The 117,196-nt window shown below is 46.8% G+C and overlaps 1 pseudogene; it reads right to left on the bottom strand.

Moving 5' to 3' along the window:
• Positions 1–43,457: 43,457 nt before the first annotated feature.
• On the bottom strand, positions 43,458–94,991 carry LOC137522661 (vomeronasal type-2 receptor 26-like; annotated as a pseudogene).
• Between the last annotated feature and the right edge of the window lie 22,205 nt (positions 94,992–117,196).

The following is a 117,196-nucleotide window of genomic DNA, read 5'->3' on the forward strand; positions in this document are numbered from 1 at the left end:
AATCCCAGTCACCCAGTAACCAACTGTGCAATATTTGAGAACCCTACCATTAACAGTGTAAGAATGGCTGCAGTTTACATTTGCACAATGAAATTTGTATTTTTCTCCACCCACTTATTTCCTAACATTTTTCAGGTATGTATTTGGCTGGTGTTGGCTCCGTCTACTATTTCTAACCCTAACACACAATTACTCAATAACCAAGTTTGTGAGCTTTGCGGTCTTTGGCATCAATAATTTGCATTGAGATTAAACAACTCTGATTGGCTGTTTGTGGCTCCACCCCTTTGTCTGAATTTGAACCCCAGTCACCCAATAACCAACTGTACCAGGTTTAAGGCTTGTGCCATTAACAGTGCAAGAATGGCAGCAATGACATATTCCCCTTGAAAATCAATAGGTGAATTCTGATTGGCTTTTGTAGGCTCCACCCACTTCTCTAAATATTAATCCCAGTCACCCAGCGACCAACTGTGCAACGTTTGAGAACCCTACCATTAACAGTGTAAGAATGGCTGCAGTTTACATTTTCTCAGTGAAATTTGTATTTTTCTCCACCTACTGATGACCTGGCATTGCCCGATTATGTATTTCGCCTGTGTTGGCTGCGCCCACTTTTCCTAACCCTAAAACATAATTGATCAATTACTCAACTTCCTGGACGCCCGGCATTGTCCGGATTTGTATTTGGCTGGTGTTGGCCCTGCCCACTTTTCCTAACCCCAACACACAATTACTTAATTACTTAATGACCAAGTTTGTGAGCTTTGCGGTCTTTGGCATCAGTAATTTGCATTGTAATAAAATAAATCTGATTGGCTGTGTCTCCAGTCCTTTTCTGAATTTGAACCCCCAATCACCCAATGGCTATCTGTACCAGGTATAGGTGATTAACAGTGCAAGAGGCTTGTGCCATTAACAGAGCAAGAATGGCAGCAATTAAATATTCCCCTTGAAAATCAATAGGTGAATTTTCATTGGCTTTTGTAGGCTCCACCCACTTCTCTGAATATTAATCCCAGTCACCCAGTGACCAATTGTGCAAAGTTTGAGAACCCTACCATTAAAAGTTTAAGAATTGCTGCAGTTTAATTTTTCTCAGTGAAATTTGCATTTGTCTCTGCCTACTGATGACCCGGCATTGCCCGATTATGTATTTTGCAGGTGCTGGCTGCGCCCACTTTTCCTAACCCTAACACACAATTAATCAATTACTCAATGACCAAGTTTGTGAGCTTTGCGGTCTTTGGCATCAATAACTTGCATTAAAATGAAACAAATCATATTGGCTGTGTGTGGCTCCATCCTGTTTTATGAATGTAAACCCCAGTCACGCAATGATCAACTGTACCAGGTTTGAGGCTTGTGCTATTAACAGTGCAAGAATGGCAGCAATGAAATATTCTCCTGAAAAATTAATAGGTCATTTTTGATTGCCTTTTGTAGGCTCCACCCAGTTTTCTGAATATTAACCCCAGTCAGTTTGAGAACCCTACCATTAACAGTGTAAGAATGGCTGCTGTTGTATTTGTCTCCGCCCACTTATGACCCGGCGTTGCCCGCTTATGTATTTGGCTGGTGTTGGCTGTGCCCACTTTTCTAACCCTAACGCACAATTAATCAATTATTCAATTACCAAGTTTGTGAGCTTTGCGGTGTTTGGCATCAATAATTTGCATTGGAGTGAAACAAATTTAATTGGCTGTTTGTGGATCCACCCCCTTTCTGAAATGGAACCCCAGTCACCCAATGATCAACTGTACCAAGTTTGAGGCTTGTGCCATTAACCTCCCTGGTGGTATAAAAAATTCCGGCAGGAGGCAGCGCAGCAGTTTTGTTTTTTTTAATCATGTAGCGAGCACAGGGCTCGCTACATGATAGCCGCTGCTCAGCGGCATCCCCCCGCCCGTTTCGATCGCCTTCGGCGATCTCCTATCAGGAAATCCCGTTCAAAGAACGGGATTTCCTGGAGGGCTTCCCCCGTCGCCATGGCGACGGGGGAAACAAAGTGCTAGCTGCGTCCAGCAAAAAAAAAAATTAAGTAAATCGGCCCAGCAGGGCCTGAGAAAACCTCCTGCGCGGCTTACCACCAGGAAGGTTAACAGTGCAAGAATGGCAGCAATGTAAATATTCCCCTTGAAAATCAATAGGTTAATTTTCTGAATATTAATCCCAGTCACCCAACGACCAACTGTGCAAAGTTTGAGAACCCTACCATTACCTGTAACAGTGTAAGAATTGCTGCAGTTTACATTTTCCAGTGAAATTTGTATTTGTCTCCGCCCCCTTTTTGGTTATGGGAATGGGAATGGGAATGAAAATTATCCTATACTTAATGTAGTGTACTTTAGTGTACTATGTGTGTGCCAAATTTCATTCAAATCCGTTCAGCCATTTTTGCATGATCGAGTAACAAACATTCAAACATCCAAATAGCCAAACACCTGAACTTTCCCATTTATTATATTAGTAGGATTTATATAGCGTCAACATCTCCTGCAGCGCTGTACAGAGTATATAGTCTTGTCACTAACTGTTCATCAGCGGAGCTTACAATCTAATCCCCACCATAGTCATATGTCTATGTATGTATCGTGTAGTGTATATATCGTAGTGTGGGGTCAATTTAGCAGGAAGCCAATTAACTTATCTGTATGTTTTTGGGATGTGAGAGGAAACCAGATTGTCTGGAGAAAACCTGCACAGATATGGGGAGAACATACAAACTCTGTGCAGATAGTGCCGTGGCTGGGATTTGAACTGGAGACCCAGCAGGGGCACCGCCAGGCATCAAGCAGACCAAGCGGCCGTTTGGGGCCTCATGTTTTTAGGGGCCTCGGAGGCTCCATGACGTCGTCGTGCCGTCACACTGTTGTCCGCTCCACACTGGGCTGGCCGCTGCGTCTAATAGGCAGAGCAGGGCTACAGGAATATGATGTCCGAAGCCCTGTACTGGAGACTATTTGTGTCTCCAGTACAGGGCCTAGGATGCCATCTTCCCGTAGCCCTGCTCTGCCTGTCAGCGCGGGAGATTGGAGGCGCAGTATCTCCCAGGGAGCTGCGCGCCAGAGGCCGTCTCGCCCTGGAGAGGAGACTTCTGCCAGGTGAGTAAATTCTTTTTTTTTTCTGAAATGTTGCCCAAATTGAAATTGTGTTTGTTTTCTGCTGAAATGTAGCCCAAATTGCGTTTATTTTCTGCTGAAATGTGGCCCAAATTGCGTTTATTTTCTGCTGACATGTGGCCCAAATTGCGCCTGTTTCCTGCTGAAATGTGGCCCGAATTACGTTTATTTTCTGCTGAAATGTAGCCCAAATTGCGTTTATTTTCTGCTGAAATGTAGCCCAAATTGCGTTTGTTTTCTGCTGAAATGTTGCCCACATTGCGTTTATTTTCTGCTGAAATGTGGCCCAAATTGCGTTTGTTTTCTTCTGAAATGTAGCCCAAATTGTGTTTATTTTCTGCTCAAATGTTGCCCAAATTGCGTTTGTTTTCTTCTGAAATGTTGCCCAAATTGTGTTTATTTTCTGCTGAAATATTGCCCAAATTGCGTTTATTTTCTGCTGAAATGTTGCCCACATTGCGTTTTTTTTTTCTGGTGAAATGTTGCCCACATTGCGTTTTATTTTCTGGTGTCTGGGGTAACTGTTGCTGCATTTATCATTTAATAGTCATAGTTGGCTATATTTGCTGCTTTGGGGTTACAGTTACGCTCCGCCCATACAATGTCATGGCCACACCGTGCGCCACGAACACCCCCCAAAACCCCCTACACCCATTTTTGACAAACATCCCCAAAGTCCCCCATGCCCACTTTCTGCGGAATAGCCACACCCATAGGGCCACTTCCTGCAGTCCGCTTGGGGCCACAAAAACCTTAGCTGCACCCCTGGGACTCAGCGCTGCAAGGTGAGATTGCTAACCACTACCTTTCTTATTGCAGCCAATCACAATGCACAAATAGTAATGGCTGACATTTTGGTTTTTAAAGTCTCACACATAGGCTGACATTTCTTACACAGGGTCTTTACCAGTCTTTACCTGTCTTTATCAGTCTTTACCAACTCAACAATCATACTTTTTCTACAGTTTGAATGAGGTCTGTATTATTGTTAGTGACTGGATAATGTACTGGTTAAAGACACCACCTTTGGCACAGGATATCCGGGTTTGACTCCTAGCTGAAGCCAGCACCTCTTCAGCAATGATGAGTAGAGATGTTGCGAACATAGAATTTTCTGTTTGTGAACGGCGAACACAAACGTCTGCAAATGTTGTCCGCCATAGACTTCAATGGGCAGACTGTTTCTGGCCACAAAAGTGATGAAAACGTTTTTTCAAGGGGTCTAACACCTGGACTGTGGCATGCCGGAGGGGGATCCATGCCAAAAGTCCCACCAAAAATTACGGAGTTGACGCAAAGTCGGGTTTTAATCCCCAAAGGGCAGGAATCACATTATGCACAGCTCTGGGTGTCAGTGGGCTGTGGAGTGTCACACACAGAGAAATGCAATAGAACTATCAGAATACAGTGAAATAATAATGCACTGGAGTGGTACTGTGCGTGCAACTTAGTGAGGCAACAGCAATAGTGTGCACAGCTCTGGGTGTCAGTGGGCTGTGGAGTGTCAAATGCAAAAAAAGAACACAGGAGACTGATGTGCTAGCCCTCAATAGGCTCAATAGGGCTATTTGGGGTGCTTTCACAGCAAGTGAGGAACAAGAACACAGGCCTAGCTAATGCTTTCCCTACCTATCTGCAGCAAGTCTGACCCTGCTCTCACTAACAGTCAGCAGCCAGCAGAGAATGAATGCAATATGGCCACTACAACTGCTTTTTGATAGGGAGGTGGGGGTCCAGGAAGGGGTGCTAGCTGATTGGTTGCCATGTGTCTGCTGACTGTGAGGTAAGGGGTCAAAGTTTAGCTCAATGATGATGTACTGTATAGGGGACAGGTCGAACACATCAAATGTTCACTATTCACCGTGAATGTGAACAGCCGATGTTCGCAGAATACTGCTCACCGGCGAACTGTTCGGGCCATCTCTAATGATGAGCACAGATTTCACATAAACGTTATTTTGCATTGAAATTCGCAATTACGATGCAAAATTGTAAAGTGAAATTTCTGGAAAAATCTTAATTAATTTCATCTGTATTTGTAATCATTCGTAATTTCGCATAATTTTCGCATACTTTTTGCATAATTTTGTGCTGACTTTAGCGGTTAATAACAAAGCCCCCAAACATGCTATTTACATGTTAATGAGAATAGTGGGTACAAGTCAAAAAAATTATTTTTCAAAGACACCTCGAAGTTTTTGAGAAAATCAATTTTAAAAATAAAATTAAGAAACGTTTTTTAAACTGTCGTTTTTCTGAGTTGAAAAACCATTTTTCCTTTGCATTTTTAAAATCGTCTTTTTTGACTTGTACCCACTATTCTTCTTAAAGGGGAACTTCAGCCTAAACAAACATACTGTCATTGAGTTACATTAGTTATGTTAATTAGAATAGATAGGTCATATAATCTCTTACCCACCCTGTTTTAAAAGAACAGGCAAATGTTTGTGATTCATGGGGGCTGCCATCTTTGTCATGGGGGCAGCCATCTTTTTGGTTGAAAGGAGGTGACAGGGAGCATGAGACACAGTTCCAACTGTCCTGTGTCCTGATAACCCCTCTCAGCTGCACACGCTAGGCTTCAAATGTCAAATTCAATATGTCAAAAAAAATTGCACCAAAACAGCAGAACGAGAAAAACATCTTCAGAAATCCCATCATGCTTTGCACAGCATAAGGGGAAAACTGCCCGGGCAGTTTTCTTCTGTGCAGCTAAAAATGAGGCTTGTATAAGAGAAACAAAGTTCTGATGCTGTGAAACTGTTAAAGAAACACCAAGCCTTTTCAGTGCTGCTGAGCAGATTTTTAGTCTGGAGGTTCACTTTAACATATCTAGCAATTCTGGTGACCAGGGGCGTAACTAGACATCACTGGGCCACCCTGCGAAACTTTAGATGGGGCCCCCCTCGCTTTCTGCACAGGAAAACTGAGGACCAATGTGTTTTCCCCATGCAGATAAAAACACTTAGACTTAAAGGAAACGTCAGGCAATCTATGCTCCCCCCAGATCTACTTACCTGGGGCTTCCTCCAGCCCTTTGCAGCCGACAAGTCCCTTGTTGCAGCTCTGCTCCAGTACATACATACACACACAGCCGTATGTTTTTACTACATGAGAGCACATGCTATATGGAGGAACAACAATGACATGCTGAATGTAAGATATAGTATTAATGTAACTTTGGCAAAGCATTCAGAATGTCACTGATTGATACTGTTATTACAAGATCTTGGACTCCATGTGAGACAACAAGCTCTCATTGAAGCAGCAACAGCAATGCTGGGCATACACGGCACTTTCTTTCCTTATCAATAGAGCCGCTGATGGGCTCGATTGATAATATCCGACAGGTCCAATGACCTGCCGGATAGATTCCCCGCTCTATCCCCGCCGGCGGACAATAGCGGGGAATCACGTGGCTAATAAGGAGCGCCGGCGGGGACGAGCGGGAATCGATCCTTCGGACGAGCGGTAATGCGCCGGCATCCAGCCAGTGGCTCGATCCGGCGCATAATTGCATCCAGAAACGTGCCGTGTATGCCCAGCATAAGACATCAATCTCCACTCCATTGTGTTGTAAAAGTATTCAGACGCCATAAAGTCAGTAGCCCGTGTGATAAGAATCTAGGAATCCTTTTGCTGAAAAGGGAAAGTCTACAACTTTTTTTTCAAAATGTGTTCCTTTGTTTCTAAGGTTGTACATCAAGTCTTTAGAACTTTGCAGCAGTGAGAGACATTTTTTTTTTTTTTTAATGAACCATAGGGAGCAGGGACAGTGTACAAATTCCAGTGTGTGTGATTCCTTATCTGTGTGGTGGACACATGCAGTCAATATAATAATGGTGTGAGAGCAGAATACCTTTTTTTCTCCATGCCCTTAGCTGTTAGTCTCTCAAACTTTTCCCCCCACGGGCCCCCTGTGGTGTCTGGGCCCCCCTGCGGAGGCATCCCTTGCAGGGTCTATTGTTACGCCCCTGCTGGTGACAATAGCATGTATGGGAGCTTTGTTATTTTGAGTTGGTATAGACTGAGCCTGTGTAAGAAATGACAGTCTGCATGGGAAACTTTGAAAGGAAAATGTCAGCCATTACTCTTTGTGCATTGTGATTGGCTGCAATAAGAAACGTAGTGGTTACTAGCACTCTCGTCTTCTGAGTGCTGGGTCCCCAGTTCAAAGTCACATCCAAACTTAACATCTGCCGTTAGACTTTCATGTTGATTTAAAAAATATAAATTATTTAATTTTTTAACTATTTATTGGCCTAATACTCTTCCTATTCCATCATTTCTTTAAAGAGACACTGAAGCGAAAAAAAAATATGATATAGTGAATTGGTTGTGTACTATGAATAATTACTAGAAGATTAGCAGCAAAGAAAATATTCTCATACTTTTATTTTCAGGTATATCGTGTTTTTTCTAACATTGCATCATTCTATAATATGTGCACATTACACAACACTCAGCATTCAAAATGAGTCTTTCAGAGCAGTCTGTGAAGTAATGACCTCTCCTCTGGCAGAGGAAAAGTAAATAGTCCAGGAACAGTTGAGATAATAAAAGTCAGATAACAGCCCTCTCCATGACTAACTTAGTCGGAGAGCTTAATGGCTTGTTTGCATAGAGATAACAACTGGAGTTTCTCAACTCTTCCTGTACTGGAAACAATTACACTGATGTATCTGATCTTAATGTTTTATTTCTTAGCTGTGCTACACATACAAATCATAATATCATCATTTTTTTTTTCGCTTCAGTGTCTCTTTAACGCTACAGTGTTTTTTATTTGTATTTTTGTTATTTTTGCTATAGTGGTCCTTTAACTTCATTGGTATGCACAGTAAAATCACAATTTTAAAATTTGCATGAAAAACGAGCAAACAAAAGAAGAGTTGGAAGTGAAAGAAGATTAGATTAGATAACAGAGATACAGCCACTGTGCAACTAGGAAAGGCTGCAGTAAGACAGACCACATTAGAACAGGTATAGGAACTTATAGGATAAAGGAAATAAGGCTGAAAATTTTGTTACAGAGTCTCTTTAAATTTGAAGCTACTTGCATTATTAAAGGTTATAAAAGGTGATAAATAAAATGCCCCAATTTAGAATGGATAGACAATTCTATACCAGAACAAAGGGTCTCCTTAGAGGATTTCTCTGATCTTTGTGGATCACAGGGTGAGGCAATACACCACAAGGTTTCTAATAAATCGTAGTACAAAATATTTTGTATCATGATAAATTAGGATTCCTCTTTCCTAGAATTAATGGACTCCCGAGAGGAGGGAAAAAATATCTTTACTTATCTGGTGTCTCTTGCTGCAGCTCCGGACTTCCTCTGTCTCCTGCTGACAGCTTGTTAGGCTTGTCTGGTCAATAACCACAGGTTGGACTGTATACTCATATGACTGACCCAGAGCCCAGCCGTTCCTGCGCAAGCTCCTGCCTAACACAATACTACAATACGCCCTGCAGGTAGATGTAGCATACAGTCTGACAGGTAGCTAATCATCAGAAAACAGGAATACACTTGGCAATGCAATACTGGGCACAGCATATATGAATATACAAGATAGTCACCTGAGGCCTAGAGGATGAAGCTAACCAGACGAGTGAGCCAAGTAGCAGAAGTGCCAGGAGTTTCTAGTAATAGTGAGGTAGTACAGATAGGTACTCTCCAGAGATTGCGTAGTCAAGGTAAGCCGAGGTCGGTCCAAGCAGAGTTCATGCACATCCGTGTCCAAGCAAAGGGTCAATCCAGGCAGAGTTCATGCACATCTGTTATCCAAGCAAGGGTCAATCCAGGATACAAGGCAAAGTTCAGCAACAGGAATCAAGCAGAGGTTAAACGTGGTCAAGATACAAGGCAAAGTTCAGCAACAGGAATCCAATGATCGTGAGCCCATACCCAGCAACAAGCCAAAGCTAATGCTATCACGGGCGATGACTGGGGGCGCTTACCAGGCTAAAATACAAGGACTAACCAATCAAAAACAAGCAGAATTGAAAACAACCAATAGTGATTCAGTGTGTCAGCTGATTGACTGACCCGCAGGGCACATGTGAACTACTGTTTACATCTGCGGAGTGCGTACTGGGAACCTGTCCTCCGCTTATCCAATGGCCTCTGAGAACCAGCCTGCGTTCCACTGACGTCAGCAGCTAGCCGAGACCCGGAAATCCGAGCTGCATTCTGGGTCTCGGAGTTACGCCGCCGTGCAAACACCGCAGACCTTACACAGCTGCTGAAGATTGCAAACCCTCGGAGGGATTGGCATGTTCTGCGCAAGTGTAAAAGCATCCACATCATCGGGAGCATACTGCGCCAGCACAGTACACTCCTGGTGATGTGGGTGCACACAACGTGGGCACAAGCATGTGCATGCTCAGAAGACACTGACCCTCGAATGGGCAGTCGATCTTCAAAGGGTGCCAGTGGGAGACGGAGGAAGAGTGGAGCTGTCCTGTGGTGAGGGACTCTTGTGACTTGTAGGTGCTGGAAGAAACCCCAGGTAAGTAAAAAAAAAATTGTTTCCCCTCAACTCGGGAGTCCTATAAGAGCTCATTCAAACTTATTTGCGGTGCTGTCAGTCATAATGACGCACTAGACATAGTATCGATAGACTTTCATGTTACCATGCACACTACAGTGTGTGTTACTGTGTCTTGTAACTTGGTCGAGAACCAGAGCTGGGACGAGGTCCTCCAGCACCCAAGGCTGAGACACCAAAGTGTGCCCCTCCATCCCATCCACATTTCTATTAATCTCTACGGTGACACACGCTTCTGTGAATCGCAACGCATACACAAAATCACAATTGAGCCAGAGGCCTAGCTATCCCCCATAGGGGATGGGGGGGGGGGGGCATATGTCCTCCGCACCCAGAGGCCTCTCCTTGGTAACAGTGGTGTCATGAGACAAGAGACTCCGCTGTTACCAAGGAAAGGACACCGAGCATGCTGCAGAAGAGGAAACCTCTGTCTTTGTCCCTGAGTGCTAAAAACCCCTAGCTACTGGTTCATGCATGCATTGACCAGTGTGAATGGATTTATTTCTGCAACCATCATTCCATAAAGTCTTTCCCAGGATCCTTCAACAGAATGCAACGAAGCTAAGTATCCACCAAAAGATTATAGCACATTGGGTAATGGGTAGACTTAGTAGAAATAATATTAACAATTATTCCTCCCTTCCCTATTTTGTGAAAAAATAATAAGAAAGTCAGAAGCACCAAACAAACTTATAGCCTAAACATACCTTGCATAAGGATTTGGTAAATAGAACAACTGTAGTAATGCGGAGATATCCCTAAAAGTTGGGGAGTGCGGGCCATCTGTCTTGTTCTTTGACTATGCCACTCGGTGCAGAACAGAGAAAGACTAGTCAGCATAGTAGGTCTAGTCAGTGTTGCTCTAATACCTCATTATCCTATTCGAGTTTGGTCGTATTCGGATAGTAAACTATCTGAATTCACTCGAAGTTTGATATTCGAGTTAATCTAATATCCGATTCGACCTCAGATATCCGACGTCACTATCCGAGTCTGTATTCGAGTAAAATATTCGAGCTGGTTTTAAATAGCTTGTAAAACTTGTATTGGAGGTGAATGATGCATGAAATCACCTTTTTTATGAAGAAAAACATCAAGTGATTATGTGGTGATGTAGTAGTTATAAAAAAGGTATTAAAAATAGTAAATTAACTTCATGAAAAGTGTTGGCATGCGAAGGTGTGTCCAAAATGGTTGTTGGAAGTCTTCATTGACGTCTTCTTCTATATCTCCTCCTCCTCCTCCTCCTCCTCCTCCTCCTCCTCCTCCTCCTCCTCCTCCTTCTTCTTCTTCTACATCTTCTTCTTCTATATCATCTTCTTCTCTATCATTATATTATGTGTCTTGGACACCTCTAAATTAAGTACAATTTTTTTTTCAAATTGATGCAGGCAGGAGGCAGCTATTTTTGAGCGTAATAGCTGGTAGCGCATGGGCAGCAGCACCTTGTAATGTGTTCCCTGGCAGTGGAGAGGAGACACAGACAGCAGGAGGAAATATAACAGCAGGCAGCGTGAGGAGGATAAGTGTGTGGCAGACTGGCATTTGGCAGCAGGCAGGAGGGCAGGCAGCGAGACATAGTAGGCCCTGGGTCCTAGCGGGGGTTCCAGGGCCGTAAATACACAGCATGAGGTTCCAGACAGCGATCGTGAAGCCCACATTGTGTCCAATACACAATTGGGACAGCACAGTTTTCAACCTGGACACCTCTAAAATAATGACAATTTTTTTTTTCAAATTAATGCAGCTATTGTTGAGCGTAAAAGCTGGTGGCGCATGGGCAGCAGCACCTTGTAATGTGTTCCCTGGCAGTGGAGAGGAGACACAGACAGCAGGAGGAAATATAACAGCAGGCAGCGTGAGGAGGATAAGTGTGTGGCAGACTGGCATTTGGCAGCAGGCAGGAGGGCAGGCAGCAAGACATAGTAGGCCCTGGGTCCTAGCGGTGGTTCCAGGGCCATAAATATACAGCATGAGGTTCCAGACAGCGGTCGTGAAGCCCACATTGTGTCCAATACACAATTGGGACAGCACAGTTTTCAACCCGGACACCTCTAAAATAATGACAATTTTTTATTTTTCAAATTAATGCAGATATTTTTGAGCGTAATAGCTGTTGGCGCATGGGCAGCAGCACCTTGTAATGTGTTCCCTGGCAGTGGAGAGGAGACACAGACAACAGGAAGAAATACAGCAGCAGCAGCAGGTGTAATGTGTGTGTGCGCCACTTCATGTTACCCTCTCGCCGACAACAGGGGCCAGGAATTCGCCTTCCACCCAAGCCTGGTTCATTTTGAAAAACGTCTGTCTGTCCACAGACTTGTGAGACAGACGAGATCGCTTCTCAGTGACGACACCACCGGCTGCACTGAAGCAACGCTCTGACAGTACGCTGGAAGGGGGGCAGGAGAGCACTTCCAGGGCGTACTGCGCAAGCTCGCTCCAGATCGGCAGGTGCTTGACCCAATACTCTATGGGATCAACAGGGGCCACGCTGTCAAGCCCGCTGAAGGACCCCATGTAGTCAGCCACCATGCGGGTCAACCGCTGTCTGTGACTGGAGGAGAAGGATGCTGCTGCAGGCTCCTCCTCTCTAGTCCCTGGTAGCTCTACACTCATGTAGAGCTCGTTGGTCAGAGACAGCAGGTCTGTGGTGCGTGTGCACTTGCTGCTGGTGGATGCAGACACCTGCTGCTGCCTCTGGCTGGCTGGACAGTGGGGGTGGATGGCTCAGGGAAGGCTTCCTGCAAGCGCTCAACAAGGGACAGCTGCAAATCCCTCATTTGTTGCGCACGGTCTCCTCCTGCAGGCAGGAACTGGCTGAGCTTTCCCTTCAGACGTGGGTCCAGCATCATGCAGATCCAGATGTCCTCCCTCTTCTTCATCTGGATGACCCTTGGGTCCTTGCGCAGGCACCTCAGCATGTGTGCTGCCATTGGGAAGAGTCTGGCCACGTCTGTTGGCACATCATCGGCATCCCCAGAGCCGAGAGTGCTGTCCTCCTCTTCCTCTGCCCCCTCCACCTCATCCTCTCTCCACCCCCGCACCAGTCCAGCTGCGCTCTGCTGCTCCCCCTCATCAGCAGCAAGGTCAGGGACCTCCACCAACTCAGAGCCCTCCTCCTCAGAGGTGGCCTGTGAAGCTGCCTGCAGCTCCTGCTGGTCCAAGGCTGCCGCTCCCTCTTCCACCAGTGCATTCAGGGCCCTGTCCAGCACACACACCAAGGGGACCCACTTGCACACCATTGCATGGTCCCTGCTCACCATGTTGGTGGCCTGCAGGAAGGGTGCCAGGACTGAGCACACCTGCTGCATGTGCCCCCAGTCCTCCGTGGAGATGATGGACGGGAGGTTGGTGGCGGCACGCCCAGTTGCAGTGAGGGAGGCAACTGTTGCTCGTGCAACGTACTGGCTGACAGCCTGCCTCTGTTCAACCAGATGCTCCAACATCTCCAGGGTGGAGTTCCAGCGAGTTGGAACATCGATCATGAGCCGGTGCTGTGGCAGGTGCAGCTCCTTCTGCACCTCTTCCAGGCTCGCCACGGCTGCAGGCGAGTGCCGGAAATGACGCACAACCTTCCTTGCCGCCTCAAGGAGTCGGTCCATGCCCTGGAAGGTCCGCAGGAACTTTTGGACTACCAGGTTTAGGACATGCGCCAGACAGGGGATGTGGGTCAGGTCTCCCTTGTTGATGGCAGCAACAAGGTTTGCCCCATTGTCAGACACCACCTCTCCGACTCTGAGGCCTCTGGGGGTCAGCCAATTCCTCTCCTGCTCTCGGAGTTTGGCCAGGACGTGGTTCGCCGTCAGTTTGGTCTTCCCCAGGCTGACCAATTCCAGCAGCGCTTGGCAGTGGCGGGGCTTCACGCTGCTGCTGAGGCAGGGGGTTTGGGCTGGTGTGTCGGAGGATGGAAGCGGATCAGAGGAACCTGCTGCTGTTCCGCTGACCCTGCATGGTGGCACCACCCACTGCGTTGTTGGTGCTGCTGCTCTGACAGTGCCCGATGCTGCTCCCCCCTCCTCACCCCCTTCCACCAAGCTGACCCAATGCGCCGTGAAGGACAGATAGCGGTCTGTCCCAAACCGGCTGCTCCACGAGTCCATGGTGACGTGGACCCGTTGACCCACCGCGTGATCCAGCCCTCTCCCGACATTGGCCATCACAGAGCGGTGAAGTGCAGGGATGGCCGTGCATGCGAAATAATGTCGGCTGGGGATTGGCCAATCGGGGGCTGCACACATCAGGAGCGCACGCATGTCGCTCCCCTCCTGCACAAGGGAATAAGACAGGAGTTGGGAGCACATGGCCCGTGCCAGCAAGCCGTTCAGCTGACGCACGCAACAGCTGCTGGGAGGCAGAACCCTGACCACCCCCTGGAAGGTGTCGCTGAGCAGGGTCTGGCGACGCCTTTTGCTGGCATGGGAATCACTGGAGGGAGCAGAGGAGGCCACTGAGGACTGGCTGCCAGAACAGGCCTCAGTGTCGGCGGCAGGAGTTGCAGAGGGAGGAGGAGCAGTGCGTTGCTGACGCACTCCTGCTGGTGCTGCTGGAGGAGGTGGAGGAGGGCGGGTGGCTGCTGCCAACGGCTTCGCAGTGGTGGCGGGTCTGCCACTGCCAGCTTCCTTCAACTTCACGAACTCCTCATGCTCATGAAAGTGTTTCCCTGCAAGATGGTTGACCAGAGAGGTGGTGCCAAACACAGAGGGCTCCTTCCCTCTGCTGAGCTGCTTGCGGCACTGGTTGCAGGTGGCATACTTACACTCCAAATATGGCAGGGTGAAAAAATTCCATATTGGGGAGGTGAAGTTGCCCCTTCGGCTGGAAGGTGCTGCTGCCGCTGGTCTCCCTGTGGTGGTTGGGGGGGTTCTTGGTGCGGCTGGTGGTGGCACTGGCAGAACTCGTCTCCTGATCAGCACGCTGTGTGGCCTGCATACCACGCCCCTAGGGTTGCCACCCAGCCGGTATCTGGCCGGCCCCACCAGTAAAATCAATAAAAAGCCGGCACCGGAATAAATGTTTCACCGACACGTTTATCTGCCGGAAAAATTAGCCCCAGGCTCCCAGCTGAGTAACCTGGAGACAGATCTCCCTCCTCTCTTCTTGGATTGGCTGGCCATACACTGCCAGCCAATCACCAGTGAGGATTCTCGGGAAGGAGGAGGAGCCGAGCAGACCGAGACAGTCTGTGAGCTAGCCTTCCCTGAGCTACGTCTGCGACTTTGCGTGCCTCCTGTGAATTGTCCTCCAGGCATGTCTGCAGGGAGCTGCTCTGCTCAGCTCAGTCACAGGCTCAGTGTGTGTGGAGGGAGAGAAACAGTCACTACGGAGACACGTGTCTTCAGCAGTCAGAGCCAGCACATGATTACTGTGCTTCTGTGTGAGCTGGCCTGGAATGTGCAGGAGAGGACAGGTCTGCTATCATTCCTGTGTGGTCGTGTGTGCAGTACGATGAGCCAGCCCAGCCCCCTAGGCAGCAGCAGTCAGCAGTGATAAAGAGTGGAGAGAGGTCCCCCAGACAACTTCTCACAGCTGAAGTGCTGTGTTACAGCAAGGAATCAGGTACCAGAGTGACATAGTTTCACACACACAGTGTGTGTGTGTGTGTGTCTCTCTCTTCACCCCCCCCCCCCATCTCTCTCTCTCTCTTCACCCCCCCCCCCCCATCTCTCTCTCTCTCTTCACCCCTCTCTCTCTTCAACCCCCTCTCTCTCTATCTCCTTACCCTGTTCCCCCAACCCTCTACCAGCCCCTATCCTCCCTTCCAGACTCTTAAGGTGGCTATACTTGGCGGCCAATTGACCATCCGATTCGATTATTAGAATCGAATTGCATGAAAATCGGTGCTTGCCTGACCAACAAAGCGGGTAATTTGGGGGCTAAAATTGGTCTTATCGTTGATCGCGCATGCAGCAAGATGTCAAGCCGAAATTGGTTGGTCAGGTGTGCGGCGGTATGGGGGCCGATTTCAGAATGAACGACGAAACCCTGCCACTGTCTGCGTAATGCAGTGTGTGCATTTATATATTACCTGACCTGTAGCAGCCTTCCGCGGTTGTCTCTCCATCTCTCCGGGTTCTAACAGCCACATACACGCTGGCGGTGCATAGGCGGAGGCTGCTACAGGAGAGGTAATGTATAAATGCACACACGGGGTAAGGGGGGTTGTCACATTTATACATTGGGGGACAGCGGCGGGGTGGACGTTGCGGCTCAGCCGATTCCCTGAAGATTTCATGCAGAGATTGGACGGGAATCGGCCTGCAGTATATGGGCAGCTTCAAAAAAGATGCAAAGCTCTCTCTAATCAGATTCGATAAATGTGTCTCTTTATCAAATCTGCCCATAATCTGCTGATGTATAGCTACCTTTAAAGTGCCCATTAATGATACAATTCTGCAGCTGAATCCTTTCTGTGGTAATCAGGTAGAAATGATCAGTCATACCCATTAATGGCCAAATTCCTGCTAGCCAATTCGATGAGATCGATATGAAAAATAGGTTGATTCTGATAATCTGATCGACTTGGTTACAAGTTATTCGGTCATTAATGGGGCAGGATCATTGCATCTGATCGATTACCGCAGTGATTGGAAATGATCTATCGGTCGTGGAATTGTATCATTAATGGTCACCTTTAAAGTGTACCTGTAGGAAAAAAGTGCCCCAAGGGAGAACTTACCTTGGGAGGGAAAAGCCTCTGGATGTTAAAGAGGCTTCCCCCATCCTCCGCCGTAGAGGGGATCCAGCGCTGTGACCCCCCAAGATCTCCTTGTTGGCATGTGCACTAGTTGCTTCCCGCTCAGTTTCCGGCAGAAATAGCAGAGCCTGATTGGGTCCAATCTACTTTGTAGGCGCCACGTGCCTGTGCAGTAGAGCAGACCTGATCGAGCCCGGCTATTTTTGCCAGAGTCAAAGTGGAAAGCTGCAACTGCGCGCAGCGACAGCGGGGTCCCAACACTGTATCAGGCTGGCTGTGGAGGATGGAGGAAGCCTCATTTCGGATTCAGCGGCTTCCCCTTCCCGAGGGAAGTACCAACCAGGGGCAATTTTTAACCTTACCGGTGTTCTTTTTTTTAATTTTTCTTGTGCTATTTTTGAAAAAGAGCCATAACAAATCCCTCCCACTTTTAGGCCACACCCTCCAGGCCACACCCCAAAGCCGGTATTTTCTCATTCAAAAGGTGGCAACCCTACTTGTGATCCTGCCCATGCCTGCGATGCTGATCCTTCTAGCAAGGCCCACAGACGCATCCTCCTCCTCCTCAGAGCTGATGACATCCCCACTCCCAGGACCTGGCACCCAGTCTGTGTCCTTCACCCTGTCATCATCATCCTCCCCCTCCGCAAACATGTCCTGCTGGGATCCCCCAAACTCTCCTTCTGCATGCATGGGCGGATGGACAGTCACCACTGTCTGACTGTCCAAAGCATCATTCCCCAAAGTGCCCATCAGCATTCCTTCCTCCTCCAATTCTGCCGCAACAGCACTCCATAACCCCGCTGTGCTTGGGGATAAGAAGGTGCTGAGTGACAGGGTGCTAGTGTCGCCCGCTGGGGCTGGAGAACTGCACTCCTGCTCCTCCCCAGGCAGTGCTGGTCGGCAGCTGCTGCTCTTGCGAACAGAAGTGGTGGCGGGGGTGGAGGACTCGGTTCCAGAGCTAATGGTGGCCTGCTCATCCACCATCAGTTCCACCACAGAGTCTGCGTCCTTCTCCTCAATAGGACGGCTACGACCTGGCGGTGGGAGGAACATCTGGGCCACACGCTGCTGCTGTGTCTCTGCAGCGTGACTCCCAGCTGTTGGGCGGCCAAGGCGTCTACGGCCAGTGGATAATGGCGGAATAGCCACTGGTGCAGACGCAGAACTGCGCATGGTGGTGGTGGCGCGCCTGCTACGCCCACAACCTCCTCTCTTGGCGATGCCCTTGCTGCCCCTGCCCAAACCGCGGCTGCCAGTGCCAGACATCGTATATTTTTTAATATTATACAAATGAAAAAAAAAACTTATGTATGTAAAGGCGGGTGGGACAAGTGGGGTACTTTAATGGGGTGGGACTGGTGGTGGTGGGTGTGTGAGGTGACGGACAGGTGTACTCTACAGCAGAGATCGGTGTAGCGCTAACGAGAGAGTGCGCACTGCGCACACAAGGACCCTAGCTGACGCTGACTGACGGTGTCCCTATACACAGACTACAGTACAATTCAGCGAATTCACAATAGAAGTAATATATAAACAAAAGGACGGGTGTAGCACTAACGAGAGGGTGCGGACAGCGCAGATGTGCACTGCGCACACAAAGACCCTAGGTCAGGGGTGCCTCTAGTCATTTTGTCACTCCAGGCGAGAAAACCTGTGGCACCCCCCCCCAGGAAAATAATCATAATGCAGCATAGTTTCACCAGAAAATAATCATAATGCGGCAGTGTTTTATCAGAAAATAATAGTAATTATCGTAATTCAGAATCGTAATTCACCAGAAAATAATCGTAATGTGGCAGTGTTTCACCAGAAAATACACTTATTGCAGCAGCAGTTCACCGGAAAATATTCGTAAGGTGGCAGCGTTTCACCAGAAAATACACTTATTGCAGCAGCATTTCACCAGAAATTAATCATAGGGCAGCAGCGTTTCACCAGAAAATAATCGTAATGGGGCAGCGTTGTCAGAAAATAATCGTAATGTGGAAGCGTTTCACCAGAAAATACACGTAATCCGAGCAGAGGGAAAGAGTAGAGAGGGAGAGGCAGCATAAGATGTAAGAGGGGGTAGAGGAACAGCGAGGGGGAGGGATAGACAGCATAAGATGGAAGAGGGTGCAGAGAAACAGAGGGGAGAGGGAGAGACAGCATAAGATGGAAGAGAGTGCAGAGGAACAGAGAGGGGTAGAGACAGCATAAGATGGAAGAGGGGGCAGAGGAACAGAGAGGGGAGAGGGAGAGACAGCACAGCACTAAAGCACAGGTTTACAGCTTTACCAGCCTACAGCCTAACCAGCTTTCAAAGAAAACTCTAGAATCAAAAGAGCAGGGCACATTCTAGCAGTTATAACAGTACTGGGAGTCTGCACACAGGACAGGAAGTGTTCTTAGCAGCCTGCCTGCATACCTTCTCTTCTGCCTGTGCATGCAGCTTATTCTGGAGCAGAAACTTCCCTTCTCCCGGGCTGTGTTGCGGTCTTGTGCGGGGGCGGGGCTCCAACACGGACACATCACATTCCTCTCTCTGTGACTGCATCTGTCCCCTGGCTGTCTCGCTCCAGTGTCTGTGTGCAGCCAGTGACACAGGTGGGGGGGGGGGGGTCAGACTGTCGGGGGCATAAGCTGGCTGGCCGCTGGCTCCTGGTTTGACTGGCGTGGGGCGGAGTTAAAGGCTGGGCCACACGAGGTAAACACTTTACCTGTGTGGCTACTGAGAAGAAGGGGCATGGCTTTAAAGAAGGAGCCTGGCAGAGAAGAGCAGTATTGATTGCTCTATTGGCTGGGGAGAAGTGGAGGCACTGCTGAGCACATGGTAGCGTGCCGAGCACCGGGGACTGAGTCGGGAGGTAATATAATATAAAAAAAAAAAAAACACATGGTCACGGTAGCAGAGGCGGGGGAATGCGCCTCACCACCTCATGGCGCCCCAGGCAACCGCCTATACTTGCCTGGTGGGTGAGACGCCCCTGCCCTAGGTAACGCGGTGGCGGACGGTCCCTATACACAGACTAGAGTACAGTACACTACAGTACTACTAACTAAACAATAGAAGAATCTAGCAAAATAATAAAACAGGTGTGACTAGATTACAGAGAGCAGATGCAGGACAGGTATAGCAGTAAAGCTGGGCCTTGCTAACTACAAAATAGTACAATAATCTATCTAACACAGAAGTAGTACAGTAGAGTAGGACAGGTGAGAGCACAGGTAAGGTAACTAGAGACTAGATCACAGAGCAGGGCAGGCTGCCTTGCCTAGGCACAGGGCCTAGCTGCTGGCTGCAGGCCTGCAGCAGCACCAGTGACAGACAGTGGCGTAGCTAAGGAGCTATGGGCCCCGATGCAAGGTTTACATTGGGGCCCCCCAAGCACTATATACATAACAATTGATACGGCGCACCAAAACCTGCCAAAGACAACCACAGTGTCAGAAGTGCAAGAAGGAGATGGGGAACAGTTTGTTAATGATTACTACTAATAAAAGCATCTATAGAAGTGATTATTACCAGCACAGGACCAATAGAGAGCTAATTCTGTGGTTGAGAGTGGGCCCCACGGGGCCCCTCTGGCCCAAGGGTCCCGATGCGGTCGCTACCTCTGCACCCCCTATTGCTACGCCACTGGTGACAGACTGTCTCCCTCCCTAGTCCCTAATCACACAAACTAAACTGTCTAAAATACAATCTATCTACAATACTAAGCAATACAGTTGAAGATCAAGTGTTGGAGTGTAAAAACGCTTGGTTTAGATTCTAAACCAAGCGTTTTTACACTCCAACACTTGATCTTCAACTGTATTGCTTAGTATTGTAGATAGATTGTATTTTAGACAGTTTAGTTTGTGTGATTAGGGACTAGGGAGGGAGACAGTCTGTCACCAGTGGCGTAGCAATAGGGGGTGCAGAGGTAGCTTTAGAACAATATAAATGCACTTGCACACAGACAAAAAGCACTGGAGCAGTTCTCTCAGTACTATCAGTCAGTAAGTCGCAAGCAGGACGAGTGAGGCAAGATGGCGTCCGCTATTTATAGAGGGGGGCTTGGCCAGGCTCCCCCTCTGTGATTGGCTGCAATCAGAGGACTGGGAGCCCTCTGATTCGCTTGTGAGGACTCGAGGTGACGTCTGTCATGACGCTATCCGAGGTCGTGACGCTATCCGAGCTCGTGACGCTATCCGAGCTCGTGACGCTATCCGAGCTCGGATAGCTAGGATATCTCCGGATAGCTGCTTGCTATCCGAGTGTTCTCGGATAGCACAGCCCGGATAGCTAATACTATTCGAGTTCGGTATTCGAGCTCGAATAGTGAAAAAAGAGCTAGGATATCTGAGTACCTCGGATATCCTAGCTCAGATGAGCATCACTGGGTCTAGTGAAGGTTACTCCTGACCTAATGTACAAGAAATCAATAGCAGAAAACCAAACAATAAAATAAAAGACAATTTTACCGATATTCTACCAGCTGCTTTGCCCAGTACCCAAATTACCATGGCGGCCTTTATAGATGTATGCCCTGTCCCTCCCACCTTTTTCTTCACCCTGGGCAGATTCCCCTCTCCCACACTCACCTGGGTATATCGGTACAGGCTGAGGAGCTGCGCCAGGGCAAGAGTTGTATAAAAGCCGGCGTCACCAAGAAAGCCGGCAACTTCACCACTCCTCATACAGGAATAATTAGGAGCTTCTTTCTGGTAACCAGACAATATCTTTAGTGCATATCCCACTGACTTCTTCGGATCTGAACATGTGTCATAGATGTGATAGCCTAGAGTAAAGTTGGGCAGGAGATCGGAGTCCTTATTAATCTCATCAATGGTGAAAATGAAGGTCAGTATGTTTGCATATTCCTGCATATAAAGTCTGTGGAGATAAATTATATGTCCGTACAAAGATCAAGCCAAAAATGTGGGATTAAAGTTATGGATCTTTTATGCTCTTGCCATATTTGTTTAAAGTGAACCTTAACTGATCAAAAAAACCCAGCAGAGCTAGTTCAATGGTTCCGTATGATTGTTTTGAGTACTTATTGTGAGGGTGTCAGAGGGAAAAGGGTGCGGATGTCATACCGATAGTTAAAATATCGATAATGTAATATGACCAATATTTTACAGGAGAAGAGTTTAGTGTTAGGTTTTTGGAGGGGGTTAGTGTTAGGCATAACAAGGGGGGTAAGTGTTAGGCATTAGGAGGGGAGGTTAGTGTTAGGCATTAGGAAGGGAGGTTAATGTTAGGTATTAGAAGGGGAGGTTAGTGTTAGGCATAACAAGGGGGTTAGTGTTAGGCATTAGGAGATGAGGTTAGTGTTAGGTATTAGAAGGTGGATTAGTGTTAGGAATTAGGAGATGAGGTTAGTGTTAGGCATTAGGAGGGGAGGTTAGTGTTAGGCATAACAAGTTGGGTAAGTGTTAGGAATTAGGAGATGGGTTAGTGTTAGGCATTAGGAGGGGAGGTTAGTATTAGGCATAACAAGGTGGGTAAGTGTTAAGCATTAGGAGGGGAGGTTAGTGTTAGGCATTATGAGATGGGTCAGTGTTAGGCATTAAAAGGTGGGTTAGTGTTTGGAATTAGGAGATGGGTCAGTGTTAGGCATTAGAATCAAGTTAAGTGCCTACAGTGCCTTATGGCAAATCCGGCCCTGTGCATAGGAAATGCGTTTCACGGGTACAAGATCACTTCCCCAGGGCAATCACAGTGCCAATTTTGTAATGCTAAATGGTTTGGAGCGCTCCAAAAATGGCACTGTGATCAGCCTGAGGAAGTGAGCTTGTACCCATAAAACGCGTTGCCTGTGCACATAAAAACTACTTTTAGTCAACCTTGCTAGTGTCATTGAAGAGGTAAACCACCTACACCTTTTTGTTTTTATTGTGCTTTTATTTGTGCTTTTAATAAAGTTTTATTGCCCTTGGGCCATCAGTAACCTGTCTTGCTGTAAGTCATGCTCCCTCTTGCTGTAAGTCATGCTCCCTCTTGCTGTAAGTCATGCTCCCTCTTAGTGTAAGTCATGCTCCCTCTTGCTGTAAGTCATGCTGCCTCTTAGTGTAAGTCATGCTCCCTCTTAGTGTAAGTCATGCTCCCTCTTGCTGTAAGTCATGCTGCCTCTTAGTGTAAGTCATGCTCCCTCTTGCTGTAAGTCTTGCTCCCTCTTGCTGTAAGTTATGCTCCCTCTTGCTGTAAGTCATGCTCCCTCTTGCTGTAAGTCATGCTCCCGCTTGCTGTAAGTCATGCTCCCTCTTGGTGTAAGTCATGCTCCCTCTTGCTGTAAGTCATGCTCCATCTTGCTGTAAGTTATGCTCCCTCTTGCTGTAAGTCATGCTCCCTCTTGCTGTAAGTCATGCTCCCTCTTGGTGTAAGTCATGCTCCCTCTTGCTGTAAGTCATGCTCCCTCTTACAGTAAGTCATGCTCCCTCTTACAGTAAGTCATGCTCCTCTTGCTGTAAGTCATGCTCCCGCTTGCTGTAAGTCATGCTCCCGCTTGCTGTAAGTCATGCTCCCTCTTGGTGTAAGTCATGCTCCCTCTTACTGTAAGTCATGCTCCTCTTGCTGTAAGTCATGCTCCCGCTTGCTGTAAGTCATGCTCCCTCTTGCTGTAAGTTATGCTCCCTCTTGCTGTAAGTCATGCTCCCTCTTACTGTAAGTCATGCTCCTCTTGCTGTAAGTCATGCTCCCGCTTGCTGTAAGTCATGCTCCCTCTTGCTGTAAGTCATGCTCCCGCTTGCTGTAAGTCATGCTCCCGCTTGCTGTAAGTTATGCTCCCTCTTGCTGTAAGTCATGTTCCCTCTTGGTGTAAGTCATGCTCCCTCTTACTGTAAGTCATGCTCCTCTTGCTGTAAGTCATGCTCCCGCTTGCTGTTAATCATGCTCCCTCTTGCTGTAAGTCATGCTCCATCTTGCTGTAAGTCATGCTCCCTCTTGCTGTAAGTCATGCTGCCTCTTAGTGTAAGTCATGCTCCCTCTTGCTGTAAGTCATGCTCCCTCTTGCTGTAAGTTATGCTCCCTCTTGCTGTAAGTCATGCTCCCTCTTGCTGTAAGTCATGCTCCCTCTTGGTGTAAGTCATGCTCCCTCTTGCTGTAAGTCATGCTCCATCTTGCTGTAAGTCATGCTCCCTCTTGCTGCAAGACATGCTCCCTCTTGCTGTAAGTCCTGCTCCCGCTTGCTGTAAGTTATGCTCCCTCTTGCTGTAAGTCATGTCAGTCTCCCAATTACTCAATTTGCAATAGTGCCCCTTTAAAGAAAATGAAAAGAAATACTTACTTTGCGCAGTATGAGTATAATTCCCTGGTGTTTGAAAAAGCTTCCTCCAGAGTCTCACAGTGAGCAGAAAACAGGCCTCCAATAATGATGTCTCCTCCTTGATAATACTCATATTCAAACTGAGGCTTGAGAGCAGTAAGTGAGCATGCAGAGGAAGGGTTCTTTGTCATCCATGGAAGAGCTGTAACTGGTAAAATCCCAGCAAACAGACAGTAGAGAAGCAGAAGGAGAGTCCTGTGCATGTCCCAGATCTTCACAGCTCTGCAGTTCCTCAGCACAGGCGAGGTAAGAAAGTTGCCAGCAGTTTATCTACGTTTTTTGGGGTTATTTTAGGTATTTTCTCTGAGGAAAGTTATTGCAGTGCTTGAAACTATCTGCTCAGAAATGGTTATGTATTTGCTAAATAGCAGACGCATAGTAAAATGTATCCAAATCAAAAGATGCAGCCCAGGAATTGTCCTCAGTGGCAAAACTTTATTTAGGCACAAAGTTTAAAAGACAGCGCATCATGATTGTGGAGTAAGACGGGTGGGGGGAGTGAAAGAGATGCCAGAGGGGCACAACAGCCATTTCGTGTTACACAACGCTTGGTGACTTGCTTAAAAGGACAACTGAAGTGAAAAGAATATGGAGGCTGCCAAATGTATTTCTTTTTAAGTAATACAGGTAGCCCTGCTGGTCTACTTGGCTGCAGTAGTGTCTGAATAACACCAGAAACAAGTATGCAGCTAGTCTTGACAGATCTGCCAATCATGTCAGAAACACCTGATCTGCTGCATGCTTGTCCAGGGTCTATGGCTAATAGTATTAGAGGCAGAGGATCAGCAAGACAGCCGGGCGACTGGCATTGCTTAAAAGGAAAAACATTTAGAAGACACCATATTCTTCTCGCTTCAGTTGTCTTTTAAGCCAGGTGTGGTGGCAGCTCGTTCAAGTCATCAGGAAAACTCCTCTGGCTCCGCCCTCTGGCCCACCCCTGGTGCCATATCCATGGTGTGACGGGAGGTGCAGATTCAATTCACTGTGCACCATGTGGAAGGGAATAGGGTGCATTTTCATATAAAAGCACTCATAACATGCATTTAAAGAGAACCCAAGGTGGTTCCTTGGGGGAGCAGATGGGACACAAAGACATGTTCTCTGTCTCATGACATGCTTGTGTGTCCCCACACCGCTCCGCCACCACTCTCTGCCCCCCCCCCCCGCCGTGCTATAGCCCCCTGAGATTAGCTACATTATTTGTCGCTATGTCTGAAATAAACATGGGGGAGAGGGATTCCCTGCTCAAAACACCCACCAGGGGCATTCCTGAGGGCTTTCCAGAGCTGCCATTGGGCAGCTCTCTCTCCCTGGCCACGCCCACTGCCGCTCCCCCGCCTACCTGCACGCTGTGAATGAGAGACACGGTTTCTCATTCCAGTGTCGTGACCCAGAGATCATGAAAGTAAAAGTGGGCCAGTGCGTCCCACAGGAGCAGTGGAGAGAGCGGCGGTTTGGGCAGCTACCTGATCTGCCCAGCCCCCCAGATCAGGTAGCCTAGTTTTTTTGTTTTTTTTTATCGGGCTCTCTTTAAAAATGGGTTGAATGCTCAGGAGCAAATACAAATAACCATTGGTTTAGAAACACACTTTCACACATTCAGTAGAGACTGGGGATTCCCCGGGACCCACGCACAGCGTAGTGAATTATGTGTCACTACATTGGCTAATTGCAAAAAAATCTCTTTACTGAGACACTTTGTAAATGGGAAACTGAGCTATAAAACCGTCACTTAAAGAGTAACTGTTAGGCAGAAAATACACAATAAGTTCTCTACTGCATGCTAATAGAGCAGTAGAAAGGATGCTAACCAGGCAATGTAAAAGTTTCAAATCATTCTTACTTTTGTAGATTTCTCTCCTCATGCCCCAGGCTCTAAAAGTGTACGCAAGCCGCAGAGAGAAGTGACAGGCATGCTGAATCAGCCTGATTGGCTGATGCCTCTGTCACTCATCTCTCTGCACTGCGATTGGCCGCCTGGTCTCCCCTTGTCTGCTGCTGTTAGAGCGCACGGAGGGGGGCCAGAGGCTATCTACTGTCACTGTCCTCTGCCCCCCTCCTCCAGTGGCATGTCCGCGCCCCCCCCCCGCCGTTCTGCCGCCCGCCGCATTCTCCTTTTTCCCCGCACTGAGCTTTGGGGAAGGATAAAGGTGGTGCACACACACAGACTCCCGGAATAATGGTTCCAGGCGCTGCAGTATCCTACAATCTGCACTAGTGCAGAGAATAGATGGGAACGACAGCGCTTGGATCCATTATTAGGTGAGTCTGTGTGTGGCTGCTGCATTTGTTCCTCCCCGCTGTGCTCAGAGTCAGTGCGGGGAGGAGGGGGATGCTGGGGGGGAAGAAGATCTAGCCGGACACAAGATGGCCCCTGCCAGCAACAGGAGCCTTCTAATATATAAACATGAAAATAACAGAAATCAAAACGTGGACACTACGATACATCTGTCATGTAAGTAGAGCATGTATTTATCTACTTACATATGTGTTTTTTTGAGGGGGCATTTTAGAGCTAACAGTTGCTCTTTAAGATAAAGAAGAGGAAAAGGGAAATTGTTACTCAACCCGAATGCCGGATAAGGGGACAGGTCATCAGGAGGGACAGAGACCTCCACATGCAAAATTGCCGTGCAATGCTTATTCAGGGGAGAGATTGCTCAGCTGGTCTGTATAGTCCCATACACACAACAATATGTTAATCGTCACTGTACCTCCCACTAATCTAGAAGCAAGGTGACACTCACCTGCTCAAACTAGATTACATCGGAATCAGAAGAATCAGAAAAACGTTTTTTTTCACCTAGCATCAGAATCAGATTCAATTTAATGGCCAAGTACAGGGGTTTGCACCTAGAATTATTTTTGGCACAGACAAGCTCAAGTAGTACACAAGACAAAATATACAGTAATGTAGATGAACAGATATGCAATAGTAGGACAGAGGGACAGCAGAGTAACTTGATAAAGTCAAGACCTTTTAAGGTGATGTAACTTTGGCAGACGACTGCCCGGGTGTAAACACTGGAGCCAGGGAGTATGATTGGGAGGGTAGGTTGAGGAGATCAATGGCTTGGGGGAAGAAGGTGTTTCTGTGTCTAGTGGTCCTGGTGGGTAAGGACCTGTAGCGTCGGCCTCCGGGGAGAAGATTGAAGTAGCGGTCATGCCCTGAATTAGGTTTGGCACCTACAAAGCTCTGCTTAAAAACATAGATACTTTAACGATCGGTGAAGCGCAGAGAGGATCTGATTACCGGTGATCTGCAGTATCACTGGGAATACAGATATATACCAGATTATAAGTGATCTGCAGTATCACCGATAATCCGATATACTAGCTAACCTCTGTTCACCTGAGTAGAGTGTAGTGTTTGGTGTGACAGTAACACTTAGAGGACTGGCCTCAGTGCAGTAAGGAGTACTGCACGGCTTCCTTCCGAAGGCCTGAACTCTCCAAGGCGGGAGGAGTCGGGCTGACAGTAGGAAGGTAAGTCTGAAAGTAACACTCAGGAGGAGATGTCACTGACAGGACGAGGAACCGCCTCCAAGGGTAAGGTCGGTTCTCGAGGTCGGACAAGCCAGGTCGTACACACACGGACAGATGAAGTACAGATTCAGAAGGCAGAGGCGGAGTCTAGGTACAGGCAGGGTTCGGCAACAGGGTATCAGAAATATCGAGGTACAAGATCAGGAGGCAGAAACAGAGTCTAAGGACGAGCCGGGGTTTGGCAACAGAGTATCAGAAATATCGAGGTACAAGGTCAGAGTTCAGGAGGATAGTCAGGCAGGCAAAAAGTCATAACAGATAATCACAATCAAACTAGTACTTTAGCTATCAACAGAATCTAGCTAAGTGTAGGATTACAGCTCCAGCTGGTCCCGGCACACTTGCGGATCTGACTACGGATCTGGGTGCTCCCACATATGTGATCGCAACGCCAGACAATAGGCAAGTGAACAACCTGTGGTATATATACACAGGTATCCCCCCAGCACCTCCCCAAGTGCTGGGCCAATGATGAGTGGAGCCAAAGTCAGCTGACCAGCCTGGTCAGCTGACTCTTTTCTGGCTGCCATAAAATCCCTGCCTGAGTGCGCACGCGCGCGTCACTCTAACACTAGAGGGACTACGAGTCCCAGCCACAGCAGCCCCGCTCTGCGGTGTCTCCGCAGCGGGTGTATGCGCGCTAACCGACGCGTCCAATGCGGCGGTTTCTCCGCGCTCCGCTGAGCCCTGCACGGAGACAGCCGCCTCATACCGAGAGGGGGCGGCTGCCTCTCCGTGTGCAGGCTCACTATGCGCGGAAGGAGCCGCCTGCTGCTGGCTCATGGCGGCGGCTCCTCTACGCTTTCTCACAGATACACACAAGAAACAAAATTCATCAGTGACAGCAAAAAACATTCTGAAAGCAGTGTTTCCACTATACAGTCTCCTTGGATTAGAGGCTGCACCATCAGGGGGGAAAGAAAATAAGGGGAGTAGTGGCTGGAGGTGGGAGGGCATGGAGAGAGTTCAAGAGGTTTACCGCCGAGGGGAGATGGCCTGAAACTTGCAGCCTGCAGCGCTCTAGTGCACAAACGGGAGTTGTGGAAAAGGTCCAGTGAGTGGAAGGATCTCTATATGATCCTCTCCGCTGATCTGATGACCCTCTGTAATTTGTATCTGTTCCTGGTGGAGGAGCCAGCTAACCAGACCAGAATAGAGGAGCAGAGGGCGGATACAATGGTGGCAGTGTAGAAGCTTGTCAGCACAGCAGCTCCTGGGATATACCAAGCTCCTTCAGTTGGCGAAGGAAGAAAAGTCTCTGTTAAGGTTTACTCTGGGCAGTGTCACTTCTAAAATATAAATATTCTTTTTTTTAATCTTTCTAGATTTTGATAATTGAACTAAGTACTTAGGGTGCAAGAGCGACCAGTTTGTAAAGAGGTCATTGCACAGACTGCAATGTTAATTACCGCGGCACCCTTTTTCAGTGTGTGCCTTGCTAATACCTCAATGTCAGAGCTATGCTCTGTTCATCTGAGTATATTTTGTTAGGCAAAGACCTATTCAGGAAATAGACAATTACCATGTTTTATCTCCTTCTTCAGCAGTTTTATGCACTGCTTATTTAGAGCGACAGATGAAACTGAGCCAGTTACTTGTTTGGTAACCCAAAACAGTTACTTGTTTATACAGAAGACAATGTTCAGCTAAATGTAAAGGTGCGTGCACACCTTTGACAGATGTTGCCCGTCAGGTATCAGTACCTGATCCCCTTGGGCGACATTGCTGGGCCGAGCTGCTCACAAGCCTCAGCTGTGTAGCTGACAATGGTCTCTATTCACAATGGGCAGTTCTGTAACATCTTTTTGGTCATTAACCATTTCAGCCCGCGGGGATTTTTCACCTTCTGCATCAGAACAATTTCCACCTCCCATTCATTCGCTAATAACTTTATCACTACTTATCACAATTTATTGATCTATATCTGTTTTTTTCCGCCACTAATTAGGCTTTCTTTGGGTGGTACATTTTGCTAAGAATTATTTTTTTATAAATGTATTTTAACCACTTGAGGACCGTGGGCTTTACCCCCCTTAAGGACCAGGCACTTTTTTTCCATTCAGACCACTGCAGCTTTCACGTTTTATTGCTCGCTCATACAACCTACCACCTAAATGAATTTTGGCTTCATTTCTTGTCACTAATAAAGCTTTCTTTTGGTGCTATTTGATTGCTGCTGCGATTTTTACTTTTTATTATATTCATCAAAAAAGACATGTATTTTGGCAAAAAAATGATTTTTTTAACTTTCTGTGCTGACATTTTTCAAATAAAGTAACATTTCTGTATACATGCAGCGCGAAAAATGTGGACAAACATGTTTTTGATTAAAAAAAACCCCATTCAGTGTATATTTATTGGTTTGGGTATGGTTTGGGCATGGTGAGTTCATAGAAAATTTTATTTTTTGTCACAAGTAAGCGGAAAATGACACTTTGTGACAAAAAAAAAAAAAGTTTCCATTTCTTCTAACTTGCGACAAAAAAAAAAATGAAATCTGCCACGGACTCACCATGCCTCTCTCTGAATACCTTGAGGTGCCTACTTTCCAAAATGGGGTCATTTGTGGGGTGTGTTTACTGTCCTCGCATTTTGGGGGGTGCTAATTTGTAAGCACCCCTGTAAAGCCTAAAGGTGCTCATTGGACTTTGGGCCCCTTAGCGCAGTTAGGCTGCAAAAAAGTGCCACACATGTGGTATTGCCGTACTCAGTAGAAGTAGTACAATGTGTTTTGGGGTGTATTTTTACACATACCATTGCTGGGTGGGAGAAATATCTCTGTAAATGACAATTTTTTAATTTTTTTTACACACTATTGTCCATTTACAGAGATCTTTCTCCCACTCAGCATGGGTATGTGTAAAAATACAGTATAGGAACCCCACAAAAATAGTATAGGAACCCCACAAATGACCCCATTTTAGAAAGAAGACACCCCAAGGTATTCCGTTAGTAGTACGGTGAGTTCATAGAAGATTTTATTTTTTGTCACAAGTTAGCGGAAAATGACACTTTGTGAAAAAAACCAATAAAAATCAATTTCCGCTAACTTGTGACAAAAAATAAAATCTTCTATGAACTCACTGTACTACTAACAGAATACCTTGGGGTGTCTTCTTTCTAAAATGGAGTCATTTGTGGGGTTCCTATACTGTCCTGGCATTTTAGGGGCCCTAAACTGTGAGGAGTAGTCTTGAAACAAAATTTCTCAAAATGACCTGTGAAATCCTAAAGGTACTCATTGGACTTTGGGCCCCTTAGCGCAGTTAGGGTGCAAAAAAGTGCCACACATGTGGTATCGCCGTACTCTGGAGAAGTAGTACAATGTGTTTTGGGGTGTATTTTTACACATACCCATGCTGGGTGGGAGAAATAACTCTGTAAATGGACAATTGTGTGTAAAAAAATCAAAAGATTGTCATTTACAGAGGTATTTCTCCCACCCAGCATGGGTATGTGTAAAAATACACCCCAAAACACATTAACCTACTTCTCCCGAGTACGGCAATACCACATGTGTGGCACTTTTTTGCACCCTAACTGCGCTAAGGGGCCCAAAGTCCAATGAGTACCTTTAGGATTTCACAGGTCATTTTTGTTTCAAGACTACTCTTCACGGTTTAGGGCCCCTAAAATGCCAGGACAGTATAAGAACCCCACAAATGACCCCATTTTAGAAAGAAGACACCCCAAGGTATTCCGTTAGTAGTACGGTGAGTTCATAGAAGATTTTATTTTTTTGTCACAAGTTAGCGGAAATTGATTTTAAAGGAGAACTGTAGTGAGAGGGATATGGAGGCTGCCATATTTATTTCCTTTTAAGCAATATCAGTTGCCTGGCAGCCCTGATGGTCTATTTGCCTAAAGAAGTGTCTGAATCACACCAGAAACAAGCATGCAGCTAATCTTGTCATATCTGTCTAAATTTGTCAGAAACACCTGATCTGCTGCATGCTTGTTCAGGGCCTATGGCTGAAAGTATTAGAGGCAGAGGATTAGCTGAATAGCCAGGCAACTGGTATTGCTTAAAAGGAAATAAATATGGCAGCCTCCATATACCTCTCACTACAGTTCTCCTTTAATTGTTTTTTTCACAAAGTGTCATTTTCCGCTAACTTGTGACAAAAAATAAAATCTTCTATGAACTCACCATACTCCTAACGGAATACCTTTGGGTGTCTTCTTTCTAGAATGGGGTCATTTGTGGGGATCCTATACTGCCCTGGCATTTCAGGGGCCCTAAACCGTGAGGAGTAGTCTTGAAACCAAATGTCGCAAAATGACCTGTGAAATCCTAAAGGTACTCATTGGACTTTGGGCCCCTTAGCGTACTTAGGGTGTAAAAAAGTGCCACACATGTGGTACCGCCGTACTCAGGAGAAGTAGTATAATGTGTTTTGGGGTGTATTTTTACACATACCCATGCTGGGTGGGAGAAATATCTCTGTAAATGACAATTGTTTGATTTTTTTTTACACACAATTGTCCATTTACAGAGATATTTCTCCCACCCAGCAATGGTATGTGTAAAAATACACCCCAAAACACATTATACTACTTCTCCTGAGTACGGCGATACCACATGTGCGACACTTCTTTGCAGCCTAGGTGCGCTAAGGGGCCCAACGTCCTATTCACAGGTCATTTTGAGGCATTTGTTCTCTAGACTACTCCTCACGGTTTAGGGCCCCTAAAATGCCAGGGCAGTATAGAAAGTTAGGAACCCCACAAGTGACCCCATTTTAAAAAGAAGACACCCCAAGGTATTTTGTTAGGTGTATGGTGAGTTCATAGAAGATTTTTTTTGTCACAAGTTAGTGAAAAATGACACTTTGTGAAAAAAAACAATAAAAATCAATTTCCGCTAACTTTTGACAAAAAAATAAAATCTACTATGAACTCGTCATACACCTAACAGAATACATTGGGGTGTCTTTTTTCTAAAATGGGGTCACTTGTGGGGTTCCTATACCGCCCTGGCATTTTACGGGCCCAAAACCGTGAGTAGTCTGGAAACCAAATGTCTCAAAATGACTGTTGAGGGGTATAAGCATCTGCAAATTTTGATGACAGGTGGTCTATGAGGGGGCGAATTTTGTGGACACGGTCATAAGCAGGGTGGCCTTTTAGATGACAGGTTGTATTGGGCCTGATCTGATGGATAGGAGTGCTAGGGGGGTGACAGGAGGTGATTGATGGGTGTCTCAGGGGGTGGTTAGAGGGGAAAATAGATGCAATCAATGCACTGGGGAGGTGATCGGAAGGGGGTCTGAGGGGGATCTGAGGGTTTGGCCGAGTGATCAGGAGCCCACACGGGGCAAATTAGGGCCTGATCTGATGGGTAGGTGTGCTAGGGGGTGACAGGAGGTGATTGATGGGTGTCTCAAGGTGTGATTAGAGGGGGGAATAGATGCAAGCAATGCACTGGCGAGGTGATCAGGGCTGGGGTCTGAGGGCATTCTAAAGGGTGTGGGCGGGTGAGTGAGTGCCCTAGGGGCAGATAGGGGTCTAATCTGATGGATAGCAGTGACAGAGGGTGATTGATGGGTATTTAGTGGGTGTTTGGAGGAGAGAACAGATGTAAACAATGCACTTGGGAGGTGATCTGACGTCGGATCTGCGGGCGATCTATTGGTGTGGGTGGGTGATCAGATTGCCCGCAAGGGGCAGGTTAGGGGCTGATTGATGGGTGGCAGTGACAGGGGGTGATTGATGGGTGGCATTGACAGGGGGTGATTGATGGGTGGCAGTGACAGGGGGTGATTGATGGGTGATTGATGGGTGATTGACAGGTGAAAGCAATCTGAGCGTGTAGGCGGGTGATTGGGTGCCCGCAAGGGGCAGATTAGGGTTTGATCTGATGGGTAACAGTGACAGGTGGTGATAGGGGGTGATTGAAGGGTGATTGGTGGGTAATTAGTGGGTGTTTAGGGTAGAGAACAGATGTAAACACTGCACTTGGGAGGTGATCTGATGTCGGATCTGCGGGCGATCTATTGGTGTGGGTGGGTGATCAGATTGCCCGCAAGGAGCAGGCTAGGGGCTGATTGATGGGTGGCAGTGCCAGGGGGTGATTGATGGGTGGCAGTGACAGGGGGTAATTGATGGGTGATTGACACAGGTGATCAGTGGGTTATTACAGGGAAGCACAGATGTAAATATTGCACTGGCGAATTGATAAGGGGGGGTCTGAGGCAATCTGAGCGTGTAGGGGGGTGATTGGGTGCTCGCAAGGGGCAATTTAGGGTCTGATCTGATGGGTAACAGTGACAGGTGGTGATAGGGGGTGATTGATGGGTGATTGATGGGTAATTAGTGGGTGTTTAGGGTAGAGAACAGATGTAAACACTGCACTTGGGAGGTGATCTGACGTCGGATCTGCGGGCGATCTATTGGTGCGGGTGGGTGATCAGATTGCCCGCAAGGGGCAGGTTAGGGGCTGATTGATGGGTGGCAGTGCCAGGGGGTGATTGATGGGTGGCAGTGACAGGGGGTGATTGATGGGTGATTGACAGGTGATCAGTGGGTTATTACAGGGAAGCACAGATGTAAATATTGCACTGGCGAATTGATGAGGGGGGGTCTGAGGGCAATCTGAGCGTGTAGGGGGGTGATTGGGTGCTCACAAGGGGCAATTTAGGGTCTGATCTGATGGGTAACAGTGACAGGTGGTGATAGGGGGTGATTGATGGGTGATTGATGGGTAATTAGTGGGTGTTTAGGGTAGAGAACAGATGTAAACACTGCACTTGGGAGGTGATATGACGTCGGATCTGCGGGCGATCTATTGGTGTGGGTGGGTGATCAGATTGCCCGCAAGGGGCAGGTTAGGGGCTGATTGATGGGTGGCAGTGCCAGGGGGTGATTGATGGGTGGCAGTGACAGGGGGTGATTGATGGGTGATTGACAGGTGATCAGTGGGTTATTACAGGGAAGCACAGATGTAAATATTGCACTGGCGAATTGATAAGGGGGGGTCTGAGGGCAATCTGAGCGTGTAGGGGGGTGATTGGGTGCCCGCAAGGGGCAGATTAGGGTCTGATCTGATGGGTAACAGTGACATGTGGTGATAGGGGGTGATTGATGGGTGATTGATGGGTAATTAGTGGGTGTTTAGGGTAGAGAACAGATGTAAACACTGGGTGGGTGGGTGATCAGATTGCCCGCAAGGGGCAGGTTAGGGGCTGATTGATGGGTGACAGTGACAGGGGTGATTGATGGGTGATTGACAGGTGATTGACAGGTGATTGACAAGTGATCAGGGGGATAGAGGTATACAGTAAACAGGGGGGGGGGGTCTGGGGGGGGTCTGGGGAGAATCTGAGGGGTGGAGGGGGGGGGGGGGGTGATCAGGAGTCCCCAGGGGGCAGTTTAGGGTTAAAAAAAAATAGCGTAGACAGATAGTGATAGGGAGTGATTGATGGGTGATTAGGGGGGTGATTGGGTGTAAACAGGGGTCTGGGGGGTGGGCAGGGGGGAGGGGTCTGGGGGGTGGGCAGGGGGGGGGTCTGAGGGGTGCTGTGGGCGATCTGGGGCAGGGGGGGGAAATCAGTGTGCTTGGGTGCGACATAGGGTGGCTGCAGCCTGCCCTGGTGGTCCCTCGGACACTGGGACCACCAGGGCAGGAGGCAGCCTGTATAATACACTTTGTAAACATTACAAAGTGTATTATACACTTTGTATGCGGCGATCGTAGGGTTAACATCCCGCCGGCGCTTCCGTATGGCCGGCGGGATGTTGCAGCAGGTGAGCGGAGACAGGTGCCGGCGGAGGATCGCGTCACGGATGACGCGATCGCTCCGCCCATGCCCCTACAAGGACCGCCGCCTCTGTGGGTGAGCTGGTCCTTGCGGGCTCCACTTCCCGGCCGCCCCTGTGCATTAGGCGGTCGGGAAGTGGTTAAATTGATATATTACTAATTTTAAAATGTTACTATGAAGGAAAATAAACCAGGACAGAAAGGACCAGTGTGGTTTAAATGATAAAACAACATATTTTTCTTATGAAAACTTTATGGTATGCGTGACTAGGGACGTGGTGGGGGCGTGACCAGGGTTGTGGCAGGGGCATGGCTTAAGTGTCCCTTTTTCTCATCTCAAAAAGTTGGGAGATATGCATCAGTGGTGACAAGTGTGTTGTGTAACCATTTGCTGGTTATTTTATTGTGTATTGTGCGTCCAATGACCACATTGTTTGTCAAATTCAGCATTAAGACTTATGGCGGCACCACATTTCTCAGGAGCACGACCTGCCTAAATTACCTGCTATGGCTTGGAGCAACCTGCTGGGGGCAGTGCTGCTTGGAGTAAATGTAATAGTTTCCATACACCAGTGGGTGGCCTTGTGCAAATTTTAATGTTCCTGCAGCACCCAGTTTCACTAGCTGGAGGCACTGTGTGCAAAGTCTATACTGAGCATTTTTCACCCACTAGCAAATACAGGTTTATATTAGTCACTAGCTGATTGCCCGGCGTTGCCCGGAAATGTATTTGGCTAGTGTTGGCTGCGCCCGCTTTTTCTAACCCTAGCACACAATTACTCAATGACCAAGTTTGTGAGCCTTGCGGTCTTTGAAATCAATAATTTGCATTGAAATGAAAAAAATCTGATTGGCTGTTTGTGGCTCCACCCCCTTTTCTGAATTTGAACCCCAGTCACCCAATGACCAACTGTAGCAGGTTTGAGGCCTGTGCCATTAACAGTGCAAGAATGGCAGCAATTAAATATTCCCCTTGAGAAGCAATAGGCGAAGTTTGATTCACTTTTGTAGGCTCCACCCACTTTTCTGAATATTAAACCCAGTCCACCAGTGACCAACTGTGCAAAGTTTGAGATCCCTACCATTAACAGTGTAAGGATGGCTGCAGTATACATTTTCCCAGTGAAATTTGTATTTGTCTCCGCCCACTAATGACCTGGAACTGCCCCGCCGTGTATGTATTTGACCGGTTTTGGCTCCGCCCACTTTTTCTAACCCTAATACACGAACACTCAATGACCAAGCTTGTGAGCTTTGGGGTCTTTGGCATCAATAATTTGCATATTCCCATAGAAATTAAACAAATCAGATTGGCTGTTTGTGGCTGCGCCCCTCTCCAGCATTTGAACCTCAGTCACCCAATGACCAACTATAGCAGGTTTGAGGCATCTGCTATTACCAGTGTAAAAATGGCAGCAATTTAAATATTCCCCTTAAAAATCAACAGGTGAATTTTGATTGGCTATTATAGGCTCCACCCACTTCCCTGAATATTAATCTCAGTCACCCAGTGACCATCTTGGCAAAGTTTGAGATCCCTGCCATTAACAGTGAAGAAGGGCTGCAGTTCACATTTTCCCAGTGAAATGTGTTTGGCTCCGCCCACTTTTTGTAACCTGGACACGCAGTCACTAAATGACCATGTTTGTGAGCTTTGGGTCCTTGGCATCAATAATTTGTATTTTCCCAGTGAAATGAAACACATCTGATTGGCTGTTTGTGGCTCTATCCCAGGCATGGGCAAACTTGGCCCTCCAGCTGTTAAGGAACTACAAATCCCACAATGCATTTGTGGGACTTGTTGTTCCTCAACAGCTGGAGGGCCAAGTTTGCCCATGCCTGCTCTATCCCCTTTTCTGAATTTGAACCCCAGTGGCCCAATGACCAACTGTATCAGGTTTGAGGCTTGTGCCATTAATTAGTGCAAGAATGGCAGCATTTTTAATATTCCCCTTGAAAATCAACAGGTACATTTTGATTGGCTTTTTTAGGCTCCACCCACTTATCTGTATAATAATCTGTGCCATTAACAGTGCAAGAATGGCAGCAATGTAAATATTCCCCTTGAAAATTAAAAGATGAATTTTGATTGGCTGCTGTACTCTCCACCCACTTTCCTGAATATTAATCCCAGAGGCCAACTGTGTCAAGTTTGAGAACCCTGTCAATAACAGAATGGCTGAAATCAATCTAACAAATCTGATTGGCTGTTTGTGGCTCCACCCCTTTAATGAATTTGGTCCCCAGTGACTCAATTACTGACTGTATCAGGTTTGAGGCCTCTGCCATTAACAGTGTAAGAATGGTAGCAATCCCCATCAGAGACGTAGCTAGGGCTTTCAGCGCCCGGGGACAAAGACTATCAATGTGCCTCCTAAGGTGAAGGGGCGTGGCCACATATTAAATGTGGGCGTGGTTATGGGTGGAGCCAAACGTACAGGAAGTTAGCAGGCTCACGCTCACCCACCCTCCCTCAATATGTACCTTCCAGCATATTCCAAGACAAATTCAGCAATCATGAGCCCCCCCCCCCATCAAGACAAATTGAGCAATCATGAGCAATCATGAGGCCTCCAACATGACCAACTCAGCAATCATGAGGCCCCCAACAAGACAAATTTAGCAATCATGAGGCCCCTAACAAGACACATTCAGCAATCATGAGGCCCCCAACAAGACAAATTCATCGATCTTGAGGCCCCCAACAAATCATGAGTAGAGTTGGGCCGAACGGTTCGCCTGCGAACGGTTCCATGCGAACTTCAGTGGTTCGCGTTCGCGTCCCGCAGGCGAACCTTTGCGGAAGTTCGGTTCGCCCCATAATGCACATGGAGGGTCAACTTTGACCCTCTACATCACAGTCAGCAGGCCCAGTGTAGCCAATTAGGCTACACTAGCCCCTGGAGCCCCACCCCCCCTTATATAAGGCAGGCAGCGGCGGCCATTACGGTCACTCGTGTGCTGCCTGCGTTAGTGAGAGTAGGGCGAGCTGCTGCAGACTGTCTCTCAGGGAAAGATTAGTTAGGCTTAACTTGTTCCTGTCTGGCTGCATACCTGTGCTGTGAACCCACCACTGCATACCTGTGCTGTGAACCCACCACTGCATACCTGTGCTGTGAACCCACCACTGCATACCTGTGCTGTGAACCCACCACTGCATACCTGTTCAGTGAACCCACCACTGCATACCTGTGCTGTGAACCCACCACTGCATACCTGTTCAGTGAACCTGCCACTGCATACCTGTTCTGTTCAGTGGACCCGTCACTGTATACCTGTTCATTGAACCCACCACTGCATACCTGTGCTGTGAACCCACCACTGCATACCTGTTCTGTGAACCCACCACTGCATACCTGTGCTGTGAACCCACCACTGCATACCTGTTCAGTGAACCTGCCACTGCATACCTGTTCTGTTCAGTGGACCCGCCACTGTATACCTGTTCATTGAACCCACCACTGCATACCTGTGCTGTCAACCCACCACTGCATACCTGTTCTGTGAACCCACCACTGCATACCTGTGCTGTGAACCCACCACTGCATACCTGTTCAGTGAACCTGCCACTGCATACCTGTTCTGTTCAGTGGACCCGCCACTGTATACCTGTTCATTGAACCCACCACTGCATACCTGTGCTGTGAACCCACCACTGCATACCTGTTCTGTGAACCCGCCACTGTATACCTGTTCTGTTTAGTGAACCCGCCACTGTATACCTGTTCTGTTTAGTTAACCCGCCACTGCATACCTGTTCTGTTCAGTGGACCCGCCACTGCATACCTGTTCTGTTCAGTGGACCCGCCACTGCATACCTGTTCTGTTCAGTGGACCCGCCACTGCATACCTGTTCTGTTCAGTGGACCCGTCACTGCATACCTGTGCTGTGAACCCACCACTGCATACCTGTTCAGTGAACCTGCCACTGCATACCTGTTCTGTTCAGTGGACCCGCCACTGTATACTTGTTCAGTGAACCCGCCACTGCATACCTGTTGTGTTCAGTGAACCTGCCACTGCATACCTGTTCTGTGAACCCGCCACTGTATACCTGTTCTGTTTAGTGAACCCGCCACTGTATACCTGTTCTGTTTAGTGAACCCGCCACTGTATACCTGTTTAGTGACCCCGCCACTGCATACCTGTTGTGTTCAGTGAACCCGCCACTGCATACCTGTTGTGTTCAGTGAACCTGCCACTGCATACCTGTTCTGTGAACCCGCCACTGTATACCTGTTCTGTTTAGTGAACCCGCCACTGCATACCTGTTCTGTTCAGTGGACCCGCCACTGTATACCTGTTCAGTGAACCCGCCACTGCATACCTGTTGTGTTCAGTGAACCTGCCACTGCATACCTGTTCTGTGAACCCGCCACTGTATACCTGTTCTGTTTAGTGAACCCGCCACTGCATACCTGTTCTGTTCAGTGGACCCGCCACTGTATACCTGTTCAGTGAACCCGCCACTGCATACCTGTTCTGTTCAGTGGACCCGCCACTGTATACCTGTTCAGTGAACCCGCCACTGCATACCTGTTGTGTTCAGTGAACCTGCCACTGCATACCTGTTCTGTGAACCCGCCACTGTATACCTGTTCTGTTCAGTGAACCCACCACATCAGTGCGCATACCTGTGCAGTTAAGTGAACCCACCTACCTACGTGAGTGCACGCAGTGTGATATACCACTCCGTGCATACCCGATATGGACAAAACAGGTAGAGGAAGAGGTAGTGCCAGAGCCAGAGGAAGGCCACCCGGCAGGTCTGCGCGAGGTCGTGTAAATGTAATTTCGTGTGGACCTGGCCCACAGTACAGTGCTCGGAAGAAGGCACGTCCCATCACCTCCCAAGATTGTCAGGACGTGGTTGAGTATTTAGCGACACAGAACACCTCATCTTGCTCAGCCACCAGCGCTACTACTGGCACCACTTCCGCTGCATTTGACACTTCGCAAGAATTATTTAGTGGTGAAATCACTGATGCACAGCCATTGTTGTTACAGCCAGATGAATTTTCACCAGCTCATATGTCTGAGTTACGCGGCAACACTATGGATGTAACGTGTCAGGAGGATGAAGGACCTACTGATGGTGCAAGTTTGGATTTGTCTGAGGCAAGCGAAGCTGGGCAGGATGACTACGATGATGACGGTAATAGGGATCCTCTGTATGTTCCCAATAGAGGAGATGAAGAGGGGGACAGTTCAGAGGGGGAGTCAGAGAGTAGTAGGAGGAGAGAAGTTGCTGAAAGAAGCTGGGGCAGCTCTTCGTCAGAAACAGCTGGTGGCAGAGTCCGGCACCATGTATCGCCACCTATGTACAGCCAGCCAACTTGCCCTTCAGCATCAGCTGCTGAGGTCCCCATAGTGCCCACATCCCAGGGTGGCTCAGCGGTGTGGAAATTTTTTAATGTGTGTGCCTCAGATCGGACCATAGCCATCTGTTCGCTCTGCCAACAAAAATTGAGCCGTGGAAAGGCCAACACTCACGTAGGGACAAGTGCCTTACGAAGGCACCTGGAGAAAAGGCACAAACAGAAATGGGATGGCCACCTGAGCAAAAGCAGCAGCACCACACAAAAGCAAAGCCACCCTCCTTCTCCTCTTCCTCCTCCATCAGGTGCATTATCTGCTTCTGCCGCTTTCTCCCTTCCACCTTCACAGGCACCCTCCTCCACTCCGCCTCTGCCCTTGAGCGGTTCCTGCTCCTCTGCCCACAGCAGCAGTCAGGTGTCCGTGAAGGAAATGTTTGAGCGGAAGAACCCAATTTCGGCCAGTCACCCCCTTGCCCGGCGTCTGACAGCTGGCGTGGCGGAACTGTTAGCTCGGCAGCTGTTACCATACCGGCTGGTGGACTCTGAGGCCTTCCGTAAATTTGTGGCCATCGGAAAACCGCAGTGGAAGATGCCAGGCCGCACTTATTTTTCGAGAAAGGCCATAACCCAACTGCACCGTGAAGTTGAGAGGCAAGTGGTGTCATCTCTTGCGAAGAGCGTTGGGTCAAGGGTACACCTGACCACGGATGCCTGGTCTGCCAAGCACGGGCAGGGCTGCTACATTACCTACACAGCCCATTGGGTAAACCTGGTGGTGAACGATGGCAAGCAGGGCGCAGCGGACCAAATTGTGACACCTCCACGGCTTGCAGGCAGGCCTCCTGCCACCTCCTCTCCTCCTGCTACATGCTCTTCGCTGGTGTGGCTGGGACTGATAGTCCACACAGGTTCAGAAGGACGCGCGCGCGTTGAGAGGCAGAGTCTTTATGGTAGTCAGAAGGGTGTCAGCTGATCGAGCCGATCAGCTGAAAATTCTATCAGTTTTCACTGGTCCAGCACTTAGGGGAGGCGCTGGAGAGCGCGTGGGTATATATACTGGGTGCTGGTCATTTCTCTGGTGTCTGGCGTTGCGATCACTACGTGGTAGCACTCAGACCTTGTCAGTATCTGTGATATTATCTGTGTTATTATCTAGACCAGTTCCTAGGTGTTGATGATCAAGGACCTCACACCTCAGTCTAGGGAATACTGTATATTATCTGTGTTATTATCTAGACCAGTTCCTAGGTGTTGATGACCAGGGACCTCACTCCTCAGACTAGGAATTAGCCTAACCATCTAGTTATACTCAGACCAGTTCCAGGGTGTTGATGATCAAGGAGCTCACACGCAAGACTAGGCATTGTTGATTATTTGTTATGACCTTCTGCTTTCCTGACTACTCTTCTGATCTCTGATTAGGTACTTCGCTATATCTGATACTCTGTTGCCAAACTCTGCTTGTCTTAGGATTCCGCATCTGTCTCTTGTCTCTGTCCCTGATCTGTCTGTCTGTTGCCGACCCGGCTTGCCCGACCTCGAGAGCTATCTCCTCAGTCAAGAGATAGCTCACAGACCTGTGGGTGACACCCTTCCTTGGTGTCACTCACACTGTCCTTCCTACTCCTAGCCTGACCCCTCCCTCGAGAGAGTCTCAGGCTTGCGGAAGGAACGTGTTACTGTGCAGTACTCCTTACTGCTGTGCACCTGCTCCTCAGGTGCAGTCCTCAAAGTATTTCGGTTGCATCAAACACTCTTATTACCCAGGTGTCCAGAGGTTAGAGATATATCTGATTATCGGTGATACTGCAGATCATCAATAATCGGGTATATATCTGTATTCTCTGTGATACTGCAGATCACCGGTAATCAGACCCTCTCTGTGTTACACTGATCGTTACAAAACCATATTGGAAGCTAAAGTTCCTCCTAGTTTAATAAATGTTAGCACTCGTTTTGGATGCAGGGCATGCATTTTTCAGTCTGACAGAGGCGATGTATGCCTGTGCGATTAACCATTCAATTGCAGCATGTGTTTAGGGATGCGCAGCCTCTCCCACCACCTTTTCTTAACTTTGTAATTATGTAACTATCAGGTTAGCTTCTCCCAGCCCCTCCTCCTGAGTTTCCTGTTTGCATAATAAGTAGTGGCAGATTTGCATATGATTTGCATCTGAATTGAATGCGAAGTGTGCAGAAAATCTATATAGGTGCTGCACACTGAGCTGGTGGTCATTTCAGATGCAGCCTTATATGCGCTGGCGTTCTCCTCGCTGTTCAACCAAATAGCTAAAATGTATACTGCTCAAAAAAGAAAGGGAACAATTTGACTTACATTGTGTTGTTTAAGTGTCTCCCCCCCTTCTTTTTTTTTTAAAGCAGTATATATTATTTTCATTAACTCAATTCAGATGCAATTATATAAAGTTCTCCACCAGGTGTCACTGTTTCCATTCTTAAAGAAGATAGTGAAAAAACTTTGTTATGAATTATTTTCCGTAAGTAAAGATTGCTGCCATTCCAGTATGTCTATTTTTTTACCTTTTAAAAGGGAACACAATACAGCATAACATGCTTCAATAATGCAGTAATGAAATGCATTTTCAGTGCTTCAGAATTACTTTAAATTGGTTTGAATGTTGGTAAATTAAATCTATGAAAAAAACTAACAGTTTCCTAGATGTGCAGAGGAAAATAAAAAAGAAAGAAGCTTACAAAAGTAGTTCCAAAATCAGTAACAGAAGAATTCTCTAGAGTAATAGGTTACAGTACTATAGAAAAAAAAGAGTTCAGGGCCACTTTAAGAACAAATAATTATATTAAAGTGGTATGAATCCCAGCATTTCTACATCATATAATATACTACCACCATTTTTTTTTTACTAGAACATCATTCAACTAGTTAAACATAGGAGTTACTTAAGCTTCCTGCAGGGCCAGCTGGACTCATTCGAACTGGAGATAACATTATCTTATGTTTACTTAATTGTATCAAGAGAGGAAATATACATTTTCCTGGATCATTGGACGACACACAGGCAGATTTAACTGTATGATTTTTAATAACAACGATTTACTTTTATAATCAAATTGACACACATTTACATATTTAATAACATTAAAATCAAATGCAAAAATTTATAGTGCAATACAAAAAAATATATATCATTTACAGTAAAAGTGAATTTTTGTTTTTTATCAGCATATGTTTTCGGCAGTTTAAATCAGGCTTAACCAAAATTATGTAAATTTTGGGGAAAAATATACAGCCTAATATTCCAGCACTGGAGGTCAGTATAGCAAATACCTCCACAGCCACCATGTATTTCCCTCTGGTGCTCAGATAGGCCGGGATCATGGCAATCCAGACACTGCAGAACACCAGCATGCTGAACGTGATGTACTTGGCCTCATTAAAGCTGTCCGGTAATGTCCTCACCATGAAAGCCAGAAGAAAACTCACTAGAGCCAGGAACCCCATATAACCCCAACACAGAGTAGAAGCCAATCACTGACCCCTCATTACACTGAACAATGATCTTCCCTGGATCAGAGTTCATGTCATACTCTTGATACGGTGGAAACGTTAATAACCAAATAATGCAGTTCAGAAGTTGGACAGAGGAACATGACAAGACCACATAATAGGACACTTTGGCTGAGATCCATTCCTTCCAGGAGTTTCCAGGTTTGCTGGCTTTGAAGACAATGCACACCTGTATGGTCTTGGCCAGAACAGAGGAAAGTGAAATGGAGAAACATATTCCATACAGAACCTGTCTCAGCATGCAGGTTATGTCCACGGGACGTCCGAGGAACAAGAAGACACAGAGGAAGCTCAGCAGGATGGAGGTCAGCAGAATGAAGCTCACAGTCCGGTTATTGGCTTTCACAATTGGTGTGTCCCGGGCATAAGTAAATATTCCCAATCCAAATAATAGAATAAAGGAAAACAGTAATGTGATTATTGCAAAGAACAAAACTAAAATATCCTTTTCATATGACAAAAAGTCGAATGTTTTAGGAACACATTTTATCTTCCTCTCGTCTGGCCACTCTTCATCGGAACACTTGTGGCAGTTTTCACTGTCTGTAAAACAACAGTTAAATTAAGATTGGATTACCATTACCTGAACAATCCTTCCTGATGTGTATGTTTAGTACGCAGTATATGCAAGTGGGTTTGTCATGAGCTGATTTTGATAGTAATTATATAAGTAAAATTGTATCAAGTTAAATTGTATTAACGATACTGATATCTGTTGCCTATAGCAACTTGGGACTAGTGTTGGGCGAACATCTAGATGTTCGGGTTCGGGCCGAACAGGCCGAACATGGCCGCGATGTTCGGGTGTTCGACACGAATTTCCGAACATAATGGAAGTCAATGGGGACCCGAACTTTTGTGCTTTGTAAAGCCTCCTTACATGCTACATACCCCAAATTTACAGGGTATGTGCACCTTGGGAGTGGGTACAAGAGGAAAAAAAAATTAGCAAAAAGAGCTTATAGTTTTTGAGAAAATCGATTGTAAAGTTTCAAAGGGAAAACTGTCTTTTAAATGCGGGAAATGTCTGTTTTCTTTGCACAGGTAACATGCTTTTTGTCGGCATGCAGTCATAAATGTAATACATATAAGAGGTTCCAGAAAAAGGGACCGGTAACGCTAACCCAGCAGCAGCACACGTGATGGAACAGGAGGAGGGTGGCGCAGGAGGAGAAGGCCACGCTTTGTGAGACACAACAACCCAGGCCTTGCATGAGGACAAGAAGCGTGCGGATAGCATGCTTTGTACCGCCATGCAGTCATAAATGTAATAAAGATAAGTGGTTCAATAAACAGGGACCACGCGGCAACGCTAACCCAGCAGCAGCAGACGTGATGGAACAGGAGGAGGCGCAGGAGGAGAAGGCCACGCTTTGTGAGACACAACAACCCAGGCCTTGCATGAGGACAAGAAGCGTGCGGATAGCATGCTTTGTACCGCCATGCAGTCATAAATGTAATAAAGATAAGTGGTTCAATAAACAGGGACCACGCGGCAATGCTATATAGTCTGGCTGAGCGGTGTACACAGAGTGGCAGTACACACAATGCTATATAGTCTGGCTGAGCGGTGTACACAGAGTGGCAGTACACACAATGATATATAGTCTGGCTGAGCCATGTACACAGAGTGGCAGTACACACAATGCTATATAGTCTGGCTGACCCGTGTACACAGAGTGTCAGTAAACAATGCTATATATAGCGTGGCTGAGCGAGGTACACAGTGGCAGTACACACAATGCTATATAGTCAGGCTGAGCCGTGTACACAGAGTGTCAGTAAACAATGGTATATAGTCTGGCTGAGCGGTGTACACAGAGTGTCAGTAAACAATGGTATATAGTCTGGCTGAGCGGTGTACACAGAGTGGCAGTAAACACAATGCTATATATAGCGTGGCTGAGCGAGGTGCACAGTGGCAGTACACACAATGCTATATAGTCAGGCTAAGCCGTGTACACAGAGTGTCAGAAAACACAATGCTATATATAGCGTGGCTGAGCGAGGTGCACAGTGGCAGTACACACAATGCTATATAGTCAGGCTAAGCCGTGTACACAGAGTGTCAGAAAACACAATGCTATATATAGCGTGGCTGAGCGAGGTGCACAGTGGCAGTACACACAATGCTATATAGCCAGGCTAAGCCGTGTACACAGAGTGTCAGAAAACACAATGCTATATATAGCGTGGCTGAGCGAGGTACACAGTGGCAGTAAACAATGCTATATATATAGTGTGGCTGAGCGAGCGGTGTACTACTGTTCCCAGCAGCGACACACAATGACTGGGGGGGACCCTGGCTAGCGTGGCTGGAGAGCGAACTACCCTGCCTTCCTACCCAAAGCTAAACCCACAGAGAAATGGCGGAGATATGACGTGGTTCGGGTATTTATTTACCCGAACCACGTGACCGTTCGGCCAATCAGAGCGCGTTCGGGCCCGAACCACGTGACCCGTTCGGCCAATCACAGCGCTAGCCGAACGTTCGGGGAACGTTCGGCCATGCGCTCTTAGTTCGGCTATGTGGCCGAATGGTTTGGCCGAGCACCGTCAGGTGTTCGGCTGAACTCGAACATCACCTGAACAGGGTGATGTTCTGCAGAACCCGAACAGTGGCGAACACTGTTCGCCCAACACTACTTGGGACCACCTCCTAAACTATACTCTCACACTAACCTTCCTACCATTATACCTACTACTAACCTTCCCACTGATATGCCTAGCACTAACCCTCCTACCGATACACCTAACACTAACCCTTCTACTAATACACTTAACACTGACACTCCTACCGATATGCCTAACACTAGTCCTCCTACCGATACACCTAACGCTAACCGTCCTACTAATACACTTAAAGAGACACTGAAGCGGAAAAAAAAATATGATATAAGGAATTGGTTGTGTACTATGCATAATTACTAGAACTTTAGCAGCAAAGAAAATTTTCTCATATTTTTATTTTCAGGTATATAGTGTTTTTTCTAACATTGCATCATTCTATAATATGTGCAGATTACACAACACTCAGCATTCAAAATGATTCTTTCAGAGCAGTCTGTGAACTAATGAACTCTCCTCTGGCAGAGAAAAAGTAAATAGTTCAATAACACTTGAGATAATAAAAGTCAGATAACAGCCCTCTCCACGACTTTGAAAGTCGCAGAGCTTAATTGCTTTTTTTCATAGAGATAACAACTGGAGTTTCTTAACTCTTCCTGTACTGGAAACAATTAGACTGATGTATCTGATCTTAATGTTTTATTTCTTAGCTGTACTACACATACAAATCATAATATCATAATTTTTTTTTTCGCTTCAGTGTCTCTTTAACACTGACTCTCCTACCGATACACCTAACGCTAACCGTCCTACTAATACACTTAACACTGACTCTCCTACCGATACGCCTAACACTAACTTTCCTACTGATACTCCTAAAACTATCCCTCCTACCAATAAACCTAACGCTAACCCTCCTACTGGTATGCCTAACACTAGCCCTCCTACTGATACACCTAACACTGGCTCTCCTACCGATACACCTAACATTGACCCCCCTACTGATTCACTTAACAGTACCGTGTTTTTCGGACTCTAAAGCGCTCCTGACCATAACATGCAACTAAGATAAAACACAGGGAGAAAAAATGGGAGCCCCCAATAGTGTATTACTGAGATTATTTGAATAATTTGTGATAGATAATCAGAGATATACTCACAAACATGGGTTGCCAAGTATCAGGCAACCACTTTCAGCGCTTATGGGGATATTAAGCCTGTCCCCACTCAGGCCAAGAAGTCGCTCTCTGTAGTAAGAAAAGAAAGGGGTGCTCGCACCCATCCACCAGGTGGATAATAATATACGATAGTTACAGAGGCGCCAGCAGAATAAAATTGGATCAATTTAAAACAATAATAAAATCCGGGGGGTAAGGGTGGACCTACCTCCCTCGGAGCCAAAAAACACAACCACTGTAGAGTGTAGACAAATTTTAATCTGTACTCCAGAAAAACAATTGGAACGCGTTTCGCGGGTCTCAAGCCCGCCTCCTCAGGCAAAATACAAGATAGGAGCAGCTCAGAAGTTGTGCACGTGCAGCGCAGCGCCTCTGTACACGCTGCGCTGCACGTGCACAACTTCTGAGCTGCTCCTATCTTGTATTTTGCCTGAGGAGGCGGGCTTGAGACCCGCGAAACGCGTTCCAATTGTTTTTCTGGAGTACAGATTAAAATTTGTCCACACTCTACAGTGGTTGTGTTTTTTGGCTCCGAGGGAGGTAGGTCCACCCTTACCCCCCGGATTTTATTATTGTTTTAAATTAATCATATTTTATTCTGCTGGTGCCTCTGTAACTATCGTATAACATACAACTAGATTTAGAGGACAAAAAACAGGGGAAAAAATATACTTAACCTTGTGCATCCATGGTGAAGGGGCATCTTGTTGAATATGCCCCCTTTGTACCTCGTGCCCCCTTGTACCTCTTCTGTCTCCCCGTGTCCTCTTCTGTCCCCCTTGTGTCCTCCTGTGTCCCCCATGTGTCAGCCTCTGTCCTCCTTGTCTCCTCCTGTGTCCTCCATGTGTCCGCCTCTGTCCTCCTTGTCTCCTCCTGTGTCCTCCATGTGTCCGCCTCTGTCCTCCTTGTCTCCTCCTGTGTCCTCCATGTGTCCGCCTCTGTCCTCCTTGTGTCTTCCTCTATGCCCCTTTGTGTCTCCCTGTCTCCTCCGTTTGTCCCCCTCTGTCCTCCTCTGCATGGGCACAGTACAGGGAGTCTCAGACATTGATGCGGATTGGAGGTTCATATTGGCAGGCGCTCACAAGTCAGGACCTCCCTGTATTTGGACTATAAGACGCAGTGACTTTTTCCCCCACTTTTGGGGGAGAAAAAGTGAGTCTTATAGCCTAAAAAATACAGTAACATTCCGACAGGAGCAAAGTATGAAGATTTTTTTACTTCCGAGTTAGCCAATAAATGGTATCATCCTGATTCAAAACTTCTTGCTAACCTTCCTACTGATAATCCTAACACTAAGTGAGACACCCCCACACCGCTTATTGATCAGCCACTGCCACCTGCTTACCTCTCGCACTACTTACTGCCCCTTCCTGATCCCTTTGTGCCACATTTCCAGTCACTGAGGCAGGTGTAATGAGTAGTGATGAGAAAGCAAAATTGGCCCCAATCTCGCTTAGCAAGACCCTCATGAGATAGGCAGCCAATTGCTGCCAGGAATCTGTGTATTATAATATTGCCGGTGAGCTGGGCGCAGGGTGAGCCAAATGACAGCTTACCCTGCTGCCATTCCCCCTCCGAGTCATAGCAACTCAGAGGGAGAAATAATTTGGGGCCCATAACACCAAATGACCCTTGCGTGGGATGAATTAGTGCTATAGCGGCGCCCAGCTTTGCATGTAGATATGTTAGGTGAGAAAAAGTATTTTCTGTAAAAATTATAAAAAAAAAAAAAAGATTGATTTTTTTACCATAAAGGACTTCCGAGGTCAAAAATGGAAAAAGTTAAATACCTGACCACTTTTTTTATCCATGGAGGAAGCCATCTACGCCCTCCATTTCATTCCGCCGTGTCCCCGCTTTGTTACCGCCCACCGGTTGGGTCCGGACCCTACCTCACGGGTTGGGTTAACCTTCCCCGCACCATATGGCCGCCAAAGCTTGCCGCGGCTGTGCAGTCTGCATTGACACAATTGCGGCTGAGCAGCTCTATAGCCTCCTCACAGCTCTAGGGGCTCCTCCTGCTACGTCATCACTCCCAGCTGTAACCTGTGCGTACATCGTGCGCATCCAGAGAAGGCCCTAGAGCTGCGCAGCTGCACTCGTGTCTATGCAGACTAAGCAGCACGGCAAGCTTTGGCAGCCATACTGTGCGGGGAAAGATAACCCAACCCGTGGGGTAGGGACCAGGGCCGGTAACAGAGTGGGAAACCAGGCGGAATTAAATCCAGGGCGCGGATGGCGTCCTCCGTAGATAAAAAAAAGTGGTTAGATATTTAATTTTTTTCACATTTTTGACCTCAGAAGTTCTTTAAAAGCAGGTTGGTGGTGGATTTTAAGTGCAGTATGAGTAGGAAGGCCCGGGGCAAAATTTAGTGCTTTTGCTGGGTTCACTGTACAACTGCAATAAAACTGCACTGACTCCTGGCAAATACAGTGGTGTGAAAAACTATTTGCCCCCTTCCTGATTTCTTGTTCTTTTGCATGTTTGTCACACTTAAATGTTTCTGCTCATCAAAAACTGTTAACTATTAGTCAAAGATAACATAATTGAACACAAAATGCAGTTTTAAATGATGATTTTTATTATTTAGTGAGAAAAAAACCCTTCAAATCTACATGGCCCTGTGTGAAAAAGTGATTGCCCCCCCTTGTTAAAAAAGAACTTAACTGTGGTTTATCACACCTGAGTTCAATTTCTGTAGTAACCCCCAGGTCCGCTTACTTCCACACCTGTTTCAATCAAGAAATCACTTAAATAGGAGCTATCTGACACAGAGAAGTAGACCAAAAGCATCTCAAAAGCTAGACATCATGCCAAGATCCAAAGAAATTCAGGAACAAATGAGAACAAAGTACTGTAATTGAGATCTATCAGTCTGGTAAAGGTTATAAAGCCATTTCTAAAGCTTTGGGACTCCAGCGAACCACAGTGAGAGCCATTATCCACAAATGGCAAACACATGGAACAGTGATGAACCTTCCCAGGAGTGGCCGGCCGACCAAAATTACCCCAAGAGCGCAGAGAAAACTCATCCGAGAGGCCACAAAAGACCCCAGGACAACATCTAAAGAACTGCAGGCCTAACTTGCCTCAATTAAGGTCATTGTTCACGACTCCACCATAAGAAAGAGACTGGGCAAAAACGGTCTGCATGGCAGATATCCAAGGCGCAAACCACTTTTAAGCAAAAAGAACATTAAGGCTCGTCTCAATTTTGCTAAAAAAACATCTCAATGATTGGCAAGACTTTTGGGAAAATACCTTGTGGACCGACGAGACAAAAGTTGAACTTTTTGGAAGGTGCGTGTCCCGTTACATCTGGCGTAGAAGTAACACAGCATTTCAGCAAAAGAACATCATACCAACAGTAAAATATGGTGGTGGTAGTGTGATGGTCCGGGGTTGTTTTGCTGCTTCAGGACCTGGAAGGCTTGCTGTGATAGATGGAACCATGAATTCTACTGTCTACCAAAAAATCCTGAAGGAGAATGTCCGGCCATCTGTTTGTCAACTCAAGCTGAAGCGATCTTGGGTGCTGCAGCAGGACAATGACCCAAAACACACCAGCAAATCCACCTCTGAATGGCTGAAGAAAAACAAAATAAAGACTTTGGAGTGGCCTAGTCAAAGTCCTGACCTGAATCCTATTGAGATGTTGTGGCATGACATTAAAAAGGCGGTTCATGCTAGAAAACCCTCAAATAAAGCTGAATTACAACAATTCTGCAAAGATGAGTGGGCCAAAATTCCTCTAGAGCGGTGTAAAAGACTCGTTGCAAGTTATCGCAAACACTTGATTGCAGTTATTGCTGCTAAAGATGGCCCAACCAGTTATTAGGTTCAGGGGGCAATTTCTTTTTCACACAGGGCCATGTAGATTTGGAGTTTTTTTTCTCACTAACTAATAAAAACCATCATTTAAAACTGCATTTTGTGTTCAATTATGTTATCTTTGACTAATAGTTAACGTTTTTTGATGAGCAGAAACATTTAAGTGTGACAAACATGCAAAAGAATAAGAAATCAGGAAGGGGGCAAATAGTTTTTCACACCACTGTATACTACAAGGTTTTTACATAAAACTGATAGTAAATAGAAATAATTACTGTAAAATATTAGTACGACCTTTTATAATTTTTTGGCCCTTATTAATGGCAATTACTAGACCTGATTTATTGATCGTTTCACTTTGATTTATAATTGTGCTTCTATTTATAATATTTTTTTCTACTCAAATGTGCCAATCAGAAGTGGATGAAAATCTTGCTAAACTTATTAGTGTGGCCTCACCTCATATTGAAGGTTGATATCAACTTTTAATATGCACCCCCTGCTGAGATGTCTGTAAAGAGTTGATATCAGCCTAATGCCTAGTACACACCATACAATTTCCTGTTAGATTTTCTGTAAGATTTTCTGTAATTAGATTATTTTCTGTAAAGTACTGGTAAGGTACGTACACATGCACTACCAGAGGTCATGACGGGTCCACCAGACCCTCCCGCTGGGCGGTCTTTTAGCCGAAAGTAGCGCATGTGTACGCGCTGTCGGTGGACTGATAAGGCTGTTTCTGAACGATCCGCTTTATCAGTCTGCCGGCAGCGCGTACACATGCACTACTGTCGGCTAAAGACCACCCAGCGGGAGGGTCCGGGGGACCCGTCATTGCCGCTGGTAGTGTATGTGTACGCACCTTTAGAGACTGGTTATTTTCTCCGGTGCATTGTCTTCTGGTTATCTCCTGCTGAGTAGAACAATGCTTAATTGCTTGGCAGATAGATGGTTAGATAGCTACTTTTCAACATGTTGGAAATGATCTATCTGGCAGCTAAATCTAACACAAAACCTTACAGAAAATTGTATAGTGTGTACTAGGCATAAAGGTAAAGCTACATTACTGTTTTATGTGCAGTTTTACACTCACCTCTATGCCGACAGTGATAGAAAATGTGAGCTGGCAGCATGAGTTGCTTTCTTCATACCTTCGGAATAAAACACGGGAAAGCGATCTGTAACTATTTTGCTTCTGGATAACAAACTCTTACAGTGGGTTGTAAAAGTATTCGGCCCCCTTGAAGTTTTCCACATTTTGTCACATTACTGCCACAAACATGAATCCATTTTATTGGAATTCCACATGAAAGACCAACACAAAGTGGTGTACACGTGAGCAGTGGAACGAAAAGCATACAGGATTCCAAACATTTTTTACAAATAAACAACTGCAAAGTTGTGTGTGCATAATTATTCGGCCCCCTTTGATCTGAGTGCAGTCAGTTGCCTATAGACATTGCCTGATGAGTGCTAATGACTAAATCGAGTGCACCTGTGTGTAATCTAATGTCAGTACAAATACAGCTGCTCTGTGAGGGCCTCAGAGGTTGTCTAAGAGAATCTTGGGAGCAACAACACCGTGAAGTCCAAAGAACACACAAGACAGGCCAGGGATCAAGTTATTGAGAAATTTAAAGCAGGCTTAGGCTACAAAAATATTTCCAAAGCCTTAAACATATCACGGAGCACTGTTCAAGCGATCATTCAGAAATGGAAGGAGTATGGCACAACTGTAAGCCTACCAAGACAAGGCCGTCCACCTAAACTCACAGGCCTAACAAGGAGAGTGCTGATCAGAAATGCAGTCAAGAGGCCCATGGTGACTCTGGACGAGCTGCAGAGCTCTGCAGCTCAAATGGGAGTCTCTGTCCATAGGACAACTATTAGTCATGCATTGTACAAAGTTGGCCTTTATGGAAGAGTGGCAAGAAGAAAGGCATTGTTAACAGAAAACATAAGAAGTCCCGTTTGCAGTTTGCCACAAGCCATGTGGGGGACACAGCACCCATGTGGAAGAAGGTGCTCTGGTCAGATGAGACCAAAATGGAACTTTTTGGCCAAAATGCAAAACACTATGTGTGGCGGAAAACTAACACTGCACATCACTCTGAACACACCATCCACACCGTCAAATATGGTGGTGGCAGCATCATGCTCGGGGGGTGCATCTCTTCAGCAGGGACAGGGAAGCTGGTCAGAGTTGATGGGAAGATGGATGGAGCCAAATACAGGGCAAACTTGGAAGAAAACCTCTTGGAGACTGCAAAAGACTTGAGACTGGGGCGGAGGTTCACCTTCCAGCAGGACAATGACCCTAAACATAAAGCCAGGGCAACAATGGAATGGTTTAAAACAAAACATATCCATGTGTTAGAATGGCCCAGTCAAAGTCCAGATCTAAATCCAATCGAGAATCTGTGGCAAGATCTGAAAACTGCTGTTCACAAACGCTGTCCATCTAATCTGACTGAGCTGGAGCTGTTTTGCAAAGAAGAATGGGCAAGGATTTCAGTCTCTAGATGTGCAAAGCTGGTAGAGACATACCCTAAAAGACTGGCAGCTGTAATTGCAGCAAAAGGTGGTTCTACAAAGTATTGACTCAGGGGACCGAATATTTACGCACACCCCACTTTGCAGTTATTTATTTGTAAAAAATGTTTGGAATGATGTATGATTTTCGATCCACTTCTCACATGTACACCACTTTGTATTGGTCTTTCATGTGGAATTCCAATAAAATTGATTCATGTTTGTGGCAGTAATGTGACAAAATGTGGAAAACTTCAAGGGGGCCGAATAATTTTGCAAGCCACTGTACATGTTTCTACTTGTATGTATACAGGAATACTGTCTTCTAGAAGATGTTTTAGCTTATGTATAATGTACACATGGGCTTTTCAAATGAGTCTAGTGATATAAATTTGTGATGGCAATAACCAAATTAATCCACCCTACCTGTTACGTTGGACACCTCTCCTGTGGAACACGGGACACAATGATAGCAGCAGTGATGGATCCCTCTTGTTGGAACTTTCCTGTGTCCAGGAAGGCACCTCTTATTGCACCGAGACTCTGGCCTCTTAAATATTGAAAGCAGTTAGTGAAAATAGTAAGTCAACATTATTCTCAAAAAACAGGATTGGTAAATGGTGTATTCCCTAAACTGCATTAAAGTGTAACGCATTATGCAGGGGCAATTCATGGCCCTACCAGCAAAACTTTGTCAGGCTCCCCTTATGTTGACACCCCTTCCCTTGCCTCCCCTTGGTGACCCTCACAGCCTGGGAGACCATCTCACAAGGGTCATCTTCACACCCATAACAAGTGCAGCCACATACACACCTGATCTGAAGTATAGTCCCCTGTATCGGGGACGGGAAGGTTAGTAGTTGGCGACCCCCACAGTTCTGGGCCCCGCTGTGATTGCAGGTGCTGCTCCCCTCTAGTTATGCCCCTGGCATTATGGGTAAACACATTACACACTGTATTTCGATGCAAAAACATTATAGCACATAACAAAATTAAAGGATACCTGAGGCGAAAATAAACTAATGAAATAAACGATTGTATCTATCTTTCTTCTCCTAAAAATGACTTTTTACCAGGCTATTTTTCACAAATTGGGCCACTGCAGCTTTAAAGTGAACCGAGCACCTTTTTTAGCACTCAGAACATTTCTATAGCACATGAAAAATGCCAACAATCTGTTTCATTATTCAAATAAACTTTCATTTTACCTTGTATTTTACATTCAAAGTAGTTTTAGTAGCCTGTTTCAGCAGGGCTGCCTGGCCGTCCCCAACCGCAGAGACTTCAGGAAGCTAATTGTTTTATTGAGCTAATTACCAAGACGTAAACAAAACCTTTTCATTAACAAAGGGGGTGAGTAATTAGGTCTGTTTCTTCAAAGACATTGTGTGTGTCAAAGTGTGAAGATAGCATCTCTGACTTCTGTAAATAAGGAATGTGAGAAGGGGAGGGGGGAACATGGCAGCTTCTATGCCAGGAGAGATTCCAGTGAAAGAGAATGTGCTCAGTTCCCTTTAGGGCCTTGCTGCAGGGCCGCATAAATCAGCACACAAGTGATCCCCCCCCCCTTCTTTCATGGTGCATTGTTTGCTTTTTTTTACAAATATTTATTTTATAATAAAAATAACAATTTTTTTTATTTATTATGTCCCCGCCAGCCAATCACTGTGATTGGCTGTCATAGGCATCAGCTTATGACAGCTGATCACTCCTGTGGGTGTCAGGGGGACAGCCATGTCACACGCCTGTCCGCAGTACAGCGCTGCCGTAGATCCCAGCGCTGTACAGTGATAAAAGATGGCGGTTTCGCCGTTGAACAGTCTCCGAGCCGCTGGGAGACTCATGGTGGAGTGGAGCCCTGCCATTCAAGCAGAGATGCGCGCGTGATATCCTGCAAAACACGCCCACAGGACCTTACGCCACTCAGCGTTAAGCGATCCTGGAGCTGCCGCCGCGTCCACGCCTCTTGACATGGAGCGGTCGTGAAGAGGTTAAGATATTTCACAGTTTTATTTTATGTTTAAATCTACTTTTTAAGTTTAAACTGTTTTTGCTCAATGACACATTTATTGAAGTATGCCAGAGCTAAAATCTTTGAACTATTAACCCCTTTTGTCTCTTTCCTGCTCTCAGAAGCCATTTTCTGCTAGGAAAGTGTTTTATAGTTGGAATTTCTCAGTGAGACTCACACTGTAGTCACTTCCTGTCTGAGTCAGGACTGAGTCAGCCACTTACATACCTGATATTTAACTCTTTCAGACAGAGAAAGAAAAAAAAAAGGAACACAGCCTAGTTATTTGTGTGCTAGGCACTGGACATACACATGTCTATCTCATCATGTCACTTCAGGTATCCTTTAATGATAGTTACTAATGTATGGTAAAATATTATGCATGTATGAAACGCACAAATAGTGCCTAACTCTGCCTCAGTAAGGTATGTTTGGACCTGTGACACACGTTGCATTACTGCATGCATTTAAAATGTATGAATGTGTGCTTACTGTACTCTTACATTGCATTACAGATACTGTTCAGATGATTTAAAGAAGAACTCTAGTGAAAATAATGTAATAAAAAAAAGTACTTCATTTTTACAATAATTATGTATAAATGATTTAGTCAGTGTTTACCCATTGTAAAATCTGTCCCCTCCCTGATTTACATTCTGACATGTATCACATGGCTACATCTTTACTGCTGGCAAGTGATGTCACTGGAAGGAGATGCTGCTTGCTTTTTTGGCAGTTGGAAACAGCTGTACATAGTAAAACAGCTGTTATTTCCCACAATGCAATGAGGTTCACAGACAGGAAACTCCTCGGACCATGGTCCTCACAGTCTCCCGTGGGAGGGGTTTCACCACAAAATCAGCCATACAGAGCCCCCTGATGGTCTGTTTGTGAAAAGGAATAGATTTCTCATGTAAAGGGGGGTTTCAGCTACTGATTGGGATAAAGTTCAATTCTTGGTTACGGTTTCCCTTTAAGGATAGGAAGAGCCACACTCAGGGAGAAACTGCAGGAGGGGAATGCACTGAGGGGAGAGCCCGAGGTGAGGGAGGGATGACTGCCAATGTGGGGGTCAATGCTCTCCCCTCATGCTGCAACCCCTCCTGCCCCCAAAACGGCCATGAGTGGGGCCTGGGGGGGGGGGGGAATCCAAATTTTCGTAGGGGGGCCTCGTGATTTCTAGTTAAGCCCCTGATCATATGGTTGCCTTACCTTTTCATTCTTCCATGCAATATTTTTAGGTTGAAGTTCAAAGCTCATATGTCCTTCTGAAGATTCAGCAAAAAAGCCCAAAGTGTTAGAATAGGTGAGGAAATGATGTTCTGCATCAACGAAAATCCAACTTTGCAACAGCAATTTATCAGGTACCTCTCCTTTTTGATTAAAGAAAATCTTTCTTCCCGGTTTATTTTGGAAAACAATCTCTTTTATATATCTGTTTATCTTTCAACAAAGAGTGAAGAAACAAAGCAGATGGATTAGTATGATTGCACAAATGTGGGTGTATAATTAAGATTTTTTTTTTAACTGGATATGTATACTCAAGAATACATGCAGATATATCTTAAAGAGAATCTGTACTGTAAAATTCTTACAATAAAAAGCATACCATTCTCTTCATTATGTTCTCCTGGGCCCCTCTGTGCTGTTTCTGCCACTCCCTGCTGCAATCCTGGCTTGTAATTGCCATTTTTAGGCAGTGTTTACAAACAAAAGACATGGCTGCTAACTAGAGTGTGATAGACTGAGAGGAGAGCTTGGAGAGGGTGTGTAAAGCCCGACAGAGCCGGCAGAGGAAAGAAGATAAGATTTATTACAGAGACAGTACAACTACAAAAGGCTGCAGTAAGCCAGACCACATTAGAACAGGCATAGGAACATATAGGATAGAACAAATATGGCTCAAAATTTTGTTACAGAGTCTCTTTAAAGTAAATCTGTAAGAAAAAAAAGTGCACCTTGTGGTTACTTACCTTGGGAGGGGGAAGCCTCTGGATACTAATGAGGCTTCCACTGTCCTCCTCAGGTAGCCGGATCCAGCGTGGTTCCCAGTCTCACACCACAATATGTCCTGCTTCTGCCTCGGATGTTGCTGCGTTCGGCGTGCCTGCTATCTGAGCTGCTCCTGTGCACTATCTGTGCTGCAACCTGATTGGATGAGAGAGCCGTGGAGCCTGAACATGATCCCTTGTTCAGTTTAGCGCTAAATTTAACCACTGAAACTGGATGCATATGTGCATTCAGTTTGAGCCACCATAAATCAATCTGGACGCACATATGCATCCAGTGTTATTGTGGTGGGTGTGCTCTCCCGCCGATCGTTCATGGCGGGATACACATGTTGGTGGTTGGTGAAGGGGAAAAAGTGTTCCTCAAGCCAACCGAAGTGCCGTGTGTAACGATTGTGGAACTTTCTCCGTGATCAGCGCACAACGCGTGCGCTGATACGGCGGAAATCCTCCACAAGCGTATAATTGCAGGAACCCAGCAAAAGGTGCTACGCACCCGTAGAGGAAAATTCCTGTCGGCAGATGGCGCTGGGGAGTGCAGAGGAACCAATCCTCTGTACCTCCACAAATGCCAGACAGGAATTGTACGAAGCGCAGAACGTAATCGCAAGAGAAGCGATTGCGAATGAGAACGAGCAAAGGGACAGGTTGTATGCGTGTGCGCCAATCTAGTCGCCACCCCGCGACAGCGCACACACAACAGCAGATACGAAACAGAAACGCAACCGCAAGAAAGGCGATTGCCAAAAGTGACACAAGGCAGATCAGAACAGAATACGAGGATAACAAAGGCACAGCAAATCATACAATGAGGAGATACGGAAAAATAACAAACGCTAACTGAACGCGAACACCGCACTCATTCGCAACAGTGCACGCGTTCATGCGCGGTCTCCACGTGATAAGCACAATAGAGACAAGCACGCCTAACACCATCGACAGACAAACATGAAACAGAGGACGCGAGCGCTTGCTTAACGGTTACCTCACCGAGCCTCCAGCAAGTGTCCGTCGCAGACAAGACAGACACACGAAAACAGGGACAAGCGAGAGATAGGATCCACAGCACTAGCGAAAGTGGCTAGCGCGATCCAGGAAGACAGAACAGAAGGATCCACAGTACTAGCGCAGGATGCTAGTGCGATCCAGGTACAGAGTAGCAGAACAGAAGGATCCACAGCACTAGCGCAGGATGCTAGTGCGATCCAGTTACAGAGTAGCAGAACAGAAGGATCCACAGCACTAGCGCAGGATGCTAGTGCGATCCAGTTACAGAGTAGCAGAACAGAAGGATCCACAGCACTAGCGAAAAGAGGCCAGCGCGATCCAGGAAGACAGATCAGAAGGGGCTACCAGTAACAACCGCTGTTCTGGTTAGCACCCAAACACACAGAACGATTTCCTGTCGACCACCGCTGGGACAGGACAATCGCAACAGACAAACTAAACAGATAAGCAATCCTAACTGCACTAGGAAAACCTGCCCAGTGCAGCTTCCAGGAATTACTCTAAGCTGATCTTCAAACAGAGAGTAAGGCTGACACTCCTCCAGGAGTGTTTCACAGGAAGGAACCCTATGACCAGCCAAGCATTGTGGGAAACACATAGTACTTATAGTACACGCCTCCAATGAATGTGGCCAGGCAATTTGCATGACAACATATGCAAATTCCTCAGCAAGCACAAGCTGCAAAACTGACAGAAGGTCTCCTTTCCAGAGTCCTGCAGCATGCAAACCTAAACAATGGTCAAAAGGCTGCCTGCTTGCGCAGATAGCTAAGCGGATTCTCACAGTACCCCCCCCCCCTTCTAGGGTCGAATTCTAGACGACCCTCAAAACTGATCTCTCCAAACCACTTTAACAGAAGACTCATGAAGGTCGGGACAGCCCGACAAGGTCCAATTCCAGAGTCAGTCCATCCGAAACCGACCTCATCGGAAACAGAAGCCACCGAAACATGCCCATCAGCACTACAAGTCTCAGCGTAACACCCATCAGGACTGTGGATACCAGAGAAGAAGCCATCGACACCCTCCAGACAATACCCACCACCTTCCAAGGAGCGTCCGAAAATACCAAATCTACCACAAAACCTGTTCTAAGTGTCTCTTTCAAAACAAAAGCCGCTGTTGATCGTATTCAGGGTACCAAGCAAAACTTCTCTCGGAATCTCCCAGAACGCCTTGAAGCTCCGCAGAGATTCCAAGAAGCCACAACGCTCACCAGGCTCACATGGGGAGCTACCAAGCACCCCCATGGAACCTATGACAGTTCCAGATTCAGAATTAGCAGGACACCCATCGAGATCAGGACTTTCAGGGACCACTTCTGGGCATGCAAGCAGGCAGGCTAAATCAGAACATGTCTCCACCGAGGAAGCATCTGAGTACGCTGGTAACCGAGGCACACTTGGGCTTTCTGGGTCACAGAGCACACTGGGGTACACCAGCACAGGAGAAACCTCAGGACATGTCGGGGAACTGCCAACCTCAGAGTCCGGCAGGACAAGACCAAAACCAGGACCTGGCAGAAAATCATCACGAGTAGAGGTCACAGGTACTGGTCTTTCAAAAGAAGACTCGGTCTCAAGCTTAGAAATCTCAATGACTGTAATGGTATCTGACAGAAATTCATCATTGACTACACATGACTGAAGCTCCACCAGAGCTGAAAAGGTAGCCAGCAAGGCAGCAATGCCTACGGAAGAGGGCAACACCTCAGAAGGACTTGGGGGGCAGGAGACATCTCCTACAAGTTCTGCACCCTTTGGGAGGAACTCGGAGACCTCCAGAACATCAAACAAGACCTCAGGAACATCATTTTCCAGGTTTTCTAAGAAGGATTCTGAACTATCCATGTTACAGGGCTGAACATTAAATACCTCCTGCAGGCAGGGCAGACGTCCCAGGAATGGTTCCACCATAACCTGAGACTGAACTTCATCATAATTAGTGGGATGTACAGGAATATTTACTGGAACACACACTGACTCCCTAACTTCATTCTCACTGTACCCAGAATTCTGTGTGGCAGTCAAACTAGCTTGTAACTCCAAAACTGCAGAAAAACAGGTGAGTATAGTGGCAAAACCTAGACGAGCCTCTAGGGACACTGCAGGGGATTCTGAGCAAGGCCACATTGACTCATCCAGAGTACAGGGTGCAGAATCAGCACTTCCCTCAGAGCAAGAAAGGGGCTCACAAACGTCAGTGTGAAAGGAAAACATGTTTTCATTCATGGTACAGGGCAGGTTCAGAGAAAGCGTCTCTGAACAAGGCAAAGAAGGTTCAGCATCAGATTCGCAAAACCGAAGCGCTGTCTCACTCTTAGATTCGGCCAACAATGTCGAATCCGAGGAGTCAGAACGCAAAACCTGCGAATCAAAAATCACTTTAGGTTGTGAAAATGATGCTTCCATATCGCAAACCTCCGCGATCTGCAGAGCAGACTGCAAGGCATTCAGGACCGAAACACTGGAGCAACTGTCATCAGGCAACGGGCCCCTACAGGTGTGAACAGGGTGAGACAGAGACTCATCTGCAGAAGAAATAGCGACATCAACAGGATAAACTTTATTAGGCATAATAATTTTACTTTTGACGCTGCATAGTCGAGAACTTTTCCCCATAGCAGGGTCACAGACGGAAGATCTCAAAGATCTGTTTCTAAATGACAAAGGATCCCACACATCCTTGAGGAAACCGGCAGACTCATGCCGATCACAATCTGCAGGAACATCCGAGAAACAGGCATCAGATCGCACAGATTCAAACTGCACACTGTCAGGAGAGAATCCTTCAGGATTGGCACATGAATCAACCACAGCGGCACACTCATTCATTTCAGATTGCACAAAGTCAAGATTCACATGCTTTACCCCAGAAAGGCAGGAACAATCATCCGACAACGATGTCTCTTTATTGGAATAAATTGGTTGGTGTGTGTGCAACTCATCCAAAATCGTCTGCCACACATAAATCACCAGATCCACATCACCCTCGTCACATTCATCGGAATCAATCAAAAGGTACATAGAATCGAGACAATCATTCAAGACATCCTTGCTTTTTGCGATGTAAAAATCGCAAAAGGCTTTCCAATCAAAATCGAATTCCTCCAGCAAGGCCCCAACATCCCAGGAAGCAAATGGGGGTTCAAACAGGCCAGTATCCAGATAATCTCCATAGGGGTGGAGTTCAGGAACAAGAACAGATTTTTTAACTGCTTTAATATAGTGTGCGATCCTACCTATAGTAGGATCCACATAAGCTTTGGATTGGGGCAAAAAACCTGGAAACTGATCAGCAGATGCATACTCAACAAAATCGTACAAATCGGAAATTCCGTCTACACTGGGGTTTTGGGTTGGGCTAGTCATACTGTAACGATTGTGGAACTTTCTCCGTGATCAGCGCACAACGTGTGCGCTGATACGGCGGAAATCCTCCACAAGCGTATAATTGCAGGAACCCAGCAAAAGGTGCTACGCACCCGTAGAGGGAAATTCCTGTCGGCAGATGGCGCTGGGGAGTGCAGAGGAACCAATCCTCTGTACCTCCACAAATGCCAGACAGAAATTGTACGAAGCGCAGAATGCAATCGCAAGAGAAGCGATTGTGAATGAGAACGAGCAAAGGGACAGGTTGTATGTGTGTGCGCCAATCTAGTCGCCACCCCGCGACAGCGCACACACAACAGCAGATACGAAACAGAAACGCAACCGCAAGAAAGGCGATTGCCAAAAGTGACACAAGGCAGATCAGAACAGAATACGTGGATAGCAAAGGCACAGCAAATAATACAATGAGGAGATACGGAAAAATAACAAACGCTAACTGAACGCGAACACCGCACTCATTCGCAACAGTGCACGCGTTCATGTGCGGTCTCCACGTGATAAGCACAATAGAGACAAGCACGCCTAACTAACCATCGACAGACAAACATGAAACAGAGGACGCGAGCGCTTGCTTAACGGTTACCTCACCGAGTCTCCAGCAAGCGTTCGTCGCAGACAAGACAGACACACGAAAACAGGGACAAGCGAGAGATAGGATCCACAGCACTAGCGAAAGTGGCTAGCGCGATCTAGGAAGACAGAACAGAAGGATCCACAGTACTAGCGCAGGATGCTAGTGCGATCCAGGTACAGAGTAGCAGAACAGAAGGATCCACAGCACTAGCGCAGGATGCTAGTGCGATCCAGTTACAGAGTAGCAGAACTAAGGGATCCACAGCACTAGCGATAAGAGGCCAGCGCGATCCAGGAAGACAGATCAGAAAGGGCTACCAGTAACAACCGCTGTTCTGGTTAGCACCCAAACACACAGAATGATTTCCTGTCGACCACCGCTGGGACAGGACAATCACAACAGACAAACTAAACAGATAAGCAATCCTAACTGCACTAGGAAAACCTGCCCAGTGCAGTTTCCAGGAATTACTCTAAGCTGATCTTCAAACAAAGAGCATGGCTGACACTCTCCAGAGTGTTTCACAGGAAGGAATCCTTATGACCAGCCAAGCATTGTGGGAAACACATAGTACTTATTGTACACGCCTCCAATGAATGTGGCCAGGCAATTTGCATGACAACGTATGCAAATTCCTCAGCAAGCACAAGCTGCAAAACTGACAGAAGGTCTCCTTTCCAGAGTCCTGCAGCATGCAAACCTAAACAATGGTCAAAAGGCTGCCTGCATGCGCAGGCAGCTAAGCGGATTCTCACACCGTGCAAAAGAAAATAAACAGGTCAGCCTCCATATCCCTCTCACTTTAGGTATGCTTTAATATATGTATGTTCAGATGTTCCCATGTGTCCGATATACTGTAAATAAAGTCTGTTTTAGAGAGCTGCAGTCAGTAAAAGATCACACAATAGGTGGGAAGGATTGGGGAGTTTTAACCAAACAAAAGGTCAAGCCAGGGGCGTAGCAATAGGGATTGCAGAGGTTGCAACCACATCGGGGCCCTTTGGCCAGAGGGGCCCCGGATGGCGCTCGCTCAACTTCAGTATTAGCTCTCTATTGGTCCTGTGCTCATAATAATCACTTCTATAGATACTTTGAATAGTGATAATCATTAACAAACTGTTCCCCATCCCCTTCTTGAACCTCTGTCACTGTAGTTGCCATTGGCAGGTTTTGGTGCGCTGTATGAATTGTTATGTATAGAGTGTTTGTGGGGCCCAAATGTAAAACTTGCATCGGGGCCCAAAGCTCCTTAGCTACGCCACTGGGTCAAGCTGGGATTCAAACCCTGGCCAAAGCTGGTGTCCCTATTGCTAAGTAATTTTCATGAAGGAGTCCGCACACAAACCGTAGAAGCAATAAACGTGAAGTATTTATTCTCCCATCACATACATGTGCAGACACGGTCTGACCTGCTTAGGACCTAAGCAGGTCAGACCGTGTCTGCACATGTATGTGATGGGAGAATAAATACTTCACGTTTATTGCTTCTACGGTTTGTGTGCGGACTCCTTCATGAAAATTACTTGCACATTGCCTGGGGGTCCAGCACCAGCCTACCTACCGACGTGTGTGCGATCCTTGTATTGGACCTATTGCTAAGTACACACCATACAATTTTGTGTTAGATAGATGGTTCAATAGATAATTTCTGACATGTCCGATCTTATTTTCGATCGTTTTTCTGTTTGCTTTCTCATAGAGGTAAATGGAAATAGATAAGAAAAGATAACAGAATCAAATCGGAAATCGATCGGAAATTCAAATAGGAAAACATTTGGATGGAAAATTGACCGAAAAAACGTACTATGTGTGCCCAGCATAACCAGTACACTATCCAGCCACTGCTCTTGAGTAGCAAAGAGAGACAGAGGTAGGTCTGTGGGTAGATGAACAGTGGCGGTGGTGCAAAATTCGTGGGGTGTTGAGTGAGGGGAAGATTGGAGTCAGTGAGATCATAGGCAGTCATCCTCTTGGTCCACAGTGGGGACGGGGAATGCCTTAATATGCGGGAAATTACCTAATATATCTAAAGGATAAAGGTGTAAGGATCTGCACATGCAGATCGTTATCAAGACAAGACAGGAACAGGAGATTACTTGCAAGAAAATTCTGAGGTCTGCACAGGCTGGATTTGAAGGTGAAAACGTGTTCATTTTACAAGAGTGCAGTTTACATATATGCACACACATAACGATATGCATACAGACATACAATTAGAAACACACTGCACCAACTAATAACCTTGACTAACTAACTAATATCTACAACAACAAATAAGGATACAGATCACACAATATATACAACTAAAAATCAGCCCGCTCGTTTAAAAATGGGCGCTAGGGTTTGCCACAACCCCCATCAACCACTTCTCTCACCCCCCCCTCCCCCCCCCGCAATGGCCGCGCTCCTGCACATGCGCTCCACCAGGCGCACACACATACCCACCCCCTGCACTCGTCTTCCTGCTGTCCCAAGTCCGCTCGTGTGCTGCACAAGTGCGCTGGGCAAAACACCATAGGATAGCAAATATATATATATATATATATATATATATATATATACTAGCTGATGGCGCGGCGTTGCCCGGGTGTGTATTTGGCTAGTGTCGCTAACTTTTTCTAATCCTAACACACAATTACTCAATTACCTAGTTCGCAAGCTTTGTGGTCTTTGGCATCAATAACTTGCACTGAAATGAAACAAATCTGATTGGATGTGGCTCCACCCCTTTTCTGAATTTGAACCTCAGTCACCCAATGACCAACTGTACCAGGTTTGAGGCCTGTGCCATTAACAGTGCAAGAATGGCAGCAATTAAATATTCCCCTTGAAAAGCAAAAGGTACATTTTGATTGGCTTTTGGAGGCTCCACCCTCTTTTATGAATATTAATCCCAGTCACCCAGTGACCAAATGTGCAAAGTTTGAGAACCCTACAATTAACAGTGTAAGAATAGCTGCAGTTTACATTTTCCCAATCAAATTTGTATTTTTCTCCACCCACTGATTTCCTGGCATTGTTCGGGTATGTATTAGGCTGGTGTTGGCTCCGCCTACTTTTTCTAACCCTAACACACAATTACTCAGTTACCAAGTTTGTGAGCTTTGCGGTCTTTGGCATCAATAATTTGCATAGAAATGAAACAAATCTTATTGGCTGTTTGTGGCTCCACACTCTTTTCTGAATTTGAACCCCAGTCACCCAATGACCAACTGTACCAGGTTTAACCTCCCTGCCGTTTATCCCGAGCTCAGCTCGGGGTAACCTGCCGCGGAGGATTCCTCAGGCCCTGCTGGGCCGATTTGCATAATTTTTTTTTGTTACACGCAGCTAGCACTTTGCTAGCTGCGTGTAACTTACGATCGCCGCCGCTCCGCGCCGATTCGCCGCAACCCGCCGCATCAGAGGGTGCCCCCCCCCGAGACCCGTGCGCTGCCTGACCAATCAGTGCCAGGCAGCGTCGAGGGGTGGTTCGGGACTTCCTCTGACGTCACGACATCGATGACGTCGGTGACGTCATCGCGCCCGTCGCCATGGCGACGGGGGAAGCCCTCCTGGAAATCCCGTTCAGAACGGGATTTCCGGATGGGTAAATGCGCCGGCGGCGATCGGCACATTCGGGGGGACGCCACAGGGAGGGGTGAAGCATGTAGCTAGCGCTAGGCTAGCTACATGCTACAAAAAAAAAAAGCCAGAAAACACCCTCCCTGCCGTGCGCAGCAATTTTTTATAACGGCAGGGAGGTTAAGGATTGTGCCATTAACAGTGCAAGAATGGCAGCAATGTAAATATTCCCCTTGAAAATCAATAGGTGAATTTTTATTTGCTTTTGTAGGCTCCACCCACTTTTCTGAATACGACCCCTAGTCTTCCAGTGACGAACCGTGCAAAGTTTGAGAACCCTACCATTAACAGTGTAAGGCCTCTTGCACACTGCATGCATTTCAGATTCCGATTCCGTTTTTACATCCGATTCCGATTCAGATTTTTAATCTTAACTGCATGCTGCGTTTTTTGATCCGTTTTTCTGTTGAATGTATTCAAGGAAAATCGGAAACGGAATCGGAATCGGAATCGGAAACGGAATCGGAATCGGAATCGGAAAACGGATTTGCAGTGTGCAGGGAGCCTAAGAATGGCTGCAGTTTACATTTCCCTAGTAAAATTTGTATTTGTCTCCGCCCACTGATGAATCAGCATTGCTCCGGTATGTATTTGGTTGGTGTTGGCTGCACCTACTTTTCCTAACCCTAACACACAATTACTCAATGACCAAGTTTGTGACCTTTGCGGTCTTTGGCATCAATAATTTGCATTGAAATGAAACAAATCGGATTAAATGTGTGTGGCTTCACCCCCCTTTTCTGAATTTGAACCCCAGTCACCCAATGACCAACTGTACCAAGTTTAATGCATGTGCCATTAATAGTGCAAGAATGGCAGCAATGACATATTCCCCTTGAAAATAAATAGGTGAATTTTGATTGTCTTTTTTAGGCTCCACCCACTTTTCTGAATATTAATATCAGCTGTAGCAACTGTGCAAAGTTTGAGAACCCTACCATTAGCAATGTAAGAATGGCTGCTGTTTACATTTCCCAGTGAAATTTGTATTTGTCTCCGCCCACTTTTTGGTTATGGGAATAAAAAGTATCCTATATGTTGTTCCAGGTAATGTACTATGTGTGTGCTAAACTTCATTCAAATCCGTTCAGCCATTTTTGCGTGATCGAGTACTTTCCCAATTATAATATTAGTAGTATATATACATTCAGAAACATATAAACAAAATCAGCATACAGAAGAATCGTCAGAAGGGGCAAGATCGATAATCAGAATATCCTACTAATATAATAAATGGGAAAGTTCGGATGTTTGGATGTTTCGATGTTTGGATGTTTGCTACTCGATCACGCAAAAATGTCTGAACGGATTTATATGAAATTTGGCACACACATAGTACATTATCTGGAATAAAGTATAGGATACTTTTTATTCCCATAATGAAAAAGGGGGCGGAGACAAATACAAATTTCACTGGGAAAATGTAAACTGCAGCCATTCTTACACTGTTAATGGTAGGGTTCTCAAACTTTGCACAGTTGGTCATTGGGTGACTGGAATTAATATTCAGAAAAGTGGGAGGAGCCTACAAGAGCCAATCATAATTCACCTATTGATTTTCAAGGGGAATAATTACATTGCTGCCATTCTTGCACTGTTGATGGCATAAACCTTAAACCTGGTACAGTTGGTCATTGGGTGACTGGGGTTCAAATTTAGACAAAGGGGTGGAGCCACAAATTATTGATGCCAAAGACCGCAAAGCACACAAACTTGGTCATTGAGTAACTGTGTGTTAGGGTTAGAAAAAATAGACGGAGTCAACACAGCCTAATACATACCTGAACAATGTCAGGAAATCAGTGGGTGGAGAAAAATACAAATTTCATTGGGAAAATGTAAACTGCAGCCATTCTTACACTGTTAATGGTAGGGTTCTCAAACTTTGCACAGTTGGTCACTGGGTGACTGGGATTAATATTCAGAAAGGTGGGTGGAGCATACAAAAGCCAATCAAAATTCACCTATTGATTTTTAAGGGGAATATTTAATTGCTGCCATTTTTGCCCTGTTAATGGCACAAGCCTCTTGCACTGTTAATCACCTGTACTTGGTACACTTGGCCATTGGATGATTGGGGTTCAAATTCAGAAAAGGGGTGGAGTCACAGCCAATCAGATTAATTTTATTTCAATGCAAATTATTGATGCCAAAGGCCGCAAAGCTCACAAACTCGGTCATTAAGTAATTAAGTAATTGTGTGTTAGGGTTAGGAAAAGGGGGCCAAATACATTCCCGGGCAATGCCGGGCGTCCAGCTAGTCAAGAATAATTCAGACAGTGAGCAAGAGAGTAGTCAGACAAAGCAGGAAGTCAATACCAGGAGATCAATGCAAATACAGGAGGCAAGGTGCTCGAAACAAGGTACAATGATAAATGACTAGAACACAAGACCTACTAGCACAAAATGGTCTAGCGATGTTCCAGAAACAGCTTTAAGAGAGTCGGAAGCCAAAATAAAGTTTTTTTTTTTTACAGGCTATTAATCTGAAGCTGTATGAGAAGACCTGAAATGCCACATTCCAGCGGCAGAACGAGGTTTTATTACCCCCAAATCCCCAGGGCAAAATGTGGGCAGTGCTTCCTGGTAGAGGCAGAGCTTAGCACTGTAGCGCTGCCTCTACTGAAGTCAGTCTCCTCCGATCGCCGCCTCTCCCCGCCCCTCTCAGTTTTTCACAGAAAGGGGCGGGGAGAGGCGTGCAGATTGACTTTAGTAGAGGCAGAGCTACAGAGCTAAGCTCTGCCTCTCCGGGCAGCAAAATCCATGACTTTGAAAGTCGTGAATGTTTGCCCTGGAATTTGGGGGTATAAAGCCCTCATTTTGCTGCAGGAATGCAGCGTTTCAGGTGTACTCATACTGCTTAAGATAAATAGAAAGTAAAAAGATGATTTTATAATGGCTTCAGACTCTCTTTAACCACTTAATGACCGCCCACTGCACATGGGCGGCCGGAAAGTGGACCCCGCAAGGACCGGCGCATGTATGAGAGGCGGCAGTCCTTGTACGGGCATGGGCGGAGTGATCGCATCATCCGTGATGCGATCCTCCGCCGGGGATCGATGGCCGGGGATTTAGCCTCCAGCTCGCCGGCCACTTAGCAGCGCCGGCGGGCGGAGGAAGGAAGAAATCCGCCGATCCATTTGTATAGTAGGCTTTGTAATGTATACAAAGCCTATTATACAGGCTGTCTCCTGCCCTGGTGGTCCCAGTGTCCGAGGGACCACCAGGGCAGGCTGCAGCCACCCTAGTCTGCACCCAAGCACACTGATTCCCCCCCCTGCCCCCTGATCACCCACAGCACCCCTCAGACCCCCCTGCCCACCCCCCAGACCCCTGTTTGCACCCCCTAATCACCCATCAATCACTCCCTGTCACTATCTGTCGACACTATTTTTTTGTATTCCCTAAACTGCCCCCTGCTCCCTCCTGATCACCCCCCACCCCTCAGATTCTCATCAGACCCCCCCCCCCCCCAGTGTACTGTATGCCTCTATCCCCCCTGATCACCTGTCAATCACCTGTCAATCACCCATCAATCACCCTCTGTTACTGCCACCCATCAATCAGCCCCTAACCTGCCCCTTGCGGGCAATCTGATCACCCACCCACACCAATAGATCGCCCGCAGATCTGACATCAGATCACCTCCCAAATGCATTGTTTACATCTGTTCTCTACCCTAAACACCCACTAATTACCCATCAATAACCCATCAATCACCCCCTATCACCACCTGTCATTGTTACCCATCAGATCAGACCCTAATCTGCCCCTTGCGGGCACCCAATCACCCGCCTACACGCTCAGATTGCCCTCAGACCCCCCCTTATCAATTCGCCAGTGCATAATCTGTTCTTCCCTGTAATAACCCACTGATCACCTGTCAATCACCTGTCAATCACCCATCAATCACCCCCTGTCACTGCCACCCATCAATCACCCCCTGTCACTGCCACCCATCAATCAGCCCCTAACCTGCCCCTTGGTGGCAATCTGATCACCCACCCACACCAATAGATCGCCCGCAGATCCGACGTCGATCACCTCCCAAGTGCAGTGTTTACATCTGTTCTCTACCCTAAACACCCACTAATTACCCATCAATCACCCATCAATCACCCCCTATCACCACCTGTCACTGTTACCCATCAGATCAGACCCTAATCTGCCCCTTGTGGGCACCCAATCACCCGCCTACACACTCAGATTGCCCTCAGACCCCCCCTTATCAATTCGCCAGTGCATTATTTACACCTGTTCATCCCTGTAATAACCCACTGATCACCTGTCAATCACCCATCAATCACCCCCTGTCACTGCCACCCATCAATCACCCCCTGTCACTGGCACCCATCAATCAGCCCCTAACCTGCCCCTTGCGGGCAATCTTATCACCCACCCACACCAATAGATCGCCCGCAGATCCAACATCAGATCACCTTCCAAGTGCAGTGTTTACATCTGTTCTCTACCCTAAACACCCACTAATTACCCATCAATCACCCATCAATCACCACCTGTCACTGTTACCCATCAGATCAGACCCTAATCTGCCCCTTGTGGGCACCCAATCACCCGCCTACACGCTCAGATTGCCCTCAGACCCCCCCCCCTTATCAATTCGCCAGTGCAATATTTACATCTGTTCTTCCCTGTAATAACCCACTGATCACCTGTCAATTACCTGTCAATCACCCATCAATCACCCCCTGTCACTGCCACCCATCAATCACCCCCTGTCACTGCCACCCATCAATCAGCCCCTAACCTGCCCCTTGCGGGCAATCTGATCACCCACCCACACCAATAGATCGCCCGCAGATCCGACGTCAGATCACCTCCCAAGTGCAGTGTTTACATCTGTTCTCTACCCTAAACACCCACTAATTACCAATTAATTACCCATCAATCACCCCCTATCACCACTTGTCACTGTTACCCATCAGATCAGACCCTAGTCTGCCCCTTGCGGGCACCCAATCACCCGCCTACATGCTCAGATTGCCCTCAGACCCCCCCCTTATCAATTCGCCAGTGCAATATTTACATCTGTTCTTCCCTGTAATAACCCACTGATCACCTGTCAATCACCCATCAATCACCCCCTGTCACTGCCACCCATCAATCACCCCCTGTCACTGCCACCCATCAATCAGCCCCTAACCTGCCCCTTGCGGGCAATCTGATCACCCACCCACACCAATAGATCGCCCGCAGATCCAACGTCAGATCACCTCCCAAGTGCATTGTTTACATCTGTTCTCTACCCTAAACACCCACTAATTACCCATCAATCACCCCGTCACTGCTACCCATCAGATTAGACCCCTATCTGCCCCTAGGGCACTCAATCACCCGCCCACACCCTCAGAACACCCTCAGACCCCAGCCCTGATCACCTCGCCAGTGCATTGCTTGCATCTATTCCCCCCTCTAATCACACCTTGAGACACCCATCAATCACCTCCTGTCACCCTCTAGCACACCTACCCATCAGATCAGGCCCTAATTTGCAACGTGTGGGCTCCTGATCACTCGGCCAAACCCTCAGATCCCCCTCAGACCCCCTTCCGATCACCTCCCCAGTGCATTGATTGCATCTATTTTCCCCTCTAACCACCCCCTGAGACACCCATCAATCACCTCCTGTCACCCCCCTAGCACTCCTATCTATCAGATCAGGCCCAATACAACCTGTCATCTAAAAGGCCACCCTGCTTATGACCGTGTCCACAAAATTCGCCCCCTCATAGACCACCTGTCATCAAAATTTGCAGATGCTTATACCCCTGAACAGTCATTTTGAGACATTTGGTTTCCAGACTACTCACGGTTTTGGGCCCGTAAAATGCCAGGGCAGTATAGGAACCCCACAAGTGACCCCATTTTAGAAAAAAGACACCCCAAGGTATTCTGTTAGGTGTATGACGAGTTCATAGAAGATTTTATTTTTTGTCAAAAGTTAGCGGAAATTTATTTTTATTGTTTTTTTTCACAAAGTGTGCACCTCGCCAGTGCATTGCTTGCATCTATTCCCCCCTCTAATCACACCTTGAGACACCCATCAATCACCTCCTGTCACCCCCTAGCACACCTACCCATCAGATCAGGCCCTAATTTGCCACGTGTGGGCTGCTGATCACTCGGCCAAACCCTCAGATCCCCCTCAGACCCCCTTCCAATCACCTCCCCAGTGCATTGATTGCATCTATTTTCCCCTCTAACCACCCCCTGAGACACCCATCAATCACCTCCTGTCACCCCCCTAGCACTCCTATCCATCAGATCAGGCCCAATACAACCTGTCATCTAAAAGGCCACCCTGCTTATGACCGTGTCCACAAAATTCGCCCCCTCATAGACCACCTGTCATCAAAATTTGCAGATGCTTATACCCCTGAACAGTCATTTTGAGACATTTGGTTTTCAGACTACTCACGGTTTTGGGCCCGTAAAATGCCAGGGCGGTATAGGAACCCCACAAGTGACCCCATTTTAGAAAAAAGACACCCCAAGGTATTCTGTTAGGTGTATGACGAGTTCATAGAAGATTTTATTTTTTGTCAAAAGTTAGCGGAAATTTATTTTTATTGTTTTTTTTCACAAAGTGTCATTTTTCACTAACTTGTGACAAAAAATAAAATCTTCTAGGAACTCGTCATACACCTAACGGAATACCTTGGGGTGTCTTCTTTCTAAAATGGGGTCACTTATGGGGTTCCTATACTTCCCTGGCATTTTAGGGGCCATAAACCGTGAGGAGTAGTCTAGAAAACAAATGCCCCAAAATGACCTGTGAATAGGACGTTGAGTCCCTTAGCGCACCTAGGCTGCAAAACAGTGTCACACATGTGGTACCGCCGTACTCAGGAAAAGTAGTATAATGTGTTTTGGGGTGTATTTTTACACATACACATGCTGGGTGGGAGAAATCTCTCTGTAAATGGACAATTGTGCGTAAAAAAAAAAATCAAACAATTGTCATTTACAGAGATATTTCTCCCACCCAGCATGGGTATGTGTAAAAATACACCCGAAAACACATTATACTACTTCTCCTGAGTACGGCAATACCACGTGTGGCACTTTTTTTGCAGCCTAACTGCGCTAAGGGGCCCAAAGTCCAATGAGCACCTTTAGGCTTTACAGGGGTGCTTACAATTAGGCACCCCCCAAAATGCCAGGACAGTAAACACACCCCACAAATTACCCCATTTTGGAAAGTAGACACTTCAAGGTATTCAGAGAGGAGCATAGTGAGTCCGTGGCAGATTTCATTTTTTTTTTGTCGCAAGTTAGCAGAAATGGAAACTTTTTTTTTTCTTTTTTGTCACAAAGTGTCATTTTCCGCTAACTTGTGACAAAAAATAAAATCTTCTATGAACTCACTATGCCTCTCAGTGAATACTTTGGGATGTCTTCTTTCCAAAATGGGGTCATTTGGGGGGTATTTATACTATCCTGGGATTCTAGCCCCTCATGAAACATGACAGGTGGTCAGAAAAGTCATAGATGCTTCAAAATGGGAAAAATCACTTTTTGCATCATAGTTTGTAAACGCTATAACTTTTACCCAAACCAATCAATATAGGCTGAATGTTTTTTTTTTAAATTAAAAACATGTTTGTCCACATTTTTCGTGCTGCATGTATACAGAAATTTTACTTTATTTGAAAAATGTCAGCACAGAAAGTTAAAAAAATCATTTTTTTGCCAAAATTTATGTCTTTTTTGATGAATATAATAAAAAGTAAAAATCGCAGCAGCAATCAAATAGCACCAAAAGAAAGCTTTATTAGTGACAAGAAAAGGAACCAAAATTCATTTAGGTGGTAGGTTGTAACTTGTATGAGCGATCAATAAACCGTGAAAGCTGCAGTGGTCTGAATGGAAAAAAAGGGTCTGGTCCTTAAGGGGGGTAAAGCCCACGGTCCTCAAGTGGTTAAATACTGCACATTAACACTGTACAATGGTCAGGTGACTATTCAGAATATTCAGATTGTTCACAGAGTTCCCAACATATGCTGGTGAACAGCGGAAATCCATGCAAAGTCTACAATGCTGCCACCAGTAAAGAAGCATGACAAAAGGAAAGGATAAGGGGAAGGGAGAGGTCACAGAAGTTAACCTAAATAAATACAAAATTAAAAAAAGAAAAATCCTTAAATAGGTATTTTTCAGACAGCACCATTTTGGTTAGCTAGTAAGGGGCCCATATGAAATGAACACTACTTGCTAACCTAATATTGATGATGATGATTGCGTTAACTACAATTCATTAATCTTTTGTCACCATGTGTATAATTAGGCAGGCAAAAAAGTGATACTATGAACTTCTCATGTAAAGAGCAGGTGCCACCAGATTCCTTGGTGAATGATCTAACTTACTTTCTGTCTTAATTCAGTTGTTTCAAGTTGATTTTTATTGTTAAATAGTCCTTGGACAGCATGGGCCATGGCATATACCGCAGTGTATACATAGTGATGTACAGGAAGATCTGGATAAGGGTTCATGTCTGAGATAACCATGCTCTTGTGCGTACAATTCCTTAAAGTTAAATTAAAATTTTCAAAAAACTCATTTTTTTCTTGATTTGAAGAAAGACATTTAAAATTCATAATCCAAAAATCTTGCAGAATTGGATCATTTGGGTATTGAGATGGACCAATGTTATTTATAAAGGTATTGATTCCAGGAATAAAGTTCGCAGAGTATAGTAAATCCAGACTGCAGTTAAGGCCGTGTATTAAGCGATGAGCAGAACTAAGGAACATTTTCCAAGACCCATTGGCGATTACAGTCATATTGTAGAAAAGGGCTTCTGATTTAACCAAAGCTTCTGCGTAATCCATAGAAAACAGGCCACATAATATCACTACTTCCGTTGTTGATCTTTCAATAGCTACTATTTTCTTCCTGTTGGCCTTCATGCTTGTCGATAAATGAACAACAAATGCAAGACAAATGCTGTGTGTGTTCATCAGCTTTGTAAGTTCCTGCAGTTCTGTTTCTCCACTTCCATCATGTGGTGAGACCATCCCAATCCAGTTCCATCCAAAGTGTTCCAGACACATGACAGTGGCTGCGTAGCGGACACGGTCATCAGGAATTGTCCGGTAATAGTTTGGGTATGTTTTCCTGTCACTCAGAAGGGGATCAGTGACTTGGTAACCAATCTTGGGCAGGGGAAAAAAGTAAATGGTTATATGCTTTACTTATTAACACACTTGGGGTCCAGTGCATATCCTGGAGCTAAAGGACTCATACAAGTCCCCTATCTTCCCGAAGTCTCGCATCAGTTAAAAGCAGATTCTTTGTTTTAACAATCCCATTGTATGTGCAGTTTTAACATCATCTGGCATACAGAACTACTTTTCTAGAGCATTTGAAAGAGTAAAGGGTTTTAAGCAAGATGCTGAACAATTTTTATTACTTTAATGATCACCTTTCATAACTTCTCTCCACGTTTTTTTTTTTTACTTTTGAAAACACATAGCATTCCCTTTTCATCCTTTTTTAGTCCCTCTCCTTACATTTTGACTGTTGATAAAACATTTAAGCTTCACAGGATGGGACTCCAACACTAGACCAAAAGCAGTCTGCATAGTCTATGACCAATAGCAACCTGCATAGTCTATGACCAATAGCAACCGGCATAGTCTATGACCAATAGCAGCCGGCATAGTCTATGACCAATAGCAGCCTGCATAGTCTATGACCAATAGCAGCCTGCATAGTCTATGACCAATAGCAGCCTGCATAGTCTATGACCAATAGCAGCCTGCATAGTCTATGACCAATAGCAGCCGGCATAGTCTATGACCAATAGCAGCCTGCATAGTCTATGACCAATAGCAGCCTGCATAGTCTATGACCAATAGCAGCCGGCATAGTCTATGACCAATAGCAGCCGGCATAGTCAATGACCAATAGCAGCCGGCATAGTCTATGACCAATAGCAGCCGGCATAGTCTATGACCAATAGCAGCCTGCATAGTCTATGACCAATAGCAGCCTGCATAGTCTATGACCAATAGCAGCCTGCATAGTCTATGACCAATAGCAGCCTGCATAGTCTATGACCAATAGCAGCCGGCATAGTCTATGACCAATAGCAGCCGGCATAGTCTATGACCAATAGCAGCCGGCATAGTCTATGACCAATAGCAGCCGGCATAGTCTATGACCAATAGCAGCCTGCATAGTCTATGACCAATAGCAACCTGCATAGTCTATGACCAATAGCAGCCTGCATAGTCTATGACCAATAGCAGCCTGCATAGTCTATGACCAATAGAAACCTGCATAGTCTATGACCAATAGCAGCCGGCATAGTCCATGACCAATAGCAGCCTGCATAGTCTATGACCAATAGCAGCCGGCATAGTCTATGACCAATAGCAGCCTGCATAGTCTATGACCAATAGCAGCCTGCATAGTCTATGACCAATAGCAGCCGGCATAGTCTATGACCAATAGCAGCCGGCATAGTCTATGACCAATAGCAGCCTGCATAGTCTATAACCAATAGCAGCCGGCATAGTCTATGACCAATAGCAGCCTGCATAGTCTATGACCAATAGCAGCCGGCATAGTCAATGACCAATAGCAGCCTGCATAGTCTATGACCAATAGCAGCCGGCAAAGTCCATGACCAATAGCAGCCTGCATAGTCTATGACCAATAGCAGCCGGCATAGTCTATGACCAATAGCAGCCTGCATAGTCTATGACCAATAGCAGCCTGCATAGTCTATGACCAATAGCAGCCTGCATAGTCTATGACCAATAGCAGCCGGCATAGTCTATGACCAATAGCAGCCGGCATAGTCTATGACCAATAGCAGCCTGCATAGTCTATGACCAATAGCAGCCGGCATAGTCTATGACCAATAGCAGCCGGCATAGTCTATGACCAATAGCAGCCTGCATAGTCTATGACCAATAGCAGCCGGCATAGTCCATGACCAATAGCAGCCTGCATAGTCGATGACCAATAGCAACCTGCATAGTCTATGACCAATAGCAGCCTGCATAGTCTATGACCAATAGCAGCCTGCATAGTCTATGACCAATAGCAGCCTGCATAGTCTATGACCAATAGAAACCTGCATAGTCTATGACCAATAGCAGCCTGCATAGTCCATGACCAATAGCAGCCTGCATAGTCCATGACCAATAGCAGCCTGCATAGTCGATGACCAATAGCAGCCTGCATAGTCTATTACCATAGCAGCATGCATAGTCTATGACCAATAGCAGCCTGCATAGTCTATGACCAATAGCAGCCTGCATAGTCTATGACCAATAGCAGCCTGCATAGTCTATGACCAATAGCAACCTGCAGAGTCTATGACCAATAGCAGCCTGCATAGTCTATGACCAATAGCAGCCGGCATAGCCCATGACCAATAGCAGCCTGCATAGTCTATGACCAATAGCAGCCGGCATAGTCTATGACCAATAGCAGCCTACTTAGTCTATGACCAATAGCAGCTTGCATAGTCTATGACCAATAGCAGACTGCATAGCCTTTGGCCATAGCAGCCTGCATAGTCTATGACCAATAGCAGACTGTAGAGCCTATGACCAATAGCAGCCTGCATAGTCTATGACCAATAGCAGCCTGCATAGTCTATGACCAATAGCAGCCTGCATAGTCTATGACCAATAGCAGCCTGCATAGTCTATGACCAATAGAAACCTGCATAGTCTATGACCAATAGCAGCCTGCATAGTCCATGACCAATAGCAGCCTGCATAGTCCATGACCAATAGCAGCCTGCATAGTCGATGACCAATAGCAGCCTGCATAGTCTATTACCATAGCAGCATGCATAGTCTATGACCAATAGCAGCCTGCATAGTCTATGACCAATAGCAGCCTGCATAGTCTATGACCAATAGCAGCCTGCATAGTCTATGACCAATAGCAGCCTGCATAGTCTATGACCAATAGCAGCCTGCATAGTCTATGACCAATAGCAACCTGCAGAGTCTATGACCAATAGCAGCCTACTTAGTCTATGACCAATAGCAGCTTGCATAGTCTATGACCAATAGCAGACTGCATAGCCTTTGACCATAGCAGCCTGCATAGTCTATGACCAATAGCAGACTGTAGAGCCTATGACCAATAGCAGCCTGCATAGTCTATGACCAATAGCAGCCTGCATAGTCTATGACCAATAGCAGCCTGCATAGTCTATGACCAATAGCAGCCTGCATAGTCTATGACCAATAGCAGCTTGCATAGTCTATGACCAATAGCAGCCTGCATAGTCTATGACCAATAGCAACCTGCATAGTCTATGACCAATAGCAACCTGCATAGTCTATGACCAATAGCAGCCTGCATAGTCTATGACCAATAACAGCCTGCATAGACTATGACCAATAGCAGCCTGCATAGCCTATGACCATAGCAGCTTTCATAGTCTATGACCAATTGCAACCTGCATAGTCTATGACCAATAGCAACCTGCATAGTCTATGACCAATAGCAGCCTGCATAGTCTATGACCAATAGCAGCCGGCATAGTCTATGACCAATAGCAACCTGCATAGTCTATGACCAATAGCAGCCTGCATAGTCTATGACCAATAGCAGCCTGCATAGTCTATGACCAATAGCAGACTGTAGAGCCTATGACCAATAGCAGCCTGCATAGTCTATGACCAATAGCAGCCTTCATAGTCTATGAACAATAGCAGCCTGCATAGTCTATGACCAATAGCAGCCTGCATAGTCTATGACCAATAGAAACCTGCATAGTCTATGACCAATAGCAGCCTGCATAGTCCATGACCAATAGCAGCCTGCATAGTCCATGACCAATAGCAGCCTGCATAGTCCATGACCAATAGCAGCCTGCATAGTCGATGACCAATAGCAGCCTGCATAGTCTATTACCATAGCAGCATGCATAGTCTATGACCAATAGCAGCCTGCATAGTCTATGACCAATAGAAACCTGCATAGTCTATGACCAATAGCAGCCTGCATAGTCTATGACCAATAGCAGCCTGCATAGTCTATGACCAATAGCAACCTGCAGAGTCTATGACCAATAGCAGCCGGCATAGCCTATGACCAATAGCAGCCTGCATAGTCTATGACCAATAGCAGCCTTCTCAAATCTAATACTTGGATTCAGACAGTATATACCCTTAACCTTCAGCCCAAGAGGGCTGGATTCATGAAATTCAGCAAAATGAGTAGAAATAGGAGTTTTATCCCTTTTCTCTTCCTTGATAGAATCATTAATACTCCTAATGTGTTCCTGTATGCGGGCGGACGCTGCATATCGCATCAATGGAGGAGGTGGTAACTATGTGAAACAGTGTATACGGCATCTATATCCGCAAGGTTCATGTGTATATCCAATTATGGTGAAGTATTACATGCATGGAAACTTCGTTGTCACGATATATGGCTTGGCTGAAATACTGAACTGTTTTGTCCGCATAGGCCTATAACTATTATATTACAGCAAACTGGCTAGGTGCACCAGCCTAAATGGTCTGAAAAGACTCTTGAAGGAATATAGTGATCTTTCCATGACGATCTTCCTAAAGTGGAACTTTACCTTATGCCATTGAATTTTGAAAGCAGGACTTTCCGTGGGATATTTTTCATATATGCCTCTCATGGACTGTGTTCTTAAGTGTCATTTTTTTCATGGGTGACAACCCATGTTAGTTGGTATCTTGATGTGGATGTCTGCATGCAGGGCATGGTGTTGTGATTGCGGGGGGGCATAGGGGGGCTTTGGGGGGGCACATTTTTATTGCTGTTGACCACTGTGATATTGGCGCATGGGGTGATGCGGACACGTTTGACGGGCAATTAGCATATTAGATGCTTTAATCTTTTGGCATTGTAGGTGTCCGTGTCCGCCTCTCCCCATGTTGGGGGAGTGATATGGTCAACTGGCTATATTCTGGTCTGTGTGCAGTCCCCTGAGACTTTCTGTTTGAGACATTGTGGGGTAACACCCCGTTTAATGATAAATTGTGCATTAATATGGTGTGCTACAACAAAAAAACTTTTTTACAGACTCATTATTATCAATCAAGGTAAAAAAATAACCTTTGATTCTCAATAAATATCAGGTGGTTGAACGGCATATACTGGTAGTGTGTTTGTTTACTATGACCAATAGCAGCCTGCATAGTCTATGACCAATAGCAACCTGCATAGTCTATGACCAATAGCAACCTGCATAGTCTATGACCAATAGCAGCCTGCATAGTCTATGACCAATAACAGCCTGCATAGTCTATGACCAATAGCAGCCTGCATAGCCTATGACCATAGCAGCTTTCATAGTCTATGACCAATTGCAACCTGCATAGTCTATGACCAATAGCAACCTGCATAGTCTATGACCAATAGCAGCCTGCATAGTCTATGACCAATAGCAGCCGGCATAGTCTATGAACAATAGCAACCTGCATAGTCTATGACCAATAGCAGCCTGCATAGTCTATGACCAATAGCAACCTGCATAGTCTATGACCAATAGCAGCCTGCATAGTCCATGACCAATAGCAGCCTGCATAGTCGATGACCAATAGCAGCCTGCATAGTCTATTACCATAGCAGCATGCATAGTCTATGACCAATAGCAGCCTGCATAGTCTATGACCAATAGCAGCCTGCATAGTCTATGACCAATAGCAGCCTGCATAGTCTATGACCAATAGCAGCCTGCATAGTCTATGACCAATAGCAGCCTGCATAGTCTATGACCAATAGCAACCTGCGGAGTCTATAACCAATAACAGCCTGCATAGTCTATGACCAATAGCAGCCGGCATAACCTATGACCAATAGCAGCCTGCATAGTCTATGACCAATAGCAGCCGGCATAGTCTATGACCAATAGCAGCCTACTTAGTCTATGACCAATAGCAGCTTGCATAGTCTATGACCAATAGCAGACTGCATAGCCTTTTACCATAGCAGCCTGCATAGTCTATGACCAATAGCAGACTGCATAGCCTATGACCAATAGCAGCCTGCATAGTCTATGACCAATAGCAGCCTGCATAGTCTATGACCAATAGCAGCCTGCATAGTCTATGACCAATAGCAGCCTGCATAGTCTATGACCAATAGCAGCCTGCATAGTCTATGACCAATAGCAGCCTGCATAGTCTATGACCAATAGCAGCTTGCATAGTCTATGACCAATAGCAGTCTGCTAAGTCTATGACCAATAGCAACCTGCATAGTCTATGACCAATAACAGCCTGCATAGTCTATGACCAATAGCAGCCGGCATAGCCTATGACCAATAGCAGCCTGCATAGTCTATGACCAATAGCAGCCGGCATAGTCTATGACCAATAGCAGCCTACTTAGTCTATGACCAATAGCAGCTTGCATAGTCTATGACCAATAGCAGACTGCATAGCCTTTTACCATAGCAGCCTGCATAGTCTATGACCAATAGCAGACTGCATAGCCTATGACCAATAGCAGCCTGCATAGTCTATGACCAATAGCAGCCTGCATAGTCTATGACCAATAGCAGCCTGCATAGTCTATGACCAATAGCAGCCTGCATAGTCTATGACCAATAGCAGCTTGCATAGTCTATGACCAATAGCAGCCTGCATAGTCTATGACCAATAGCAACCTGCATAGTCTATGACCAATAGCAACCTGCATAGTCTATGACCAATAGCAGCCTGCATAGTGTATGACCAATAGCAGCCTGCATAGTCTATGACCAATAGCAGCCTGCATAGTCTATGACCAATAGCAGCCTGCATAGTCTATGACCAATAGCAGCCTGCATAGTCTATGACCAATAGCAGCCTGCATAGCCTATGACCATAGCAGCTTTCATAGTCTATGACCAATTGCAACCTGCATAGTCTATGACCAATAGCAACCTGCATAGTGTATGACCAATAGCAGCCTGCATAGTCTATGACCAATAGCAGCCTGCATAGTCTATGACCAATAGCAACCTGCATAGTCTATGACCAATAGCAGCCTGCATAGTCTATGACCAATAGCAGCCTGCATAGTCTATGACCAATAGCAGCCTGCATAGCCTATGACCATAGCAGCTTTCATGGTCTATGACCAATAGCAACCTGCATAGTCTATGACCAATAGCAACCTGCATAGTCTATGACCAATAGCAGCCTGCATAGTCTATGACCAATAGCAGCCTGCATAGTCTATGACCAATAGCAGCCTGCATAGTCTATGACCAATAGCAGCCTGCATAGTCTATGACCAATAGAAACCTGCATAGTCTATGACCAATAGCAACCTGCGGAGTCTATGACCAATAACAGCCTGCATAGTCTATGACCAATAGCAGCCGGCATAGCCTATGACCAATAGCAGCCTGCATAGTCTATGACCAATAGCAGCCGGCATAGTCTATGACCAATAGCAGCCTACTTAGTCTATGACCAATAGCAGCTTGCATAGTCTATGACCAATAGCAGACTGCATAGCCTTTGACCAATAGCAGCCTGCATAGTCTATGACCAATAGCAGCCTGCATAGTCTATGACCAATAGCAGCCTGCATAGTCTATGACCAATAGCAGCCTGCATAGTCTATGACCAATAGCAGCTTGCATAGTCTATGACCAATAGCAGCCTGCATAGTCTATGACCAATAGCAACCTGCATAGTCTATGACCAATAGCAACCTGCATAGTCTATGACCAATAGCAGCCTGCATAGTCTATGACCAATAGCAGCCTTCATAGTCTATGACCAATAGCAGCCTGCATAGTCTATGACCAATAGCAACCTGCATAGTCTATGACCAATAGCAACCTGCATAGTCTATGACCAATAGCAGCCTGCATAGCCTATGACCATAGCAGCTTTCATAGTCTATGACCAATTGCAACCTGCATAGTCTATGACCAATAGCAACCTGCATAGTCTATGACCAATAGCAGCCTGCATAGTCTATGACCAATAGCAGCTGGCATAGTCTATGACCAATAGCAACCTGCATAGTCTATGACCAATAGCAGCCTGCATAGTCTATGACCAATAGCAGCCTGCATAGTCTATGACCAATAGCAACCTGCATAGTCTATGACCAATAGCAGCCTGCATAGTCTATGACCAATAGCAGCCTGCATAGTCTATGACCAATAGCAGCCTGCATAGCCTATGACCATAGCAGCTTTCATAGTCTATGACCAATAGCAACCTGCATAGTCTATGACCAATAGCAACCTGCATAGTCTATGACCAATAGCAGCTAGAGATGGGCCGAACCTAAGATTTTAGGTTCGCGAACCGGGTTCGCGAACTTTCGCGTAACGTTCGGTTCGCGTTAAAGTTCGCGAACCGCAATAGACTTCAATGGGGATGCGAACTTTGAAAAAAAAAAATAATTATGCTGGCCACAAAACTGATGGAAAAGATGTTTCAAGGGGTCTAACACCTGTAGGGGGGCATGGCGGAGTGGGATACATGCCAAAAGTCCCGGGGAAAAATCTGGATTTGACGCAAAGCAGCGTTTTAAGGGCAGAAATCACATTGAATGCTAAATGACAGGCCTAAAGTGCTTTAAAACATCTTGCATGTGTATACATCAATCAGGTAGTGTAATTAAGGTACTGCTTCACACTGACACACCAAACTCACCGTGTAACGCACCGCAAACAGCTGTTTGTGTAGTGATGGCCGTGCTGGACTGGTGCGCACCATGGCGAGAGTGCAGGTTTTGGTGGCTTTACAGCCCATATGGTCGCCTGGCTGATGTAGCTGAATGACAGAACAGTGACTGTCCAGCTGATCAAATTTGGTCTGACCACAATGAGGCAACGACCTTATTATCGTGGGTGTGCCCCCCGAGACACTCATCTAGGCGCCGGTCATTGCTTCATTGTGATACGCAAGCCCCTTCACCACGGCAAGGTAATGATCACGAAGGGGAATGGGCGCATGTACATGCCTTTTCTTTTGTTGTTGCAGCTGCCCGCAGTGCAGCCAGAAAAATTAGGCAGTCATGTACACGCACCAGAAAAATTATTACAGCGGCCTAAAAAATTCAGCAATCCGCCTGGAGTCCCGGACCCTGTTGGTGGTGGTGGAGAAGGTAGTCAAGCGGCCTGCAGGCAGACATGCTGTGTGGAGGGACTGGGAGCGACTTAGTCTTCTTGGGGCAGCCCAGGCAGCCAGTCACACGGCGTGCAGGCAGAGATGCTGTGTGTGCGGGGACTGACTTAGTCTTGGGGCGGGCAGCAGCCCTCCGGGATCCATGCCTCATTCATTTTGATAAAGGTGAGGTACTTAACACTTTTGTGATTTAGGCGACTTCTCTTCTCTGTGACAATGCCTCCAGCTGCGCTGAAGGTCCTTTCTGACAGGACGCTTGCGGCAGGGCAGGAGAGAAGTTGGATGGCAAATTGGGACAGAGCTGGCCACAGGTCAAGCCTACGCACCCAGTAGTTCAAGGGTTCCTCATCGCTGTTCACAGCAGTGTCTACATCCACACTTAAGGCCAGGTAGTCGGCTACTTGCCGTTCCAGGCGTTGGTGGAGGGTGGATCTGGAAGGGCTACGGTGAGGCGTTGGACTAAAGAACGTCCGCATGTCCGACATCACCATGAGATCGCTGGAGCGTCCTGTCTTTGACTGCGTGGACACGGGAGGAGGATTAGTGGCAGTGGTACCTTGCTGGCGTTGTGCTGTCACATCACCCTTAAAGGCATTGTAAAGCATAGTTGACAGCTGGTTCTGCATGTGCTGCATCCTTTCCACCTTCCGGTGAGTTGGTAACAGGTCCGCCACTTTGTGCCTGTACCGAGGGTCTAGTAGTGTGGCCACCCAGTACAGCTCATTCCCCTTGAGGTTTTTTATACGGGGGTCCCTCAACAGGCAGGGCAGCATAAAAGACGACATCTGCACAAAGTCGGATCCAGTACCCTCCATCTCCTCTTGCTTTTCCTCAGTGACGTCACGTAAGTCAACCTCCTCCCCCCAGTCGCGAACAATACCACGGGAAGGTTGAGCAGCACAAGCCCCCTGCAACGCCTGCTGCAGGTGTTCTCCTGCCGCCGTCCCCTCCTCCTCCTCCTCCTCCCCCAAAGAAACACCTTGCTCATCATCCTCTGAGTCTGACTCGTCTTCTGCACACGACTTCTCTTCTTCCTCCTCCTCCCCCCTCTGTGCTGCCGCAGGTGTTGAGGAAACAGCTGGGTCTGATGAAAATTGGTCCCATGCCTGTTCCTGCCGTAACGGTTCCTGGTCACGCTCATTCACAGCTTCATCCGCCACTCTACGCACAGCACGCTCCAAGAAGTAAGCGTAGGGAATTAAGTCGCTGATGGTGCCCTCACTGCGGCTCACCAGGTTGGTCACCTCCTCAAACGGCCGCATGAGCCTGCATGCATTTTTCATCAGTGTCCAGTTGTCGGGCCAGAACATCCCCATCTTCCCAGACTGTTTCATTCTACTGTAGTTGTAGAGGTAGTGGGTGACGGCTTTCTTCTGTTCTAGCAGGCGGGAGAACATGAGCAGGGTCGAATTCCAGCGAGTCGAGCTATCGCAAATGAGGCGTCTCACCGGCATGTTGTTTTTCCGCTGAATTTCTGCAAATCGTGCCATGGCTGTGTAAGACTGCCTCAAATGCCCACAGACCTTCCTGGCCTGCTTCAGGACATCCGCTAAGCCAGGGTACTTTGCCACAAATCTTTGAACAACTAGATTCATGACATGTGCCATGCAGGGTATGTGTGTCAGCTTCCCCATATGCAAAGCGGCAAGCAGATTGCTGCCGTTGTCGCACACCACGTTGCCTATCTCCAGGGCGTGAGGGGTCAGCCACTCATCCACCTGTTTCTTAAGAGCAGCCAGGAGAGCTGCTCCAGTGTGACTCTCCGCTTTGAGACAAGACATGTCTAAGATGGCGTGACAGCGTCGTACCTGGCATGCAGCATAGGCCCTGCGGAGCTGGGGCTGTGTAGCTGGAGAGGAGAACTGCCACTCAGCCAAGGAGGAGGAGGACAGCGAAGAGCATGTAGCAGGAGGAGAGGAGGTGGCAGGAGGCCTGCCTGCAAGCCGTGGAGGTGTCACAATTTGGTCCGCTGCGCCCTGCTTGCCATCGTTCACCACCAGGTTCACCCAATGGGCTGTGTACGTAATGTAGCGGCCCTGCCCGTGCTTGGCAGACCAGGCATCCGTGGTCAGGTGTATCCTTGACCCAACGCTCTTCGCAAGAGATGACACCACTTGCCTCTCAACTTCACGGTGCAGTTGGGGTATGGCCTTTCTCGAAAAATAAGTGCGGCCTGGCATCTTCCACTGCGGTGTTCCGATGGCCACAAATTTACGGAAGGCCTCAGAGTCCACCAGCTGGTATGGTAACAGCTGCCGAGCTAACAGTTCCGCCACGCCAGCTGTCAGACGCCGGGCAAGGGGGTGACTGGCCGAAATTGGGTTCTTCTGCTCAAACATTTCCTTCACGGACACCTGACTGCTGCTGTGGGCAGAGGAGCAGGAACCGCTCAAGGGCAGAGGCGGAGTGGAGGAGGGTGCCTGTGAAGGTGCAAGGGAGAAAGCGGCAGAAGCAGATGATGCACCTGAAGGAGGAAGAGGAGAAGGAGGGTGACTTTTCTTTTGTGTGCTGCTGCTGCTTTTGCTCAGGTGGCCATCCCATTGCTGTTTGTGCCTTTTCTCCAGGTGCCTTCGTAAGGCACTTGTCCCTACGTGAGTGTTGGCCTTTCCACGGCTCAATTTTTGTTGGCAGAGCGAACAGATGGCTTTGGTCCGATCTGAGGCACACACATTAAAAAATTTCCACACCGCTGAGCCACCCTGGGATGTGGGCACTATGGGGACCTCAGCAGCTGATCCTGAAGGGCAAGTTGGCTGGCTGTACATAGGTGGCGATACATGGTGCCGGACTCTGCCACCAGCTGTTTCTGACGAAGAGCTGCCCCAGCTTCTTTCAGCAACTTCTCTCCTCCTACTACTCTCTGACTCCCCCTCTGAACTGTCCCCCTCTTCATCTCCTCTATTGGGAACATACAGAGGATCCCTATCATCGTCAGCATCGTAATCATCCTGCCCAGCTTCGCTTGCCTCAGAAAAATCCAAACATGCACCATCAGTAGGTCCTTCATCCTCCTTACACGTTACATCCATAGTGTTGCCGCGTAACGCAGACATATGAGCTGGTGAAAAATCATCTGGCTGTAACAACAATGGCTGTGCATCAGTGATTTCACCACTAAATAATTCTTGCGAAGTGTCAAATGCAGCGGAAGTGGTGCTAGTAGTAGCGCTGGTGGCTGAGCAAGATGAGGTGTTCTGTGTCGCTAAATACTCAACCACGTCCTGACAATCTTGGGAGGTGATGGGACGTGCCTTCTTCCGAGCACTGTACTGTGGGCCAGGTCCACACGAAATTACATTTACACGACCTCGCGCAGACCTGCCGGGTGGCCTTCCTCTGGCTCTGGCACTACCTCTTCCTCTACCTGTTTTGTCCATATCGGGTATGCACGGAGTGGTATATCACACTGCGTGCACTCACGTAGGTAGGTGGGTTCACTTAACTGCACAGGTATGCGCACTGATGCGGTGGGTTCACTGAACACAACAGGTATGCAGTGGCGGGTTCACTGAACACAACAGGTATGCAGTGGCGGGTTCACTGAACACAACAGGTATGCAGTGGCGGGTTCACTGAACACAACAGGTATGCAGTGGCGGGTTCACTGAACACAACAGGTATGCAGTGGTGGGTTCACTGAACAGGTATACAGTGGCGGGTCCACTGAACAGAACAGGTATGCAGTGGCGGGTTCACTGAACACAACAGGTATGCAGTGGCGGGTTCACTGAACAGTACAGGTATACAGTGGCAGGTTCACTGAACACAACAGGTATGCAGTGGCGGGTTCACTGAACAGTACAGGTATACAGTGGCAGGTTCACTGAACACAACAGGTATGCAGTGGCGGGTTCACTGAACACAACAGGTATGCAGTGGCGGGTTCACTGAACACAACAGGTATGCAGTGGCGGGTTCACTGAACAGGTATGCAGTGGCGGGTTCACTGAACAGTACAGGTATACCGTGGCGGGTTCACTGAACACAACAGGTATGCAGTGGCGGGTTCACTGAACAGGTATACAGTGGCGGGTTCACTGAACAGAACAGGTATACAGTGGCGGGTTCACAGAACAGGTATGCAGTGGCAGGTTCACTGAACACAACAGGTATGCAGTGGCGGGTTCACTAAACAGGTATACAGTGGCGGGTCCACTGAACAGAACAGGTATGCAGTGGTGGGTTCACTGAACACAACAGGTATGCAGTGGTGGGTTCACTGAACAGGTATGCAGTGGTGTGTTCACAGAACAGGTATGCAGTGGTGGGTTCACAGAACAGGTATGCAGTGGTGGGTTCACAGCACAGGTATGCAGTGGCAGGTTCACTGAACAGGTATGCAGTGATGGGTTCACAGCACAGGTATGCAGTGGCAGGTTCACTGAACAGGTATGCAGTGATGGGTTCACAGCACAGGTATGCAGTGGTGGGTTCACAGAACAGGTATGCAGTGGTGGGTTCACAGCACAGGTATGCAGTGGCAGGTTCACTGAACAGGTATGCAGTGATGGGTTCACAGAACAGGTATGCAGTGGCAGGTTCACTGAACAGGTATGCAGTGGTGGGTTCACAGTACAGGTATGCAGTGGTGTGTTCACAGAACAGGTATGCAGCCAGCCAGGAACAAGTTAAGCCTAACTAATCTTTCCCTGAGAGACAGTCTGCAGCAGCTCGCCCTACTCTCACTAACGCAGGCAGCACACGAGTGACCGTAATGGCCGCCGCTGCCTGCCTTATATAAGGGGGGGGGGTGGGGCTCCAGGGGCTAGTGTAGCCTAATTGGCTACACTGGGCCTGCTGACTGTGATGTAGAGGGTCAAAGTTAACCTTCAAGGTGCATTATGTGGCGAACCGAACTTCCGCAAAGGTTCGCCAGCGGGACGCGAACGCGAACCACCGAAGTTCGCGTGGAACCGTTCGTCGGCCCATCTCTAATAGCAGCCTGCATAGTCTATGACCAATAGCAGCCTGCATAGTCTATGACCAATAGCAGCCGGCATAGTCTATGACCAATAGTAGCCTGCATAGTCTATGACCAATAGCAGCCGGCATAGTCTATGACCAATAGCAGCCGGCATAGTCTATGACCAATAGCAGCCGGCATAGTCTATGACCAATAGCAGCCTGCATAGTCTATGACCAATAGCAGCCGGCATAGTCTATGACCAATAGCAGCCGGCATAGTCTATGACCAATAGCAACCTGCATAGTCTATGACCAATAGCAGCCGGCATAGTCTATGACCAATAGCAACCTGCATAGTCTATGACCAATAGCAGCCGGCATAGTCTATGACCAATAGCAGCCGGCATAGTCTATGACCAATAGCAGCCGGCATAGTCTATGACCAATAGCAGCCTACATAGTCTATGACCAATAGCAGCCGGCATAGTCTATGACCAATAGCAGCCGGCATAGTCTATGACCTATAGCAACCTGCATAGTCTATGACCAATAGCAGCCGGCATAGTCTATGACCTATAGCAACCTGCATAGTCTATGACCAATAGCAGCCGGCATAGTCTATGACCAATAGCAACCTGCATATTCTATGACCAATAGCAGCCGGCATAGTCTATGACCAATAGCAGCCGGCATAGTCTATGACCAATAGCAGCCTGCATAGTCTATGACCAACAGTAACCTGCATAGTCTATGACCAATAGCAGCCTGCATAGTCTATGACTAATAGCAGCTTGCATAGCCTATGACCAATAGCAACCTGCATAGTCTATGACCAATAGCAGCCGGCATAGTCCATTTCTTTTAATCCACTCTCCCCACCACAAGCACATTATTCACATTATTACAGTGAGGGAAATACTTTATTTGATCCCCTACTTTCCCTCATCAACCTACATTTTCCTCACTTTCCCTCATCAACAAATGACTAGCATTTAACTGTAACTTTAGGTTTGTTGCAGCTGTGACAGAGAGAATAAAAACGAAAAGAACCCTCAAAAACCCAGTGCCCCAAAGTCAGAGCTTGATTAGCATAATGAGAGAAAACGTGTTTGATCCCCAATCAACCAGCAAGATTTCAGGCTCCCAGGTGTCTTTTTACCTGCATGCAGTAATGTGTACTAGTTTGGATTCCAAATTAGGTACCAAACCTGCCACCAGGGGTGTAGCAATAGAGGTTGCAGAGCCTGCGACCGCATCGGGGGGCTTGGGCCAGAGGGGCTCCAAAGGGCCCTCCCTCAACTACAGTATTAACTCTCTATTGGTCCTGTGCTCATATCAATCACATCTATAGATACTTGAAATAGTGGTAATCATTAACAAACTGTTCCCCATCCCCTTCTTGCACCTCTGACACTGTAGTTGCCCTAGGCAAGTTTTGGTGCGCCATATCAATTGTTATGAATAGAGTGCCTGGGGGGCCCCATTGTAAAACTTGCATCGGGGCCCACAGCTCCTTAGCTACGCCACTTCCTGCCACCATGGCCACAACTAAAGAACTGTCCAAGGATGTTAGGATCACAACTCTAGACCTGCACACGGCTGGACTGGGTTACAAGTCTATCGCCAAGCAGCTTGGTGAGAAGGTGACAACAGTTGGCATGATAATTCCTGAATGGAAGAAACACTAAATAACTGTCAATATCTCTTGGTCTGGGGCTCCGTGCAAGTTCTCAACTCGTGGAGTGGCAATGATCATAAGAATGGTGACAAAGCAGCCCCAGAACTAAACAGCTGGAGGGGCACTTGTCAATAGAGATGTCGCCGACATAGAATTTTTCGTTTGCGAACAGCAAACACGAATTTCTGCAAATTTTAGCGAACAGGCAAACCGCCATAGACTTCAATGGGCAGGCTAATTTTAAAACCTAAAAAGACTGTTTCTGGCCACAAAAGTGATGGAAAAGTTTTTTCAAGGGGTCTAACACCTGGACTGTGGCATGCCGGAGGGGGATCCATGCAAAAAGTCTCACCAAAAATTAAGGAGATGACACAGAGTTAGGTTTTAATCCCTAAAGGGCAGAAATCACATTATGCACAGCTCTGGGTGTCAGTGGGCTGTGGAATGTCTCACACAGAGAAAAGCAATAGTACTATCAGAATACAGTGAAAAATTAATGCACTGGAGTGGTACTGTGTGTGCAACTTAATGAGGCAACAACAATAGCAGTAGTGTGCACACAGCTCTGGGTGTCAGTGGGCTGTGGAGTGTTACACACACACAAAAAAAAAAGACACAGGAGACTGATGTGCTAGTCCTTAAAAGGACTGTTTGGGGTGCTATCTCAGCAAGTAAGGAACAAGAACACAGGCCTAGCTAATGCTTTCTCTACCTATCTGCTGCAAGTCTGACCCTGCTCACACTAACAGTCAGCAGCCAGCAAAGAATGAATCCAATATGGCTACCACAATTGCTTTTTGATAGGGGGGTGGGTGGTCTAGGAGGGGGTGCTAGCTGATTGGTTGCCATGTGTCTGCTGACTGTGAGGTAAGGGGTCATAGTTTGACTCCATGATGATGTATAGGGGGCAGGTCAAACACGGCATATGTTCGCAGTTCGTGCAAAATGCTAACAGACGAAATTCGCTGGATACTGCCCGCCAGCGAACCGTTCGGGCCATCTCTACTTGTTCAAGGCATTTGGGACTAAAGTGACCAAGAGAACATCTGTTTTGAGGGTGTTGTTCTACTAAGGTGATAGGAAACCTTCACCACATTGAAGGGACAATGGATGGGGCCATGTACCATCAAATCTTGGGAGAGCACCTCCTCCCCTCAGCCAGGGCATTTATAATGTCTTATGGATAGGTATTCCAGCATTACAATCAGCCAAAAAGCATACAACAAAGGCAACAAAGGAGTGGCTGAAGAAGAAGCACATGAGGGTTCTGGAGTGGGTGTGAGTCAAGGAAAGAACATCAACATTCCTGAATAACATTTCCTTTGGTTTGTTGTTTTTTTTTCTACCTCCTTTGTACCCTGCCCTCCTTCTGACACTTATTGGTCTAGAAATAAATGTATATGTGGCTAAAAGTACTCCTACTTGTACAAAATGTATAGTTCCTTCTACAACTTACTGAGGCTTCTTTAGGATCAAAGGCTTCGTTCCACTCAGCTCCATTATAGCCACAGCTAATTCCGCTCTGGCCACAACCAACTCAGTTCCAGCCACAGCCAACTCCGTTTCAGCTAGACTGCATGCCACTCCCGTCACATCAACTCCGTTACAGTCAGACTGATTTCCACTTCAGCCACATCAACTCCATTTCCATCACAGCCAACTCCCTTACAGCCACACTGCTTTCAATTCGATCCACACCAACTCCATTTCCGTCACAGCCAACCCCCTTACAGCCAGACTGCTTTCCACTCCAGCCACACCAACTCCATTCCAGTCACAGCCAACTCCCTTACATCCAGAATGCTTTCAACTATAGACGCATCAACTCCATTCCAGTCACAGCCACCTCTGTTACAGGTACACTGCTATCCGCTCCAGCCACATCACTCAATTCCGGTCACAGCCAACTCCCTTACAGCCAGACTGCTTTCCACTCCAGCCACGTCAACTCTATTCCAACCATAACTAAATCTCTTTCAGTCAGACTGCCTTTCACTCTGGCCAGACAACATTATTTTACATCCTTCAACAGTTTCCTGTCTTCCAGCCTCTACAGTCTCCTGTCTTCCAGCTTCTACAGTCTCCTGTCTTTCAGCCTCTGTTGTCTCTGATTGTTCAGACTCTACAGTTTCCTGCCATATAACCTCTACAGACTCCTGCTGTCCAGCCTTTACATTCTCCTGCTGTTCGGTCTTTACGGTCTTTTGTCCTCCAACCTCTACAGTCTCCTGTTGTCTCCTGCCATCCACTGTTTACATTCTCCTGCCATCCACCATTTACAGTCTCCTGCCATCCTCTGTTTACAGTCTATTGTCTTCTAGCCCTTACAATCTCTTGCCATCAAATTCTAACATTGAAGTCCACCTCCACCACTGTATATAAACATAAGGGGGTCACCATAAAGATGCTTCTACCAACAACTGCTTTGATAACATGATGTAAAATTCTTACCTTTATCTCTAATCAAATAGAACAACAATGGTTGACTATGATGAATTAAGTAAATGAACTTGACTACTGGATAGTCAAGTACCTATTGTTGAGTAGATATTTTAGCTCCTGTCTTCCAGTCTCTGCAGTCTCCTGTCTTACAGCCTCTACAATCTACTGTCTTACATCCTCTACAGCAGTGTTCCTCAAACGCATCCTCGTAACTCTCCAACGGTGCATGTTTGCAGGCAACCTCACCTATGCACAGGTGGGGTAATTAGTGTCTTAGGTATATGGAATCCATCTAGCTGAGACACTAATGGCCCCACCTGTGCATAGGTGAGGTTGCCTGCAAAATATGCACTGTTGGGGAGTCACAAGGAAGGGTTTGATAAACACTGCTCTACAGTCTCCGGTCTTCCACTCTCTGCAGTCTTCTGTCTTCCAGCCTTTATAATCTACTGTCTTCCAGTCTGTACAGTCTCCTGTCTTCCAGCCTCTCCAATCTACTGTCTTCCAGGCTTTACAGTCTACTGTCGTTCAGCCTCTACAATCTCCTGTCTTCCAGCCTCTACAACCTACTGTCTTCCAGCCTCTACAGTGTCCTTTCTTCCAGTCTCTACAATACTCCTTCAATCTACTGTCTTCTAGTCTCTACAATCGTCATACAATCTCCTGTCTTCCAGTCTCTACAATATCCTCTCTTCTAGCCTCTACAGTCTCCTGTCTTCCAGTCTCTATAGTCCCCTGCATTACACCCAAAGAAAAAGACATCCATTTTGGAGTTAAGAGCCAAAATGGCATTGCATCTTCAAATACTGCTGGATCGGTGGAGGCGAGAGGGATGGGGAAGGCATCTGGATCATCCACCTTTTTCCCTTCAGGCACAGTTTATACTATACTACAGTGCTAAACTATACTAGACTATACTAGTCTTTTCTAGTCATGATCGGAAACTGCTAATTACGAAAAATTTCACAGAGTGAAAGGACCACATCTGTAGGGTGTACTGATATTTTTGTTGCATTTAGATACAAAGTACACAAACAAAAATACTGATCACTCACCTGTGTATAGCGGTACAGGCTGAGGAGCTGGGCCAGGGCAAGCGTTGTGGTTAAGCCGGAGTCACCAACAAAACCGGCAACATTACTGCTCCCCTTGCAAGAATAATTAGGGACCTCCCACTGGTAACCGGACAATATGTTCAGGGCATACCTTACTGACTTCTTTGGATCTGCACACGTGTCATAGATGTGATAACCTAACGTGATGTTGGGTAGAAGGTTGAAGTCCATGTTAATCTCATTAATGGTGAATATGAAGGTTAGTATGTTTCCATATTCCTGTATATGAGGTCTGTGGAGATTATTTTAGGTATATCAGGTTGGATATTTTACCAAAACATTGAGACTTTTATACACATCTTGTGCTCTTGGGAGCACAAGGGAGCTGTAATGAACCATACATACAAGACAAATATAAAGGCCCTCAGTATGGTAAATGAAATATACAACCTACAAATACAATTGGAAACTTATACATGCATTTAAAACCATAAACATATACACAGCATGTCACTATAAGTAAAGTTGGGCGAACACCTGGATGTTCGGGTTCGCGAACGTTCGCCGAACATGGCCGCGATGTTCGGGTGTTCGCGCCGAACTCCGAACATAATGGAAGTCAATGGGGACCCAAACTTTCGTGCTTTGTAAAGCCTCCTTACATGCTACATACCCCAAATTTACAGGGTATGTGCACCTTGGGAGTGGGTACAAGAGGAAAAATTTAGCAAAAAGAGCTTATAGTTTTTGAGAAAATCGATTTTAAAGTTTCAAAGGGAAAACTGTCTTTTAAATGCGGGAAATGACTGTTTTCTTTGCACAGGTAGCATGCATTTTGCCGCCATGCAGTCATAAATGTAATAAAGATAAGAGGTTCCATAAACAGGGACCGGCAACGCTAACCCAGCAGCAGCACACGTGATGGAACAGGAGGAGGCGCAGGAGGAGAAGGCCACGCTTTCAGACACAACAAACCAGGCCTTGCATGAGGACAAGAAGCGTGCGGATAGCATGCATTTTGCCGCCATGCAGTCATAAATGTAATAAAGATAAGAGGTTCCATAAACAGGGACCGGCAACGCTAACCCAGCAGCAGCACACGTGATGGAACAGGAGGAGGCGCAGGAGGAGAAGGCCACGCTTTCAGACACAACAACCCAGGCCTTGCATGAGGACAAGAAGCGTGCGGATAGCATGCTTTTTGCCGCCATGCGATCATAAATGTAATAAAGATAAGAGGTTACATAAACAGGGACCGGCAACGCTAACCCAGCAGCAGCACACGTGATGGAACAGAAGGAGGCGCAGGAGGAGAAGGCCACGCTTTCAGACACAACAACCCAGGCCTTGCATGAGGACAAGAAGCGTGCGGATAGCATGCTTTTTGCCGCCATGCAGTCATAAATGTAATAAAGATAAGAGGTTACATAAACAGGGACCGGCAACGCTAACCCAGCAGCAGCACACGTGATGGAACAGGAGGAGGCGCAGAAGGAGAAGGCCACGCTTTCAGACACAACAACCCAGGCCTTGCATGAGGACAAGAAGCGTGCGGATAGCATGCATTTTGTCGCCATGCAGTCATAAATGTAATAAAGATAAGAGGTTCCATAAACAGGGACCGGCAACGCTAACCCAGCAGCAGCACACGTGATGGAACAGGAGGTGCAGGAGGAGAAGGCCACGCTTTCAGACACAACAACCCAGGCCTTGCATGAGGACAAGAAGCGTGTGGATAGCATGCTTTTTGCCGCCATGCAGTCATAAATGTAATAAAGATAAGAGGTTCCATAAACAGGGATCGGCAACGCTAACCCAGCAGCAGCACACGTGATGGAACAGGAGGAGGCGCAGGAGGAGAAGGCCACGCTTTGAGACACAACAACCCAGGCCTTGCATGAGAACAAGAAGCGTGCGGATAGCATGCTTTTTGCCGCCATGCAGTCATAAATGTAATAAAGATAAGAGGTTCAATAAACAGGGACCGGAAACGCTAACCCATCACAGATGGTCATTGTTCATGTTACTTGATTGGGGTCCGGGAGTGTTGCATAGTCGTTTCCAATCCAGGATTGATTCATTTTAATTTGAGTCAGACGGTCTGCATTTTCTGTGGAGAGGCGGATACGCCGATCTGTGACGATGCCTCCGGCAGCACTGAAACAGCCTTCCGACATAACGCTGGCTGCCGGGCAAGCCAGCACCTCTATTGCGTACATTGCCAGTTCGTGCCAGGTGTCTAGCTTCGATACCCAATAGTTGAAGGGTGCAGATGGATTGTTCAACACAGCTACGCCATCTGACATATAGTCCTTGACCATCTTCTCCAGGCGATCGGTGTTGGAGGTGGATCTGCACGCTTGCTGTTCTGTGGGCTGCTGCATGGGTGTCAGAAAATGTTCCCACTCCAAGGACACTGCCGATACCATTCCCTTTTGGGCACTAGCTGCGGCTTGTGTTGTTTGCTGCCCTCCTGGTCGTCCTGGGTTTGCGGAAGTCAGTCTGTCGGCGTACAACTGGCTAGAGGAGGGGGAGGATGTCAATCTCCTCTCTAAAGTCTCCACAAGGGCCTGCTGGTATTCTTCCATTTTGACCTGTCTGACTCTTTCTTCAAGCAGTTTTGGAACATTGTGTTTGTACCGTGGATCCAGAAGGGTATAAACCCAGTAATTGGTGTTGTCCAGAATGCGCACAATGCGTGGGTCGCGTTCAATGCAGTCTAGCATGAATTGAGCCATGTGTGCCAGAGTCCTGCCAGAATCCTCATCATCCTCTTGTGAGCGTTGTGATAGTTGTGATGCATCATAGTCGTCACCTTCTTCCTGGTCTGCTTCTGCTGACCATTCGCGCTGAATTGTGGAAGTCCAACGTGCACCGCTCTGGCCCTCGTCAGTGGTGGCATGAAATTCCTGCTCCAACTCCAGCTGTTCCTCCTCCTCTTCTTCGTCATAGCTGCTGGGGCCAGCGTTTCCTGAGGCAGATGACCTGATGTTGGTATCATCACGCTGATCGTTTTCTCCTTCAGATTCCCCCAGTTGCATCATGACCGCTGTTTACTTGATTTTCAACATTGACTTCTTCAGTAAACACAGCAGTGGTATGGTAATGCTGACTGAAGAGTTGTCACTGCTCACAAGCAACGTGGATTGCTCAAAATTTTGGAGGACTTGGCAGAGGTCCAACATGTTGGCCCAATCGGATCCACAGAAGCTTGGCAGCTGTCCGGATGCGCCTCGGTACTGCGCCGTCATGTACTGGACCACTGCACTCTTCTGCTCACAAAAGCGGGCTAGCATGTGCAGCGTAGAATTCCAGCGCGTAGGGACATCACACAGCAAGCGATGGTGGGGAAGACTGAAGCGCTCCTGCATCTTGGCGAGTGCCCCCGAAGCAGTACTGGAATTTCTACAATGTTTGGCCACTCGTCGCACCTTCAACAGAAGATCGGCCACGCCTGGGTATGTCCTCAGGAACCGCTGAACTACTAGGTTCATCACGTGCGCCAGGCAAGGGATGTGTGTCAGCTTAGCCAACCATAAAGCGCGAATGAGATTACTCCCATTATCACACACAACCATGCCCGGTTTCAGGTCCAGCGGTGCCAGCCACAAATCCGTCTGTTCCTTTATTCCCCTCCAAATTTCCTCCCCTGTGTGCTGCTTATGCCCAAGGCAGATCAGCTTCAGCAACGCTTGCTGACGCATGCCAACAGCTGTGCTGCACTGCTTCCATGATCCTACTGCTGCTGGGTTAGCGTTTCCGGATGAGGTACAGCTTTGAGATGCGTTGGAGGAGAAGGAGTCAGAGAGGTAGGTGCTGCTGTTGTTATCCAGTGGGAGGGACGGCGGTGCAGCTGTTTGCGGCGTGGGCAACAGCCGCGCCGTAGCAGGTGATGAATCGCTGCCAGCCTCCACAAGGTTCACCCAGTGCGCGGTAAGGGAGATGTATCGACCCTGGCCGAACGCACTCGTCCAGGTGTCAGTGGTGAGGTGAACCTTGCAGGCAACGGCATTCTTCAAGCTTCGGGTTATTTTTCTGACCACGTGCTCATGCAACTCAGGCACTGCAGAGCGCGCAAAGTGGTAGTGGCTGGGAACCACGTAACGTGGGATGGCCACTGACATCATGCCCTTGAAGCTGTTTGTCTCCACCACTCGATATGGCAGCATTTCGCAGGCCAGAAGCTTGGCTATGCTGGCTGTTAGTGCCACGGCCCGGGGGTCATTTGCTGGCAATTTCCTCTTGCGCTCAAGCATCTCCGAGACAGACAACTGAACCGTAGGGCTGCACACTGAACGGCTGTTGGTTGTTGTGTTTGATGACTGGGAGACCTCAAGAGCACTATTCCGGAAAGTGACAGTGTCAGCGTCGTCTGATGTTTGTGAATGTTGTTGTGAACCACGCAATGGCTGGGCTACTGCTGCTGCTTAGGAGGGTCTGGTGGTGAGTCTGGTGACTCCAAGGGAGGCAGTGTTGCTGCTGGTACCCTGTCCTGGCGGCCACAGAGTGGGATGTTTGGATACCATGTGGCGGGTCATGCTGGTGGTGGAGAGGTTGTTAATATGTTTCCCCCTGCTCAGGCGGGTCTTGCACACCTTGCAAATCACCATGGTACCATCCTCACTGCAGTCTTCAAAGAAAGGCCAGACTTTGGAGCACCTGCCTTGCTGGCGATTTCTGTTTGCGCCTCTTTTGCGTCTCACTTGAACTTCCACGCTTGTGGTGCCTGAAATTTTACGCCGCCTACCTTGTGGCACAAGGCGAACTTGTGCAGCAGTGGGTTCTTCAACAGACTCATCTGTGCTGCTACGACGGCGATGTTCTCCTTCACATACAAAATCTGGGTCTCTGTCAACATTGTCCATACCCTCCTCCTCTTCCATCTCCTCAAACTCGTCATATGTGATTGTGGGCCGCCGCCGTGGAGTAGAGCTCCCCACAACAACCTCTGCATAGCACACTTCAACGTCGTCTTCAAGATCTTCTCGGCCGACCTCCTGCAATTGAAACCCCTCCTGCCCAACTTGCTCTGGGATTTGGGTTTCAAAGTCCTCCTCGGACTCGCCTTGCATTTCAGTGCGTGGTGCATTTCCCACAGTCAATGGTTGTGAATCCGGGCACAACATTTCTGGCTGTTCCATTGACCTTTGAAAGGTGGAAGTTTGTTGGGCTGGGAATAGCTCCTGCGAATACCCCATTGTGTCCTGAGGAAATTCTTCGGACTGGTTATTTGGCAGTTGTGTGCGTGGTGTCGCTGCCGGTTGTGTCAGCTTTGTGCCCACTGGCTCCTTGTAACTGGCTGAGGACTCTGACATCGTGCGTGATGTGCTGGTGCTGCTTAACCCACTGCTGGACGCTTGAGAGGTCATCCAATTAATTATCTGTTCTTTTGGATTTGTGAGGGTTGATTTCCTGGACAACATGGGCGGTATTGAGTGGGTTTTCTTCGGTGCTCCACTGTGGCCTGTACGTGAACCGTCAGGGGGAACACCTCTTCCCTTGCCCCTCCCTCTTTCACAGGATTTCTTCTTCATTTCACTTATCCGTAAAGTACACGCTGACTGGCAGCAGTACAGTGGCAGTACAGAAATGCTATACAGTGGCGGGTGAGCGGTGTACTACTATTCCCAGCAGCGACACAGAGCACAATGCTATACAGTGGTGGGTGAGCGGTGTACTACTATTCCCAGCAGCGACACAGAGCACAATGCTATACAGTGGTGGGTGAGCGGTGTACTACTATTCCCAGCAGCGACACGGACCACACTGCTATACAGTGGTGGGTGAGTGGTGTACTACTGTTCCCAGCAGCGACACAGAGCACAATGTTATACAGTGGTGGGTGAGCGGTGTACTACTATTCCCAGCAGCAACACAGAGCACAATGCTATACAGTGGTGGGTGAGCGGTGTACTACTCTTCCCAGCAGAGACACAGAGTGGCAGTAAACACAATGCTATATAGTGTGGCTGAGCGGTGTACTACTGTTCCCAGCAGCGACACAAAGCACAATGCTATACAGTGGTGGGTGAGCGGTGTACTACTATTCCCAGCAGAGACACAGAGTGGCAGTAAACACAATGCTATATAGTGTGGCTGAGCGGTGTACTACTGTTCCCAGCAGCGACACAGAGCACAATGCTATACAGTGGTGGGTGAGCGGTGTACTACTGTTCCCAGCAGCGACACAGAGCACAATGCTATACAGTGGTGGGTGAGCGGTGTACTACTGTTCCCAGCAGAGACACAGAGTGGCAGTAAACACAATGCTATATAGTGTGGCTGAGCGGTGTACTACTGTTCCCAGCAGCGACACAGAGCACAATGCTATACAGTGGTGGGTGAGCGGTGTACTACTATTCCCTGCAGCGACACAGAGCACAATACTATACAGTGGTGGGTGAGCGGTGTACTACTATTCCCAGCAGCGACACAGAGCACAATGCTATACAGTGGTGGGTGAGCGGTGTACTACTGTTCCCAGCAGAGACACAGAGTGGCAGTAAACACAATGCTATATAGTGTGGCTGAGCGGTGTACTACTGTTCCCAGCAGCGACACAGAGCACAATGCTATACAGTGGTGGGTGAGCGGTGTACTACTATTCCCAGCAGAGACACAGAGTGGCAGTAAACACAATGCTATATAGTGTGGCTGAGCGGTGTACTACTGTTCCCAGCAGCGACACAGAGCACAATGCTATACAGTGGTGGGTGAGTGGTGTACTACTATTCCCAGCAGCGACACAGAGCACAATGCTACACAGTGGTGGGTGAGCGGTGTACTACTGTTCCCAGCAGCGACACAGAGCACAATGCTATACAGTGGTGGGTGAGCGGTGTACTACTATTCCCTGCAGCGACACAGAGCACAATACTATACAGTGGTGGGTGAGCGGTGTACTACTATTCCCAGCAGCGACACAGAGCACAATGCTATACAGTGGTGGGTGAGCGGTGTACTACTGTTCCCAGCAGAGACACAGAGTGGCAGTAAACACAATGCTATATAGTGTGGCTGAGCGGTGTACTACTGTTCCCAGCAGCGACACAGAGCACAATGCTATACAGTGGTGGGTGAGTGGTGTACTACTGTTCCCAGCAGCGACACAGAGCACAATGCTATACAGTGGTGGGTGAGCGGTGTACTACTATTCCCAGCAGCGACACAGAGCACAATGCTATACAGTGGTGGGTGAGCGGTGTACTACTGTTCCCAGCAGCGACACAGAGCACAATGCTATACAGTGGTGGGTGAGCGGTGTACTACTATTCCCTGCAGCGACACAGAGCACAATACTATACAGTGGTGGGTGAGCGGTGTACTACTATTCCCAGCAGCGACACAGAGCACAATGCTATACAGTGGTGGGTGAGCGGTGTACTACTGTTCCCAGCAGAGACACAGAGTGGCAGTAAACACAATGCTATATAGTGTGGCTGAGCGGTGTACTACTGTTCCCAGCAGCGACACAGAGCACAATGCTATACAGTGGTGGGTGAGTGGTGTACTACTATTCCCAGCAGCGACACAGAGCACAATGCTATACAGTGGTGGGTGAGCGGTGTACTACTGTTCCCAGCAGCGACACAGAGCACAATGCTATACAGTGGTGGGTGAGCGGTGTACTACTATTCCCAGCAGCAACACAGAGCACAATGCTATACAGTGGTGGGTGAGCGGTGTACTACTGTTCCCAGCAGAGACACAGAGTGGCAGTAAACACAATGCTATACAGTGGTGGCTGAGCGGTGTATTACTGTTCCCAGCAGAGACAGAGTGGCAGTAAACACAATGCTATATAGTGTGGGTGAGCGGTGTACTACTATTCCCAGCAGCGACACAGAGCACAATGCTATACAGGGTGAGCGGTGTACTACTGTTCCCAGCAGACACACAGAGTGGCAGTAAACACAATGCTATATAGTGTGGGTGAGCGGTGTACTACTATTCCCAGCAGCGACACAGAGCACAATGCTATACAGGGTGAGCGGTGTACTACTGTTCCCAGCAGACACACAGAGTGGCAGTAAACACAATGCTATATAGTGTGGGTGAGCGGTGTACTACTGTTCCCAGCAGCGACACAGAGCACAATGCTATACAGGGTGAGCGGTGTACTACTGTTCCCAGCAGACACACAGAGTGGCAGTAAACACAATGCTATATAGTGTGGGTGAGCGGTGTATTACTATTCCCAGCAGCGACACAGAGCACAATGCTATACAGGGTGAGCGGTGTACTACTGTTCCCAGCAGACACACAGAGTGGCAGTAAACACAATGCTATATAGTGTGGGTGAGCGGTGTACTACTATTCCCAGCAGCGACACAGAGCACAATGCTATTCAGGGTGAGCGGTGTACTACTGTTCCCAGCAGAGAGACACAGAGTGGCAGTAAAAACAATGCTATATAGTGTGGGTGAGCGGTGTACTACTATTCCCAGCAGCGACACAATGACCGGGGGACCCTGGCTAGCCTGGCTGGAGAACTACCCTGCCTGCCTACCCAAAGCTAAACCCACAGACAAATGGCAGAGAAATTACGTGGATCGGGTATTTATTTACCCGAACCACGTGACCCGTTCGGCCAATCAGAGCGTTTGGGTCCGAACCACGTGACCCGTTCGGCCAATCACAGCGCTAGCCGAATGTTCGGGTAACGTTCGGCCATGCGCTCTTAGTTCGGCCATATGGCCGAACAGTTTGGCCGAACACCATCAGGTGTTCGGCCGAACTCGAACATCACCCGAACAGGGTGATGTTCTGCAGAACCCGAACAGTGGCGAACACTGTTCGCCCAACACTAACTATAAGTACCGGTGTGGAAATATATACTGTACAAATGTGCCAGCGACAAATATTGATCCATAACCGACCAACCACATAACTATTTACATAGTTTTGTTGAAAAAGACATCCATCCAACAAACTCAACCAATGAAAAATACATTTCTGTCCTGTCCCCTTATATATAGTAGTTGATTCATGGAAGGTGATAATAAAAATAGCGATGATCAAAATCTCCTAATTATGATTTTCTTGTAAATTTTCACAATTACAGCCATAAATAATTATGATTTCAACATTTAATTGATTTTTTATAGTCCATAAGTAATTTCGTGAAATTTTTGCATAATTTTCACATAATTTCATACCGAATTTTGCGGTTAATAGAAAAGCTTCCGTCCATGGTATCATCACTACAATTTCTATGTATATTGCCCTTTCCCCCCTGGACCTCCTCCACACATCCATAATAAGGTCCAGGGCCAACAGGATCACACAGGACCCCTCCCACCCTGGTTGCTGTTTCTTTAACCTCCTTCCCTCAGGACGCCGTTACAGGGCCATCCACACAAAAACCACCAGACACAGAAACACCTTTTTCCCCCAGGCAGTCCTCCTCCTCAACTAGCTCTCTCCAATGACATCATGCAGTCTCCACCAGCCACGCAAGGAAGACATGTCGGCATGTTTGAACTCTAGCCGTGGCATCGAACCACATCCCATGACTTGCCGCTAGCATTACATGTTTACAATTTGCACTATCGCATGCTGTCTTTGCACTACGTTGTTGTTGCTGCTGTTTTTTTTTACTGCTGTTGCTCCTGTTGTTGTTCACACTACTGTTGTTGTTGCACTATGCCAAATGCAGTTTGTTACCACAAATAATTCTGGGTGTGGTACCTGCCACACTTGGCAAATAAAGCTTATTCTATTCTATATCATGGGAATTAGTGGGAATAAGACAATAAAAATAATTTTTAAAAAAGGCCTTGTAGTTTCTGAGAAAATCGATTTAGAAATGTAGAGAAAAAATGTTTTTTTAAACTCAGAAAAATTGCAGTTTTAAAAAAACAAAAACATTTCCTTTGCATTCAAAATCCATTTACTCAAAAATGACATTCTTTTTGAAACAAATGTTTTGTTCCCACTGTTCTCCTTAACTTACATAACAATTTTGGTGATGATACCGTGTATAGGGGCTTTGCTTTTAACCAATAAAGTCAGCATGAAATTAGGCAAAATTGCGAAATTACAGTTCTTGTTAATGTTTCCAAATGAAATGAATTTTATTTTTTCTGAAAATTATGCGTTATGATTTTGAATCGTAATTGCGAATTCTGATGCAAAATTACAATAATGCGAAAAATGTGTGCTCATCACTAAATGAAAGTATGCAATAAGTAGAGCTGAAAGTAGTTGGCAATAGATGCTGGACTTGACAGAATCCTGGGGAAAGTTGGTGACTCACTGCGCCTCCCGACCAAACAACATAACTTAAAATTGAGAAGAAGAAAGTTTCCAGGCACCAGATGAGTTGAAATTAACCAGAACATGAATTTATTACAAACATCAGATATAGCCAAACGGCTGTCAGGCCACGATCACTGTATCTGATGTCTGTCCCTGGGATGAAATAAATTGGTGTTCTGGTTAATTTCAACTCGTCATCTGGTGCCTGGAAACTTTCTTCTTCTTGATTCTAATTAAAAGTATATTTCATAAAGAAACAAAGAGGTTGAATCACTCACCAATTCAAGAGCATGTCAATGGCAATGGATCTCACCCCTTTCAGCCGGTGTAGCCTATCTTCTGTCTTGTTAGATGTGCTCTGTATGGATCCAGATAAAGTCATGCAATGTGGCAAAGAGAAGGAAAGACGTTCACCATCTAACAACTGCAACGGTTTATTTCCAATCCAACAATATGTAAATGAATCCAACCAGAAGATAGGGCTACCTCTGCTGACTCACCGATACCCCAGGGTGGTAACAACAAGGTCACAAGAGCCAGGGGTAGGGCACAGAGGACCATGCTTGATGGCCGTTTTGCATCTGGGATGTCTTTTCAGGGAGACTCAAGGTATCGGTGAGTCACCAGAGTTAGCCCTATCCTCTGGTTGGATGAATTTATGTATTGTTGGATTGGTGCATGTCTTTCCTTCTCTTTGCCACATTGATGATAATAAAAGATCCGTAATGAACCAAAGTTCTGCTATAGTCTAAACTCTATGTACAGAGGCACCAGTGGGGTATGATATACGCGTACGTTAAAAAGGGGCGATGGGAAAAAAGGGCGCAGGGTTTTAAACGATAAGCATGGATAACGTTTAAAAATGAATTGTACTGTATTTTGTTTAAAATTAATGTTTTATAAAGTTATAAATCATTAAATAATGTGCATGAAATCGGCAATTGTAAAAACGTTAATCTTCCGTTTAAATAGTGAAACGTATAATAACATTTAAAAAAAAAATTACTAAGTAACCCTCCCTGTACCTACCCCTAACCCCTAGACCCCCCCTGTTGGTGCCGAAACCTAAGACCCCCTGTTGGTGCCTAAACCTAAGACCCCCTGTTGGTGCCTAAACCTAAGACCCCCTGTTGGTGCCTAAACCTAAGACTCCCCTGTTGGTGCCTAAACCTAAGACCCCCTGTTGGTGCCTAAACCTAAGACCCCCCTGTTGGTGCCTAAACCTAAGACCCCCTGTTGGTGCCTAAACCTAAGACCCCCCTGTTGGTGCCTAAACCTAAGACCCCCCTGTTGGTGCCTAAACCTAACACCCCCCTGTTGGTGCCTAAACCTAAGACCCCCCTGGTGGTGCCTAAACCTAAGACCCCCCTGTGATAAGCATTAAAAACGTTTGAAAAACATATTGTGCGGTTTTTTCGTTTAAAAATAATGTAAAAAAAAAAATTTGTACTGTTTTTGGTTTAAAAATAATGTTTGAAAAAATATTGTACTGTTTTTCGTTTAAAAATAATATTAAAAAAATTATAAATCATTAAATAATGTGTAATCATGAGAAGCAGTAATAAAACATTAAGTCTCCGGGCGCCGCTTTTAAAACGTTATTTTTCTCCGGCGCCCTTTTTTCCTATCGGGCGCCCATTAAACGATATTTATTATGAGAGTGAATGGCGGCGCCCGATTTGTCCACTAGCCTCCTGCGCCCTTTTTTACTGTTACCCTAAACTCTATGTACAGAGGCACCAGTCGGGTATGATATACAGTAAAAGCAAGTTAAAAAGCGGTAAAACTAGGGGCCGCTATAGCAGCAATACTATTGTGTGTGGGGCCTGTAAGGGTAATTTTGATTTCCGGTGATCACTGGACTCCAAATTACATCTTTCTCTGAGTTGAGACAACGTAGAGAGATGTATTTAGAACCATTAGTACGGTGGCGTATTAATACGTATGCACAGTGGACTTACCTCCTAAAGACAGACAATGCAATGATTCTTTTATTCAAAGTAAACTGATGCCTCTGTACATAGTTTTTGGTTCACCCTTGGTGGAGGGTTGCAATCCCGTATCCATTCCACAGAGAGTGACCTTTAACCTGAGCAGGGTTGGGTTTATTCTTCCTGCCTGCTCTCCCTTATTTATTTCTCTAAGTTCTGCTTTATTGTGGAATACATCTAAGGGCATGTTTGTGAACATGGATACAGTTATGGTTCCTAGTCACAGGTCTACTCTCCTCTGGTAACATGCTGCAAGATATAGGTATGACAGAAGGATAGGAGGAGGCCTGGTGCCTCCACCTCAGCAGCTGTTGACACCTAGTTCTCCTCATAACCACTTAAGAATCAAGCTTAGCCATCCATTGAAGCATAAAAACCAAAGAGCCAGTGCCAGAACAAAATCCAACAGCAGCCAACTCTGAAATGCCAAATTGCACCTCCCTTTGCCAACCAGGCAGAATACATACTGATGACACAGTACCCAATGAGATGCAGGATATGCTGACATAATAAGAAGTCAGAGATGAGGGTAGGTAATAGGGTTGGTAACCTAAGGGAAAGTATATAATCATATATTCTCCCAGAGTAACATGCAGTATAAACTTTTTTTTTTCTCATGTTGAAGCCACATTTTGTACAGTAAGTAGTAAAAATTTAACAGATCTGACAGGTTTTGGACTAGACCATCTCCTTATGTGTGATTCTAAGTATATATTTCATTATTTTCAAGAGTGCTGACTGGAAAGGATCTATACAAAGTTGCTGGCCAGCCTCTCTACTCACTTGCACAATATTTTGGTAGTTGGACTGAAAAATTGACAGTCAGTGTTTTTGAAAATAAGAAACTCTGAGAATCCCCCATGAGGAGATGGACTATTCCAGAATGCACTGTAAGTGACAGGGACATAGGAAAAAGTAATTTGCAATGCATAACATTTTCTCTTAGACAAATGTACATCTTATACAGTACGTAATGTATTTTTTTCAGTAATAAGATTCACTTTTGGAGGAGCAGTGTAGAGCAGCAGGATCGATCAGAACAGCAGCTGAAGACAGAGGAGTAGAGGGCTTAGAGCATGCCAATAACCAGGAAGGATGGAAGCCACGGAGGAGCAGTGTAGAGCAGCAGGATTTATCATTACAGTGGCTGGAGAAGGAGAGGACATGGAGCAGGCTAGTAACCAGGAAGGATGGAAGCCTCGGAGGAGCAGTGTAGAGCAGCAGGATCTATAATTACAGTGGCTGGAGGAGGAGAGGACATGGAGCAGGCTGGTAACCAGGAAGGATGGAAGCCTCGGAGGAGCAGTGTAGAGTAGCAGGATTTATCATTACAGTGGTTGGAGGAGGAGAGGACATGGAGCAGGCTAGTAACCAGGAAAGATGGAAGCCTCGGAGGAGCAGTGTAAAGCAGCAGGATTTATCATTACAGTGGCTGGAGGAGGAGAGGACATGGAGCAGGCTGGTAACCAGGAAGGACAGAAGCCTCGGAGGAGCAGTGTAGAGCAGCAGGATTTGTCATGACAGTGGCTGGAGGAGGAGAGGACATGGAGCAGGCTGGTAACCACTAACCAGGAAAGATGGAAGCCTCGGAGGAGCAGTGTAAAGCAGCAGGATTTATCATTACAGTGGCTGGAGGAGGAGAGGACATGGAGCAGGCTGGTAACCAGGAAGGACAGAAGCCTCGGAGGAGCAGTGCAGAGCAGCAGGATTTGTCATTACAGTGGCTGGAGGAGGAGAGGACATGGAGCAGGCTAGTAACCAGGAAGGATGGAAGCTTCGGAGGAGCAGTGTAGAGCAGCAGGATCTATAATTACAGTGGCTGGAGGAGGAGAGGACATGGAGCAGGCTAGTAACCAGGAAGGATGGAAGCCTCGGAGGAGCAGTGTAGAGCAGCAGGATCTATAATTACAGTGGCTGGAGGAGGAGAGGACATGGAGCAGGCTAGTAACCAGGAAGGATGGAAGCCTCGGAGGAGCAGTGTAGAGCAGCAGGATCTATAATTACAGTGGCTGGAGGAGGAGAGGACATGGAGCAGGCTAGTAACCAGGAAGGATGGAAGCCTCGGAGGAGCAGTATAGAGCAGCAGGATTTATCATTACAGTGGTTGGAGGAGGAGAGGACATGGAGCAGGCTAGTAACCAGGAAGGATGGAAGCCTCGGAGGAGCAGTGTAAAGCAGCAGGATTTATCATTACAGTGGTTGGAGGAGGAGAGGACATGGAGCAGGCTAGTAACCAGGAAGGATGAAAGCCTCGGAGGAGCAGTGTAAAGCAGCAGGATTTATCATTACAGTGGCTGGAGGAGGAGAGGACATGGAGCAGGCTGGTAACCAGGAAGGACAGAAGCCTCGGAGGCAGGGCCGGGCCGAGGCATAGGCTGGAGAGGCTCCAGCCTCAGGGCGCAGTGTAGGAGGGGGCGCAGAATTCATTCAGCTGTCATTCCTAATTGTGTTTGAAGCAGAAAGAAATAAGAAAAGGGGATACATGGCAGTGACTGCAAGCCAGATAACTAGAGATTAAGGTGTTGGGGGTCCTGGGTGCCTCTTAGTCTAATAGCAATCAGTGTGTGATGGCTGGAGTGGAAGGATGGAGGGGCGCACTTTGGTGTCTCAGCCTTGGGTGCTGGAGGACCTTGTCCCGGCTCTGCTCGGAGGAGCAGTGTAGAGCAGCAGGATTTGTCATTACAGTGGCTGGAGGAGGAGAGGACATGGAGCAGGCTGGTAACCAGGAAGGGTGGAAGCCTCAGAGGAGCAGTGTAGAGCAGCAGGATTTATCATTACAGTGGCTGGAGGAGGAGAGGACATGGAGCAGGCTAGTAACCAGGAAGGATGGAAGCCTTGGAGGAGCAGTGTAGAGCAGCAGAATATATTACAGTGGCTGGAGGAGGAGAGGACATGGAGCAGGCTGGTAACCAGGAAGGATGGAGGCCTTGGAGGAGCAGTGTAGATCAGCAGGATTTATCATTACAGTGGTTGGAGGAGGAGAGGACATGGAGCAGGCTAGTAACCAGGAAGGATGGAAGCCTCGGAGGAGCAGTGTAGAGCAGCAGGATTTATCATTACAGTGGTTGGAGGAGGAGAGGACATGGAGTAGGCTAGTAACCAGGAAGGATGGAAGCCTCGGAGGAGCAGTGTAGAGCAGCAGGATTTATCATTACAGTGGCTGGAGGAGGAGAGGACATGGAGAAGGCTGGTAACCAGGAAGGATGGAAGCCTCGGAGGAGCAGTGTAGAGCAGCAGGATTTATCATTACAGTGGCTGGAGGAGGAGAGGACATGGAGAAGGCTAGTAACCAGGGAGGATGGAAGCCTCGGAGGAGCAGTGTAAAGCAGCAGGATTTATCATTACAGTGGTTGGAGGAGGAGAGGACATGGAGCAGGCTAGTAACCAGGAAGGATGGAAGCCTCGGAGGAGCAGTGTAGAGCAGCAGAATTTATCATTACAGTGGCTGGAGGAGGAGAGGACATGGAGCAGGCTGGTAACCAGGAAGGATGGAAGCCTCGGAGGAGCAGTGTAGAGCAGCAGAATTTATCATTACAGTGGTTGGAGGAGGAGAGGACATGGAGCAGGCTAGTAACCAGGAAGGATGGAAGCCTCGGAGGAGCAGTGTAGAGCAGCAGGATTTATCCCCACACTGACAGTCTCAGGCCTCCACACTGACAGTCTCAGGTCCCCACACTGACTGTCTGAGGTCCCCAAACCACACTGACAGTCTCAGGTCCCCACACTGACTGTCTCAGGTTCCCACACCACACTGACTGTCTCAGGTCCCCGACCACACTGACAGTCTCAGGTCCCAACACTGACAGTCTCAGGTCCCCACACTGACAGTCTCAGGTCCTCTCACTGACAGTCTCAGGCCTTCACACTGACAGTCTCTCAGGTCTCCACACTGACAGTCTCAGGTCCCCACACTGACAGTCTCAGGTTCCCACACTGACTGTCTGAGGTCCCCAAACCACACTGACAATCTCAGGTTCCCACACCACACTGACTGTCTCAGGTCCCCGACCACACTGACAGTCTCAGGTCCCAACACTGACACTCTCAGGTCTCCACACTGACAGTCTCAGGTCCTCTCACCGACAGTCTTAGGCCTTCACACTGACAGTCTCTCAGGTCTCCACACTGACAGTCTCTCAGGTCTCCACACTGACAGTCTCTCCGGTCTCCACACTGACAGTCTCAGGTTCCCACACTGACAGCCTCAGGTCTCCACACTGACAGTCTCAGGTCCCCACACTGACAGTCTCAGATCCTCACACTGACAGTCTCAGGTCCTCTCACTGACAGTCTCAGGTCTCCACACTGACTGTCTCAGGTCTCCACACTGACAGCTTCAGCTCCCCACACTGACAGTCTCAGGTCCCCACACTGACAGTCTCAGGCCTCCACACTGACAGTCTCAGGTCCCCACACTAACAGTCTCAGGTTTCCACACTGACAGTCTCAGGTCCCCACACTGACAGCCTCAGGTCCCCACACTGACAGCCTCAGTTTCCCACACTGACAGTCTCAGGTCCCCACACTGACAGCCTCAGGTCCCCACACTGACAGCCTCAGTTTCCCACACTGACAGTCTCAGGTCCCCACACTGACAGTCTCAGGTCCCCACACTGACAGTCTCAGGTCCCCACACTGACAGTCTCAGGTCCTCACACTGAAATTCTCAGGTCCCCACACTGACAGTCTCAGGTCTCCACACTGACAGTCTCAGGTCCTCACACTGACAGTCTCAGGTCCCCACACTGACAGTCTCAGGTCTCCACACTGACAGTCTCAGGTCCTCTCACTGACAGTCTCAGGTCTCCACAGTGACTGTCTCTCAGGTCCCCACACTGACAGTCTCAGGTCCCCACACTGACAGTCTCAGGTCTCCACACTGACAGTCTCAGGTCTCCACAGTGACAGTCTCAGGTCCCCACACTGACAGTCTCAGGTCCCCACACTGACAGTCTCAGGTCCCCACACTGACAGTCTCAGGTCTCCACACTGACAGTCTCAGGTCTCCACACTGACAGTCTTAGGTCTCCACACTGACAGTCTTAGGTCTCCACACTGACAGTCTCAGGTCTCCACACTGACAGTCTCAGGTCTCCACACTGACAGTCTCTGGTCTCCACACTGACAGTCTCAGGTCTCCACACTGACAGTCTCAGGTCTCCACACTGACAGTCTCAGGTCTCCACACTGACAGTCTCTGGTCTCCACACTGACAGTCTCTCAGGTCTCCACACTGACAGTTTCAGGTCTCCACACTGACAGTTTCAGGTCTCCACACTGACAGTCTCAGGTCTCCACACTGACAGTCTCTCAGGTCCCCACACTGACAGTCTCAGGTCTCCACACTGACAGTCTCAGGTCTCCACACTGACAGTCTCAGGTCCCCACACTGACAGTCTCAGGTCCCCACACTGACAGTCTCAGGTCTCCACACTGACAGTCTCAGGTCCCCACACTGACAGTCTCAGGTCTCCACACTGACAGTCTCAGGTCCTCACAGCTCTGCAGATCCTCAGCACAGGTGGGAAGAGACACCAGCCAGCAGCTTATCTACATTTCTTGGTATTATTTTAGATTTGCCACACAAGCTCTCTGATGATAATTGTTGCCGTGCTTGAAATTATCTTCTCAAAAAGGTTTGTTCATCTGCTAAATAGGTTTTCAGCAGTATATGGAAATGTAGGCCAGGGCTAAAATGTGAATATTATTTTTTTAACTGTTCAGATCGTGCTAACATGTCAACCTCAGGGTGCTGCATGCAAATGGATTATTTAACCAGTTGCGGATCTTTGGTATGTATATCAGGGGCATATACAGGATCTTCTCAACAAATTAGCATATTGTGATAAAGTTCATTATTTTCTGTAATGTACTGATAAACATTAGACTTTCATATATTTTAGATTCAAATACACACAACTGAAGTAGTTCCAGCCTTTTATTGTTTTAATTTTGATGATTTTGGCATATGGCTCATGAAAACCCACATTTCCTATCTCAAAAAATTAGCATATTTCATCCGACCAATAAAATAAAACAAAAAAAGTCAACCTTCAAATAATTATGTTCAGTTATGCACTCAATACTTGGTCGGGAATCCTTTTGCAGAAATGACTGCTTCAATGCGGCGTGGCATGGAGGCAATCAGCCTGTGGCACTGCTCAGGTGTTATGGGGGCCCAGGATGCTTCAATAGTGGCCTTAAGCTCATCCAGAGTGTTGGGTCTTGCGTCTCTCAACTTTCTCTTCACAATATCCCACAGATTCTCTATTGGGTTCAGGTCAGGAGAGTTGGCAGGCCAATTGAGCACAGTAATACCATGGTCAGTAAACCATTTACCAGGGTTTTTGGCACTGTGAGCAGGTGCCAGGTCATGCTGAAAAATGAAATCTTCATCTTCATAAAGCTTTTCAGCAGATGGAAGCATGAACCCACTTTTGAACCAGAAACAGCGGCAGAAGCGCCTGACCTGGGCTACAGAGAACCAGCACTGGACTGTTGCTCAGTGGTCCAAAGTACTTTTATTGGATGAATGCAACTTTTACATGTCATTCGGAAATCAAGGTGCCAGAGTCTGGAGGAAGACTGGGGAGAGGGAAATGCCAAAATGCCTAAAGTCCAGTGTCAAGTACCCACAGTCAGTGATGGTCTGGGGTGCCATGTCAGCTGCTGGTGTTAGTCCACTGTGTTTTATCAAGGGCAGGGTCAATGCAGCTAGCTATCTGGAGATTTTGGAGCACTTCATGTTTCCATTTGCTGAAAAGCTTTATGGAGATAAAGATTTCATTTTTAAGCACAACCTGGCACCTGCTCACAGTGCCAAAAACACTGGTAAATGGTTTACTGACCATGGTATTACTGTGCTCAATTGGCCTGCCAACTCTCCTGACTTGAACCCCATAGAGAATCTGTGGGATATTGTGAAGAGAAAGTTGAGAGACGCAAGACCCAACACTCTGGATGAGCTTAAGACCGCTATCGAAGCATCCTGGGCCTCCATAACACCTGAGCAGTGCCACAGGCTGATTGCCTCGATGCCACGCCGCATTGAAGCAGTCATTTCTGCAAAAGGATTCCCGACCAAGTATTGAGTGCATAACTGAACATAATTATTTGAAGGTTGACATTTTTTGTTTTAAAAACACTTAACTTTTATTGGTCGGATGAAATATGCTAATTTTTTGAGATAGGAAATTTGGGTTTTCATGAGCTGTATGCCAAAATCATCAATATTAAAACAATAAAAGGCTTGAACTACTTCAGTTGTGTGTATTTGAATCTAAAATATATGAAAGTCTAATGTTTATCAGTACATTACAGAAAATAATGAACTTTATCATAATATGCTAATTTTTTTAGAAGATCCTGTATATGCGCACTGGTTACTTACCGCAGCCAATGGCGATTCCCGTGCCGTTTCCATTTGCCATCGCCACATCCCTGTTCTTCTGTGATCAGAGCATGACAACTGTCCATTCTCAGCCCAGATCACTGTGCTGTTATAAATGGAAGAAAGATGCATCTCTCATTCATAACCGCAAGGAAACTGTTACACACACTTTGGTTTCTATCTAATGCTATAAACAGCAGGCGTGACCTAAGAGTAGTGCCATCTTGTGGCTAAAAACTAAAATACACACAAATACATATAAATATACTATAAGAAACTTTTACATTCAAACATTTATTAAGTATTTATTATTTTTAACCCCTTACACCCCTACCCCATAGTTACCAAAATTAAACTTGTAAAAAAAAAAAATTAAAAAAATTACATTTAAAAAAAAAAAACCCTACATAAATAGTAACCTTAGGGACTTTTTAAATATGTTGTTATGAGGATATATTACTGTTGCTTTTGTAAATAAAAGCTTATTATTATTTTTATAGTATAAAAAAACCCACTAAACTGAACAAATACACCTTTATTTTCAAATAAAATATTATCGCCATAAATTGTACTAGGGACATTTTATTTTTAAACTACAATAGCTGAAAGCTAAGAAACAGTGAGTTTTTGCAATTTTTTTCTTCTTCTTCCCTGTAAAATGCATATATCCTACTAATATAATAAATGGGAAAGTTCGGATGTTTGTATGTTTGTTACTCGATCACGCAAAAATGGCTGAACGGATTTGAATGAAATTTGGTACACACATAGTACATTACCTGGAATAAAGTATAGGATACTTTTTATTCCCATAACCAAAAAAGGGGCGGAGACAAATACAAATTTCACTGGAAAATGTAAACTGCAGCCATTCTTACACTGTTAATGGTAGGGTTGTCAAACTTTGCACAGTTGGTCATTGGGTGCCCGGGATTAATATTCAGAAATGTGGGAGGAGCCTACAAAAGCCAATCATAAATCACCCACTGATTTTCAAGACAAATATTTACATTGCTGCCATTCTTGCACTGTTAATGGCACAAGCCTCAATGCTGGTACAGTTGATCATTGGGTGACTGGGGTTCAATTTTAGAAAGGGGGTGGAGCAACGAACAGACAATTGGATTTGTTTTATTCCAGTGAAAATGATTGATGCCAAACACCGCAACGCTCACAAACTTGGTAATTGAGTAATTGATTAATTGTGTGTGAGGGTTAGAAAAGTGGGCACAGCCAACACCAGCCAAATACATAAGCGGGCAACACGGGGTCATCAAGTAGGCGGAGACAAATACAAATTTTACTGGGAAAATGTAAACTGCAGAATTCGTACACTGTTAATTGTTGATTCTCAAACTTTGCACCTATTGATTTTTAAGGGGAATATGTAATTGCTGCCATTCTTGCACTGTTAATGGCACAAGCCTCTTGCACTGTTAATCACCTGTACCTGGTACACTTGGCCATTGGGTAATTAGGGTTCAAATTCAGAAAAGGGGTGGAGCCACAGCCAATCAGATTTATTTTATTTCAATGCAAATTATTGGTGCCAAAGACCGCAAAGCTCACAAACTTGGTCATTAAGTAATTAAGTAATTGTGTGTTAGGGTTAGGAAAAGTGGGCGGGGCCAACACCAGCCAAATACATACCCGGGCGAAAAATATTATATATCACATTTCAGTGTGATAAGTAGTCATAAAGTTATTGGCGAATGAATAGGAGGAGCATTATGTGAAAATTAAAAACAAGGAACTCCAAGAGCCCCAATAGTGTAATATGTACTGGTAAATGGTTACTAGATAGAGTAAATATTAATACTCATGAACCAGGGTTACCAATAGGCAACCACTGTAAAAGCAGGTGGGGAGATTTTCCTGACCCCACTCAGGAAAAAGTCGCTCTCTGTAGATGAGAAAAAGGGGGTTCAACCCTCCACCCAGGGTGGACTCAATATTATGCAGGAGAACAGAGGCGCCAAAAGGATAAAAGGAAGCTAAATGAGCTTAAAAAAACAAATTCTTGGTAAATAGAGGAGGTAGTGGTGGACTTACCTCCTCCAAGTAGACACACAACGACTGTAGTAAAGACAGTCAATATATTTTATTTATTTAACTCCAAATATGCAACGCGTTTCGCGGGTTTGATCCCGCTTCATCAGGTAATAACAACGGAGCAATAGCAAATGTGGTCAGTAGAACAGCCAGGCACCACAGAGGTACATGGCTCTTCTACTGGCTGCACACAGAGAACAGCAATATAACAATAGCAAGAAAAACAATAAACCAGTCATTATGAGGGCTATCATGCAAGGTACTGTAGCACTAGCAGCAGTGTGCACACCTGTGTCCAACAGCTAAAGTGAGTGCACTGGACAGTAGACAGAGACACAGAACTGCAATATGACAATAGCAAGGAAAACAATAAACCAGCCCTTAAGGGCTACTGGTGGTTGATCAGGAAGTTGTAGTAGCAGGCAGCAGGATACTGCACTGAACACACAGAATAGAGGCCTAACTACCACTCTCCCTATCAGCAGAACAGTTCTCCCTAATCTGCCTAGTACAGCAGCCAAATACAGACGGTAAAATGGCTGCCGTGCTGATGGTTTTATGGGTGGGGGGAGGGGGGTTGTGGTACAGGAGGGAGGGATAGCTTATTGGCTGCAATGTGCCTGGTGACTCTCGGGTGAAAGGTCAATGTTTGGCCTATGATGATGCATGGTGGGCGGGTCGAATGCGCCATGTATTTGCTCTGCAGGCGCGAACACCCGTTCTTCGCCAGGAGCTGTCTGCCG

Source organism: Hyperolius riggenbachi, chromosome 1 (genome assembly GCF_040937935.1).
Source record: "Hyperolius riggenbachi isolate aHypRig1 chromosome 1, aHypRig1.pri, whole genome shotgun sequence".
NCBI lineage: Eukaryota > Metazoa > Chordata > Amphibia > Anura > Hyperoliidae > Hyperolius > Hyperolius riggenbachi.